The sequence below is a fragment of the Micropterus dolomieu genome, linkage group LG20 (genome assembly GCF_021292245.1).
Source record: "Micropterus dolomieu isolate WLL.071019.BEF.003 ecotype Adirondacks linkage group LG20, ASM2129224v1, whole genome shotgun sequence".
NCBI lineage: Eukaryota > Metazoa > Chordata > Actinopteri > Centrarchiformes > Centrarchidae > Micropterus > Micropterus dolomieu.
This window is the reverse complement of record NC_060169.1, coordinates 22,835,420-22,979,598: the sequence shown is the minus strand read 5'-3', so window position 1 is coordinate 22,979,598 and position 144,179 is coordinate 22,835,420. Positions and strand designations below refer to the sequence as shown.

At 39.2% G+C, this 144,179-nt stretch overlaps 8 protein-coding genes across 18 annotated transcripts in view; 3 read left to right on the top strand and 5 right to left on the bottom strand.

Moving 5' to 3' along the window:
* rufy2 (RUN and FYVE domain containing 2) overlaps nucleotides 1-1,432 on the top strand; it is a 22,389-nt gene extending 20,957 nt beyond the window's left edge. For both annotated transcript variants that reach the window (XM_046031799.1, XM_046031797.1), the window contains one exon: nucleotides 1-1,432. This exon is cut by the window's left edge and continues 875 nt beyond it. The gene's annotated coding sequence lies outside the window, so the exon portion shown is untranslated.
* Nucleotides 1,433-1,632: 200 nt separating this feature from the next.
* hnrnph3 (heterogeneous nuclear ribonucleoprotein H3 (2H9)) lies at nucleotides 1,633-10,960 on the bottom strand. 9 transcript variants are annotated; one of them, XM_046031801.1, is made up of 11 exons: nucleotides 10,893-10,960; nucleotides 9,887-9,979; nucleotides 9,361-9,516; nucleotides 8,938-9,081; nucleotides 6,892-7,030; nucleotides 5,866-6,065; nucleotides 5,002-5,097; nucleotides 4,440-4,555; nucleotides 3,551-3,686; nucleotides 3,027-3,083; nucleotides 1,633-2,818 (listed from the first exon to the last, which is right to left on the bottom strand). In XM_046031801.1, exons 2-11 carry the CDS (start codon nucleotides 9,972-9,974, stop codon nucleotides 2,733-2,735), a joined length of 1,218 nt encoding a protein of 405 aa, XP_045887757.1. In that variant the 5' UTR covers nucleotides 9,975-9,979; nucleotides 10,893-10,960; the 3' UTR covers nucleotides 1,633-2,732. The 9 variants fall into 9 exon arrangements, with proteins under 9 accessions (XP_045887757.1, XP_045887756.1, XP_045887762.1 ...); XM_046031800.1 differs by having other exon boundaries at nucleotides 9,887-9,983; nucleotides 10,893-10,957; XM_046031806.1 differs by having other exon boundaries at nucleotides 9,361-9,465; nucleotides 10,893-10,952.
* Nucleotides 10,961-15,436: 4,476 nt separating this feature from the next.
* On the top strand, nucleotides 15,437-21,118 carry LOC123958991 (phenazine biosynthesis-like domain-containing protein 1). The gene is made up of 10 exons (XM_046032814.1): nucleotides 15,437-15,662; nucleotides 15,986-16,085; nucleotides 18,322-18,420; nucleotides 18,690-18,799; nucleotides 19,265-19,294; nucleotides 19,488-19,576; nucleotides 19,845-19,936; nucleotides 20,264-20,347; nucleotides 20,582-20,644; nucleotides 20,862-21,118. The coding sequence occupies exons 1-10, from the start codon at nucleotides 15,579-15,581 to the stop codon at nucleotides 20,972-20,974; spliced, it is 864 nt and encodes a 287-aa protein (XP_045888770.1). The 5' UTR covers nucleotides 15,437-15,578; the 3' UTR covers nucleotides 20,975-21,118.
* A 1,255-nt stretch (nucleotides 21,119-22,373) lies between these two features.
* dna2 (DNA replication helicase/nuclease 2) lies at nucleotides 22,374-36,164 on the bottom strand. Its single transcript, XM_046032813.1, has 25 exons — nucleotides 35,769-36,164; nucleotides 35,233-35,289; nucleotides 33,258-34,167; nucleotides 32,815-32,929; nucleotides 32,320-32,469; nucleotides 31,433-31,616; nucleotides 30,803-30,951; nucleotides 30,458-30,580; nucleotides 30,015-30,261; nucleotides 29,768-29,882; nucleotides 29,509-29,665; nucleotides 29,134-29,325; nucleotides 28,686-28,928; nucleotides 28,444-28,557; nucleotides 27,980-28,089; nucleotides 26,202-26,311; nucleotides 25,923-26,051; nucleotides 25,480-25,572; nucleotides 25,101-25,294; nucleotides 24,630-24,719; nucleotides 24,241-24,454; nucleotides 23,720-23,809; nucleotides 23,368-23,553; nucleotides 23,099-23,245; nucleotides 22,374-22,844 (listed from the first exon to the last, which is right to left on the bottom strand). Exons 1-25 carry the CDS (start codon nucleotides 35,796-35,798, stop codon nucleotides 22,791-22,793), a joined length of 4,203 nt encoding a protein of 1,400 aa, XP_045888769.1. The 5' UTR covers nucleotides 35,799-36,164; the 3' UTR covers nucleotides 22,374-22,790.
* A 3,289-nt stretch (nucleotides 36,165-39,453) lies between these two features.
* LOC123958975 (zinc finger protein 397-like) lies at nucleotides 39,454-42,867 on the bottom strand. The gene is made up of 2 exons (XM_046032784.1): nucleotides 42,582-42,867; nucleotides 39,454-41,162 (listed from the first exon to the last, which is right to left on the bottom strand). The coding sequence occupies exons 1-2, from the start codon at nucleotides 42,742-42,744 to the stop codon at nucleotides 40,198-40,200; spliced, it is 1,128 nt and encodes a 375-aa protein (XP_045888740.1). The 5' UTR covers nucleotides 42,745-42,867; the 3' UTR covers nucleotides 39,454-40,197.
* A 20,221-nt stretch (nucleotides 42,868-63,088) lies between these two features.
* tspan15 (tetraspanin 15) lies at nucleotides 63,089-106,984 on the bottom strand. Its single transcript, XM_046032362.1, has 8 exons — nucleotides 106,666-106,984; nucleotides 92,182-92,367; nucleotides 88,912-88,986; nucleotides 82,539-82,634; nucleotides 73,709-73,825; nucleotides 69,590-69,640; nucleotides 68,836-68,952; nucleotides 63,089-66,281 (listed from the first exon to the last, which is right to left on the bottom strand). The coding sequence occupies exons 1-8, from the start codon at nucleotides 106,753-106,755 to the stop codon at nucleotides 66,120-66,122; spliced, it is 894 nt and encodes a 297-aa protein (XP_045888318.1). The 5' UTR covers nucleotides 106,756-106,984; the 3' UTR covers nucleotides 63,089-66,119.
* tacr2 (tachykinin receptor 2) lies at nucleotides 106,296-118,893 on the top strand. 2 transcript variants are annotated; one of them, XM_046032361.1, is made up of 9 exons: nucleotides 106,306-106,417; nucleotides 110,468-110,726; nucleotides 111,394-111,546; nucleotides 112,064-112,359; nucleotides 115,585-115,779; nucleotides 116,132-116,282; nucleotides 116,435-116,554; nucleotides 116,981-117,057; nucleotides 117,147-118,893. In XM_046032361.1, exons 3-9 carry the CDS (start codon nucleotides 111,412-111,414, stop codon nucleotides 117,481-117,483), a joined length of 1,311 nt encoding a protein of 436 aa, XP_045888317.1. In that variant the 5' UTR covers nucleotides 106,306-106,417; nucleotides 110,468-110,726; nucleotides 111,394-111,411; the 3' UTR covers nucleotides 117,484-118,893. The 2 variants fall into 2 exon arrangements, with proteins under 2 accessions (XP_045888316.1, XP_045888317.1); XM_046032360.1 differs by lacking the exon at nucleotides 110,468-110,726 and having other exon boundaries at nucleotides 106,296-106,417.
* A 310-nt stretch (nucleotides 118,894-119,203) lies between these two features.
* Nucleotides 119,204-139,394, bottom strand: LOC123958764 (hexokinase-1). Its single transcript, XM_046032358.1, has 21 exons — nucleotides 139,069-139,394; nucleotides 132,369-132,531; nucleotides 129,492-129,640; nucleotides 129,292-129,411; nucleotides 128,949-129,044; nucleotides 128,727-128,826; nucleotides 128,307-128,490; nucleotides 127,782-127,937; nucleotides 127,573-127,660; nucleotides 127,201-127,346; nucleotides 126,869-127,061; nucleotides 126,644-126,755; nucleotides 125,914-126,062; nucleotides 124,531-124,650; nucleotides 124,136-124,231; nucleotides 123,780-123,879; nucleotides 123,520-123,703; nucleotides 123,195-123,350; nucleotides 122,903-122,990; nucleotides 121,935-122,080; nucleotides 119,204-121,073 (listed from the first exon to the last, which is right to left on the bottom strand). Exons 1-21 carry the CDS (start codon nucleotides 139,129-139,131, stop codon nucleotides 120,926-120,928), a joined length of 2,757 nt encoding a protein of 918 aa, XP_045888314.1. The 5' UTR covers nucleotides 139,132-139,394; the 3' UTR covers nucleotides 119,204-120,925.
* Between the last annotated feature and the right edge of the window lie 4,785 nt (nucleotides 139,395-144,179).

Here is a 144,179-nt window from a genome sequence, read left to right as displayed (position 1 = left end):
ACACAAAGTTTAAGGCTGCATTTACACAGGCACAAAACAGCAAAGTCAACTTGACAGGTTGAATCAACTTTACTGGACAGTAACCGTAAATATAAATTGGATATATTTCCGTTTAGTTTTCTGTGAGGAGATCAGAACTATACCATAAAATAAGTGGTTTCTTTTTTGTACCTGCCATCATCTGTTCAGAGGGAGGAATCACGGCAGAATGAAAAAGGCCTGCTGGTCAGATTTGCGGTGTGAAATTAATTCCAGGAACATTCACTACTCCATGCTGATTTTGCTCTGCAGACACTGGAGTAGTTCCTCATGGGGCCGTGACTTTTAAAGGAACTGAAAGCCTGTTTTTTTGTTGGTGCCGTTTGTGCTTGTGTAAATGCAATGAATATTACTTTCTCATGTTGCCAAAAGGAGCCCTTTATTTCTACAGACAGTATTTCTGTCGAATTTAAAATAAAATATTTAGTGGCAACACTAGCCTATACGAGCCAAGCAAGCAGCCTAGGTAAAAGGCACATGTCACTGTTTGCTGGAGAAACTAATGCAGTGGATGCTGCGTCAAGGACCAAGAAGAGAAACAGCGCTGGCATCTCCAGGAACCGATTTAAAGCAGTGTCAGTCTTTCTAACTGGTTGTTGAACCACTGATGGCTAGCTTACATCATAGTTAGTGGTTGTTAAGAACAGACTTGAGTGTTAAACACTTCTTACAGCACAGCCACAATGTATGTTTGAACACTTTGCCAATCCTACATCGCCTGTGATACAGCTTAATTTGAGTAGTTAAATTTGGTTTTGTGGCACATTCATTTTTACTTTCAGAAGTCCAGGGACCTTGTTTGAGCTTTCACTTCAAGTTAGTTGTTATCTGTTCACACAATGACAATTACAGAGGAACCACATTTTACTGCTGCTCCATTCCTGAGAGGGATACTTTGATACTCTAAACCATTGTTGTTCCTTGTTTTTAATCAACATTTAGACATGTGTTGTGTTTGTATCACGGGTTATGATACGATTTACACTGCACATTCTGGTTTTGTACTTATATACAATGTTTACAACCTGAGACTATTCCAAGAACTGGAAGTATTCATTCCCATGAAGAGAGAAAACAAGCCTGGATTCAGTTAAAGAAGTTTTTTTTCTTGTTTAAAATATTTAAAAACTCACCAATTTATCATATCATTATGTACTACAGGCTAATGTGAATTGCACTCAGGCCTGAAGCATTTTTTGTACAGTTATATATCTCCCAGCTTTCAATGGGACTTGTAAAGTGTTGATACCACTGTATGTTGTATATAAATGATGTTGATAATCACTGTGGCCCTTTAGCTTACTAAATCCTGCCAGTTTAATATTAACTCTATTGCCAACAATATGTTGCCTTAACTGTGTAGCAGTTTGATTAAATCAAGTTACAAACAGGACCCTTCATGTTGTTTATCGTCATTTTAATGTAGGTTACTGATGATCCTGTTTTTGCACCGTTTTTCTTTTTCCTGTGTCCACTGATTTAGTTTGTTTCTCAACCATGGCTGATAAGCAGAGGATTAAATTAATTTTTCTTTGTTAATTCAGATGTATTAGCAACCACAACCTCATCAAAAAGTGATGTCAGAGTCCGAGAGAGAATTAAATATAAAATTTATTCGGCAAAATGTACAACAGCTGCATAAGCTATTTTACAGCTCAAATATAGAGACTTTCTTTTACTTCCACTCGGAGTGGAATATAATATTCAACTTAGTTTTAAATTCTGTAATGAATTGTGAAAACATTCATAAAAAACACACTGGCTCACATTTATAAAACATTTCAAAGCAGGAAAGCTAATCTCAAATCCACTTTGAATCAGTGTTTTACTGGATGGAAAAGTGTTCTGCCGAAAATAAATTAAAACCAGAATAAACAAAGAACTTTAAAACTTTGTTGTTTTTTTTTAAATCTGAACTTTTTACAAAGTAATGTTTTGACGTTGCTTCTCACTGCTCCACCTCCTAAAGAGCATCACCCACATCAACAAGTCAAAGCAGACTTAATATCACGTGATGAGATTCAAAGTGACCATGCTCAGTCCTGACAGTGCCAAACAAAATCATTCTTTGCTCATGTATCAAACTAATCTCACAGCTGTTAATCTGTGTCCCATGAAGCTCTGTATCCCTGCTGCATCTGTACCGACTTAGATCTCCTACAAACAGTGAGCTGTGAAACAAAGTGAATTAAAGTGTTTCCAAATGAAGTCACTATAAACTGTTAAGACATTCAGTTACCGACCTCTAAGTGCCATTCAAAACTCTGGGGGAAAAAGAATAAATGTGTTTTCTCTTAATTAGATCACTAGAGAAAATGTTATTTTCAATGTGAACCATGAAAAACGAGATTACAACATCCCAACTGTTCTTAAACATATAAGATAAACAAGAAATCTCCAATATGACCAGTCAGCCATGTTTAGCACCTACAACAGCGCCAACATTTTAGTACTGACACATTGTTTTGTTCTTTGCAAGCTTTTAGGAATGGTGTACTGATAGTGCTTGTTAAGGTCACATCTGTTCTGTTGTAGTACGTGAAGTGAAGTTTCAGTACAACCAAACAATAAAAAGAACAAATGAGCGACTTCACATCAGCTTTCCTGCTTAGAAATGCTAATCGAGTAAATGTGGCCCATAGAGATGCGAGACAGAAACATCAGGATGGATTAGAAGAGGTGGGATGACATCATCAGTATGCACCTCGCAGCCCACTACTCCGTGACCCTCCGCCCCCTCCTGAGTTACTGTAGTAACCGCCTCCGCCGCCACCACGACCTGAAAGGGTTTTGAAAAGACAGGTCAGTGTAAAAAACACATTGTTAGTTAAACTACAGCATAAGGAATATCCAGTCACAACACCAACAACTGCACCCAAGGCTTCTCAATATGATTTTTTGAAGATATTAATAGATTTAAAAATGGTGATCAGCAAAACAAAGGAGTTACCAAACTTTATTTATCAGAAACGTTCAAGAAAACTCACTCATGTCGGTTGCCCCACTGGCTGTTGAGTTAAGAAACAGCTCAATATAGCGATGCTCTGTGGAGAAAACATTAATCCATCATTCACACTGAAGAACCTGTGTTTCCTCTGCTGTTTAACGTAAATGAAATCCATCCAGTTACTTAAATATAATCTCAATGATCTCAAATACTCTCATGAAAAATACTTTTTATTTCACAGTGTTCTGATTTGTTTTAAAAGGTGTACTTCCTGAGCAAAAGGTTTAATTTGTTTTCGGCTTACTACCAGAATAATGTTTTCTTTTTGGTCTTTAGAAATAAATTCCAACGTTAAACCTGACACACAGAGTCAACCATCCAAAACCCTGGCAGCTTATCTGTTGGGCTACTCTGCCTCTGTAGATATAACTGATGCACCCCTCTGCTCTTAGTCAACAAGTAGTTTTGTGTTACAACATAGTGTAATGTAGCGTGAAAAAGTGGCGTCCCGAGGACAGACAAGCTGTATGGGGGGGGGGGGGGGGGGGGGGGGGGGGGACATACGCATGTGGTTCTTGTCTTTGGACATGGCTGCCACAGCGTCTTCATGGGAGCGAAACTCCACATCTGCTTCTCCTGTCGACTTGCCGTTTGGAGCCACATCAATGTGGACCCTCAGTGGATTCAAAGGAGAGAAGAACTACATGAAGAAGAAAAAGACATACACAGGTATATATAACATTTTTTTTTTCATGACTTTTATTCAAATGCAGAAGTGCATTGAGCTTCTTGACCAACGCAACATAAACAGGAAACACAGACACATCATGGATCTACATTAACAGTCAGGGTTTTGATCTGGCTCCACAGACAGTGTTTACCAAGTTAAGTTTCAGACCTTTTTAATACCACAAAGAATTTAATACATGTTTTACAAACATACAATCTATAGTATGAAAGTATGATGGAAAACCATTACGGCCTAGATATTTTTATTAATATGACATTTTTCCAGCACTTCCCCACAGGTATACATCAATAATTCCTAATGATATAAATCATTATATATTAATGAGACCTAGACTCGGCGATGCAATCGAAAATTGATGGATTAACCAATTAAAAATTATTAGTTAAGATTTTGTGTTGAACTGACACTTGCCCATTATGAGTTGAGCTAGCTACTGTAGCTTGTAGCAGTCACAGTGCTGACTGAACTCCACATAAAAGGACTGAACAGCCTCCTGCGCACACAATCCACTATCTCACTTTTAGTTTAACTTCCTACGGCAGGTAAGAGAAAATATTAAGATTTTTGTTAATTGAATTTAAGGCTTTTTAATTCCCTCTAATGTCTTTTTGAGGAAAATAAATGCAGTGCTTTTATAAACAGCACCCACACAGTCCCATTGTAAGAACAGAAGTAACAAATATTCCCAGTGTGTGTTCTTACTTTAGCGATGTCTCCCTCTGTGGCACGGAAAGGTAAACCCCTCATATGGACAAAATGGCCGCTGTGGAAGCTTGAACAACTGTCACTTTGACCACTGTAACCGTGGCCTCCCATGCCTGAGCCGAAACACAAATACATCCACAAAATTACCTTCACTAATGCAGTAGAGACAAGTTATCTGATGCATTCCAACTTTTCATTTATTTAATGATAATCAAACAAAAACCAACAGATAAGAATAAAAACATACTGTGAATGTGTTTAAGTTATTAATGTTTCTTGATAAATTTGTGAAATTTTAATGCTACAAACCAAGATGGTCACAATCTACTCCTTAACAAAACCCAACCATAATTCTATTTTTTCATATCAACAATGTAAATATTTAAATTTGAGATGTTTTTTTATTTGCCCCAAAAGTTAAAAACATTAAAAACATTTATTGGGAAATATTTGTGCCAACAGGGATGCTGAACTGTAAGTATAAACTGAGGCTTTCAAGCATTAACTCAGCACTGTCTAAATGCCACACTCTAGAAGGTAAATGAATTTTGAACTTTACCTCTTCCTCCCCTCTCTCCTCTCACTCGCTCATCAAACATGCCATTGCCGAAACAGTAGTTGTTGAAACCGTTGTAGCTGTCAAAGCCACTGTAACCTGGACACAGACACCAACACAGTGTAAGAAATGCAAACTTTTACTGTAATTTAACACACACACACGGCTCATTCTCCCAACTGCTTCAGATGCCAGGACTGAATAACAGGCCAACGGGAGAGTAAAACTTTGTTTTCCGCTCAGAAAAAGGAAATAATGGTGTGGGTCAATGAACTATAAAGGTTTAATGGTTAACTTAAGTTATTATGTAAAAAAAAAAGGAAGAATACATTTATCAAAATCTATGTTATTGATTTAACAATTTTTGTTGGTGAATTGTATGATAACATGTCAAGTAGTTTGAGCTATTCTTCCAATATAAAACTTAAAAACTTCACACAACTTACTTATTAATACAGTATATTCATTCCATCATAAAGAAATATACATTTGAGGTAGGCTTGTTTACCTCAAACATATGACAAAGTTAAGCATAAATATTATTAAATAGCATAAAATATTAAATCAGAGACCTGCTGGTTAACCAGTCAACTGTTAACATTTTGGGCAAATGATTAAGTCTGCTATTTAAATGTGGTTAACATTTTAATCTTGTCTGCATCTCAGTTTGAGATGATTTGTACCTCTCGCTGCTCCTTTATTTCACATGATTTAATCAGCAGAATGACAACATGTTTAACAACACGAGTATTGCCTTGCTGCTCAGAGTACTAGCCATCGTTCTGTTCTAATGTCTTCGGCACTGACCACTCACACTTTTGCCGCCACCAAATATTCCTGTATGCAAAAATACAAAACTCTGCATACCTCCTCCGTAGCCCCCTCCACTCCTCATGGTGTCCATCAGAGCCCCACCGCGGCCAGGGCCAGGCCCAAAAAATCCTCCTCTGGGGCCCCCCATCACGGGTCTATCGTAGGGCCCTGGTCTCTGGCCTCCCATCCCCCGCCGGGGAAGCTCATAGTAGGCTTTGATCTCATTACGACTGCTCTTAAAAATCTCTATATACCTGCAATGTGAGAGGCCCATGGGGTGGAGGGGGCAGAGGAGAGGGTTAAGGTGTAGAAATGGCTTAACTCGGGTTACATGTATAGATGTGATTTACACAGAGAGAAGATAAACACACAAAAGACAAATATTCTAAATAGTGGTCTACGTATCTACGGAGTTTTTAACCTGGAGCTGCTGAGTGTCTGAACAACCTTAAGTCTCATCATTAGCTGGGCTTAGGGCTGCGGTAAAGGACTTCTACAACAGCGTCACCTCTTGTTACTTACAGTACAGAAAATCCTAACAGGGCTTTTAGGTGTTGTATTGATCATTTAAATGATTAAGAACTGCAGAAAGAAATTTGATGCTTTCAGAGGCTGCCTTGACTGTGCTCTGCTTTACTTCTACGCTTAATCCCCTCTTCCACAGTAAATTATCAATGAGATACATGTACGAAAGGATATAAAGGAAGTGCCAAATGTTGCTCTAACACAATTAAATAGAGCTCCCAGGTCTTAAATGACCAAAAGTAAAACTTTCTATTACATACAATACTCACACTACCTTTAATTTACAGATTAGATACATGACCTTTCATCCCATTATTCAACATGTCACCATTGTTACAATACATAAACCCATCCCATTAGCATTTTAATAAATGTTACATGACCCGCCCAATGAACTGACCCACTTTATCATTATATTGTCATAAATATTCTAGCACACCAACCCATGCTTATCATTCAACCACAACAGAACCCATCCCCCATAATTACTCTAATATGACCAGCCATTAAATACTACAAAGAAGCCCAACCCAGTCCCTTTCCCGTCTGTCCCACCTGTGCCCTATTCTTTCCTTGTGTTTCCCCAGAGCCTTTTCTGCTATCTCCTTTGAGGCAAACTGCACGAAGGCTTCCCCTGTGCTCCTCCCCTGGTAGTCCACTGGCAGTGTTATCCCATTTGGCACGATTCTCAACCCTTCAACCCAAGCACACATAAATACATAGGTCGGTAGGTAGACTGATAGATATATAGAAGAGATAAAACAACACCCACTGCATCACTGGAGCTTTCAGGATTAATATATGTCATGATAGCAAGTAAATATCAGCTGTAGTATCTGATAAGCTTGAATTAAAAAGGGGCATCTCAGAGGACTGAATTTACACTTGCAAGATGCCCAGCGGGGGAATGAAACCAATACTGGCCTGGAGTCAGCAGCTGTAAAATATACACAGTACTCAACCAATTTAGGTCACTGGCAAAATTATTATTAATTAGTGTTCAGTGACACTGGCCCATAATAATTCTTAAGTGTTGATTATCGCAGCTAAAGGCTGCCAGTAAGGCAGAATCACAATACTGACCCCAGATCAGTGTCATGGGACTGCCTCCCCTCAGCCAAACCAGCCCAGCCCATCCTATCTTTTAACCCCCTTTAGGAGGCATGATATCAAGGTCAGTAAGCATAAGAAGGGATGCACCGATCTGACTTTTTCGGTCCAGATACCAATACAAATACAATACCAAATACTAAACCTAATACAAATTAGGTATCGACTAATGCCGAGTACTGATCCGATACCAATGTAAAATGAATAAGCTGACATAGTATATCTTATCTTCTCTTATATCTTATGTATTCCTCCCTGTGAGGAAGAGACTGGGAATCATGTTCTGTAGCAGGAGGTGTTTGATTAAGTTGGTTGTGTGATATTTTGCAGTGCTACCGCCACCCCTCAAAACATTGCTTTCGCAGATATACCAAGTAGCCGTAGAAGTTGTGGCAGTAGCAAGCATGAAATACCTCCAAACTGCTGACCCCTTGTTTTTAGCTCCCTCCATGCTATGTTATCTCTCCTAGAAAAATGTCTGGGTCTACCAGCACACTGCTGACGCATCGCCTAGTATATAGATAATTGAATACATCGGCCCCCTTGTCACCAATACCCAATCCAGCTATTTGAGTCAGTATCGGAACGATATCCAATATCAGTATCGGATCAGTGCATCCCTGAGCATAAGCATACTAATTAAAGTGGGAACATGTTAAGAGGCATACTATTAGAATTCATAAAAAGGACATTAGTGAACACAGTATAACTATACTACAAGAACGAACATACATTAGGTCTTGACAGACAGACATGTTGACTGAATATAAGTCACAAGAATACCACTTGACCAATGTGAAAAGGTAGTGTTAAGTGTTGGCAAATCTGTCAATCTACCTTAAATGATAGTGTATACTTATGTGGTGGTGTGTTGCTTTGGGGTTGATCAGCAAAGTGGAAAGCGTCGTTCAAAGTGCAGTTGGCAGTATTTAGGATTTTCCATTACACAATCAAAGTCACATATCCTAATGTCATGGAACTGCTCAAGAAAGAGCCTGTAAATGTAAAGCTGGCTGTTGTTCCACTTTTGTACAAACATAAACACCACATCAGAATAATGTTAAAGATGCTATAATCCGATTTCATAAATAGAAATTCTACATATTGTGGCTTTAAGTTCCACCTGGGCCTTTAGACTTGTGTGACTGTTTGTTAAACTCATTTCACTGGAACTATTTGACCTTATTTAATGAAACCTATGTGAAGATGTATGTGATACAGGGCTCTACATAAATATTGAGCAAGAGATGAGTGGAAAGTATTCAGAGCCTACATGCATCTGACATTTCTTTCAGTGGTTATCTCATTTGATTGTCTTGTACTGCAAGTTAAGATGCTCTTATGCACATTTAAAAGCTAGCTGCAGTTCTGCCAGCACCCTTACACTGTGAAAAATCTACAAGTGAACAGCCTGTCTTTCAGATTAGCATCAGTGGTGTAAAACAGTACAATTCAAAGAGCAATTACACAAACGTGTTAATGTTCATGTACCTGAGAAGAACTGAACAATCTCCTCCTTGCTGCAGCCAAAGGGAAGGCCTCTAAGTCTCAGCATGCAGCCACTGCAGTTGTCATAATCAGCAGGACCGCTACGTTTCAGCACCCAGTCCATCTCACTACGGTTTGACTTGAACACTGATTGAGACACAAAGATAGATGGACACACACGTCACATGTAAAGATCTGGAAGGTAAAATTAAAGTTATTAAAAATACAAATTTTGATTAGAGTTTGGCTCACACAAGCTGTTAAATCAATACAGGTGAGCTGACTTTTACATGCAAGTAAACTGATGACATGTCAGCAAAAGAGTAAGTTGCACTTTAACTGTTTGTATCAGTACTGTTATATAATGCAGCAATAATACAACACTCATTGGTCTATCGGTCTCTTAAGATTGTTTATATTTCTTACCCTCTATGTATCGGTGTCCCATGTATTTACGGTCCTTGGCGAGGGCATTCTTGAAATCCTCGGCTGTTTTCAGCTCAATAAATGCCTCTCCACTGGGACGGCCTTCTTTAGAGTAGGTGAAACATACTCCACTTACTTTGCCAACAATATCACAGTCTGTAAATAAGTAAGACTGATTGAGATGTCCTTGAAAGGATGCCAGATATTCAAGAAAAACACACAATAGACAGTACAACTGGATCCCATCTAATTTGAGCTGTTTGGAGCTCCAGAAACGTAGAATCCAACAGTATAACATTTATCCTCCGATTCACCTGAGATCCTGACACCTCTATAATGGTTGCAGTCATGTGAAATTTTGAACATTAAGATGACCTGGGAAAAGGCTTAGAAACCCAAGTTGTCTCTGTGTGTAACAAACAACATGTTGTATGTACTAAGGAATGCTGATTTGATCATTTTACATGTATTTTCAGTTTTAACACTGTTAATGCCTCAAGCTGTAAAGATATGTGTGTTTTCTCACCGGAGAAGAAACTAGCCACCTCTTCCTGCGTGCAGGACCAAGGTAGTCCTCTGATCCGAACCACATACCCTTCTTCATTCAAAGACATCCTTACTGCCTCAGATGACAAAACAGCAGCAACACATTAAATTACTGTTTTGTAAACACACACACACACACACACATATATAAAAAATAAAAGGTATATTTATAGTCTTGCATTAGGTAACTTACTGCTCTTCTCATTTTGTAATGTCTGCCATTTCTATTTGGCTTATGTAGGCACAGACTGCTAATGATGATGGATAATATCTTATTTGTGTTTCTTCTATTTGTACAGTTATCATAAACACAGCAGAAGCATTTGTCTAACATGCTTATCATTCACAGATATTCCCATTGTATTAATACATGGCGCAACAGAATTTCTGCAGGAATCATTAAGCAACAGTTTCGTAACGTTACCTTGTTGGAAACTAAACAATTGATAGAGACAAAAGCGTTGCACCCACAATTAAACAGTATGCAATAACAAAAGCCCAGTAGGAAATATCTAATAATTCAGCACTACAATGCAAGTTACTGCAGCTGTCACAACAGTTAAATAAGCTAACGTTTGTTACTTCCTCCTTCCAGCTGTGTCTCAAAGTGTTGCTAAAACCAAACGTAACGACAGCTCAACTTACTAGGACCTTTCCACACACATCCTAACAAGACGTTATTTACTCTTTAGGAAAGTTACTTCTCTGAAGTTCGCCACGGGAGACTATTTGCATTCTGGTTTAGCTAATGATGCTAACGTGTCTCTCCTGCAGGCTGACGTGCTAATATTAGCTTGATAACATTAGCAGTTAGCAGGCTAACAGCTAAGGCTAACTGTAGGACACTGACAGCGGTCAAATGTACAAGACAAACTAGTTCAATACCCAACGGCCGCACCCTGTCACTGGATATAAAAATGTATCCCCAGATGGAAATATGTCAGGCGTCAGTGACAAATGTCTGTAAACGATGAAAAAGATCTTACGGTCGCCTCTTGTCCCCGATCTCCTCTGCTCTTTCCCGAGCCTCAGGTGTCACTGCCGACAAACACCGCTCAGGTATAATATCGCGAGATATGGACACATTAAACACGAGGCCTTATATCTTTTTAACAACAACAACAACAACTTCTTTATCTTTTTATTAACAACAACTTATAAGTGGAGGAGTTATAGGATGGAGGAGCGTAAACGCATGTTGTTGAATTTTTTTTTATCAAAACAAATATTTTTGTGTAAAAAGTCAAAGTGTAATGTAGCCTAAAGTACTGTATGAATAGGCTATTGTACACTGAAGTTTGCTTATTCATAGGTTGAGTTTGTTTATAATGTGTCCTGAGTATGTAACGTTAATGAAATGCATTAATTCAAATCATTATTTGTATGTCTGTTCAGCTAATTACATTTACCTTGACTTTATCTCATTTGGTAGACGATTCCAAAGAGACTTACATTTGAGGAACAACATGCTGCATCAATAAAGTATCAATACAGTAAGAGATCTACAAGTGACAACAGATACTAATAAGAGCAGCAATAAATACTAGGAAGAACTATAAGCACGTATGGCATCAATGGGGTAAATACCTAGGGAAATAAGTAAGAGTTAACAAAATAGTGCAATAATACAAGAGAATTGTTAAGGGGCTGGAAGAAGAAGACAGGAAGTGCATGTTAGAGGTTAGAAGAACAAATGTTCTCGGAAGAGATGAGTTTTCAAGAGCTCCTTGAAGTTAGAGAAGGACACCACTGCTCTGAAGGCATGTGGTAACTTGTCCCACCATTGTGGTGTCACAGATGAGAACAGCCTGGACTGAGAATGCTTTGTGTGAAGGGATGGCAGAGCCAGATGGGGTTGGAGGAGTGCAGCGGCCAAGGAGGAACGTAACCTTGTATTATGCAATTAAGGTAGATGGGTGTAGACCCAGTAGTCACTGTGTGCAAGCATTAGTGACTTGAATTTGATTTGGGAGGCCAGCTAGTAGAGGTCGCTGAGTAATGGAGTGACATTAGTCCTTTTGGGCTGATCAAAATCCAGAAATACTGCTGCGTTCTGAACCATTTTTAGGGGTTTCACCACACAAGCTGGAAAACCCACTAGGGCATTGCAATAGTCGAGGCAAGAGATAACCATGGCCTGTACCAGAAGCTGGGCGACGTACTAAGTAAGGTAGGCCTTATTTAGCCTGACTTTTCTTATAGAGCAAAGCACAACCGAGAGACAGCAGCAATTTGGTATGAAAAGGACAGTTGGTCTTCAATCAGGTTTCTCACCACCCTGGTTGGAGTGATGGTTGAGGAGCCAATTTGTAGTTTGATGTTGTGGTGGAAAGATTGCTTGGCTGGAATGACCAAGAGCTCAGTCTTAGAGAGGTTTAGTTGAAGGTGGCAAGCCTTCATCCATTTGGTTAAGTCCGGGAGACAGATCTGCGGCGAGACAGTGGGGTCGTCTGGTGGGAAGGATAGATAGAGTTGCATATCGTCTGCGTAGCAGTGGTAAAAGAAGCCATGCAAGCGAATGATCGGTCCCAGTGAGTTGGTGTAAATTGAGAAGAGAAGGGGCCCTAGAACCGAGCCTTGAGGCACCCCTGTGGAAAGACAGTGAGAGGAGGACAGCTGTCCTCGCCACCACTCATGGTAGAAACCATAGACTGTATATAAAAAGTAGGAAATGCCCAGAGAGGTAGGATTCGAACAGGAGTGCTATGCCCGAGATGCCCATTGCGGAGAGTGCGGATAGCAGGATCATGTAAATGACTGTGTCAAAAGGAGCTGAATTAATGTATTAATCCTTCTGGAGACTGCTTTGAATGCTATACAGGCTGTAATGCACTGTGATAAATAAGACCAAAAACTGTGTGGAAATTGTAAGAAAAATTGATGCCTCTAGTAGGCTATTAGTTTATGAGTCATGCAGAGGTAGCAAGCAGAAATCCGGGCTATATCCAATGTCAGAAAGTAGATTTAACACTCATCAAAAACAAGTTCAAAGTAACCTTGTTAACACTTTCACAGATGTTAACAGTTTTTAATGAGGGAGCAAAGCTTAGGCCTAACCTACATTGTAGGCCTATACTCCTATGACAATAACTGACTTGTTCGTCTAGTGTCGGAAACGATATGGGGTTGGAAACATATTTGAAAATCTGGCATCCCAGACAGTAACAAGGTCACTTGAGGACTGTTGTAAGGTGAGCCAGCTATTGCGTAGTGGTTAAACCAGCGGCAGTCTAATTATCGTTGTGCCTGTTGTAGTGTTATTACGGTAAGGACGGGCCGTGAGCATGGAAGGTCCAGAAAGATACATGCACGGGTTTTCTGTGATGTTAGTTTTTAGATAAACACAAATAAATACTAATTCCATCCATCCAACCATCCATCGTCAACCGCTTATCCTGCGTACAGGATCGCGGGGGCTGATTAATACTAACTGAGATATAATAATATGTATTATTAATCTTATGAATAGCCTACAAAATGTGCATCTTCTTTCTGTTATTTTATGAATATAAAGAAATACTAATACAGTAACACTAAAACAAACACAAAAAATGTTATGTTAATTTTGACCAAAATCGTTCTCTTGGCATCTGCTATTACTGTAATGTATTGCTGACACACATTTGGTAGGCCTACTTGAACTTAAGAAACCACTTTTTAGAAAAGTACAGAAACGCATTTAGATTTCAATATCCAGAATCCACTCCAACAGCAAACATTACATGTTATATAAAACTTTTTGGTATTGGACAGGAATTTAAAGTGTGATTTCTCCAGGTTTGTAGTAAAATGTTACCAAATGTGTGGCACTGATAGTAGATGACACTAGGTAAACCTATTACAGCATTGGTTTGGTGAAAGGTCAAAGTTCCAAATCAATTTAACTTTGTGTAATTTGTGGCTTTGGAGGGGAAGTGAAAGTGTCATTTCTCCAAGCTGGTTCAGTAAAATGTTACCAGCTTATAGTAGATGACACTAGGAAGAAGATGCCATGACAACAGTGAACTAACCTACTGAAGAATAAGTTTGGTTAAAGGTCAAAGTTCAGAGAAATGTAAATGTGTTTGTTTTGGTGTTACTTTTTGTATTTTTTTATGTTCATAAAAGAACAGAAAGACAATACACATTTTGTATAAAAATAAGAAATAGTAGGGTATTCTGTTTATAATAATTATTATTTTATTTTTATTATATCTCCAGATGGGCCCGGAGCCATGAGGGGGCAGGAGGGTGCTCAGTTTTATTTTCTGCCCCCTGTCTAGAACCATCAAAGGGCAAAATTTACCTGCTGCTGTTTTTTGATTGTAGCCTATGCCTGTTTTTTGTCTATAGCCTACAATAGGCTATTCAAGTCCCCCAGTCTTTGACTTTTGTTGAGAGTTGTCAAGATAAAGACTGACTGAAAAAAACGGCATTTATGCATAAGCACCAACGGGTAAAAATGGATCTCTATTAACTTCTCACTACTGGCAACACAGTCTAAACAGGCCTGCAGACTCGCTCAGCAAGGAGAGGCTGATGGTGAGGAAGTTACAGTGATGTGTCTTGGATCCATTCAGCATCTGACGGCTCATCATCTGACAGCGATCCACTTGCACAGAGTAAACATGCACAAACGCTGTATTCATTTTCACTTGCCAACAGCAAGTCTATGGAACAGAGTGAAAAGTTTTAGGGAGGCATGATCATCAAAACGAATGATGCAGCAACGACATTTTCCACCCACAGGATGAAAACAAATAGAGAAATTGTTATAACAGGCTGATACCTACGGTTATCAAAAAGACCAAAAAGATTATTGGCCCTATCTTGCACCCTGCACAAAGCGGGGCAAAGCGCAGCGCAAGTGTCTGGTTTCCAACTGGCGTAGTTGACATTTGCATGCCAAGCGACCATCTGTGCGCCCATGGGAGTATTGGTTTTAAAATGAGGTGTGGTCAGGCTCATTGTTGGCGCATTGATTATAACATTGACTATTAAAATCTCGGTCAGGATCTAATGTTAATTGATATTCTTTGTTCTTTTACACATCCAAAAGGTCTCACACACAGTCCAGGTTCATACAGTGAAACTATTTAGAGTAAAGCAGCAGCCCTCCTCCTGATCAGTCCTCCATCAGAGCATTTCAATGATTTCAGAAGCTAAAAGTTGAATTCTGTTTCCTCTGGAGAGTTTCCTCTGTCCTGTCATGTCAAGTTTATAACTTAAGCTTTTTTCTTTTTTGCTGCTCAAATACCTCAAGATTTTTGTTTCGCGTTCCAGCGCATAGACCGTTTTTTCTGCTGTAAAACTAGCAAAACTGGAATTGGATACATATAAAGATTTGCCCCCTCGCCATTTTTAACTGCCCCCTCAGTCACTTCATCCTGGCACCGGGCCTGTCTCCAGTAGTATTCATTTGTGTTCATCTAAAGACAAACTTTACTAAAAAACCGTACATGCATCTTTCAGGACCTTTACCTCGCTCACTATCCGTCCTTACCGTAATAACACTAAGCCACTTTAGGCACAACAAAAAACAGGTGGCGGCTGGCCTGACCAATGTTTCCTGCTGAAACCAAACACAAAGGGATTAAAGTCCACCCACTGCGTGGGACAAACCCGGTCAAACACCACCGTCCTCACGGAAGACTCTTCTGCTTCAAGCCATTCTCATATTTAGCCCAACCATAATGGAGATTCCAGTATATACGGTAGATGCGTTCACTAATGTACCATTCAAAGGAAACCCTGCGGCAATTTGCCCCCTCATGCATGTAAGTATGTAGGTTAAAGTAATAATGTAGGCTACTTACCTATGACCGCCTGCAGTAGAGCTTTGCAAAATGTAAACCAACACTGAAAAAGATAAAGACACTTCTAAATGCTTCTAAATTGTTTGTTTGGTTGTTTGTTCAATGATCAGTTAATAATTAATTTGGCGTTTTCAGTCAGCAAAGTTTACGAGTTTTAGTTGCTCATGTGTTACATGGTTACACCATTTGTTGTCTTCTTTATCCAACTAGGCCTATGTGTATGCAGTGTGAAATGATTATATGTCACAACAAAAGGTTGCATATTATGTGTGTGTTTCCAACAGGAGCTGAGTGATGAGTTGTATCAGAAGATAGCAGCAGAGATGAACCTGTCAGAAACAGCTTTCATCACCAGGATCAACCCCTCTGACGATTTTACTACAGGTCAAATCATATGGTTTAATATATTCAATAGAAATGTTTTTACAGTCCTTTACATATGTTCTGTCCATGTGTTGTCATTGAGGAGGTTTGAATGGGAATAAAACTGTTGAAAGCAGATCTGTGAAACCAGCTAACTAATGGACTTAAATACCAGCTAATAGCTAATTGTAAGCTGTGACAAATTATGATTTACGATTGTCAATTTTGGAAGAGGAAAAATAAGAAGAAAATGTCACTGGATCCAAATAAAACAGATAACTTCAACTCACTATGATCTGAAAACCCCCATTATCAGCAAGTCTGACATGGTCATGTAGGGATTTCTCCAGTTCTACAGAGTGGTTGATTAACTGACTGAGCTACTGGTCAGAGCGTGTTTCCACACACCTTTTCACAAGTTGAGGTAGTGACATCACACCCCAGATAGTTTTCCATCCATCCATCCATCCATCGTCAGCCGCTTATCCTGCGTACAGGGTCGCGGGGGGCTGGAGCCTATCCCAGCTGACATCGGGCGCAAGGCGGGGTACACCCTGAACAGGTCGCCAGCCCATCGCAGCCCAGATAGTTTTGTCAGTTTAAACTAAATACGCTTACAACAGTCAAAATGCTGGTGAGAAAATTCTGATAAAAATCATACATAATCCTTCTGGTTTCGGGTGTATTGTCAATTAATTTAGTGGCATTTGATCCAACACTGAGCAAAAAAGATGTTGTGCACACTGTACAACTCACTATTTGACCGATCTAAAAACCCTTTGAAAGACTCGATATTGGTCATCTAGAGAATGCCTGTGTTGATTTTGGTAGCATTTGAACAAAAACTTGTTAATTAAATTAGCATATTCTGAGAAATATAGTGACTGACTTCTGAATTGACCGTAGGTTGCAGTGAGGTAAACGTTTGTTACATATCAGTGGATGTGCTGAAAACATTTCAGCTGTATGGGTGATTTAGTTAGATTTATTTAAGTTTGGAATGAGAAATGTCTAGAAATTTACATTTCTTGTAATAAGTTACACCCACTTTGAGCAATCATTACCAAATGTTATGCATCAACTGAGTAGTGTCCCTAGATCCTACAAACCGAATTTTGTACTAATCCATGCAGCAAATTACTAGGAATAAACTTCTTGCGCCCCCTAGTGGAAGAATAAAATACAATAGCTTAAGCCAATTTTGATTAACGGGTATTTATGTAAAATTGTACATAAAGACACAAAAGTAAATATTTATGAAATAAACAGATTGACGTATCAAAATTCTTTTGATAACTTTTGATCAGCGATGTCTGTAGATGTTTCTGCCAAAGTTTCAGATCGATTGACGAGACCATCTGGGGAGAGTTCGCAAAAATAGGTTTTAGAGAAACGTGGTAAAAAGTCGCATAATTTGACATTGTTAGAGCAGAACCAGACCATTTAGACCATTGGAGCAAAGATGCAGATGAATCCAGAGAATTTTCCCAGAAGTTTGACTAAACAAAGCCGTTTTCAAGATAAATGCAAAAAACATTATAGCGCCACTTTAAAGTCTATGAGTGCCATTTGTTTTGACTGAGTAGAGAATTTGCAACCCACCTGAGAGAAAGAAAGAAAGAAAACAATAGATAAAATAACACCTGTCCTCAGCAGTCTGACAGGTAACAATGTTAAACACACAGCTAAGACTTGCATTGTTGGCAATGGGAAGAACAATACAATGAGCTGTCACAGTTAAAAATGCTGCGTGCAGGAGCTCAGTGTTTCACAAATGGTAGAAATGCACAGAGAGGAATGTCAGTGTCGTTAGTATGCAGCTTAAGAATCCCTCATAAAAAATTCACAGAGATCACCATAGAGCCTAGATAGATCTCAGACTCATATCTACAAACTGTATATCTACCTCAAGCAGAGTACAAACAGTTTACGTGCAATAATCATGGGAATAACCCTGTTATTAGGCACATTAACTGTAATGATGGTTATAAATCATCAATTTTACATTGCAGTTGTCATTAAATACATTGCTGGATAAACTGTATTGATCGTAATGAACAGGATTACTTTGCTTCATACCAACATTTTAATGTCATCCCATAATTAGTGTCAATCAGTGTTAAGTAAGTGTAACTCAGTCCCCTTGTATATAAATTTAGCTTGCAGCCAAGTAATTACTTACTGTATACAATAACTTCCCTCTACATGTTGAAGTTGTGTGTCTATTAAAGCACCTGTCTGACAACATGATTAACAGGATCAAGGTTCCGCCTTCGATGGTTTACACCAACCAATGAAGTGAATCTGTGTGGTCATGCCACTCTGGCCACCGCAGCAGTGCTATTCCAGTACAAGAGTAAGATAATACACACACACACACACACACACACACACACGTTCATTTCCAGTTAAAACCAAGTAAAATCGGAAAAGACATGCACAAAAAAGTGGGACTGGAGGCATTTTAAATTCTTTTGTAATGGTTACCTGACAATAACAAAGGCTTTAAATATAAGAAATAACAAACCCATATTAACCGACATTATTCATTTACAATTCAGTAAACATAGTTCAGCAGCAAGCCTGTGAACATAATATTTTATGTTTATATGTTACGTCTGTTAGAGAATGTGAATCCCACACTGGTGTTTGAGACCAAGAGTGGAGATCTGGCTGTCGCCCAGCTGGGGGAAGGATACATCATGGACTTTCCTCTCAACCCACCCACCCAGGAGGTACAGTATGTGGTCAGATAAACGCCTCAGGACATCTACTGTTATAGGTTATAATAGGTTAACGATACATTGTGTGGAAAACGTAACCAACAATATGCAACTGAACACCAGAAATGGAACACACATAGGAAATCAAATGTAAATGCTCCATATTTGTATAGCGCCTTTATAGTCTTTGCGACCACTCAAAGCGCTTATACACTACATCGCATTCCGATTAACGGGCAACCCGCTCTACCTCCTGAGACACAGCCACCCCTTTCCATGTCACACTCTTTACTAATTATTTTTTATTGGCCATAACACCATCATGTAAATCACTATGAAGATCCTGCATTAGCATGTATGCATTAGGAAAGCAAGATTTTTCAAAATCAAGTAATTCATAAACTTTGCTTAGTATTTCAAAAGACAAAAAAAAAGGCCATTGAACTAACAGATTTTTTGTTGTAAAACTTTTTTCAGGAACCCAATGAGTTCAATGACGTCATCAAGGTGAGTGTGACGGCCCCAAGAGCTCCGTGTTCAAGCCTCATGCTTGTTAATTTTTAAAAATTCAGTGGATCATTTAAAATCTGCCAGTTGGCCCGCGTGTGTAGTTTGGCCACCTCTAGTCTACATGAACCCCTTTATGTGTAAAGATATATATTCTTGTGTTTGTGTGTCCATGCTTAACTTTGTGTTACAGGCTGCAGTTGGAAACCACCCAATCCAAGCTGTTTATCTGAGCTCCAACACTAAAAAACTGATGATTCGACTGGCTGACAGCTGTGACAGGTTACAATCAAAGCACAGACTAACACATACACACAGACAGACCAGTACACAGAGGCATACAGTTTAATAGTTAGTCTTTAACTGTTGGCCCATGATCAGCTAAAAAAAAAGTGCATCGCTGGGGAGAAATTCAAACCACTAACCTCTCAAACCAAAGCCTGTCTTTTCTCTAGGCCATACTGAGTTTCCTCAATCCCTCACCTGAGTCTTGCCAGGTTTGTTTGTGACTTTGCTTATGTGCCACATGCATGTATTTCTTTTTCTCCAGGTCAGTGCTAACCAATCTGAAAGTTGACCCTGTTGCTCTTCAGAACAGTGAGAGGAGTGGAAGAGTCAAATCAGTATTAATCACCATGAAAGGTAACCAGCACTTAAAACAATAGATAATTTAGCTGAAGATTAGATCCTTTAGCTAGACCAGGGGGTTACTGTGTTGGGTATTGTTGACAGCTTTATGACTTGGCCAGACTACATGCAGTAATTTCTAGTTTACAATAGTACCAAAGTTAAGACATGGACAGTCTTGAGTTACACGTTTGTTGCCTCAAAATGCCCTCTATGTTACATCTGAAAGTCTACTGACTGTTTCTGCCCATATGACATGATAACAGAACACTGTTGAGCACAGTCCTGTATGAAAACTGCAGGCTATGGTCAATCAATATGTCCTTCCATATCTGTCAATAGGATCCCCAGACTGTCAACCAGGATACGACTTCTACTCTAGAGTCTTTGCTCCATGGAATGGCATCCCTGAAGACCCCGTCACTGGTAGACTATTAATACTACTACTACACAGTCTTTGTTAGGTTACAGTGAGTGATCATGTTATCTTGCAAACAGCATGAATTGTAAAGTAATTTCTGATAATTGCATACATTGGCAAAAATACTAAAACATTTACATGTCTAGCACTCACGCAGTAAAAGTTAATGTGCATCTTTGTGAAATATACCTATACAATTATGCAACCAATTTCTGGTCTTGTCTTTTCTGTCCTTGCAGGTTCTGCCCACACCGTGCTAGGTAGCTACTGGTCAGTGCAACTAGGAAAGAAGAAAATGCTGGGTAATTAAACTATTATTAATAAATTAACTAATACCACATTATTTGATAAGCAAAATTGGAACCAGTGCAATTTAACTAAGTGAGACAGGCAAAGTATTTTACTATCCATTAAACAATGTGCTATTTTCTTGATAACAAGCCTCGTCTCTAACAACAAACAGTGCATTGCTACAGAAGTGAACCATACTGACTCATATTATCTCATGTGTTTGTGTAGCTTACCAGTGCTCCAGTCGAGGCGGGGAGCTGGAACTAGAAGTGAGAGACGACGGAAGAATCAACATAGCTGGACAGACCGTCACCGTACTGCAAGGAACAATCACACTGTAGCCACAGACACACACAGCAAAGAAGGTTGTGGATCATTTTGTACCTGCACAGAGCAGCTGACAAAGGCTTTGTACCAATAAAATTGATCGATTCCTTTGATTAAAAGAAAATGAGATGGTTTAAATAAAAAGCTAAACAGACTAATGACTGCTTAATCTCATATTGAACCATTATTAAGAATGCCAACATACAACCTACAGGATGGAAAGAACTGCTCACTCTTTGTTACCATTAGTATTATTTATTCACATTACAAAGGCAAAAATTACAAGATTAAAAAAAAAAAAAAGTTTTAAAACATATAGAAACAAAACATGTGAAATCAGAGCTAGAGAACAAAAGGCAGATTCACAGTTATCAGGACGTTATCTGACATGCTCCGATCACAGTAAATGAATCATCAGTAAAATCCTCACCGTTCATTAGCATTAGGTTACATTGGTTTGAGCAGAATATATTTCTTTCTAAATTGCAGTTTCCTACAAATGTTTCCTTTTTTGACTGGTTATCTTGATACCAGGTAGTTTCCTCTGTAATTTTCTGTACAGCTTCAGATCTGCTAATTTCTTCACTGTACGCAAAGGAACTAACAGAAAAACTTTACTTTAATTTCTGCTGTTACAGACAGTATAACATTGTAAACTTGGTTTTTTTTAAAGAAAAACAACAAAATTTATAACCAGTTTGTTGTTTGCCAGTGCACACAGAATAAAATCAAGTACTGTTGAAGCGATTTTTCTCGTCAAGTATGAAGTCCAGTGATGTGCAATTGATCCACTAAAAAAGAAATCACACACTATAGCCATCACTGTAACATTTATACAATCTCTACTTGAGGTCTGAGCTAAAAAAAACAGGCTATAAATAATTCTGGTAATAATAATAATAATATAGCTAGACTTTTCAGTTTTTCATCCTTTAGACTACTAGAAGGAGAACTACATGTTTGGTCTCCATATATCTGTTACTACTGGGTTGATGTGTTGTGTGTGTAAGAACTTAATGAAAAGTTCAAACAGTCAAGTGTATCGAGGTATTTGACACAAAATATCAGTTTATGAACAGTAACTGGTCCTAGCTGAGGTTTGTTCAGTACCATAATCCACCACAGTGTCTGTTCAGTCAGTGGAAGGCCATCTTATGGATTCAGTACAATTTTTGTGAGCAACTATTTTAGCTGTTCATCATCTCAGTACCATGTTTCACAGCATAGACATTAACCATCAGATCTGCGGCCTAAAGGAATCTGGCTTAAAAAAGCATATTGAGGTTCAGGAGATTTAGTTTGACGTCTTACCAATCCCCTCCACCTGTTTCAGTGTGAGTTCTTAGAGCCTAAACTGTACTGCAAAAAATTTGACAACAGGAAAACATGCCGAAACGTACAATGTTTGTTTCCGAGACTGTCATTTAAAATGTTTCTATTATAAAAACGTACAATGTTTAATCAGTGTGGTACCGATCAGAAGCAGTGTGAGCTTGAAAGCCTACATTTTCATCAGATCTCAGTCTTAGTGTGTTCATTAGTGTAATCTGTATCTCCAGTTACACTCCAACAAAGGCTTGTTTAGAAGGACACAAAGTAGTCACAGGCGGAGCAGTAAGATTAGGTGACAGGCAGGGACTGTAGGCTTCAAATGCCAATGACACCTCGATCAAGTATTGACTGCTCATATGTGTAATTGCCGCCTCCTGACAGATAATTTAGTGCTTATGCAGCTTGGCAATTAATCTCTGCCCTGTAGAGATGAACCACAGCCACTGGCTGCTCCACTGTGAGACAGACAGGTGACCTGAAACACCATCATGACTTCCATCACAGGGGCGTGCTTGGTAAGGCCTTGTGGGCAGCTGGCGGGAGCTGGATAATGTAAAGAAAGGGTTCAGGAAAATAAAAATACACAGCATTGAAGCAGTCTTGCAGCCTCAACCACCATTTGTTGGGAACACTGGTGACTTGCCGACTTTAAATGTACAGAACTAAAGAAAGAAACTCAACCAGATTTTGCAATAAATGATGAGTTAATGCTAACAGTACTCCCATTCAAGAGAATCAGATTTTGTTTTTCAAATGAAGAAATGTTCAGTGGTAGCAACAAGTTTAAACATGTATTTAAAGGATATCAAGTTCTCTTGCTGCAGATGGTTGAGTAGTTTCTCCACAGGTGCGTAGCGACGTAGCGTTGTGACAGAGCCCACCATCAGCAGCTTGTGCTTAGCCCTGGTAATGGCTACGTTCAGGCGTCGCCAGTCCTTTAACAGCTCTCCTAACTATGAGTGGAGAAGCAGCAGAGAATAGGGTCAGGTTCCCACTTACCTGTTCATTTGCTTGTTCATCCATGTAGAGAGACTGAGGCAAAGAGAAGAGAGGAGAAGGGGGGGGGGGCACTTACATTTCCTTCCTCTGCCATGCTCCTGACAAAAGAAAAAACTATCAGACTCTTGTCCCGTCCTTGATATCTGTCCACTGTATTCACCTCCACACCGGTGAAAGCAGAGGACTGCAGCAGAGCAGAGATAGTCTTTAACTGCTGTCTGTAGGGAGCGATAACACCTATATCACTGGGCTTACATCCTGCCTGAAGAAAGAAAAACAAGCAGGTTAGTTTGTGAAATGACTAGCTACACAGATGATCTCTCTATTTAAAAAATTTCCACGGTATTAAAAACACTTAATGAACTAACAATGAAGCCAGGCCTTTAAAAACCAACTGTATTATTCCATCAATTGGGAAACTGATGTACCTTTATCAGCAGTGAAAGCAGCTTGTGCACGAGAGCAGCCTCAGTGTGATTGCTTATGCCTCCCTGCTCCACAGACTCCAGTGCCGGCAACTGAAGACAGCAGCAGAGAGAAACAAAATGTAGTTCTGCAAAGTAATTGTCTTACTCACAAAAAAAAAAAAAAAAAGAAATCTCATGTGACAAATCACTTTCTTCAACAGGTGAAGGTGAAGCTGACTTAATTCCTTGACCTTTCACCTGAAGAAAGAGCTAATAAAGCCTCAGCTAAAAAAAAAAAACAATGCTGAAATGTGGCAAGTAAATCCATTTAAAAAAGAACAATAAAACATTTTAGGGTCACTAAAAGCTGACTGGGGAGGATGTACACCAATTTAACAAAAGTAATTTGTACGCTGCAGGTAATTTACTAATTTACAGTATTGCTTGATTTCATACCCCGGACGCTTTGGACAGTTGAAGCTAACCAGCACCTCAACGATCAACATCTTTTCTGCTTGAGGTGCACCGCATATTTTACCAACCATTGAGCAATCTAGGAAGCAAACAGGGTTTGTAGGCAACAATGTGGCCTGTATCCAAGCCAGGTCGTGCTGGGGGTCAGTCTTAGAGTAGGAAGTAAGCTCCGACTGGACAGAAAGCAGGAAGGGCAGGGTGAGCAGGGCCGTGGCTGTCCTCTCTGATCCACACTCCAGCCGGCCCTCATACATCAGGGAGTTACTGAGAGACATTATCTGCCTAAAAACACAGAGCACACACTATTTAATATGGAGTGGGACTCCTTTTGACTCTTGTCATGCTGTTTTATAGATGTCATGTTAACAAAATTAAGTTTTCTCTGAAATGCTAAAGCGAAACAGAGCGGCTATAAGTTTACTGAAGCTCACAGTGTTGTCTGTGTGTGTAGGTTTACCTATTCATCCGGTACTGTACATTGAGTTGGACCACTGCTTCACTATGGAGCTCTAGTCGCTTAAATAGACTTTCGTCCATGCCAAGTGACCTGGAAGAAAAATAAAGAAAGAAACCGATATTTCTATGGACATACTTTTAACTTTGATGGGTTCAGTTAAGTAATTAATGCAGACTGCCAACATGTTTATCCTTGTGAAAACTGACATTGTAGTTGTTTGTCCTCATGAGGGTAAAACATGAGACACTAATTTAATTACTTTACGCTTTAATTTACTTGTTTAATGAGATGTATGGGGTTGATTGTTCTTATGTAGTTTGTTTGATGCTTTGGCAATATTGTTGTTACACATTCATGCCAATAAAGCTAATATGAATTTAACTCACACTAAATGTCCTTAAGGTAATAGTTTTTTTTTTTTTATCCTCATTCAGACACACACACACACACACACACACACACACACTTTACCTGGCTTCCTGATTTTGCACTATTGGTGGCAGTTGCTGGTGATCTCCAACCAGGACAAATCTCTTGGCATAGAACAGAGGTCCCACACAGATGGGCTGACTGATCTGTGAAGCTTCGTCTACGATGCAGAAATCAAACCGGCGACGTGTGAAAATGGGATGCTTAATGCCCATACAGGTGGTTCCCACTACCAGCTAGAAAGAGAGAGAGGTTTGGTATTGAATGGTAAGACGTTGAATCGTTGTATTTAGGTTACTATCTACATGAGAAATGTCTTGAAAAAGGAAAAAAAATTACATCATATGTTAAATATTCTAAATAAAGAACTTACTCATATCAGTGTATATAAATCAGTCAAAGATGGAACATAACTCCTCACCTCCTTGTTATAAAGCTGCTCCAACTCCGACAGACTGTGAACTCCCTTCTTCCTCATACTTTCCTCTGTGTACGGCAGGATGTCTGGATGAACCTGGCGAAGGCGGCAGAAAACAAGAGTAAAATCAGAGCAAGTCAGAGGAGGGGATACTGTGAGGGGGGCAAAACAAGACATCTAGACTTTTGCATTTTTAAAATGTTCGTTTTTGGTGAATTGTTCCTTTCATGTTTTAAATATACATTCCATTACCCAAATGATACTACAGTGAAATATTACTGTATAACTTCAAATATATTTAATACTGATTTCTGGTTTGATGGGAATGGAGTAGCTTTTTTCCCCTTTTTTTAAAAACAGCATGACAGTTAAAACAAAATTGGGCCGTAAAGACTTATTGACTGTACAGTATTTTACACATTAAAATCACTACAACTATAGCGCACCTTCTGCCCCTGCCCAAGGCGCAGAAACCCAACCCGGAAACGCTTTAGCTTCAGCAGGATGTTGTCAACAGCAGAGTGGGTATAGCTGGTCAGCAACACACTGAACCCACATGCGTGAAGGATGCGAACCTGAAAGAAAGTGAGGAAGCGACAAAGAGCAAGAGGGAAAGAGAGAATGGTGGACGAGAGAGGGTTAGAGGTCTGGTCTCACTACGAAGTAATATGTTGATTTTATGGTTCAGGTAATTTAAAGTTCATAGATCATGGTTAGGAGTTTACCAGGGTGCAGATGGTTGTGGTTTTGCCGGTGCCTGGCATACCAACAATCAGTGTGTAGTCTTTAGATAACAATACTTTCTTCATGGCCTGCTTCTGGGGTTTGTTGAGACCTGCACACACAAACGCATGAACTGACCAAACGTGCATTCTCCGACACAAGTGAAGAGGTCTTTATATAAAGAAGAAGGAGTGGAACATTTTCTATCATCGATTTAAATATGAAACTACAACTTTGGCGACTGGGCAAAATTTCTGGTTAAGTGCGTTTACTAATTTTTAACCATGTAGTTGTATCGGAGATAAAATTTTAAACTAGATAAAAGCCAGATAAAGTTCTGAACTCCCTCTCCAACACTTTTAACTCTTCAGCAAAAATATTACAGCAAAGGAGTACAAAAGATTCACTGGAGGTTTAAGGGTGCTTTCACACCTGTAGTTGGTCATTTGGTCCGGACCAAGTGAAAAAAAATGATACACTGTTGCATTTTAGTTCTGGTCTGGTTCATGTTCATGCTGAAGTTTTACAAATGAGCAAAGAGAAGTAACCATGACGTTACGCAAACTTACAGGTTATTTGTTGATCGGACAGCTTTGGTGATTGTCATCCTGCATCATCAGGACCCACGTGGGGAAATCAAACTCTGGTGACTGACGAAGTTTATGCAGCACTTTAATGCTTCTGGTCTGTATCGCAAAGAGCTCACAAAGTAATAATTTATTATATTTATATAGCCTATTATGAATAATAACGTTTAAACAGGACATGAAGTACAGTAATAATCCAGGGCTTATTAGCCTATAGTATACCGTGCTATCGCTGTAACAAATGTTTTATGGACTTTTAATGAACCGACAGGGTAAACGGAGTACTACTTGCCCTCCTTTTTAACAGGTTTTAATCTATTAATCAGGAAAAATACCTGCGCTGACAAGTTGGGTATACATTACCAAATTATTTTCATAAACATAGCATGGCTTATACAGATCAATTTGAAGATCGCTGAACACATTTCGCGGTCAGCAGATGGATTTGTTAGTGGTTCAGCTTTTGGAAATAATGCTCAGATCACATCTCTGCTATCATAAACTGTGGTTGGTTTGTTTGCTTTCACATCACAAGCGAACCCCCCCTTAGTTTGTTTGAAAGCATTCTTGTTTGGTCCGCTTTTGGTGTGCACCCGAGTGCGATTGCTACGTTCACACCAAGGGGGAAAAAGAACTCTAGTGCGATTCAACCAAACTAAATGAGGCAGGTGTGAAAGCACCCCAAGTCTCTCACAAGAAAAAATAAAAAAAATAATAAAAACTTCTTTTGCACCACCTTTTATAGCTCTGTTTCTAAGCACGACCTCCTCTCTTGGCTGTTTTTCTTACTGGAATCAGCAGTTTCTCTGTCAGCTACCCAACAGATTTGAGTCTTGGTGGTCATACACCTGCAGATGTGACCCTAAACACCAAATATGTTGTAGCTAGTCATGTAGAAAGTCAGGCCATGTGACTGTTTTGAATGCACTGTGAGCTGAATTCTGCGCTGAAAAACAGAGCCCCAGTAGTTTTTTGCACACCTACACACGCATGTCCTTTTGTTGACCCCAGGCAGCCGGGAGAGGAGCAAACACACAAAGGCACACATGTGATTTGTAACACAGTTTGCAGAACAAATCTGCTATGACAGCTGCTCATTTGTAATGGACCCCACAGTAATGGAAAGTAGAACAAACTTCAATATAGAAAAGGGCAAAAGAAAGTAAATCAGACAGGCAGAGTAGTTTTGTCACCTTTGAGGATGTTGGCCACAGTGTCCTTTGCCTCTCTTGGCAGAACAGAACTGAGGTTGGAAATAAACTCTGGAGGACGAAGGTCAACAACCAGCTCCCTCAGACGATCACTGCACAGCAAAGAGCAAACATAAAATGTATGAAGTTGTAGTTTTAACTGTCATCTAGTTCATTTCCTATAGATAATGTAGTTTCCTAGGGCTGCTTGATTACGGCAAAAATCATAATCACAATTCTTATGGTCAATATTGAGATCACGATTATTTAAACACGATTACATTATTGTATTTATTGAACATAAAAATAAATGCTTCATTTTTTCAGGGTTACATATGCATGTCAAAAAAGATTTTAGAAATTAGAAATAGTAATCCAACGTTATTAACTTTAAATCTTAGCATCTTAGAGCACAAGAGGATGACAGCAACACAGTGTCCCTTAATACTGCATTTTACTGTACCTACCTGTCCTGAGAGTTTTCCATCAGTTTGGACAGATTGGTGAGGTGAGTGCTGAGGCCCACCACGCCTTCATCACCGTCCAATCGAAACAACACACCACTGAACTTAGACAGGTCTCTGTAAAACACATTAAACAACAAAACTGTTGTAAATCAAGTTAGCAACTTCAACTGAGCAGCGGCAGAAAGACAAGTCCAAACAGTTCACTGTCTTTTACTTGAAATACTTCATGGGTTTGTTCTCACCTGTCCAGAGTGCAGCTGATTGATGTCCTGCTGACCTCGCACAGGTAGCCTGTTGCCAAACCAACCAGACGACCTTCCTGGTCGCTTACAACGATGCGATCCCTGCTGGCCAGACCGCTGGTGGCCAGACCTTTCTGTGGCCCCACACTGCTTCGCTGGAAACGATGGAGGAAAACGCCTTCGGACTGCACGGCCACTGGACCACTGAGCTGCAGATTCCCCACACAGCTCCCATTCTTCTCACTAGAAACACAGGCAAGCAAATACAGCAATATGTTTTATACCATATGAGGGTCCTTTTTTTAAATTTTTATATACATCTCCAATACTGGATTTGACTTTACTGTGAGCGTTTCATAATGGCTCACAACAGGAGCTGGAACATTCAGTGAAGGCCAAAGATGAGATGAGTGTTTACATGATTAAATTTGATAGACCAGCTTCCTACCTCTCCTCAGCCGTCTGAAGCCACACACACTTTCGGCCATTCTTGGCCTCCATGGTGGCAGCCTCAAGGCAGCAGAGAAGCAGCCAATGGGAAAAATAGCTCAGATGTGGTGGGTTCAGATGAGCCGTCTCCTCTTGCAAGAAGTCACGCACAACGTCCTCGCAGACATCTACAGAGCTGCCATCCACCGCCCTGGAGGAAGGGTGAGGACAGGTGTTGAGAAAGAGGAAAAACAAGAGAGGAAATGATAAGAAAAGAGGACAAGGTAGACAGAAGAAATAATAGCTTAATGAGACCATTTAACTACTATTTAACTTTCATAAAAAATATAATGCTTGAGATTTCCATGGCCGCAAATAAGATGAAAAATTTTACTTCTCATATAAAGCGCAGTTTCTTCTCTGAGGACAATACTGGCAAGTTTGTCTGTTTGTCAGGATGTCAGGAAGTCTAGACAAACGGCTCCGATCCGCCTTTCTCTCCACACAGTTGTGAATGTGATGAACCAACTTGTTCCTCAGCTTCAGCAGCTCTGAGAAAAAAATAAAGTTTCATTATCTCTTATTAATGATGCATAATAACTTTTGATATCATTGTTCACAACTGGTGTTAAGCACATGTGGGTATAGTGTACCTCTGCGGTCCATGTGGCTGGGCACTACAGCATGCAGGTTGCCAGTCTTGAGGTAAAGCAGGAAGCCAGCTTCAGGACTGTATCTCTCCAAACTCATCAGAGTGTAAAGAATCACCTATACATCAAAAAACACACATGTATATGAACATTTTGAAGCCTTAATGTTACCTAAAATCACCGTAAACCTGCCTTTTCACCCCCACCAGTCTACTTGTGCACCTAGGTGAGCCCGCTGCAATCCACCAACCTGACTGCGATGCTCTATTGAGTTTGACTCCTTCCCAGTTTTCAGCTCCAGGGGGACGATCCTCTCCTCCGGGGTTCTGAGACTACTGTTTCGTTGTCTTTGGATTTGGACCCGTGCCGTCACATCGATTTTGCCTTTCAGACCAAATCTCGGGGACCACACGTTCTCCTCTATATCTACCAGCTCTGTAAGCGTGACAGCAGTTGCAGGGTCCTGACAGCTGCTTGGAGCTCTGCTGTTGCTAGGGCTGAGGTAATCAAGACAAGTTGACAAAACCTTAATTCTCACGGTTTTAGGTGATTACGTTTCAAACTCTGACTTAACTTTGCAAAAATATCCTTAGAAGTGTCACTTTTGACATTCACTGATTAATACCAGATATGGAAACAACACAACCAGGTAGACTCCTGCAGAGCTCAAAGTTTTGTTAGCAAACTACATACATTTTGAGGCTGATAGCTTTTGGTGTTGGCGAGATGAGGTATTCCTTTGCCCAATGTTCCAGTGAGGGCAGATAATCATGCAGCTCCTGCTTCATCTCTTCCTGGCTTACACCCAAACTGTACCTGGAGACACATGGACAAAAACATAACTGAACAACACAAAAGAACATGCACACGGACATCAGAGAAAAATGTGATACATCAAAAAACAACACATTGTTAAATCTACAGGAAACATTCACAAATAACTGCTCAGTGCTTCCCCTGCTGTTTCTTTATTTCTTGATTCGAGTGCTCTATTCTGAACTGTATCATTGCAAACAGGATTATAACCTAACCACGTACATATCTCCCAGGTACTGAGGACTGTGCAGGGCCTGGTCAGCCAGCTTAGACAGAGTCTCCAAAGAAAAATCTTTAGCTGTAGCTGCTCTCTGGAAGACTTCATGGACCATGGTGCCGTTCAGCATTTGCTTGGAGCCACCGTCAAAACTCTGTATCATGGCAAACAGAAAGAACAGGAAAAGGTATGTATGGCACTGTGTTATTGAGGTATGTGTAATAATAAAATATCAAAACCTCTTTGAAACAGTCATCATAAACAAAAACATAGAATTTATTGCACAGCTATTGCATTATGTAAGAGTCTTTTGTGCAAGCCGATAATACAGAATGATTTAGGAGCAGGACTCCGGAATAAACATGATATTTAGGCGCTAATGTAAACTGCAGATATTTTATCCAACACCTGTTAGATACAGACATTTCTGCTGATATACACAGCAAGATCTACACGTATGTGGGTACTTCAGTGTCATTATTGTGCACATGGGTGACATTATTAATATAAAGTAACTGTTAACTTGTGTAAAAAGTTTTCACTTCAAGATAAAATAGAAAATTTAAAAGAAAATACATAATAATCAAACAACATAAAAAGGAAGTGATATTAATTGCATTAGTAAAACCTTTTACCTTGAACATATCTCCCAGTACTGCACGCCTCATGCAGCGGATGGAGTTTGAGATGCTGGTGCCTGAAATTAGGCTATCAGGCAGTAAAACCAGGAAGCCCTGCTCCCTGCCCACTAACCAGGAAACACCATCAGAGCGGCCCTCCAGATGCACCACATCACCACGACAAACAGGCGTCATCTCCCTGGAAACACACATGGAATTCTAATTTTAGATGCATTTAAAAGACACACACAAAAAAAAAATGCCTAAAAACTACAATACATAAATACAACCATTTTCTAAACGCACAGTCCCCGATCGTCACAGATTGTCAATTTATCAGATAGACACAAATCATATATGAATGTGCAAACACAAAATAGAAATGACGACTTAAAAAGGTGACCTGTGGAGCTTTCTTATAAACAAACAAAAGTTAAGTTTACATTCAGTGTTTCTCACCAAAAGGTAAACAAAATGTATTGATGGCATTTTGTTGCCCCAATGCTACGTTTCGTGGCACATGTCTGCCACCTAAAGATCATTTAAATGTTGTGAAACCACTGGCAAGGCTGTGTTATAATACCAACCACATGTGTGTGCAGACAAACCTAACAAAACATGGATCAGCTCATAAATAAAACACTCCATGGCCTTACCAGAGGTTAAAAACTCCACATGGTACCATAAATAAATATCACAAGAAAAAGGAGAGAAAAGAAATGGAAGAAATGGACACATGCGTACATAAACACACAGTTTGTACAAATACTGTACACACAGACGTTGAAAAGTCAGTGCTATTTGCACAAATCCAGGCTGCAAATGGGCATTTTAGGGAAGAATGCAATGCACATTATATTGAAAATGTGAACAGAACAGAAGACCCTAACACAAAGCATTACCATCCATCCTTCAGCACACACGTCTCAGTTGGCCGTAGAGATTTGGAGCATGAGATAGTGAGTGTTTTGTGGCCAGGCCTCTCCTCCACATCTAAAACCCAGTAGCGGTTGTTAAGGCCTCCAGAAAGGATCACATGGTCTGGCACCTTACTGTAGGTACAGAGAGGACTTTGATTATATGTGCTTATGTTTTTTCAGTAATCTCAATATGAATGAATTCATTCAACTGGAAGAACAAACATGTAGGTCTTGGTCTCATTAAAAACTTTCCAGTCACAAACTCACTTCAACCATGAGGCTACCATCAGCCCATAGAGGGATTTGGACTGACACACACTTTTCAGCAGGTCATTGGTCACCAAGTTATGTACTTGAACCCACATATGTGTCGTGCTCCCTCACTTCTGCTCGATCCTTCTCCCTCTATGTCCTTGACATCAGCAAATATATCATCATCTAACCTGATTAAACTTTGCACCAACATGCGTTTCTCACCAGGGTTTTTTGGATTTATTCCCTGAGTCAAGACCTTCATTATGATCCATCTGCTCCGTAAACCAGCTCTCGTCCAACCTCTCTTCCACAGCACACGCTGACATCATTCCTGTAGCTTTTTTGGTGTGAAAAAAGTAACAAAATTTGAAAAATAGTTAGCAGGGAATAAAAACACACTACATTCAAAGACATTTTAGTATCTTGTCTGAAAGTCTGCATTCCTGATAGCATATTTTTAACTAATGGTCCATCACACTTTGCTTAGTAGAAACACTTTTGAACTCCATGTTTTTAATAAAAGATGCATCAGTGGCAGTTCTTGGTGGGGACAATTCTACAGTTTTTTGCAGTCAAATCATTTCAACAACATGCAGTCTTAGTGAAAAGAATCACAATTACATACAAAACAAGTAGTAGGTGTTAATCATAATATATCAGGTTACCTGCAGCCCTCTCCCGATCAGATGTCGTCATGTTGTCTCCGTCTCCATTTCTTCTTGTAGCTCCTCTCTTGTTAAGGTCTACCTCTCCCTCCCTTCTCTGCGGTGCAGTTGTGATAGTTTGTGCACTAGGCTGAGCAGTAAGAGTATTTTCATCCAGACAAGCGTGTGTGTTTCCATCAGCTTTCACCTCACTTGCCGTCTGTTCTGTTATCACAGTAAAACCACAATCTTTCCCCTTTTCCTCATGTTTTCTCTGTTCCCCAAAAGAGTGGAAAGAAGCAGACTTCAGTGACATCGTTTTGTGTTTGTTGCCATTAATGACCGCTTCAGTATCTCTGCTGTGACCCTCTGACTGGTCAGTGGGGAAATGAGGTGTCTTCACAGGGCCAATCACAGGCCTTGTTACTTTGAGGTTGCTACCAGTGGGGCTGAGCGCATTTCTTTGTGCCAGTGGATTGGCAGTCCTTGGTCTCTTGGCATTGTACGATTCTTGAGGAGGGCTGAGGAGTCTTTTTAGGGAGCTAGAAAATCCCTCTTCTCTCTTGGTTTTCCCTCCCTCCTTGGCCATTGCTCTTCGTACACTCTGTCCTTTGGAGCGGGGACTACGGCAGATGGGGGACAGTTGGCCGAACATCTCCAGGCTCGCTACCTCTCTGCTGGGCTGGGGGCTCAGTCCACCCGGATCTCTGGAAGAAGTAGAGGAAGCAAGCCTGATCTGACTGTTGGGAGTCTCAGGCACAGTGAGGAGAAAATCTGGCGAGGAGGGGGGGAGGTTTTCAAGGTCCCCAAGGATACTCCTCTTTAAGGGGGAATGGGGTCTGAACGTGGAGGTTTCACCATGTTTGATCTGAGGTTCAGTCTTGGAGAGTTCAGTGCCAGTGACGCATAGCTTTGTGGAAGATGAAAAGTCCTAAAAGCAACACAGTCAAATGAGTATTTCCATACAAAACTTAAACAACTTTGTGTGGTTAAGTGTTTATGTAAATGAGAGAGAAATGCAATAGGGCATTTAGGGGTTGGCAATATGCCCAAAAATGTCGATCATGATAAAATATTTAACATCATTAGATATTATACTAAAGGCTGATTTTTGCTCCCAAGTAAAAGATGAAGAAACCAGATGGTTAATTGTGGTTTTAAACTTTTCTTTATAGTCAGAGAGTGGATTACTTAACAAATCGTTTTTCAACAAATATGCATGAGTAAAATGCAGTAAAATCTTTTTTCAGTCCCTTTTTCTCAACAAAATAAGTATCTTAATAGATATTTAGAAAATGAAGTGCCAATTCATTCGTGATTCAAATGAATTAAATAAAAAATGTATTGAACATTTATTAAACATTTGTGATATTGTTACTGAGGAAAATTATGTTGCAATAATTATTATTGTTTTACTGCGCAGCCCTAAGTGCATTACAGCAGAATAGAAACAGATTAAAAGAAAAATAACACAAACTAAAAATACAGAAAAACAGAAAAGAGACTAGTGAGGAAATAATAGAAGATAATATATGCATAAGAAGATCAAATACATTTATACAGAAACGCGTTAACTAAAAACAATATGATGGAATGTAATGAGAGTGACAAAATAATGTGCCGCCAACACAAAACAAAAAGCACAGAGGAATTAGAAAGGTAGATTCTGTAATTTTGTTATCCTTATATGGTTATATATGTTGTCTTGTCATGTTCATAAAGGCTGTATTATGGCAATTAACAATTAAGTACTTTAATTTTCTGAGCTTATCTGATTGTTTTTACTGGGTGAAATGAACAGTATTTACCTCAATGTGCTTGACCATTACATACACATTTCTAATAATTATCTCTCAAAAGTTCCATCTGACTAATTTATCAATAATGGCATGAAGTAATAATATCAAGACGGGATTTTGACATCATGTCATGTCAAGGCTTAGGAGAAATAAGGAAAAAAGCAAAGAGACAGACAGAAAAATATAACCCAACGTACCTTCTGTTGGTTTTGAGAGGAAAAGAAGGATGATATGTTCTTCTGGCCTCCTGGTGCCTGACAGAAACCACAAAGCAAACATTTACTGGCATTTGCACTTTTTGTTTGTTGTCCAACAAGACACTTAAAGTTAAAGCAGAGTCTCTTGTTTCAAATGGCTGCAGCAAATTTGATATTAGACTGTAGAAGAGACTGCGGGGTTCACAAGTTACCATGCATTTATTCTCCGTTAACAGCAATAAATCTGTATCATTTAGATACTGGCATACACAGGTTACATATTTACCTGAAATGCCATTTAAACATCAGTTGTGTGAAACATAATTTTTTAGATTTTTTTGAATGTATGAATGCGGTGTTTTCTGTTTCTGTTGTTCAAAAATCAATCAATACAGACAGACACACAGCTGAGTTAAGTGGCAGACATTTAACGGTTAACGTTACAGCTCCTCATTAAAGGCGTAGTTACTTTTAAATCCTCCTACTGGTTTTGTAAGATAAAACAAACAACAGCTAGTAAAACCTTCTGAACTCACCTTAGTTTTCTTCAGTTTAGTTCTGTTCATGGTGACTCTTGATTAAAACACAGGCAGGTGTTTGTATTTATGTGCGTTTACTCCTTCTTCCAGAGGTAAATGAGCTGTTAATTGGCGATGTTTTTCTGGATAAAAAACCGACAACGGTGACAACGGAAAGCTAACCTCACCAGCATCAGCTAACGTTACAGCGATCCGAAGAGAGTTTGCTTCATTTTGAACGACTGTGTATCTTCACGACCTTGAGATCATATACTAACCGAACAGCGTTAGCCTTTCCCGTGAAAACTACCGGAGCATTTTAATGTTTGTGGTCATCTCGACGGTTGTCTCTTCCAGTGTCTCTAAGATGCTTAAACGTCTGGCGCGCCAAGGTTTCAGCTTCGCGCAACGGAAATGACATCAGGCGCAGTTCCGCTAAAACACTAAAGGCGAGTTCAATCTCACAACGTTTTGCATCGACTCACCAATAAGCAACATTTTTCTTTTGGTTTCACTAAATTGCAACTATTTACTATCACATTTACAATTTACAGAAATAAACATGATATACGGAAGATAGATTAAACCAAACAGCACAGACACAGTGAATAATAAATTAATATACCACTACAGCATAATACATATTAGAAAGTTATTACATTTTCATGTGTAAGTGTGTGTTATGGCAGAAAATTGTGTCCTCTTGCATTTAATCTCTTATGTATGGTCTTTTAATATTATTATTATTACTATTATTGTTATGTCTTATAGATATCCAGTATATGTATTGTGTTTTTATCCTTAACCTTTCCCTCCTATACTCCTTATGTTAGTCCATCCACATTTACTAGGGTTCACGTCAGGGCTGTGAGATTGTTTGGTGTTTTCCTCTCTTGTTGTTCCTCTCCTCTCATGGAATGTTCATTCAAGGCTGAGAGAGGATCTCTGTAGACTGTGTAAATGATTATGCATCCCTTTGCTCAGGGCCAGACGCCCGAAGCTGCAGCTGGTCTCTGGACCAGCTGTATGTGTTTTAGTACTTCTCTGTTCATTCTCTTTTATTAATAAATTCTTCAAAGACAATGGCAATGACAAAGACAATAAGTATCTCATGTGCTGTAGGTAGGTCTTTTCCTGCTCAGGTTCCAGAGTGCTGGTTGAAAGATTTTAATGCAGTCTACATCCGGCCCTCCATGTGGCCCAGCAAATAATCTGATATGACAACAAAATTAAACTAACGTTACATGTAAAGTGTATGGAAGTAGGTGAAGAGTGAGCTATATCGTGTCATTCTCCTCTGTTGAGTTTCACATGTACCGATCACCGCCAATCAAGGCTCAACACTAACTGTCCGACCTGCAGTCTCTCCCCTCCTGTTTCTCTGCAGAGCGCCTCCACTTCACACACACATACACGCGCACACTGAGCGAAGTCAGCCAGCTGATGAGTGGACATTAGCCTGCGTAACTACGCTCGTTAGTTAAGCTACGTGGTGCAATAAAAGCTTCGCGAGTGAAAAGCCGATACTTCACCAACACACCTGTTTTAATCTGCTCAGTCTCTCATCCACTGCAGCTGTGTTTTGGTTTTACACAGGCACAGCGCTAGTTCAGCTTATTGTTACAAACAAGCTAAAGCGAAAGCTGTCTGTCTTTAGTAACTGTTTAGCTTAGTTAGTTGGAGTAAACTGGAGACAGATCAGCCCTCCTCTTTACCTGCAGCAGCAGAGGGAGGAGAAGGAGAAGGACAGGTTCTTTTTCTCTTCTTTCTATATTTCAGTCAGTATGTTGATGTCAGAAATATGATTGATTTTACTGACATTTTAGATTTGTTTTCAGTGAGATATTAGTGACCATTCTGTTGTGAATCCTGTTGCTGCTCTAGAAACAACATTTTGTTTATTAAAAAATATTAAATTATTTTTTCAAATAAAATGTTTTTCAAAGGCAATTATTTAGTAACAAATAGGACTGATAAGAGCATCAATAAAAAAAAAAACCTGAACCAATAAGGAGTACCAATACAAGTGTGTCATATTCCTAATGATACCCTTCCCAACTCGTGAGAAAATGTCCCATCTCTGTGTCTTGGTTTTAAAATCTGGCCCAAATGAAATTGTAATTGAATAGCCCTGCTTTAATGAATAACATGGAGAGAATCTGGCTTCTATTTAAAGTTATTACTCCTTCTTAATTTCAAAGCAGCTGCTATGTGAAGTATTACTTGAATTTCTTTGTGTATGACCAACTTCACACACACACTTCTAAGAGAAAATCTAAAAATGTCTATTGGTGGAAAAGGTCAACATGTTTTTACAAAAATTTTAGTTATAATAATAGATGATGGATCTCTAAATGTCATTCTTAAATGCAGACTTGTTATTATCGGGGAGAAAATAATTATTAAAGTAAAATCTTTAGTACTTAATTCTGTCTTCCAAGAATGTTCACCTGGAGGAAACTGTGAAACTGATACTTTCTTAAAATCCTTAAACGCTACAGTAGTAGGACAGAGTAACCATCAGAATGCTCAAACAGAGAATACTGCACATTAAGAATTAAAACAGAGAATATTGCGTATTTGCAATGACTTTCTCTGGCGCTCTGTGGTACATTTTGGAGGCATGAGTCCAAGATGACATGTAGTTTGGACAGCATCCTCCTCACTGACACCACCGACAGACCACCTGCATCACTGTCAGCTTCTCACCCGGGTGGTGTTGAAAGCACTGGATTGTCCAGGTGGGCGTAGATGCAATTATGAAGAAAAAAACAAATGCCGTCCTGAACTCCCAGTCGGGGCTGGATGGCTAACTGGAGGGGGTCCAGGAGAGGTCTGATCATAGGCCGTAACTGTCCAGCACCAGTCTCTCCAGGGTCTTCATTATATGGGAAGTCAATGCCACAGGCCTGCAGCCGTGTTCGAGTGGAGTTTCATCAGCTGTCTTCTCACCGGGTCAGCTGTGAGGCACACTGTAGAGGTTACAGGCAGGGGAGGGGGAAGTGAAGGAGTCGACAGGCTGTCGGGCTGGAGAGGGCAGTTAGCCTGGGAGCCAGAGGAGGGACGAGTTTAGTAATCTTCGCAGGTCTTTAGACCGCGGTGGAAATGCACACAGCAAGGGGCTGAAACTTTTAGTTTCTTGGAAAGTAGATCCTGGGACTAAAAGTCCTGGGTACTTTTGGTGGATACGCGACTTAAGATTCTCTTAGGAGCACAGGGGACTGTAAGGAGGAGGAAAGAGGTATCGGTGTATCAGTGTTATTACACTGTTCCATGAAACTCTCAAACAATGACTTGATCCCACTAACAACTCTTGCCTATAGCAAGCAAAAGCCTGATATATCCTATTTGTCTGTACTGACATGTTCCTTCATTACTCTGAACATGGGCACTTACTTCCTGCTGCTGGAAATACACAAGATCTACATCGCAAAATACTCCCACACTATGTAGGCTACTCTTGTTTGGGTAGCATTTTCCAAAAACTAGGTTGCCGAAATGTTTTAGGAAATTATTGATCTGTCCAATAGATTTTAGAGAGAATCCTATGGTCATCTCTCCTGTGGTGATTAATGATCAGCCTGCTGAGTTTGTGCAGCAGTACAATCGACCTCAATCTGACCCTCAGGCTTCATGTGGATGTGTAAAAAAGCCCATCAGCGAGTATATTTTATTATAAGCTTCAAAGTTTTAAAGTTGACAATACTTTTATGAAAATGTTTTATTGAATCAGTCCTCACATTTTCCTTTGTCAGCTGGTTGGGATCACAAACCCTCAAAAACAGAAAGACTACAGGTTGTGCAGCAAAATTGCAGGGACGATCTTGAAAGACCTTCTTCATCTGTATAGAGTTAGGACTTTGAGCAAAGCCCAGTCAGTCCTGGCTGATCCTAACCACCCCCTGTCCAAGGAGTTCATGGTGCTTGTTTGTCCCTGCTGCCATTGGCCTTTTAAATAACTCAATGTGATTCGTAGAATTTATGGTGTACTGTCTGTCTAATTGTGCAGTAACTGCTGGCTATACAGCACTGGGATAACAGAGAGACCGTCACCTTTTAAAAATGAAACTACAAATTTGTGACTGGTTTTAAAAGTTTACATCTACAATAGGAATTACGTTTCTTGGGGCTGAGACGGACAGAGGTGGAGAAGTTGGAAAGTCTTGAGAAACTATATATCCATATCATCCATGAATACTGGAAAGGGCATCACTGACAAACTAAGTACTTTGTCTATTTCAACAGAAATTTAATCACTCGACACAAATGGTTGTCACTTGGAGAAACATACAATATTACAACTTGCTGTTTACTTTATTCTATACTACAAAACTATATAGCAACAACTTATAGAGACACTGGTTTGTCCAAGGTTTGGTTCATTTGTGAAAGTTGAAAAAAGTATTTCATACATTTTACATACCATGGAGCAAATCATTTCTCAAGTCTAGAGATTCTCTCCTGCGTGAGTCTTCATGTGAATGATTAAATGGGAGCGGCGAATGAATCTTTTCCCACAAGCAGTGCAACTATACGGCCTCTCCCCTGAATGAGTCTTCATGTGGCGCGTCAGATTAGACTGAGCGCTGAATTTCATATTACATACAGTGCAAATGTAGGGTTTCTCGCCAGTGTGAATTATTGTGTGCTTGATAAGATCACCTTTCTCTCTGAAGCTTTTACCACAGTCAGTACATCTGTGAGGTTTCTCTCCCGTGTGGATTCGTTTGTGGGTGTTCATGTTTCCACACTGCGTGAACCCTTTGCCACAGAAACTACACGTGTACGGTTTCTGCCCAGAGTGAGAGTTCATGTGAGTCTGCAGATAGGAGCGCTGGATGAAGCTTTTACCACAGACACTGCAGCTGTAAGGTTTCTCTCCCGTGTGTGTCTTCATGTGGCGGGTCAGAATGGATTTGATCCTGAAATTCTTGTTGCAAATACTGCACGTGTGCGGCCTGTCTGCGGTCTCACCAGCTTGCCGTGGTTTCTTCCTGTTTAGCCCCGAGTGAAATCCTCCACTGTCTCTCCATTCATCATCACTCACGTCACTCATCTGACAGTCGCTGGCTGGCTCTGATGCACAACAGCCTTCTTCTTTATCAGGCTCTGATTTAAACTGTTCAGATGAGTTGCTGGGCAAACAGTCTCCTTCATTTTCAACGTCTTGGTTTTGATGTGGAAACGGTCTTGCATCTTCATCACTTCGTTGTACATAAATTATATTGAACATAGAGTCTTTAGTATCAGGGTCCTCCGGCTTTTCACCTGTCTGAGCTGTCAACTGTTTCTCCTCCTGTTCTTGTTTAATCTGCGGGGGCTCCCGGTCATTCTCACTCAGCTCTGTCTTCTTCTCACAGTGATCCTGCTCAGAGGGAGTTTCCTCTTTCTGGACAGAGAGCTGCAAGGGGGCTGGACAGTATCACACAAGACAAAAGAAATCATTTCAACAGGGAGCTAGACAAGACAGTCAGAACATGAACATGAACCATTTATATAAAAATCTCAACAGGTGCAATGACACTTATGTTTTAATGGCTACTTTTTAGTGAAATAAATAAAGTGTGCACCTATCAGCATAAACACAGATGAACTAACAAATGCAATAATCTCAAAGCCAAGAAGTCAGCTTCGTCCCAGCACTTATTTTGTATGTTTTAAGTTATGGGATCACGGTTCATTATGTGTTTGATGCAGTGGGGAATTTGAGAGATAAAGGTGGTTAAATGTCAGTTTTGCTTGTAGTATTTTCATAGGTTTCATGGTTGTTTCACCACAGACACATGCAATAAAATGCATCATAGCTACTTATTGGAGGTAAAAACAAAGATTATAACATCCATCGTGATTTCCTTCTGCACTGTAAAACTGCATGCACTTATTAGCTACAGCTACATTAACAAGTATAACAGGTCCAACATGAAGCAGAAAAACAAAAGACATCTTGGGAAATCATTTTAATTTCCACTTCCTGTTATATGGAGAGATGTTTAATCAAGCCTGTAATTTAAGAAGCTGTCCCATTTGCTTCTGTGAAAACAAATATAAATTTGCCAATGCCCAAACAACAATCCCTACATGAACGTCTGTTGCTCCCCCTAAATTAGATTAAACAAAATCTAAAACAATAATGTAAAAAATATTCTACATGTCTTTGGGGGAATCCACTGCCTTTGCTTGCAACCCCAATTGTAAAGAAGAGGAGACCAGATACAGTGAAGTCTGCCTTTGACAGACAGTTCCTCTAAACAAAGCTTTTTTCATTATGGGGGTTTAACCCCACTGTGGCCTAGACCTTAATGTTATTGCCAAATATGCCAGAGGAGCAGGTATCTTACTGTATAGCCACCATTTATGGTTAATGAACAGGAAAGCAGCACAGGGGATTTTTTTTTGGACTTGCGTAAACACTTGCACTTGTAATGAGGCATATTGTTGACTTGTGACAGGGTCACTTCATAATGACGGTTAATAACGTAGCAAATAAACTCATCCAACAAGCTTTTGCTTTACTCAGTTCAACCCTTTTTCTAAGACTAACTATCCCACAAAAGAAGTTGAAGTGAGGTAGAAGAGGTGGTAAGAGGTTTAAAATGCTTTCAGGCAGTTTCAACAAGAGGACCGTTGTGTGGCACATATAGCCAAACAGCCATTTTGCATCCCCCTCCCCCCATTCAGGGATGCGAAATGGCGCTAGGTTGTCTCCTGTGTAAGGGACTGAGTTTATAGGGAGTGGCCCAGAAGACTGAAGACCCCAGTACATCTTAACATACGCTATTGTGATTAAATCAGAGATCTAGATCCCCAGTTTAGCGCTGCATTAACATTTACCTTTCCACCCGGCCAGTTGTCGCTGATGCTCGATCTCCTGCTTTGAAAGAAAAACGATCTCCTCATATTCCTTAATACTTTTTTCAAAGATGCTGAATATTTCCTCAGCAGCGGCTGTCAATCGCTCACTGACCAAAGCTTTTAGTTCGTCTGTTTTAAACATTTCCGCGGGTGACAGAAGACTGCCAGTCTGTTTCCTGACGGGCTGACAGAAGTCTGACTGCTCGCGGAGTTGCCAGATATCTCGAGGAATACGGGTAGGCTATCAAACAAACTCGTACTTAATGAGCCAGAGTGAATCAGATTTTTATGGCAAATAGCAGGACTGTGCTCCACGCTGTCTGTTTATAGGGTAAGCACCTTGGACTCTACAATGAAATAATGTGTATGCACATTGAAAAAGATCCACTGGAAGATGGACTTAATTGTGTTTGTAATTAATTTGTAACTGATAGCATCGACCGATTTCTGACCTGCGCTATGAAAGTAGAAGTCTGTGAAGTTGACATTTTTTATTTTATCTCTGGTCTTTGTGCTCTAGTGAGCAGACAGATAAACCCAGGTAATTCAAATAGAGGCTTAACATGTCCAACAAGGAAACTGCCTGTAGGAAAAACAGGCAGCATTTTGGAAAAGCAAAGTGGCTTTTAATAAACGGACATGGCAACACAGGCTGCTAAAAAAAAGAAACTCAGCATGATGGAGCTTTGCTGCCACCCACTGGCCGTGAAACACAACACCAGAGGAAGACCAGAATTAATTTGTAAGCCATTTCACTAGTGTTTTTGCCAGTTTATCAGGCAGTCATGTGGATATTCACGTTGCAGTTTAGGCCTAATGTGGAAAGTTGAAACAGGAACAGATTCAGGCTGTATTTGGTAAAACTACATACCTACAGTATACCCAAATGCCTTTCTGCCTGCCTTGATTAGATCTAAGCAGATTGGCAATTTGCATTCGCACCAGGAGATGTCAGCAGATATCCAGGAATAACCTACATTTATTGAGGGAAACCTACAAAACATAAGAGAATAGTTTTGTGAACTTTCGAGACTCTTGAGTTCATTATTTGTATTAATAAATGGCACTTTCATTTGACACTTTTAAAATGCCAGCATTGTTACAATTATGAATGATATTTGCTTTAGCCAGAGCTGCAGTCTGAAGATGCTGAATTGGATTTATCACGATAGATGCAAAACTAGACTGGATGGGTTAACTGATTCTTTCAGTAAGGATGCTTACCTGTCAACAAATGCTCTACTTAAGCCTGATCATTTATCTTCATTCTTATGCAGTTTTGATGATTATCTTCTAAATTTTACAAATTACTATTCAATATTTTTATTCTTCTTTCATTTAGTATAAATACATCTTTTTATTCTATTCAATTCATTTTTATTTATGTAGCGCCAGTTTATTCATTAATAGAGTGCCAAGTCATAGCACAAATTATCTCATTGCACTTTTTATAGAGAGCAGGTCTAGGCTGTACTTTTTGGTTCTACTTGGTTTTCTATCAGCTTTGTTCCTTTGTGTCCAGGCTTTTGAAAAATACCAGAAATACCATTCATGGTATTGTTATTTTAGACGTGAGAATTAAACTCCACTGTTTCACACACAAACAGACACACAGACACACACACACACACACACACACACACACACACACACAAAGACACACACACACAGAGCAGAACAGAGATCAGATGTAAACTTTACATGCCAACGTGACAGATACTTCCACACTAGCTTATTCTGCACAGACCCCACACCTCTCTATGAGTCAAGTATGAGTCTGAAATTAAAATACATTCTTTTCCCCAAAGCAATATAAAGATTTGGCATCTGGTCTGTATCCTAAGCTGTTAGTCAAATATAAAATGGAAAAAATAGGAGTAAAATTATGCTTTGACATATGCTCACAGCACTCTTGTCAATATATGTGCAAATCCGGATACTGTGTCCTGTGTACAAACTGTAAACTGGTGTAGCACAAACACATTCTCAGAAAGACTAAAAATAAAGATGTTGCTTTATCTTATAGCCCATATGTGTAACTTTTTGGGAAATAGATATAAATCGTGTGAAAAAATTAGTGTTGTAATATATCTGTATTGTTTTTTGGACACAAAGCCAAGCCAAAGTTTTTTTTTCTCTTTCAAACTAAAATAATTAAACATCTGAAAAATTAAGTAGGTATACTGAAACAATTACTCTTGATTAAATCAAATAGACCAGGTTGCTCTGCCTCTGTACGACCAAAACACAAACGTAACTTAAACTTTAACAACACTCACCAGTTACTGTCCTACACTGCAGGTCCAGCTGTCAGTGAAGCACGCACTGCAGTAAAATAAGGTTAACACTTCTGTACCAGTTCATTGTATTACGGTTGAGACATGAGAAATAAAACATTCTAATGTCATGTATAGTATTTCAAGTGTTCATTTTGAGGGAATCCTGAGTGATACTTAGAGAGGCTGGTTTATTAAATGTTCAGTTCAAATTTCAATTCATATCGGAGCTCGTTCAATTATTCTGCATCTGATAGCAGCTGACACACTCCCGAAATGTGATTCAGCCATGGTAATTTCCTTCTGGAGAGCTGTGCTAGATGTTTACCAAGAGCTGTACTGCAGTTATCACACTGTCACAAAAATGGGCATTGTTCTCTCATTGTTCCACAGAGTATTAGTCCTCCACAACATAAAAAGTACAATATAAATTCTGTTCGGTAAGGAATATAATGATAGTTTGTTTGCTGCATTTATTTCATTTCGATCAGCTTGTTCCTCTCTGGCAACAACAGTGCGGTGCACTTCAACTCAACAACATGTAACAACTGAAAAACGGACAATATTTACATTACTTTTTCCTCTCAGTATCATCATCATTCATTTAATGAGAGGGTTCTTGAGGGACACTATTGTCCCACAATGCTGTGCGCAGAGTGAACATTACATCAACATTAAACCTAATTACATGTGGTAATGAGATAGCTTATTTGGCGTGAAGGAGCACAACATTTGATTGATACCACATCTAGTATCACTTCAAAAGTAATGATTCTCCAAAGAAGGACAAAGGTCTAGTCTATTTATCAACTTCCAAGGCTTTGAAGTAAAACTAAAAGCCAAAAACGGCAAACACATCTGGCCTTTTCTGGCTTAATCTTCACATTTGATTGAAAATTCTAACGTCTCTTCTTTGTCCAGCATGTTTCTCCTAGACATAACTGAGCTCACTTTAATATCAATATAATGAAATGTATGAAATTCATTGTCCTTATGTACTTTATATATAGCTTTTGCAATATTGTTGCTATACATTCATGTCAGTAAAGCTAATTTGAATTTGAATATATTTTGACCATTTTCTCGCACGTCTTAAATTCAGCTCACAAGTCTCGAGAAATAGACTTTCTCTTGTCTAAGCCTGATACTAATTTAAATTTTAGAAGAATTTTCTACTTTTTAATGCAGTGATGTTTATTAAATAATCAGATCTTTAGAAAACAGCATGATCCAAAGGAAAACTTGACTACCTTATATATGGGCCTGCAAAATATCAGAAATGTGTTTTAGTGATCAAATTCAAGTCTCAACTCTGTATATGTTATCTGTTCTCAGAGGTGTCTCAAATCAAGTCAAAACAAGGTCAGCATATAAACTTCCATTTCTCATTGATTTGTCACAAATACATTTCCGAAAATACAAAGAAAAAACTCCCTGGCAACACTGAGGCTGACTTGGCAAACACAGTGGAACAAATTAATGGTGCTAACATGGACATCAAAGAAACTAATGAGACAGCCCATTTAGTGAATATAGATTTGAAAGAAATGCTTGTTGTCCATTAAGTTTCTACAGCTCTAATCGCAGCATGCATTGCAGATAATCATATCTATTTGTTTTATTTTGGCATTTCAATTTAACCGTAGTGCAAGGAGAATGAAATGTGACAAGAAAAAACAAGATCATGGTTTACCACAATCCTGTGTTTTTATGATTAAGGCAAACATTACACTCTGTGGGAAATGAAAAGATTATTTCCCAAAACGGATCCTTATACTTTGATTCTAAATTTCAGCTTGCAGAAGTCACAATATTAATGTAGAGGTTGACTTTTAGGTGACACCTGCTGTGTGTTTGAAATCTATGTATGTGACTTTGCTCTACAGGGATTAAATGATGCGTCTATACCACAAGCTGGCTGTGAACCATGATGTATTTATCAAGGAGCCACAGCCCTGTGAGGGATGAGAATCACAGTCAGCAAACTGGTGTTTACTGGATGAAACACATTCGGAAACAGTCACTCTGCTGACGCATTCATTTTACTCACTTCCCTTCTTTGAACCGTTTCATTTTGTCTTTGTTACAGGCTCTGGACGCTTTCATGCCTCACCACCACTTCTCACAAAGGTCATAGCCAAATTACAGAGGTAATTGGTATTCGGTAGACTCATTAGCAGCAACCATTCAACAAAGCATACCTGACTAAGTTGACCTTTTGCTCTACTTCTACATATTAATGATCAAGCTTTTTAATATGCACATCATGTGTAGCTCATTAAGCACTTGACGTAGATCATCAATGATCAAAGACTGTTTTTATACAGGCACACTTAAACTCCCATTTAACTTTCCATATTTAGCTTAAAAGAAATAAATCTCTTTCTGAACATCTGTTTTGTCTTCATGTAACGTTACAGAAATAATTTCCAAACTCACAGTGCAGAGGTTTATTAGAGAAAAATATTCAGCTAGAAGCATTTAGAGACCTCCCTTTGATAAAGGCAATCATATTTGACTAGAAGGTCTTGTTGCCCTTCACAGCTCTGTTTTGCCGATTGACTGTGATTCTGTTATTTGGTGAATTAAGTTAATGAAAATGCAACATAAACAACTGGCAGCATACTTTTGCATAATTATACTGGTGTATGTCTGCCTTTTAATCAGGAAAGTAGCTTAATGCAGTCCCCAGCCTGATAGTACAAAAGTAGTAAACGCTGATTTTCTTAACATGAATGATTATAGGTAGATTTTGGTAACTTAGCATACATTACTGTCGAGGGTAACTTTTGTGGGTATACATTGCAGAAGCACAAAATTGACTTGCAAGAAGTGGTTCTGAACCTAAATACTAATAATATAGACTGCCTCAGTGAGTAGCTCAAAGCTCTCTTTTTTTTTTTACACAGTTGTGCCTGTCAATGACAATGTTCTTACCTCACAATGTCCAGTGTTTTACTTTCTGTTGTCTTTTGTTCTCCTCCTCTTGTATTCTCATCGATTCCATTAAGATCACTATATAGATTTTACAGCGCTGAGCATGATTTTAGGTACATTTCCTAACTGTCTTGTTGGACTAAAAAGAATTTAGAAGAAATCAACAAACTGGACAAATCACATAATGCAATATGAGTATATGAGAAACTGGTGATGACCTCCATATCACCTCAAGAACAAGAAATCTTGAAAGAGTATTAACGTAGCTTGTATAAGTTAAGTATCTTTACTGTTTTTTTTACTGAATTTATATTTATTCTCTTTCAGGTGGCTTGAGTCAGTGACGAACTGTGTCCTCGAAGATCAACCTGTAGAACACATTCACTTAATCTTACTCTTAAACACAAGTTTAATCAGCCATAAAGCGATAAACAAAAACAGGCTCACGACAGAGCAGCGTCAGGGCCCCTGTGCAGTGACACCTACCCAACTACGGGTGTGTGTTGGGACGTGGGGCAGGGGGCAGGAATTAATTAGAATGAATGAGTTGATTAGAATGTGTGCACACACATGAAACACAGCATGGGGACAAACAATGCACACATACAGCATAGCAACACTGGGGTCCATTTTCAAATATGGAACCATCACAAAAACATCTTATGCCGGCCATTTTACTTTCTTCCATAACCGAATAATGTATTTTGCATCATATCTCCTGAACCAAACATGATAACAAGGAAAAGGTGACGTCTACCCCTATGTCTAGATTATCAAGGATGGACAGTGATACTGTGTACAACATCATAAACGGTTCAGGTGAATACTTAATGGTGAATTCAGTGATGTTGTGAGAAGGATACTGTGAAATCACAGTATCTGAGAAGATGCAGAATGAAATTTCAAACATTTTTTAATGTAATTTTTAATGTACAATCACTCTCCGCGGCGAGAAGGGTCGATTATGTTAGTGTCCACAAGGGAGAAGCATCATTGTTTCCTTGTGACCATTGAGTCACTCTACTGTTACCTTGACAACAGTGCTACACTTTGCCCGAGAGGTAAGTAAAAATACACTTTTCTGAGAGGAATATATATCAAAGAAATGCATGACTGTATTGTTAAAAACAACCTTTTATTGTATTACTGAATAAAATATTAGTCAATTATCAAATAAACTGAGAAAATGAAAATCTATAAATATCGACTATTTTAGTCAGCACACACAATACAGCACAATGTACCTTTATTTACAGGTGACACTATTGTCACGGCTGTCATTGTCACCTTTGTGTTTCCCCTTTTTCCTGTCTCACCTCTACCAAGTAGGCTGTGTCCCTGGGGAATGAAGACCCGCCTACTTTCTGGTTTCTGGGGTGCTGACATCAGTCCCGCCCATTGGTTCCCTCTGTTTCCACTCAACCAATGGCTCGTCACCACATTAATTACCTCCGGCTCATAAGGAGAGTCCACCTGTTGCTCCAGGCAGCTTGTCACCGCCTAGTGACTTGTGTGCCGCTGGTATTGACTGCATACCCTGCCTGTTAGTTGTACTTTGTTTAGTGGAACTATCCACATTCCTTGCTTGCTAGCTGTACATTGTGTTTAGGAAAACCATTTGCATACCTTTGTTTGTTTGCTCCACATTGGGTGCAGTGGAGGGATTCACTTAGTGTTTTGTTTACTATTGTGTTAGTTTTCACCAGGTGGAGTGGGTGCTGTGCTCCTTGTGTTCTTTTGTAGCAAGAATCAACTCTGCTTAAATCAATAGATAGGTACAGGCCTCCTTTTGAGGACCTTTTTATTTTAACTTGGTTTGTTATTTTCGCAGCACCCTCGTCCACCCTCCTTTTGTTTATTGTTACCTGTCTACATCTCTCTGTTACCAATAAAAGTTACCTTGTTAAGATCTGTACCAGTTGTGCCTATATGTTTATGGCCCCCACTCCCCTAGACCAACAGGGGGTCGTAACACTATCAAAAAAATCTAATGCTTTTCAGAATTTCAGTAAATGTATTGATTGTAATGCATGTTTTTGTCATTTAGGGCAAAAACATTGCAGACATGAACTGCCAAAATTTCCCAAGTGAGACTGGTTATTTAAGGATATTCATCCTACTGACTGAACAAAATATGTCCTGTGTGAGCAAGTAACATCAGAGAGCCTGCAGTGCCCTGCAGATTCAATGAGAACAGATAATATTGCTGGTTACTTGTCTCTGACTGACAATTGTCAATCCCTTGTAGCAGAGAGAGTTAGAGTGTCAGAGTGGGCCTTTTTCTTTTGATTAGGGGTGTGGTTTGAGCAGGAGGAGATAAATTAGGCACCTGTGAGCTGGTGGAAGGGGAAGACAAACATTTCATGCATGAAGGAGAACAGAGGAGGTTTGCTGAATTAACCCAGTTTTGAGGCATCCTGGTCTTGGGGTGAAACTGAGATGCATATAGAAGTGTTGGAGAAGCAGTGGTACCAAGAACTGTTGTGAACTTAAATGAGCAACAAAGGACTGTGGGAAACTGCTTAACCGTTGAGTAGGTGTGGACAACCATGTTAACGTGCTCTTCAATCTGCTCGGTTGCAGCTTCTTCCTTCTTGTAACTCTCCAGGCTACTCTATCCCCTTGCCCAGCTATAGGCAGAACCTTACCTTCTGCCCCCCATTGAACTGAACCACATACCCTTCTCACACCAGAACCCAAAGGAACTGAACTGTTACATTTTGAGTTCAATGGACTTAACTTTCTGATTTCCCCTGAACACACACATCCACACACGCCACTCACCCTCCTCCTCAAGTTGGAGGACTAGTCTGTTTCTTTATCATTTGAATTGTGGACATTTCATTTTGTATATGAATGATATATTTTGAAAGGTTCTTTATTGCTTTAATGTAAGAATTTGCGTACTATGTGGATTATTGTTTGACTTTGAATACAATCAACTGTATTTGGAGTGATTGAATTAGTGTTTGGTGGCTTTCTTTTATTGGTGTATGTTTGTAGCGAAGGTAGCTAGTGATCGGGGCTATCTAATAATTAAGTGACAGGTTAGGATTAAGTTTATTTTCCTGTCTGGCGCCCAACCTATTTTGGATATTTTGATAATCCTCCGCTACACCCTTTAGATGTAGAGAGGCTAGATGAAGGAGCTGGTATGGCACCCACTCTTCAGTTCCATCAAGCAAATAAACCTAATAAGTCCTGCCCTCTGAAATTCAACAACACCAAGCTAAAGAGCAGAGAAAAGATCAGCACCTCAAGATGAACCCACTGTCTTAATATGTCACCATAAAAAAGAAAAGAATGTGCTTTTTTGTGAAGATCTGACATCTGCTGAGCCACTTCATGAGGCAAGTACCTTCAGAATTGATGGTCATGTCAGAAAATGTGCTTTGGACTTGCAAGATGAGTGACTACTAGCAAAAATGAGTGCAGGTGATATGGTTGCAATGGAAGCAAAATACCATGCACGATGCTTGGCAGGATACTATAACAAAGATGCCCAAAAAGAGTCAGGATACCAATGACATGGTATGTCAAAGCCTAGCCTTTGTTAAGCTGGTTTCCTATATTGAGGATGTCCATGAAGTTAAAGAAATTGTACTCCTCTTGCCTAGATCAGCTGGGGCTGGAACTGACATGTAGGATTAACGCCACAAATTAAAAAAATAGAATATGAATGAGAGAGTTTCCTGACATGACTGAACGCAAAGATGGAAGAGCTGTATTACTTTTTTTGTCCATTTAAGGAGGACATCAACGTTGCTCTCAGATCCTTTCAGAGTAATCTTGATGATGAGGCGGTCAATCCAAAGCTGCCAAGATAGTACACTGGGATATGCATCACATGAATGCCAAGTTCACTGATTCATTTGAGCAAGACTGTCAGAAGATATCTGTACCCAAATCACTGCTGTCTCTGGTTGGCATAGTCCTTGATGGTCCTGACATCAAATCTCAATCTGGGGGTGTGTCTCAAGCTGGGCTCAGCATAGCTCAGCTTGTTCAGTTTAACGGCTGCATTCAGAGGTGTGATGGACACAAGAACCTAAAGCACAACCAGGAATGGGGAAACTCCATTGCCAGTCTATGTGGGACTCGGTGTTCATGCCAAGGCAAGAAGAAAAGACCTTGTTTACACACTCTTTCAGCTAGGACTCTCAATGATATATGACAGAGCAAGGGACATCACCACAGCAATGGGCAACCATGCAAGTGAGCTGTATCACAGAGCTAGTGATGTGTCCAACGACGTTGAGATAGGGATTGTTCACAACAGCAGCAGTAGACAACATAGACCACAACCCTAGTTCTACATTTTCAACTGGCCCTTTCCATGGCACAGGAATTTCACTGTTCCAGCATCCCACCAGCCAAAATAAGGGGATTGGCCTCAGAATGGGATGTGACCTTGATTCATCACCCATCTCAAGAAGAATCTCTGACCTGCCAGCATCTTTCACCACCATTCAACCTACCTACCTGAGAAATACAGAAACATCTATCTGCTTTTAGATGCAATGAGAGAAGAAAGAAGGTAAGTGTAGCGTCTTCCTTACTTAACAAATATAGTAATTTAATTTCTTGTGAAATCTTGAAAGAGTATTGTAATATTTTAACGTAGCTTGTATAAGTTAAGTATCTTTACTGTTTTTTTACTGAATTTATATTTATTCTCTTTCAGGTGGCTTGAGTCAGTGACAAACTGTGTCCTGGAAGATCAACCTGTAGAACACATCTCCTGGGCAAACTTTCATGCCAATCAGCTGCAACCAAAGAAGCTTACCCCTGCTCTATCTAAATCAGTGGCTATGATTCATAAAGCAGTGAATGTCATCAATCAAGCAGTACAGAGGGTAAATACAGAGGAGGTCCTTTCCATTCAACTCAACTCTTGAGTTGTTAATAAAGAAAGTAAGAGGAATGGAGCAAATCCCCCCAACTAAGATTACACCGGTGGAGCACCTCAACAGAGCAGTGTACCAAGGAGGACACTGTTGGGGGTACTAACACTTGAGGTGTCACTAAATATGCCATCTCCAACAGACTGGGGTTGGATGAACCCAAGCGAATGGAGACCATTGTGGTACACTCCCACAGGAAAGCCACTCCATCCTTAAACTACAGGTGAAACTTCAAAAATTTGCATATCGTGCAAAAGTTCATTTATTTCAGTAATTCAACTTAATAGGTGAAACTAATATATTATATAGACTCATTACATGCAAAGTGAGATATTTCAAGCCTTTATTTGATATAATTTTGATGATTATTGCGTACAGCTTATGAAAACCCCAAATTCAAAATCTCAGAAAATTTGAATATTGAGAAAAGGTTCAGTATTGTAGGCTCAAAGTGTCACACTCTAATCAGCTAATTAATCCAAAACACCTGCAAAGGGTTCCTGAGCCTTTAATTGGTCTCTCAGTCTGGTTCTGTGGAATTCACAATCATGGGGAAGACTGCTGACCTGACAGTTGTGCAGAAAACCATCATTGACACCCTCCACAAGGAGGGAAAGCCTCAAAAGGTAATTGCAAAAGAAGTTGGATGTTCTCAAAGTGCTGTATCAAGGCACATTAATAGAAAGTTAAGTTGAAGGGAAAAGTGTGGAAGAAAAAGGTGCACAAGCAGCAGGGATGAGCGTAGCCTGGAGAGGATTGTCAGGAAAAGGCCATTCAAATGTGTGGGGGAGCTTCACATGGGCTTCAAATGTCGTAAAAAAGAATTGCTCTGTTTCTCAGTGGTGCAAAGTCGTCTTTTCTGATGAGAGCATATTTTGCATCTCATTTGGAAACCAAGGTCCCAGAGTCTGGAGGAAGAATGGAGAGGCACACAATCCAAGATGCTTGAAGTCCAGTGTGAAGTTTCCACAGTCTGTGTTGGTTTGGGGAGCCATGTCATCTGCTGGTGTTGGTCCACTGTGCTTTATTAAGTCCAGAGTCAGCGCAGCCGTCTACCAGGACATTTAATAGCACTTTATGCTTCCTTCAGCAGACGAGCTTTATGGAGATGCTTACTTCATTTTTCCAGCAGGACTTGGCACCTGCCCACACTGCCAAAAGTACCAAAACCTGGTTCATTGAGATGGGATTACTGTGCTTGATTGGCCAGCAAACTCGCCTGACATGAACCCCATAGAGAATCTATGGGGCATTGCCAAGAGAAAGATGAAAGAGATGAGACCGAACAATGCAGAAGAGCTGAAGGCCGCTATTGAAGCATCCTGGTTTTCCTTAACATCTCAGCAGTGCCACAGGCTGATGGCATCCATGCCACGCCGCATTGAGGCAGTAATTCATGTAAAAGGGGGAATAATCATTGAAATTATATCAAATAAAGGCTTGAAATATCTGACTTTGCATGTAATGAGTCTATATAATATATTAGTTTCACCTATTAAGTTGAATTACTGAAATAAATGAACTTTTGCACGATATGCAAGTTTTTCGAGTTTCACCTGTACCAAGATGTGGCTGCAAGAAATGCTGCCAGGGGCATTGCAAATGCAAAAAAAAGCCTCCTTAAAGTGCACAGCTCTGTGTCAATGTGGAGGAGACTGTGAAAGAGACAGTGAAGAATAAGTTCAACAATAACAAAAAAAAAATGTTTCTGAAATAAATTTTTTTGAAGTAAATCTTTGTATTTGATGCATTGTTTTTAAGCTAAGTTGTTCAGGCCATATGTATTAGTGTTTAATATTGTCAGAGATAATGGACAAAGGTTTAGCTTTTAAAACTCTACAGACGTATGCAAGAGACATGATATTATAAATTCTAGCCTAGGTTCTCAGATACTGTATACTTCCTTATCACAACATAACTGAATTCACCATTAAGTATTCACCTGAACAGTTTATGATGTTGTATATGGTAACATTGTAGTCCTTGACCATCAAAACATTGGGGTAGACGTCACCTTTTCTGTGTTGTCATGTTTGGTCCAGGAAATATGATGCAAAATACATGATTCGGTTATGGCGGAAAGTAAAACGGCCGCCATGAGGTGTTTTTCGATGGCTCCATTTCTGAAAATGTTCAGGGCCCTAAATTGCACAATTGTACCAAGTTTCATGCTTTTATGAAAAAGTGAACATATCACCTCCAATTTGGCACATATCACCTGGACTATAAGGGATCTTTGGAATAAGATTATTGACTTTCAATTTACAATTCACTTCTGGAGCTGCTTAATGGTAGTTTCTTCTTTTGTGGGGAGACTTCAATTGTTATTTGCTCTGCAAACAAAGGGTCAAAGAAATCAGTCAATCTTTTTGAGAACCATCCCAGTCTCATTAATCTGAGCTATCAGAGAAAAGCAATAATTTTCAGAAATATAAAACATGAAACATTGCAAAGTTAGAGTTCACAACAAAACAACAGCATAATGTAACACCTGCAGTTATCTAAGGATATTTCAAGTGTTCACAGCTCGGGGAGGAAAAATGGACACATAAACCAGCAGCTCCCAAGTATTTAAGCTGGAAACGTAAAACGCAAATCCATCAACTAGTTTTTTCCAAATTTTCTAAAGCCAAAGTAAATGTTATCTATGAAGTGTGGTATTTACCTAAGATGGCATTTAAGGTGTTATTTAATGAATGACTCTGACTCTTCTGTACATGATTCCCTGTGATTTCCTTTTGTTCGCTGCCCTTTTTAATGTATGTGTCTTTTTAATGAATCTGATTTGACCTTTGTTGCATTTCACTCCCCCACCTTTTTCCAGTTAGTATGAAGTGAACTGAACAAGTTTGCTTCTTTTGGGAGCACAGTGTATTAGAGAACAAACAGTTCTGCATTCATTTAGTTCAACCACTACCATGTATGGCCATCCAGCAGCAGAGGATGTGGAAGATGACAGCATTTTTCAAGGGCATCTTTTCAGAAGTTATGAAAAGACGAGAGGGTGTTACACAGTTCATTCATCAAAGTCTTATCGGCATTTGAACTGGCAACTTGAGGTCACAAGCCGGCTTTTCTTCTTCACTGACGTTATTTCCCAATACTGCAGCTTGGTTTATGAACGGCTGTAGTGTACCTTGATCTTTAGGATCCCTGCCATGCATCTGACCCAGTAATTACTGTATTTCACAGTCACTGCACCAAGCAACATGAAGCTGAAGATGAGCTCCAGTTTAACGGTTGTGTGATAGCAACTCAGAGATAAAATTTTAATGGAATTCTACACTGTACAATCCATGCAACCTGGACAACCAACACCCCCTCCTCTACCTCAGAGCAAAAATAAATCTACATATACAATCAGCTTCAGCAGCCAAGAAATCCCAATGAAACTCAGTAGATGATCATATGATAATGGCATAGAGCCAAGTGACACACACTGAAGACTACACAGCAGCATCCAGTAGTAGGTTGTCTTCTGGAGCACAGACAGAGGCTCACTCAGCTGGAAAATTTCAAACATATTAAATGAAAGTGGTTGTCACAGAATTTCTGATCAATGGTTTGCAGAGACTGTTTTGTTAGGACCTTACTGACCACAGTTTTGCCTTTGCAGTCATAGCAACACATTGTTTCCGCTTAAAGTCCTATTATGCAAGAACTGGTATTTTTTGAGACTTGGTGAAAATCACTTTTTCACCACTGTCATAAATTCTAATCAAAACGTTTCCTCTAGCGCCACCATGAGGTTCATTTTTTTGTGTGAAAGCCAATGTCTCCATGATGATTAGATGGAGTGCCATAAAATTTGGTACACACATCCATGTTCCCTTTGTGGATGTGTGTTTGTGGTTCCCTATGCTTTTCTCTAGCACCTTCATCAGGTCAAAATTTTAATTTGTCTAATAACTTATGAATAAATATCTGAAAACTGCTAATCATCAAATGTTAGCATGCTAACACGCTTACAACTTGGAGCCCAGGCAGAGGTAGTCTGTCACCCGGGGCTAAGTTTCATTCACATTCAAAAAATGCACGCTTCATTTCACCAGAAAATCGCCTGCTCTATTAAAACAAATTTTCAGTTCCCCTTACTATATGACTACAGATGACATTTTATTGGCACTGAAAATTGTAGACAAAATGAGAAGTGTTGACTGCTTATTTACCCTCATAAGTAAAAGCAGCCGTTTATTACTGTGACACGGAAAATATCATATACATATAAATGTTATCTAAATGAATACATTTTTGTTGTGCTGTTGTGATTCGCTCAGAGGATGTTGTGCTTGTTTTTGTTTTTCAGGCTCAATGTATTTCTATTGTTTGAGTGTTGTCAATGTGTTAAATGCCAGCATTAGACCAGTCTGATTACCAGACTAACAAATGAGTCTCACATTATATTGGCTGTCATTGTGTGGTAATTTTTGTTGATACATTCAATACAGTGTGTCCTTGGTCTGCTCTGAAGAATAAATATCTTGTTTAAACCGGTCACAGTGAGAAGAATACATATACATGGGGTATACTGTACATTCATGGCCATAGTCCATTAGACGTGTTTCTGGTGTGGTATGTACTGTATATATGCATGTGTTGGAGCTGACTTAAATTATTCATTATTCATCTGTTGAACTGTTAAGAGGCAGTAAGAGTCAGCTATAGTTCAGCTCTGTAAGTCTGTGCAAAGCCATGTGGGTCTAAAGACACATCTGTGTTCCTGCTGCTGTCCACACTAACTGATTAGTATAGTTTGTTTCGATGTGCAGGGCTAAATGTCAACATCAGACCAGACACCGGGCTATCTACCAGACTAATAAATGACCAGCAACCTCCCACACATTATTGGACATACTGATACAGTGTCACTGTGTGTGTGCGTGTGTGTGTGTGTGTGTGTGTGTGTGTGTGTGTGTGTGTGTGTGTGTGTGTGTGTGTGAAAGAGAGAGAGGTAATAGAGAATATACAGTATTACTAACTATAGAGAATATATCAGCAGGCAAAACAAAAGATTTTTTTAGTTTATACAGAACACAAAACTCTAGTTATCATTGATGAAATACAAAGTTTACACGTGGATCCATTAGTCTTTCTCTTACTAGTTAAAATTTGGCCTTAAATATATGTTGAACTGAGAAAAAATCCTTTCCTGACCGCTAAATGAATATGTCTATCATTCTTTAATGTCCTCATTAACTCTTATCAGACACAAGCTGATAGCAAAAAACCCATTATCTATGTTGTGTATTTTAAAGCAGTTAAACGGAATTTAAATGCACTTGCGCAGATTTATGAAAGGCCTGGTTTTGTTGGTAAGGAGGTGTCCAAATGCAGATGCATTAAGATACTTGACACATTTGTGGAGAGTGAAGGTTCGGTCATGTCACATTTTCAGGAAGTAATATTGCACATTTTTGTTTTGTGATTCACATAAATACCAGCTGGGACTCAGTTATACTGGCCCACTTATAACACAATGAGTACATTATAAAGATAAAGATGTGTTACAATGTTCTGTGTGCTGCCTTAGGTTGGTTTTACTTCATATTGATAAATACGGCTACATTTACATAGATTATGCTACGTTTACTTGCCTCACTAAACCAAATTTGTGAATTTCTTTAAACTGTTTATATTATTGCATCAAATTATGATTCTCAACTGAAATCTCAACATTTAACCAAAGCTTTTACAGTCATATATTTGCTAAGTTACATAATATTGCAGTTATGGAAAAGTGATCTTACTAAGCTGTGTGTTTTTGACCCATTTCACTGTGTGTATAGATAACTACTGAGCGAATGCTTGATTGTGATGTGTCAGATATAGTGTATAGTGCTTTACTCCAACTCTACCGGCACCAATATTAATTGAGTTTCTGGCCCATTGTAACTAGAGCATGTTTTGAATTTAACAATTTAGTAGTTGTGCTCGGACCATTAACTTCATGCAGGCAGTCCATTAGCAGAGGCTGAATGGGTGGTGGGAGACAATGTGCTGTGTGTGTGCTTGTGTTTGCCAGCTTGGTGCGTCCAAATGTCCCCAGAAAGTAGAAAATATAGCTTGTGTGACAGTTCTGGTTTCTGTATGTTGGGTTAGTTTGACAGTGATAATAAATAACACTGGAGGAGCTCCGCCAAGCCATTGGTAAGACCAGCTTGCAATCCCCTCTCCAGACACACGCACATACACACACACACACACAGTTTACGTACATGTGTAGTGGTGTGATGTGCAGATTGTATAAACAGCAGGATTCACTACACACTATCTCTCTCTTCATGTGTCTCACCTATTTTCTCTCTGACAACAGGAGAAAGGTCTACTATATATTTTTTTAAGAGTTTGAAATCTTTCCTACTGTGAAATTAGTTTCTTTTAATGTAGAATATGTTTTCAGCACTTTTCTGTAAGATAATTATTCAGTTTGAGAAAAAAGGCTTTAGCAAGTAAAATCACTAATTAAACTTTAGACTGATAACACAGTGCAAGCGCTGGCTGCAACTGAGACAACCCTACATTTGGATCAGGAAGGAGCACGACAGACTACAGATAAGGAATTAAATTGTAGCTATAAGCTGCTGGTGTGAAATCTTGCTGACGACAAGCCAGCACACTAAAGGTGGATTTATGCATCTGTGTCAGTGTGTTATGGAGATCCTGTTGTACATATCTTTTAGAGTGAGAACTGATTTATGTTTCACTGTAGGATTGTTGGTTGTAACTAAATACTTGTCAATGGACATCATCACTAAACATGTATAGTACTATTGAAAGGGACGATTACAGAGCCTTTCATTAACTTACTTGATAGTTATCACTATCAACAATCTCTACCGACATTGAAAACATTGAAGGACAAAACATTTGGTAATTCAGTTTCATTGAAAGGCTGAAGTCCACTAGAGGACCATAAATTGTCAATCAAATGAGACATAAGAATAAATAGATACCAGGAACCCATGTGCCCTGTACCCATGTGAACAGTCACATGAGGCTGGCTGTCTGCCTGACATCCCTTACTCTGCTCTCTGTACATCTGTCTGCTCATGTGGTTTAGTGTAAACAGCTTAAGAGGAGAAGTGAAAGTCAAGGGAAAGACAGCCGAGGATGAGACGGGCAGAGATGACCGACACTCACACAGATCAACTCAAAGTTTCTCACGGGAGAGGCAGAAAGGGAAACAAACACTGTCAGCAAGGTCAGTGACAGCCCATACTGTAGGTCAATGCAGAGGCACAACCACTCTACTCTGTCTGATCTCTGATGTTAGGATCATGCAGTAATGTATAATTAATGTAAGTGAAATGGGCATTAGACAACAATAAAATGGTGCACTATATTTTCCTTAAAGGCTAAGTAAAGCAGATACTTCTTGCTCAGAAATTAAATGTCATACCAATACTTAATAGCTTACAGTAATATCACCACATTTATAGTTTTAAAAACACAACCTGGCCTAATCATTATTCACACTGCGACTGAATGTTAATGGATGACTGATTCTCTGCAGTGTGAGAGACTAATTGCATCTATAATCAAAAAGCTGAAGCTGAAATGCCCATTACTTAATGTGAGTGGGAATAGTCGAAACTGAAGTAGAATATGGTGCTACAAAACAAAGTGATTTGGTTTACATACATTTTTGTTTTCACCTGCAAATAAGTGTTGCTCGCCCTACTGAACTATAATGAAGCTTCATCTACAGATCTTAAAGTGAGTGATAGGAATGACAGACAAAAAAACATATTAAAAAAACTGTACATAAGACCAGTCTGTGACAAAATCATGCCAATGCATGGAGCACTGAGCCCTTTATATAGCAAGGTGCTGGCACATTACTCTCATGCAGGAGACCACAGTTCACCTCCTGTCACACACCTGCAAATTACATTTTTATTACCTGTCTCCACAATCTCTCCCTAACCTTAACTACACTGTAGTTCAGTCATCACACACTGTAGTTAGGGTTAAGTGTGTTGAGATGCAACACATTGGAAACACAGGTCTTGGTGGAGTATGGCTGTGTTGGATAGATATTGGAAAACATATGTACAGGTGCATCTCACCCTGTAAAAAGCCAGCATTTTCAGCAATGACCTTCTGTGGCTTACCCTCATTGTGGAGGGTGTTAAAGGACGGTCCTCTAGACAACTGTCCAGTCAGACGTTCCCCATGATTGTGGTTGTGTGTACTGAACCAGACTGAGAGAGGCTCTTCTCAGGTCAATATTTAATTCTTTATTCTAATATTGTAATGAGATATGGATTTTTGATTTGAGTTGTAAACCTTCAATCATCAATATTCTAGAATCTAGAATTTACTTAAATTACATAAAAAAATAAACAATAATCAAATTTTTTGAGATGCACCTGTAATTTCCGAATGGCATCAAATGTATTTAAGGACAAACAACTGCTGTAGGCTTGTTGGAGAAAACATGTGGTACATCTCATGCAAACATCGCCCTCATTTGCTCAGCTACTTGATCACACAATTTTTTCAGTTTAAACATTTTGCAAAGCAGCAACTCTCCAAGTGAAATCACTCCCAGAGAGACAAATAGGAGGTGTAGCTTATTATGTGATCAACTTTTCATTTGGACACATGATATATATCGAATCCACGACAAAAATTAGTGGGAGAGCTGACCATACAGAGAATGAGCTAGTGGAAAGAAACTAAACAACTTATTTTAAGGTGTGTGTTGGTGGAGCAGAGCAGCAGGACCACTCCTTCCAGACAATTCTCAACAGCTTCTTCCTTCCTTGTTGGTGATGTAGGAAAATAATTTCTGCTTTCTCTGTGGTGGTGGGAGTAAAATATTAATAGGTCCATACAGCAGGAAGTCTTTAAAGCAGCAGTAGAAGCAGGGGTAAGAGGAAGACAGCAATACAACAGATACAAGTTCCTCTAATGTGTAAAGGAGTTGAAGAAGTGAGTTTAACCAGAGCCAAGTCATGCTGAAATGACACACAGATGATGCCTATTTGAGTGAGACGCAAATGCTGTACATGGTAATGTTTCTAAAAGAAAGGAAGGCCTTAATTCAAGTGACCGTTCAAATGAGCAACTTCATTCATTTCACATTTTAAAAACCCTGAACGGTACAAACTCTCACTTACATAATAGATTGATTTGTTTTCAATGTTAAGCAATAATGAGATCTGATTTAAACTCATGTTTTTAATGCCACTAATGTTCATCACCACTTTGTTTAGAGTACATTGTTAATTTTCATATTTTTGGATTTTTTTTTTTTTTTTAATCCGTGAAGAGATTTTTTCTTTGTTCCTCGACCCTTTTCTTTGATCAACTTGGCTTCACTTCATTCTTTTATTTAAAACAAGAAAAAAAATGTATTTCCTTCTCTAATATTTGTCTTTAATATTGTAGTCTTTATTTAATGACTTAGTGAATTAACAAAATATTATACAATCAATTAAATACTACTTATGGTAAGAAGAGAGCAAGTTTTCTCTGTTGAGACTTTTCAGGGAAAAATTCTTCCCAAATACTAATACGATGTCAAAGATGTGATGAATCAATTCTTTATATGTGATCAGGGAGAGAAAGATCACGGTTCTCTCTTGAAAGGTAGTCTCCCTCTCCTTAAATTAGTACAAAGTACAAAGACACAACAGCAAATGGTAAACTGCAAAACACATGGAAAATCACATCTGGAGTATTGGCATACACTCAATGGCTCTTCCTGAGCTGACAAAAGGAAATGCAAACGTATCTAGCACAAAGATGTCCCCATACCACCACCATCTCATCCATTTGTAGGTGTTAAAATCTCACCTACAAGCTTGCAGACATTTATTATAGACCAGGACCCTTTGATTAGTAATCACTGTTTAGCCAAAATCACTGACCAAGACTTATTTCTCAGAGTTAAATATAATGAGTCCTAAGAATCTGCAACCTAAAATTTATTTCTCACAGACTACAGATACAGTATGAATATCCTGTGCTCCATAACATGGAGAATTGTGAACATTCAACCAAATTAGGTATGTGCTGAATGATAATGATTACTGCTACTAAGCACCATGTTCTTGGTTGAAGTTTCACATTCAAGCGATTGAGAGTCTTTGGAATTTGAATGTCACTACTTTGGATTCAACTAATATGCTTTGTCATGACCTCTGACAGGGTCTTTACTATGTTTTCATATTCATTGTTTTCATACTTTTACATACAAATTTGCATCTACTTTTGCATGAAACATTTATACACTGCCAGTGACTAAGGGTGAAGCCTGCCCTAGAAAACACACAGTGTGATGCTGTATCAGCCATCATTTATTTAACACCCCCCCCCCCACCCCTGCTACAGTCAACTCAAAGATAAACAACAGAACTTATCCAGCAGTAGTAAATCATTTTATTTTCAAACCTCAAACATGCAAAACTATTTCAATTAGTGTGGCATTGTGCAACTCAATGAACTGACGATGACACTTAAGTAAAGACGATGATGATCCGATTTCCATCGAGGCCACCCACGTACTGAATGTATGCACCAATAACATACCTTTGGATATATATCTATTATGTCATGCAACATCTTCAGAAAACATCTTCCATGCTATACGCGTTAAAAGGTGGAAAGGACGGACTATCTTTGGTTTGAAGTATTATACAGTATATTTAGACTTGTGAATGAATGACAAAAACAGACCATAAATTGTAAATAACAGGTCCATACATTTTTAGTTGTTGTTAAGACAGCAAGAAGCAGCAGATTCTATGTGAATGCAACCATACTGTAAGAACATTTTAAATAAACCCTCAACCAACTGATTAGAGAAAATTTACCTTCAACCCACCAGCAAAAAGCTTCACAAGTTATAAGAACATTTCTTGTCAAGGTCTGATTCAGGGTGAGGGACAACCCAACATGTTAGTAACGTTAAAATCAAATGTACTCTTTGTCTGCTGCCAGCTGAACATGAGCGCAACATATTTAATCTGCATTATTACATATTTTGTCATGTCGTGTCACCATGCTAATGAGGATAAAGTCCTGGCAATCTCTATTTGACCCTCCAGTACAAACTTGGCTGACATGTAAACTGTGCAAGTCCTGTTTGGCATTGTATCCTACTGAATAGAGGAAATGCCAATGAAAGAAATGAAAAGAACCAACCTGAAACACTTGCAAACATATTTTAGCAATAGTATAAGTACAGTAAGGTACAGTTTACTAATATTATACATATCATTAAAGGAATAGTTTGGGATTTTTGAAGGGGGACTGTCTGAGATACTTATCAATAGTGATTGTATGACCTGCAGTAGATGGCGGTCAGCACGTCCTCAGTTTGGAAAAACAGAGTGTTGTACCGGCACGGAAGCTAAGCAATGTACTGCTGAAGCAGCATAACGTATTTAAGCCCATTGAAGAAGAAAAATCAATATCAGTTTAAGTGTACGCTATACATGCTTCATTTTGACGTCACAACAATTTCCTTTGGAACTACATTTTTTTGCATAAGGAAGATTTGGCCCCGGAGTGTAAACACCGCAGGAGATCAGCAGTTCAGGAATACAGAACTTCTACGGTTGAGAAAATGTAGTTCCAAAGGAAATGGCTGTCTGACAAAAAGGTAAATCGCTGAAAATATTCCAAATATAGAATATATTTTGATGGACCTTTTTTAGGTGGTTAAAATACTGTGTGTTTTGCTGCTGAGCCTGTCCACTGCAGTACTTTGCTTAACTTTCCCTGTTGTATCAAATTCTGATCCCCGTCACACAGTGTTTAGCTCCCGTTAGAATAGTCTTCAGTAGGATCCCCTGTGATTAGGGGTAGGGATAAGGTTGGGGTCAGGTGAAGGTAAGGGGAAACGCATATCAATGGGGGAACAGACTTTGACACAACACCTGTTCCGGTACAACTCTCTGCTTCTCCAAACTGGGGGCATAACGACCACCATCTACTGCAGGTAATACACTGACTATGGATAAGTACCTCATATAGCACCACTTCAAAAAAAACAAACTATCCCTTTTTGAATAAAAAAAAAATAAAAAAATCAACTTCAACAAAAATTTGGTCTCAGTTTCCAACTTTACATCAAAACATAGTAGGAGTAGCACATTAAATTCACGTTATTCACTTATTTAACTTAAGCCGCATTGGATTATACAATATGTTGTAGGATGTTCTAAGGCAATTTTGTCCTACAGTACATCTTGGCTAGCCTATTTTAATATGTCTGTATGCAACCCTGTCTCCTAGAAATTACGCTTCCAATTAATTTAGCCAAAACTGTTTAGAGGTAAATGCTGGAATCTGAATTATGTTCTATGGCAACTTTTTTATTAATAATAAGACAATTAATGAGGTGGTTTGGGTGGATAGATTGTGTAAAAAGCACAGGACTCAGACACCAGAAACTGTTTAGGCAACAAAAATTTGTGTTAATAAAGTAAACATCTCAGAGATTGTGCTTCAAGTCACAAGGTTTTGTTACTCGTATGAACATTTTGCCACTTAAAAAATTACAAAATGTTTTTAAGGAACAAATCTGTTATTACTCATTCAGGTAGAACCGTGTGTCTCACAGATTGATTTACTGTTGCAAATTAGTAGAACATAAATGTAATTTCTAGGAGACAGGGTCGCTATACTAAATCCCTGAGATATCCTCATGTTGGCACTGTAGTAGCATTCATCATTAAAATAAATACAATCATATTGACTCTCTGACTGACACTGTGGGGAAATAAATTAAAAATAATTAATTTTTAGTCTAAAATCTCTGAATATTTCAGCTCAATATACAAAAAAGGAAAACATGTCCTGCTTCCAGATGACAGAAATAGTGTCTTAGCCTATAATATCTTTTTTTGTCAACAGTAGTGGTTGGATAATAGGACCTGCTTCATCAGTGGTTGAAAAGAGGAGTCAAGTAAATTGTAACTGGCAGCAGAAACAAAGAAATAAACAATGAACATGAGTATAAAAGAACAAAGTCAGTGCTGTAGATGGTGGTTGTCCTGTTTTCTGTGTGTATCCCTGAGACTGTCTGAGGCACAATGCAGCTAAAAGCACATAAATGAGCGATCATTTCCCACTCATGCAGTAGTACACTGTATGTTGACATCAATTAATAATGAATACAGTTGATATTGTAAAAAAAATAAAAAATAAAATTGTTGGATATTTACAGTAAGTTTAAGAATAAAAACCAGAATGGTTGCCGAAAAATTCCCTCTTCCAAAAAAACTAAAAGCCCCCAAAAAACCATCAATTTGTTTCCACAGTGGTGTGAGCATATAGTAAACTGCAGTTCAGTGGCTGCAACAGTATCTGGATCGACTGGAGGGATTTAACCAACTGTGGCTGTTGGCTGGAGCCCATTTTCTACTTTTTGCTCATCGTCTCCATCAGTCGAACAGTGGCATACACTTAAACCATTTGGCCACGCGGCCATGCTTCTTGACTTCTCTTTTAGATCCTTCCAGTAGTCCGTCTGTGGACTGACCGTACTCACTGATGGCGTCTTCAACACGAGTGATGTATAGCCAGCTGACTACCACACCAAAGAACTGGGGGGGGACAGATAGAGAGAGAGAGAGAAGGCAGGGGCTAATTATAGGAACAAAGGGAGGTCACCTTAGGTGCCTCTCATCTGTCTTAAATGTCTCCTTGTTTCCCTTACACTTGTGTCTCAGTCACTCCCATGTTAGATGCAAGGAAAAGATGAAACAAGGAGATGCGAGGAGAGGGGAATCAAGTTGTTAGAGAAATGAGATGTATTTTTCCGTGAACAGCCATGTTAATCTGATACCCATGGCACAGCAGGATCACCTGTCAGTCTGCTGGTGTTAACAGCTTTGTATACCAGACAATGTGATGTACTGTCCAAATAATAAAGTTACTGCTCAGAGCCAACAACGCTTTATCTTTTTATTAATTATTTGCGTCAGCATTTATTGATATTAGGGCTGAAACGATTCATCGATTAATAAAATGCATCGATGCAAATTCTTTGCATCCATTTAATCCATATAACTATATAGCACACTGTATAGCGCACGGACATTTATTACTGTTGCACATCGCACTGACTTATTACTTCAAGCTAAAGAAAAACAACAACTCTGTGATGTTGCAGCCCGTCCACCGTAAAACAAAACCTATGTCGCCTTGGCAACAGCACGACGGCACCTGGTCAGAAAGCACCCGGTGTTCTGCCAGCGGACCACAGACAAGGTAACAGTAACTTTAGCATTTAACTGAAATCATAATTGATTGTTGAGTTGAAGGCTAGCCAAAGTAAGCCACAATCCTCAGCTGAAAATGAACACACGTGGTTTGTTCTCCTTGTTGGGCCGTGAGTTTGGGTTGTAACATCACACTCATGAATTAACTGCGTGTCGGGTAGCTGCACCTTAGCATAACTTGTATAGCACTCAGGTGATGTTTGTGTTGGTAAAGCAGCTGTCTGGCTGTTGGTCTGATGTTTGTTGTATGACACACTATGAATTTCCCAAAGGACTAATAAATATTTATCATCTATCAGCGTATACAGCTGATCCCAATACCGGGGTAGGGGTGTCGATGCCGCCGCTGCCAAGCAAAAGTACTTCTTAAACGATGCGTTCATGAATCAATGAAATAATCTATAAAAGCTTCAAGAACTAAAATCATCGTTAGCTGCAGCCCTAGTTGATATTCTGTAATCATCCAGGTTACGATGAGAATGTCCCACAATTAATAAAAATAATTTAGTAGCATGCATGTTTATGGAAAGTAGAAATTATGTAAATATATCTCAACTTAAAATAAACTTTAAACCTGCCGCACAGGGATTTTCACAGCTCAATGAAGTCCAACATACTTAAGTACAGACATGGGTCCAGCACAATTGTCATTCCTACATTCAAAGGTTTCGGTGTGTCTGGACTTTAATGCATCATATGTGTTAAAACAAGATGCAAGAGGGCAGAAATGAAAAATACCTTCTGTATCTGCCATGCCCATATCCTCTAATGGATTTGGTATAAAAAGCAGGATATGAAGGGAAAGATGTAGATGTATCTGGTGAATACAAAATGTGTCTATATGTGGGTTTATAAGAGTCAAAATACCTTCTAGATAATGTTTTTGTAACAGCAGAAAAATACAAAAGTCAGGCAATTTAAAAAAATCTTGTAGCAGTGAGTTGATGTATCAAAACTTTTGCCTGTTTGATCTAAACCCTAAATGACATGGTCCAGCATGCCAAGCATGCAGGACCAAGCAGCAGAAAATAGCACTGCGTAATTTGTCACTGCTGAGTGGAGATGCTGAATGTACCTGATCGAGAAGCAATTTACATTTTCTCCCACTTAGTGATCTGAGTTGCGTGCCTACATGTTTTATTTCATTGTGCTTCTGATCTATTTACAGATATACTGAAACTAAAGCTGCACTTGTTACATCCCTGCCAGCTGTAAAAGTTTGGACAAATACTGAAACAAGGACAAAAGTTGCTCTGTGAAAGCCACAGATGACCTAACGCCTCCTTGAGTATACGGTGTTATACCAGTCAGATTTATATAACACGCGCTGTACATCTCAGTCTTATATTGGTCTTATATTTGACTGTGTTGTGGAGACACAGACACATTGTAAGGGCTCACCTCCTTTTTGGGGACAGAATACAAGTCATCACAATTTAAATAATTACATTTTAGGGTTAAGACTTAAGGTTTAAAATTAAGGTAAGGGTTGGGGATGAGCATGTAGTGGTTATGGTTCAAGTTAGGCTATGTCTTCAGGGAATGAATGTAAGCCAGTGTCCCCTTAGTTAGTTATGTGTAGTTACAGTCATGCACACACAAGTGGTCAGTTCACATGGACACAAAAAAACAAACATTTCAGTGGTGAAACATTTGTCAGACATGAACAGAACTGCTTACATCACATTTCAAACTGAGAACTTAGTCTCCTGTCCCAGATAATAAATCTGCCACGAAAATAGTTCCCTTCCTAAAACACAATCCAGGATGGGTATAACTTTGTCTGAATGGTAGGGGGGCCATACGTATCTGCCAGGGCAAATGAAACATGAGCTGGGGTTTGTGTGTGTGTGTGTGTGTGTGTGTGTGTGTGTACCTGAGGCACTAGGATCCCTAATAGCAGTCCAGCCATAATCTTATTGTTGTCCTTCAGCCAGATGAAGAAAGCATCAGTGCAGCCTCTGATATGTATAATTTCGATCAAGTCCAAACGCTGCGAGACACAAACTGCTTGTTATGACCAGTTAGAGGTTACTGTCAAGTTCTTTTGCTAGTTTAGTGAATTATCTAAGACCGGCAGCACATCAGATACAGAGGACAAATGCGCTAGCGTTATATATCAAGCTATTTGAGACGTTTGGTTTTGACATACACTTAACATTTAAAATTTTTCAACAATCACTGAATTCTAACTAAACGTTTCATGTTTCACTTTATAAAAAAACTGAAAAGTCCCTGCAACATCCTGGACCTGTGAGGCCTGATCTCTACTCAATGGTCAAACAGGAGGAGAGATTTTTTCTACCTGCATTACATCCCACTTCTAGATATATAAAAGCTTAATATGATTTGTTCTTTTTATCATGACTGAAAGGTCTTCTTGTGTGTTGTGCTTTGCTCAAAGATTTGGGGCAGTAACACAGAGCATATGTCAGCTAGTCAATATAGTCACTGTGATGTATATACAGAACAACTGTTGGAAATGGCCACTTTAAATTATAATGCTTTAGTTGTCAAAGAAGACAAAACTGAACTAAATATTTTAAAATGACATTGAAGGAGAGGAGCAGCACTTTAATTAGTCAGCATTATCTTTATTGAGTCATGTGTGTCAGTCTTTGAGGCCTTACCTCTTTTTCCAACACTTTGTATCCACACATAGTGTTGGCCACTTCATTAGGCTAGAGGAGAGGGAACCAGAGACAAAGAGGTCAAGTTAAGAGGTTGAAATAGTTACAGAACGGACAGAAGCCTATGAACAGCTTTCAGCGTCAAGAGGAGTCAACGACAGACAGAACAGGAGGCATGTTTTTCTTTAGACGTGGAAACTGCACATTAACCAGACATACATAACTGTCACTCGCATGCACACACAAAACTGCTGAAGACATTATCACCACAGAAAGTGTGTGTGTGTGTGTGTGTGTGTGTGTGTGTGTGTGTGTGTGTGTGTGTGTGTGTGTGTGTGTGTGTGTGCGTGCGTGCGTGCGCGTTACACTGAGCTAGACACTGAACACAATACTGTTGAAAATGGTTGTTGCCTTTGATGCATGTGCATTGTGGCTTTGAGCTTGTGGTTTTCCATATTCAAAATATTCAAATATATTCATATATTGAAATAAGATAAGCTAAACTGTCAATCTCATGTGGCCTTCTGGTGCAGGAAGAGGAGAGGAAGACTGATACTGTACAATGCATAAATGTGAACCTAAATATGGACATAATTTATTATCTAAATACAGATTAAATTATACGAGACACACAACTGATGGACAAGAAAGACATTACTTTTATCTAATTTACTGTTGCACTAATGGACAACAGTTTGAAGAATGGGGTGCAAATGCATTTTTACTGTTCATATAGGAAATGGCAAAATTACTTCTAATTATATTATTTCTAATTCAATAACATAATTTGTTATGTTATAATGTATCCTAAAGATTTCCAATGATGGTATGTGTTGTGACTTTTACTGGCGCTTACTTAATACTTCCAAAGATGAGGTATTATAAATAAGAATCTGTGTATTTCTTGTTTATTAGCCAAGACAAGTCAACAGTTGTCAGGTACAACAAGAAGTGCACTCTCTGTCAATCGCACACGTGGTAATGTGTTTCACCATTGTGTTTCATCCATCACTTACGTAAATTTAATTTATTCATTCAAAACAGAGATCTGTGAACCACGAGATTTGAAATATGAGAATTTTAGTCTGAATATAATTATATGGCAAGATGATCCACCATAGTGGCAGAAGCTCCAGCTGAGCAATTTTTTCCCAAACATTTTTAACAGTTCTTGACAAATCCAGGATACTGAATAGAGTATACACAATAGTGAAACACATTACCATGTGTACTATTGACAAAGCAGAGTGCACGTCTTGTACCTGACAACAAAAGACAAAACTGAGAACCAATTAATTATTAGTTAATTATTCCACCATACAGTGGGGGGAAATTATTTGATCCCCTGCTGATTTTGCACGTTTGCCCACTGACAAAGAAATTATCAGTCTATAATTTTAGTGGTAGGTTTATTTGAACAGTGAGAGACGGAATATCAACAAAAAAATCCAGATAAATGCCTGTCAAAAATTTTATAAATTGATTAGCATTTTAGTGAGTGAAATAAGTATTTGACCCCCTCTCAATCAGAAAGATCTCTGCCTCCCAGGGATCTTTGATACAGAGAATAGGAGCACACTCTTAAAGGAAGTGCTCCTAATCACGTTTGTTACCTCTATAAAAGACAGACTGTCCACAGAAGTAAGCAATCAATCAGATTCCAAACCACGGCCAAGACCAAAGAGCTGTCCAAGGATGTCAGGGACAAGATTGTAGACCTACACAAAGCTGGAATGGGCTTACAATAATGTCAAACTGTTGATAAAGACAATATTAAAAGAACAGTGTGGTAATTTAATTTCATATTGAGAACACAGGACAGACTATTTCTGACTGTATTTGATTGTACATAGTATATATACAGTGTGTATATATTTCACATATTTGATGACATTTACTGATTCTACTTTTTTTGTATCTGTCTTGTTACATTCCTATGCCAATTTTTATTTCAATAAAGGAGCATTTTATCTTATCATATCAAAAGGTGCCACGGTTTCTGTAAGAGGCTGTATTGGACCGATCATGTTGTCTGTTGTTCACTATCGTCTGACTAAAAAGTTTTGGTTCTCTCTTTCCTTGTAAGCTCTGGGGAGTGTAGGTGTATAAATTAAAGGGAGCATGTTCTGTTTTGCGTGGGAAAAATGCATTTCAAAACACAACTCCACACTATTACAGTTTTAATGAAATCAAGGATGTAGGTTTGGTCTCAACAATAGTAGGGACCATAGACAGATATTTCATGTAGCTACATCTTCCAGAGCTGTTAACCGTTTGTGTACCAAATATACTGACTAGACACTGACAGACAACGTTGGTTATACTTTGATTTTTGGATCAAAATTATTGCTATGGACAATTCAATAATCGCTGGATATTCGTAGGGACATGTCCCTACTGTCCCCACTAATTTCTACACCCTTGAATGAAATACAAACTGGCTAAACAAACCCATTATAAATAAATTGAGGCAGGGATGATGAAATGTTTGCTTTATCCATGCACCTCAGGTAATGTTTTAGATTCTAGTATGCAACAGTAATTCAAAACCAGTTAATAGACAAACTGCATACCATGAGATGCCTTTCTGCTCTGGCTGGTATTGGCAGCTATAGTTAAAAGGGACTGAATCAGCACCTGTTCAGTTAGCTGGTGTCTTCCTTACCAAAGGAAATTCTGATGATTCCAGCATTTAATGAACATGAAAATTGTCTGCTAAACAGGGTAACATGAGGCAAGACTGTGTAAAAAAAAAAAACAACCACAAAATGTCACAATTTTTATCTCAACACTTCTTCTGGCTGCTACTAGTCTCACTCAACTACAAATTTCCTCTGTTTGGTCACGATTTCTGAAGTTGTTTTTTTTTTTTTTTAAGCGATTCTGATGTGAATTAAAATAAGCTGTAGATAAAATCTAATTGTGTAAAATGTTTTAAATGAAAGGAAAGCTAATAACATAAGGCAAGGTAAGGCAAGTTTATTTCTAAAACATAGGTCTATCATGTAATCCTCTTGCTTTTAACCAGCTACTTGAAGTTTATTTTATCTGTAATTTGCACCGTTTATAGTGATTCTACCCAATGGAGGGGACATCTTAGCCCAGTGGAAAATATCTTTTTCCTAAAAAATGCATTTGATTAAATGCAAATGAATTTGTAAACTGTAACTATTTATTTTTACGTTATAATATCTTACCCTAAGCATAGTCACACTTACTTATTTGTTCCTAGCAGTTGCATCAATTTAGCATTCTTTTATAATACTGTCAGACTTGTGACGGACACTTAAAAACAGTTCAAAAATCGATAGAGCAGAACCCAAGGCTCTAATAATTCTATCACACATTCTTCTTCCTCGCCAAAACCTACATTATCCAAAATGCAACTCGACCACTGACTGTTCGGTCGGAGTTTCGAGTTGTGCTAGTAGCAACTAATGTAGCCTCAACCAACAAGCACCAAGCAGAGGTGAGGGGCAGTTACAGAGGTCTGGCCAGAGCTGGTAAGCTCACTTCTTTCTAACTCCAGATTTTTCATTTTCTAAATCCAGTCTACAGACCTTGTCGGCGCCTCAAGTGGCACCACTTTGTGGAGCCACAAAAGGCTTTATTTAACTTAACATATGAAGCAGTACTCACCAAGACCTTTTAACAAGCTTTGATGTGTAAAAATGGCACAATTCCCCTTTGATGTGAAGTGAAATGTAAACAGCACATATAGTCAGGACGTGATGATGTTCATTTCTGATTTTCTAGGTCAGTGCTCTTTGTCATTTATATTTTATATTTATAGATATTTTATGTGGCTACATCTTGGATCTTTATCAAAACACAAATCTGACTTTATCAAACATAATGACAGAAATATACCTTTTTGTGAGAATACTTTGAACAAAACTTCATAAAATATGCAACAAACTAGGATGCATACAGCAAAATAATGGTGCTTACAATTACAGTACAGTTATGGCAGTTGTACAACCACTGGTTTGGTTGTAATATTTGAACCCAAGCTGTAAAAGGAACAACTAATAGTCATATTTGCTGCAATAATTCGGTGGCAGACATTTAGAAGCACCATTGTGAGCATACTAACAGAATGGTAATAGTGATACCTACCTTAGTAGTAATGCAGCAGGTATAAGGGACCCCGCAGGCCAGTGGACCAGGTGCAGAACAGTTGTGGTACATGTTGACACCCCAGTCTTTAAATTCTTGACCTCCACAACACTGAAACTGCCAGAGACGAGAAGGACGGCAGAGTAGAGACAAGTGCAGAAATTGGAATGAGAGGCAAAGACAAAAAGATAGATTAACAGGGAGATGGAAGAGGATATGTAAGGTGAATAAGAGATAGGATGCAGGAATGAAGGAGAGGGGAGAGATAAAAAGAAAGTAAACAACTTGATAAACAACATTTTTCTGCTGTGTATTGCCAGTAAAATTGTAGGATGAAATGAGCCATAATTAACAACAATTTTTATGTGTGCGTCTCTCTCTAACTTGCGGAACTGCCTAAATCTGTCTATAGGTGGTGGTAGGGATGGGTGATATGGTTGAAAGATAAAAGAAAGATATTGGATCTGTGCTTGCAAGCCACCTACTGAGATAACTTCAGTTATGAATTGGCGCTACATAAATGTGTAATGAAAGTAAATTGAGTATGATATTACAATATTAGGTAATATAACTCATAATATCAACACCTGAAAATCGTCCTGTGGACAGGTGTTGTAAATGAACGTAACACACTAAATACAGCGCATCTGGTGTTAATAAAATACAGTAAACATAAATAACTCTGCAATGAACCCTTCCTTTGTGTAATGTTCAGTTTTGAGTCTGTAGCTTGTTTACCTCATAACTACATGGATAAATTAAAAAATTCAGTTTACAGCAGTTGTTACCCAGATTACATGCACACAAATCAAGACCTTTGCAATTCAAGAAAGCTATTGCTTGATTTGTTCTCTCAGTCACATTAGACATATAAACATTAAATGCTGAATCAATAACACTTGCAGTCCAAAACAACAAATTGATACCTGCCAACCTCCTGTTTTTGGTTCACACACCCACAAAATAGTGTGACACCAACCAACTGACTTTATTGCCCTTTATTTCTATTTGGAGAAAATAATTACTTCACAGGGAAAATAAAGGATAAGCTTTCTAAAGGAAGTTCATTATTATTGGTTTTGGCTTAGAGCTTTTGAGTTACATTGACTTACTGCAAACAAATGTCATTGTTAATTTTGATTGAGTGTTTCTGTGTCGCATGGTTTGAAGGCTGTTTAGGCCACCACCCTGTTGGGCAACCATGATAACATCAAAATATGAACTAAAAAAATGAAAAAATGACCGAAGGCAAACAACAGGGCATTTTCCCCAAGGTATCTCCAGACCTTTCTCAAGCTGGGCATAAGATGCCCCTGTGTTGTGTATGTATGTAAAGAGCCTATTAATATGACAGATATGCCAACCACTTGAGACTTAGTGCTTTTCAATATTTGAATAAATATTTTACTGCCTCAATTGATAGTATTCAAAATATGTTAGACCAACCCTGTAGGGCCCCTATTTATTAATATCTATTTGATTTATACTTTCACTGGGGTGGATAGCTGCTGCACAGCCGCTTCAGAGAGGAAGCGCTCACAGAAAAACCCAAGAGCCACACTATTAGCTCTACTTTGTAGTCATTTACTCAGAGTCAGAGTCAGGAAGACAGTAAGTAAGAGAAACAGAACAAATATGACAAAATGTCAGACAGAGAGACAGAAAGAGAGGGCAAGACAGCAGATAAAGAGAGAAGGTGTATAAATTAATAAATATGAGGCTGCTCTTTGCACAGCAGTGTGATTAGTATGCTGACATGATGCCAGTGTGCCAGGAAGTTACTCCCACTTCTCGTTGGTGTGACTCCGCCGATCGCCGTTTTTCCAACACTGGACCAGGGCCCAAACAAGGGTCACAGAGAGGCAAAGCAATTATGATGTGATTAAAGTCTGCAAATGTTAGGTAGGAGTCCAAAATCATTACAACTTCACACTGAGGAACCAGTTTGTGCAACTGTACAGTAAAACCATAATCCAACCGTCCTGCAGTAAATCCTATCTTTTGGAAGATTAATGTTAGATTCAGTTCAGGGGATTTTGCATTCTCAGAAGACCAACCTGAAGGAGCAATTTCTCAAAACACTTGACAACACCAATGAGACTGCAGGAGACGAGCCAAACCCGTCCATCCTCTCAGATAATACAGAGACTCTCCTTGTCACTCACACGGATGACAGGACTATGCAACAATTTGGTTGGTTAAGTTATAGTAAAAAAAAACAACACAAATCACATTAATTTGACTATTGTTTTATGCCTTTTCCTTTATTTTTATCATTCATCTCTTTTTCCACTGGCTTCCAATTGTCTTTTCCACTGTGGGATGACAACCATTATATAAAGTATTTCTGATTCTTCAGAGGTTAATTACTGGGAGGCAGTCCTTAGAGTCAGTCGTCTCTCAGAATGAAATATTTGCAGCAGTGCCAACTGCCTCACTAACTGATGAACGTCTTTTCACGGGCAGACTGGCTGACTGAGTGACTGAGTGACTAACTGCCTAATAGGCCAGCTGTGCCAAGTGTGGTGCTGCAAAACAGAAGTCCGTCCCTCATGTGATCCCTGCCTTCATTATAACTTGGCATCCATGTAACAACGTTGTGACAGATCTTTCCTGCAGGTTAGCATTTTAAATAAATTTTTTCCAGAACAGTTTTGGTAACCTGAAATTGCTTACATTTGTAATAAAATCTGGATGACCACAGATCAAAACCTTTGCAACATCACAAAAGAAACCTGTCTATTTTGAAAATCCAGATGTGTCCTCTTTTCTGAAAAAAAATCTTTTAACGAGTAGCTGATGCTGTCTACAATTATTGAACAAACATCTTCCCTTACATCTGTCACATCTTTTTGAAAGGTACTAACTTCTCAGAAAGGGATTTAAACCAGCACGGTACTGATGGATTTGAGGTTAACATTCATTAAGGTTTATATTGAAAATGTGAACCCTCGAGAGCTATAAGCTATTATCTGTTAATCATGTCGCATGCTGTGCTGACCTTGAGTAAAAACAAGATTAATTTGGCTTTACTGTGGATCATATATAGAATATTTGGTCCTGTTACTTGTAGTGACCTCCCTGTGATGATATAAACGACATTGTGCAGATCCCCGCATGTGCACCTTTAATTTCACAACTGGGGTTGTGTTTTGTGGGGAGTACTTACAACACACTATCCATCATCCTGTCTCTTTATGTGCTATCACAGAACATTAGACAGAATGTTTTTTTTATAGTCTAGATTCAAGAGCCACAACCAGCACTTATTAAAGTATACTATTACTGTAAATGGTGCTGATACATTAAAAAAAGTTTGCAGTTTGGGGATGCAGGACAATGTTTCTCTCAGCAGAAAATACCTGCAGCATACACAGACTTTCCTCTATTTCTCCACCCACCTCAACAAATCCCACTCAGTTTCCTACTTTCCTACTCAGTTTAATCCCCCCTTTAGTTTAATCTTGTGTTGTGTCTCCTGCCTATTTCCTTTAGGTTTCCCCTAAAAGGAGTTGTGTGTCACCTATTCCCTGCTTTATTCCTTACACAAATGAAGAGCTCCGCATCTAAAACCCCCAAAATGATTATTTCAGTGCACAGGTTCAAAGAAAAAGCTTTTGATGATTTGGCGCTATCTGACACTTTCTCCAATATGAAAGGGTTATAGATTGCAGTATATGCACTGGTAGAGGGGGACTTGAATCCTGAGACCGGCTCGCTCCGATACCCCCCTCCCAAAAAAATGTACCGGTGAACAGTTTCCATAATGTTTTCAGCAGGAGAATTGTGTTCAGACCAGCTTCAGTGCCGTGCTTTGACTGGGTAGTGAAAAAGCATACATTTTTTCAAAAAGTATTTTTCATGTTACTTAGTACACATTGTATGTTTTCAAAATTGGCATACCTTAACTTGTGAACTTGAAACCACTTAATAAAAACTGTATGCATGTACGATATATTTAAATATAATAAAACTAAGTAAGTAAAAAAAGTAATTATGCAAAAATACATTAAAGTTAAATGCAAATCTAATTAGTAGTAATATTACTAGTAGTGTGTAGTAGTAGTTGTGTATGGATGTAATTACACTAGCAATGTATTCCAAAATAGTGCACTTTTAATACTTTTGCTAAAGTACAACTTTATTTGGATTCAATTTAAGATTATATAATGAAAATATACTCACATATTGGGAAAATATACTTCAAACATTTACATACTAGTAGTACACTTTATGTATACGGAAAAGTTTACTTTTTTACTTGGGTCTGCTTTTCCAGAACTGTGTAGTCCAGCTCTTAAAAAGATATGGAGATATTTATCTGAGCACATCTGGTAGTGAGGCGAGTACTCACACTTTACAGGTTTGTGTGGTCCCATTTTAAAAGAAAAAGGTCTTCAGGTCTACTGTGGGTGGTCTCAACACACGCTTTTACACATATTTGATGAATGCCAAAAATGATGATGTGATGTTTAACACAGACATAGTAAGGCACAGTAATTATATCGATGAGGTTCAAGAGTTTCTTTTCACAGTAAACTCTAATAAAGCAGACATGTTATAAAAAGAAATCTCCCCAACATACAATGTTTTATGTTGTATGAAAGCCCTTAAGACTGATCAGCTTACACAAAGCATGCTCTGTTAAGTAATTAATCTTCTGTTTTGGCAAAGGCAAAAGACCAATACGTAATCAAAACACTGGCAGACTATTACTGCCACGAAATAATTATGAACCTAATCTTTTAATGATGCAGCGCTGGAAGATAATGGACTATTCTCTCTCTCTCTCTCATCAAGACAAAGGGGAAGCTACAGGGGATCTAAAGACTGTACTCACCTACGTTAAGTTGGACTCCTATCTGATGGATAAACACACTTTGTAGACGAAAGTGATCAATGAGGGCTTCACCAGGTTTACAAGAGACCTGGTGTCAATAACTGACACACGGAGTTAATGATTTCTTCTTCTGACAGGGCAACACTGACCTATCCATTTTAAATAACTTTAATAACGCCACACTAAGAATCTATTAATTTAGTTTGTTTCATATGTGTTTATTGTCAGTTTTCCTCTGCGATTACATACCTCTGGTTACATAGATCCACCAATTCCTGTTTAATACCCATGTGTCTGTCAGGTGGGTAAACATAACTACGAATGAAGCAGTTTTTTTTTTCTGTGACCCACATTACTTAAATTGCCAGAGGCTAAATGTTTGTATGACTGTCACCAGAAAACCAAAGCATGTGTTGCAATTTTTCCCATAGATAAAAACATGTCACTCATTAAGTATTTATACATTATGACTGTACAGATTACATTACATGGCTTTATAAACAAATTAAAGTAGAGTGTTTGACAGATATACAGGCTCTCAACTCCATCACCACTACATTATCCAAGTCTGTCACTCTTCTTTTAAAACAATACAGTTATTTTTGGAGTTCTGGGTGGAATGTTGCAGATTTTGCTTTTTTCCTCTGTTTTTTTAATGTTGTTCCAATGAAAACAAAAGAAATAAACATGAGAATACCAAATCATTTGTAATTGCAACAATTTTCTGGGAGAAGTACTGCATTATGACATGAAGGGGTACCCATATTGTTTGGCAATGACTATAGATTGATATCAAGATCTGCTTACAGGCTGTTATATTCCCTGCCTTTCTCTTTACATTTTATTCATTTGCGTGTGTGTGCACGGTGGGGAAGAGGGTGTTATGAATATGCATTGTTGTTGTTATTGCATTTAATTGTATGTTATTTATTATATCTACACACACCCCCACCCACCCGTTGTTGCTGTATGCATTTTAAAGTAAAGCACACTGAGTCTGCTTCTAACAAAATGTGCTACGAAAATACAATTGCTTTGGCTTGTTTTGCCTAAAAGCCACCAGTACCTGTTGTGATGAATCCAAAGTGAGCTTATAAATTTGCATTATCACAGCGCTGATAAAATGAAGTCAGTGTCCAAATGACTGAATGGCTTTATTGTTTGCATTGCTGTAAGACTTCATGATATAAACTCCAAATTCCTGGTGCTATGGCCTGTGATGATATCGAACTCCGCCAACTGCAACACAAATTCTGATAAAAAAAAAAAAACAACTTAAATATTTGAGCTGTGTAGTGTTTATGTGGGCGAGTGTCTGCAATTGCTTCGATTTCTTCTGATGAGGGAAATGAAAAATGGTTAATTAATTGTTGTTAATTAATCAACTGTGTCTTGTAATTGTGAGCACAAAAAGCCCTCATTGTCTTTCACAGTGTTAAAGACAGCCACTGTTAGTGGAATAAATGTCCCATTTCCATTAGAATACTTAGGCACAGTGGATAGAAAGGTTATCTTAAAATTAACTACTTATTACTGGACAGGATATGATATGATATGAGGTGCCACTAATTCATAGATTTGTCTTGTGGCTACAGGATAAGATTTTTCTACTTTCTTGTTGTTGCATACTTGATACAATTTAGGGCAACACAATCATTTACAATAGGAACAAAAAGCTTACAGGTGAACTCTGACCACTGAGAAACACTGCAGATTTAGTATGTTTCAAATTAAATAGTTTGTACGAGGTGTCGTATAATGTTTTGGTGGTAGGTTGCGTGGATAGACTTGATCCATATCTTTGAAGTAAAATGTCATACACCAGACATCTTGAGATCAAATTAGAGGAAAATGTGTCAACAACAGACAGCAACACTCATGTGAGGTGAATTATAGCAGGAAATGCCAGTGGAAACGAGGCAGAGGATTTTGTTGTGTACATACAAGAGTGGCTAGCAAGGTTTTATTTCCTAATGTTACTCGACACAACAAACTCTACTCTCCAACTCTGACATTTCCACTGTCGTCTTCCTGCAACAACTCTCCTCTCACGAGATTTCAGAGCTAGCATTTCCCTTGAGCAAGACTTCTGTTTCTTGTTAAAAACACAGAGTGTGACTCGTAGGGATCCTTTACATGAAGTTGTAAGACACCTATTGTAACAGTCTGAGCCTGTTGGTGGCAAAAAGAAGCACTTTTTGTGGACGTAATTTGACGGGCACAATTGCCCTGAAGGAATATGTTGTGGTTGCCGGCTGAAACCAGCTTCTTCTCAGATTCCAAAACTTTTTGTACACCAAAATATGAAAATATTGCCAAGGTTTAAAAATACCAAAACTATCCTTTAAAGTATTGAACATTATCTCTATACACACACAGGCTTTATTTTCCATCTTTTAGTTACTATAAAGAAGAGAGTGTGCCATAACTTAGTCAGCACAACACATGACCATGGCTCATTCAGGCCACTGTCCTCACATACACAGATAAATCCACAAAGCCAATTTACATGTGGAAACGGCTTCAATCCTCACTGAGGTTTTCTGATTGTTTTTTGTCCAAGTCCTCCAGGACAACACTTTTCTCCTATAGCAGGACACTTCAGCCAACCGGCAGCTTTACACCATGAATAAGTATACTGTAGAAGAAGCTTCACGCTGCTGCTGCCAAGTATTACCATTACTGAAGCACTGTTCATTGTTATCAAAGCAAGCAGATCAGAGTACCAGCAAGTTAAGATATTCCGTACATCACAGCATAAACATTAAAAATCAGTTGCCAATACAAGTTGGCCTTCTTTTGTTTGGAGTCATAATAAAGTAGAATTGCTTTTGAAGGTAATCAAGTACTACAAGTCTCCCAAACCTGTGGAGAACATTGACTGGATGGCATGCCAAAATAAATTGAAGTCATCATTTGACCTAAACCTTGATCTGCACAAGCATTATCACCAACCAATCAATTGGCAGCACTGAAACAACTGACACAGGTGACTGAGATGAGTTTCTTGATCAATGAAGACATTCATGAATGTCTTTGTCTTGCAATAAATTATTATTCTGGACAGTTGGGGTCGGCGTAAACAAGCTGTGAACACTTCACTGTCTTAGTTTCACCTTATGCTAGCAAATAAGTTGACGTGTTTCTGCCAACCTGATGGACATCCAATATTCGCTATACTTTAAGCTCTGTTTTTGTTCTCTACCAACTCCTGAGTTAAATAGCTGGCTCTTTAGCTGTTTAAAAAAGTCACTAACTTTTTCTGTCTGAGCAGGTAGTGCACAGTGGGTTTTTAGAGCTTCTTCCCTTTAAACAGCTGACAATGCCATGAGAGCCATGAGAGTGAACCAAAACTTTAATGCTACAGTGGGACAAACAAACAATTAGCTGAAACTCTCTATAAAGCTCCACAAAGACAGAGACAAGGTGAGCAGCAGTTTCAGGGGATAATTCTCTGTAGGTTCATCAACCTTCAACCTCCATTTGCTAAACCACCCAATTACCTCCCACAGAAGCAGCAAAGTTACAATTTTTAAGCGTCTTAAATACCATTCAATCAAGCCACAGTCCATTGGTACAGGTCACTCTGCAATAGGACATGGCATGTAGCTTGCTGGCTGACTGATCGTTTTGTCTTTTCTCTTCTGTTCAACAGTGGAATTCGCTGCAGGTTGCTTCTTAATATCAATGTGTGAAATTGTCTGCTGCCCCCAGACACTGCATCCTCATGTGCTTGATAAAAGTTCAGCTTCAGGCTGTTGTATGTGGCAGCATGAAGTGTTCTGGGAGCAGGTGCACAGTGTTGGCTCTGCACAGCTCTCTGATTATTTTGGTGTCGTTCCCCTAAACAAACAACCCAGCCGTATAATGCTGCACAGGTTTTTTATTGTGTATACTGCATTGCATTATGATGACATATGTTAAAAAGCTAATAAAGATCTTTCAACCCTGTCACTTGTTAACAGGAATGTTCAAGTGACATAACCTTACCTTCTTCTGTACAAAGTCCATGATGTTCTTAAAGTCCAAGTCATCATAGTAGTTCACTATGCCTCTTCGGATGTTCTTGTTCAGTAACACGAACGTCTGTAAGAGGGAGAAAATAAAACAAACGGGAAAACTGTGTGTTATGGGGATGGAGGAGGTCATATCACCACGTTTGTTTTGTTTCCATGACACAGCTGATCTACAATCAAAGTGTAAGACAGGCATCTCTGGAGAGGAAATGCTCTGATTAGTCAAGGTGACTGATCCAATGAACTGGAATATTAAAATATGACATTTTAGCAGCTCACATCTGTCAGTCACAATCTGGTGCAGTAGGGTCACATTAGGTTAATGTATCAGCCTATCCAGAGACCGAGAACAAATATTTACAACTTGGATCTCCGTTAAGTACATTCATGGAGAGCTCTTCATTGAATGTTTTAATTTGGAGCACTAAGCATTTATTCTACTTCACCTCTTTGTTTGTGACACTTTTGTCTTATTTAAACTTCATTAGATATGAGCAACAAAGCATGGGTTTTTAACCTGTTTCAGGCCTATTGGAGCACCATGATTTCTTTCTTTTAAACACCTATAATAATTAATTGAAATTTCTCCCCTCACGAGTCACAGAGATTAAAGTGACTGAGCCTTTAATTTATTTTCTTCCTCCACTGAACATATCCGGTCTTTACAGTGAGTCTATAGGGGCAGGCCATGTTTAAATCACATTACAATGAGGAGATTCATAGACTTAATCGAGACGAGTTAATCTACTGCAGTGTTTCCCTTTGAGACAGAAGACAATTGACCATTATTAAAGAACTCTCTATAAGCTTACACAGTATCATCTTAAAAGAGGATTTCAGGGAAATGAGACTCCAAAAAGAAAAAAAATTAGTTTTTATAAAAATCGATTTATATGGGCAAGAAACTGAAATCATATTAAAATAAACACATTTCCTCATGCACTGTCATATCTTAATTTAATCTCTATGTAAATGAGTTGACAGTAAAATGAAGATATGACTTATTAGAACCTGGATCTTTACTGTATTTTTAACAAAACTACCACGAACACACTGAAATGTACAATCACAATGCTGATAATTTAGCCTCTCTTTTTGTAATAAACATTAAAATGCATCACACAAAACCGTTGAAAAAGTTATAAATGTAAATGAGATAATTAAAAGCATTAAGAAGAGGTGAAAAGAAAGACTGTTAGGCTGTTCCCCACAGAGGCATTAAGATATTCTTGAATGAGAGAGCTTTCTTAATAGAAGACTGTTATAATCACCCCAGTTTGGTTCCGTATTTATAAATCATGGTTGCACAACATTAGGAATAATCCTCCATTAGTATCTCCTACATAAAACCTTCTTAAGGTGTAAAATTAGTCCAACAAATTCATTCTGTGACTGACTGTGACTAATAACCATGAATTCGAATATGTTTTAGTGATGACTTTATATACACAAAAGGGTTTCTTTCACCTGACAAAAATATGAGGCACTTTAATGCCACATGCATCATCGGTTGTATCATGATCATGTAAATGAAACTTGAAAAAAAGACAAATTGGGATATGCACAAGACAAAATTAATGAAGAGTTATTATTCAGCACACTGTACTACATCCAGAAACAGCTGGCACATATCGGATAAAAACGTTTAGCAGCAACCATGATTGGGGTGGTGATGAGGTTTCAGTAGCTCTCCTATTAGTCAGGATGCAAATTTAAAGCAGTTTCATGCAGTTATGTGTGTTAGAGGATCACGACATGAAACAGTGATACTAAGTACGAAAGGAGGTCAGCATATTGTAGACACTGTTACTGTAACACTTTTTTTTTTACAATTCTAATAATTATGAAATACGTATATGATAGTTAAATTATGGTAGGTGAGTGGGTATCTTCACTACATTTGCTTTTTATTAATAACTTAGTCATAACTTGCACAGCACAGTTACATGTGTTTACTTTGTTGCAGCTCTTCATTTAATGGCTTCTTCTTCAACCATTCTTCCCCTTTCAATATTTAAAACCAATCCTCTACCAAACAAATCTTTGATGAATTAGCACCGTCACTAACCATGGTGACTAAGGCTGCACCTGTTCCACAATAAAAAGGCTAAAAGTTGTTTGTCATGAAAGGCTCTTGATATGAAGAAGCAGCAGGAATTGTTTGGTTTACATTAACAGTAGCTTTCCTCCTTGGGGGTGCTTGACTGGGGGGGTTTGGCTGGTGTTGCACAGCGGCCGGGGGGCGTGTTGGGCATGGGGGATGTCGGCTGGCGCCGGCGGCCTTAGTTTTTTCCAGCGGTTGGGGGGGAAGGCGGACTTTTAATGGCGAGTGCACGGTGACCTGTGCGGCGCGTTTGCTGCCGGGCTGGGACTTGCTGTTGGTGTTTCTCTCCGCTGGCTTTTGCTGTCGTGTTATTCCGCTTGCTCTCTCTCGCTTGCCCGACCTCGCACGTGGGATTCGCAGGGGGCTGCTGGGCATTGGGTGTCGCCGTGCTCGCGCAATGTGCGCGATGGGCTCGTCACTTGTGCATTGGTGTTGATGATTGCGTGGCATTTGGGCGTTTTGGTTGTTTGCTGCGCAGCAGTGGGGTGCTGGGGGGGGGGGGGGGGGGGGGGGGGGGGGGGGGGGGGGGGGGGGGGCACTGGACTATGTTGTGTGCGCGCTGCGGTCGGTCCGGGCGCTGCTCTTCCGCGGGTTACGCTTCTTGCGTTCCGTAGGCATTACGTTGTAAACTGGCATTTGGGTCGGGGTCTTCCGCGTTTGCATCGCGGTGCATCTGGGAGTCTTTGTTTTTTGATTGATTGATTTTTTATTTTATTTTTTTTCCCCCCATTCTCCCACCCCTATTGGCTACTGGGGTTCTTGCCTGCCAGCTCTCGTGGCTGTGCTGTGTTGCTTATTAAGTGTGCAGGACTGTTTCTTGTTTTCATTTTTCTCTTAGTTGTCATACTATGTCAGCTGTTTATTGCTGCTGTGTGGCTGGTTGTCTTTTACTTTTATTATTATTATTTTTATTGTTTGTTTTTGTTTGTGTTTGTTGCTGTTTTTCTCCTCCCCAAGCCCCCCTCTCTGTTCTATTGCAGGTTTGGTTGCTTTCTGCAGTTGGTGTTTCCCACTGCTTTTCCCTGTTGTCCCCACCCTCCATCCCCCTTTCCCCCTTCTCTTACAGGTGTTGTCCTTTCTCTGTGCTGTCTGTTTGTGCCCCCCCCATCCCCGTGTCTGCTCCCCTGTCCGGCCCGGTGTCAAATCAATACATAATTAAATAAATAATAAAACAGACAGAGTATATTAATACTCTCTTGTTAAAGTAAAATCTGTCTGGCACAATATAGTATCCATGTCATCATACTCTATACCAGGAGGCTGGGCAGGACAGGTTAAAAAACAAAACAAACCCCCCCCCCCCCCAAAAAAAACCCCAGTAGCTTTACAGCATCGGAGGTCATTGTAGCTCCAATAACGCATCAAATGAGAATTATTAAGTCATTTTGCCTAATCAGCATTTGCTGGCAGGTGATATAGACTCCTGGTCCGGTTACCACGTTGTATGTGTCAGCAATTTTTAAAAATTGAAAATGTCTAATCAACTTATAACTTCCAGTCTTTTCATATCTGGTAATTCAGTTATTTTCATCCTTTTCTTTTTCAACAAAGTACTGTTCATAATTACAACCTGCTGGAGGAAGCTGCCTGTCAAGTCCCGACTGCATAAAAACAACCAATCATGCTGTGTGTCACAGGAACATTATTGGATTTTACGGCAGGGAGGGAAATTAGATCAAAAAGGTAGTAACCTAGCCTGCTATATACAGTGGGGAGAACAAGTATTTGATACACTGCTGTAATTTTTATCATAGGTACACTTCAACTGTGAGAGACAGAATCTAAAACAAAAATCCAGAAAATCACATTGTATATAAGTAATTAATTTACATTTGATTGCATGACATAAGTATCTGATACACCAGAAAAGCAGAATTTAATATTTTGTACAGAAACCTTTGTTTGCAATTACAGAGATCATACGTTTCCCGTAGTTCTTGACCAGGTTTGCACACACTGTAGCAGAGATTTTGGCCCACTCCTCCATACAGACCTTCTCCAGATCCTTTAGGTTTCGGGGTCGTCGCTGGGTAATACGGACTTTCAGCTCCCTCCAAAGATTTTCTATTTGGTTCAGGTCTGGAGACTGGCTAGGCCACTCCAGGACCTTGAGATGCTTCTTACAGAGCCACTCCTTAGTTGCCTTGGCTGTGTGTTTCGGGTTGTTGCCGTGCTGGAAGACCCAGCCAAGACCCATCTTCAGTGCTCTTACTGAGGGAATGAGGTTGTTGGCCAAGATCACGCGATACATGGCCCCATTCATCCTCCCCTCAATACGGTGCAGTCGTCCTGTCCCCTTTGCAGAAAAGCATCCCCAAAGAATGATGTTTCCACCTCCATGCTTCACGGTTGGGATGGTGTTCTTGAGGTTGTACTCATCCTTCTTCTTCCTCCAAACACGGCGAGTGGAGTTTAGACCATAAAGCTCTATTTTTGTCTCAGACCACATGACCTTCTCCCATTCCTCCTCTGGATCATCCAGATGGTAATTGGCAAACTTCAGACGGGTCTGGACATGCACTGGCTTGAGCAGGGGGACCTTGCGTGCGCTGCAGGATTTTAATCCATGACGGGTAGTGTGTTACTAATGGTTTTCTTCGAGACTGTGGTACTAGCTTTCTTCAGGTCATTGACCAGGTCCTGCCGTGTAGTTCTGGGCTGATCCCTCACCTTCCTCATGATCATTGATGTCCCACGAGGTGAGATCTTGCATGGAGTCCCAGACCGAGGGAGATTGACCGTCATCTTGAACTTCTTCCATTTTCTAATAATTGCGCCAACAGTTGTTGCCTTCTCACCAAGCTGCTTGCCTATTGTCCTGTAGCCCATCCCAGCCTTGCGCAGGTCTACAATTTTATCCCTGATGTCCTTACACAGCTCTCTGGTCTTGGCCATTGTGGAGAGGTTGGTGTCTGTTTGATTGACTGTGTGGACAGGTGTCTTTTATACAGGTAACGAGTTCAAACAGGTGCACTTAATACAGGCAATGAGTGGAGAACAGGAGGGCTTCTTAAAGAAGAACTAACAGGTCTGTGAAAGCTGGAATTCTTACTGGCTGGTAGGTGATCAAATACTTATGTCATGCAATAAAAGGGTGGTCTAGCAGAAATAATAGGTGGGAAAATTGAGTGGTAGGTTGGTGAAGTGGACTAAGGTTGCTGGTTTGAATTCCTGGCCCAGTATTCAGTTTTATTCTATTGTAATTTATAACAGAACAATTTGAAGGAGGGCCATAAGGGAGGTAGTCAAGCAGCATTCCTGAGTTTGCTGCTACCCTATGATTTGAGTCAGTGGAGGGCAGATTAAATTTACTCTAAATTTTAAAAGAAATCCTTTATCCAGATTTTACATGTATTTTCATTGGATGAGCATAGTTAAAGAAAAATAAATAAGCGTAATTAACAAAACCTTAACTAATGTTAAACATCAAGTACACTAATTTGTTTCAATCCATACACAATTATAGCAGTTTAATGTTTCAGTGGGCCATCAGAGTTCATAGTTGTTAAAGCCTTGTTGGGTCTGCTTTAGGGCTCTGTGTGTGTGTGTGTGTGTGTGTGTGTGTGTGTGTGTGTGTGTGTGTGTGTGTGTGTGTGTAAGGAGAAGAGGGGGTGGGCATTGGTTGACTTTGGAGGCAGGCTGTAGGCTGCCCAACCAATCAGAAGTTAGAAACTTTACAGGTATTATCTGTGCTATTTTTCCATTGGAGTGGAACAGAGAGAAGAAAGCTACAGAAACACAAAGACAGGTCAAAGAAGCAGAACATTTAATCATCATCTCAATATCATGACAATCTTATCTAGTCTTATGAATTCTGATTATACTGTCCCTGTGCATTTCTTCACTAGAAATGAGCAAATAAGGCTTCAATGTGGACCAATCAATGAAATATATATCAATGTATTACCTTGCATGGATAAGTTAATTATTTGTCTGTTATTTTTGTAACTATGTTATGTACAGTAGTTGGTCATGGTTCAAATATTAACAGCGGCATTATTCATACTACCTTGTTTATTTAGAAGAGACATGGGGTGTTTGCTGCATGTCAATGATACTGACAGAACCAAGAACAAAAGTAAACAATATCATTCAGCATAATTTTTTATGGTTGGTTTGGTATGTATAATTTCCTGGTGACAAATAGTTTGTCAATATAAGTTCACTACTGTATAAAATGTTTTGTTGTTATCTTGTAACCTGCACTTGAGGATGTTTTTGATCAACACCTTGGACGGCTCACCTTGTTGTGGAACACCAGAGCCAATACTCCTCCCAGCAGTTGCATAATCAGACACACCGACAGGGTGTACATGAACTGTGACCAAAAAGAGAGCAGACAGGAAGAGCCATTTTAAATTTCAAATATTATTTGTCTTGACATTGCCTTTACATATAGGCACAGTTATGTTGTTAATATAATTTCCTTCCACTTATGTTTCATTCAACACATGTGTAAACATTCACAGCGCAGGGTGAGAAAAGTATGTGGGGGGGGAAAAAAATAAAATAAAATAAACCCACAACAACCTGGAGTCAGGAGTCAGCTAACCTGCAGTCCAATATGTGAGAAGAGATTGGAGGCGTTGGTTTGAACTACCATTGAGCGACCTAAGATTAGGAATGGTTGACTTGCATGAAGCTAGAAAGGGTTACAAAAGTATCTCTAAAAGCCTTGATGTCCATCAGTCCACAGTAAGACAAACTGTCTATAAATGGAAAAAGTTCAGTACTGTTGCTACTCTCCCTAGGAGTGGCCGTCCAAATATGACTGCACAAGTACAGCGCAGAATGCTAAACGAGATTAAGAAGAATCCTGGAGTGTAAACTGAAGACTTACAGAAATCTCTGGAACATGGCAACATCTCTGATGACTCTACGATATGTAAAACTCTAAAAAAAAGAATGGAGTTCATAGGAGGACACCACAGAGGAAACCACTGATGTCCAAAAAAACATTGCTGCCTGTCTGAAGTTAGCAAAAGAGCACCTGGATGTTCCACAGCACTACTGAGAGAATATGTCAACAGATGTAACCAAATATGAGTTGTTTGGAAGGAACCCACAACCCTTTGTGTGGAAGGGAAAAAACAAAAGGTACCACATCAACATCAAAACCTCATCCCAACTGTGAAGTATGGAGGGGGAATCATGGTTTAGGGCTGCTTCACTGCCTCAGGGCCTGGAAGGGTTGCCATCTTTGACGGAAAAATTTATTCTAAAAGGTTATTAAGGAAATTTTGCAGGAGAATACGAGGCCATCTGTTCACCAATTGAAGCTCAAAAGAAGATGGGTGATGCAACAGGACAACAACCCAAAGCACAGAAGTAAATCAACAACAGCAGAAGAAAATATGCTTTCTGGAACGGCCCAGTCAGAGTCTTGACCTCAACCCGACTGAAAGGCTGTGGCCTGACTTCAAGAAAACGATTCACAACAGACATCCAAAGAATATTGCTAAACTGAAACAGTTTTGTAAAGATGAATGGTCCAGAATTCCTCCAGATCGCTGTTCAGGTCTAATTTGCAATTACAGGAAACGTTTGCTTGAGGTTATTGCTACCAAAGGAGGGTCAACCAGTTATTAAATCCAAAGGTTCACATACTTTTTGAACCCTCCACTGTGAATGTTTAGACGGTGTGTTCAATAAAAACATACAACTGTTTGTGTGGTATTAGTTTAACTGATTGTCTATTGTTGTGACTTAGATGAAGATCAGAGCCAGTATTTATCAAGCTTCTCAAGTGCTGATAATTCATGAAATGTACTTCTACTTTCAAACTTATGTATAAATGCAAGTTAATTAATTAATTCCTAAAAGTTAAGAATTACTCTTACTCTCCCAGTTATTTAAGACAGCTCCAGAGGTCTCTCAAGTGGTTAAGAGTTGCCAGTAGGGGCATGTGATGGCACATGCACAAATCTTTCAGGAGAGGAATAATATTTCTGAATTATTTGCGCAGTTAATTATACAGTATCGTTTGGACAGAGCAGGCACCATCCTTGTCAGCGAGTTGGTCAGGGACGTCATCTAACCACGGACTTTACGCAGCAATGCGTTTTCAGCTGAATTGAAGGTGGTGATGATACTTCGTTTCTTTGCCACAGATCAAATGCAGCAATGCAAATGCCAATGATTTGAGGACATTGCAACCGTCAATAAGCCAAATTGTCATGGAAACAATTATGGCACTTACAGCTCCACACACTGTCACAACAACATCCCTCAAAGTAATAGGCACAATTAATGGCACTCATATAAAGATCAACTTTTTTCATAATATATGTATGTATATCATAATGTATTCTTTTGAAAATTCTTTATTGTCAAATACGTGTTAAAAGTAAAGTCCTCTTACGAATTACACCATTCAATGTGAATTTATGTGATAATTTTCTTAAATAAGGAAATCTATTAAGTGATTGGTCCTTGCCTACATAGTCATCCAAAATCCTGTTTCATAGCAAAGTCTTGTGAATCAGCTCTAAGACTGACACTTAAGATTTAGTCCTACACTTCACTTAAATTAGGAGTCGGATGCTTGATAACTAACTTTTAAGTGCAGCTTTGAGCCAAGAATAAGAAAAGTTCTTAGTGTTCTTATGAGTAATTCTGAGAAGCTTGAGGAATACGGGCCCTGATCACATTTACAACCAATTTATGCAGAAACCCAGGTAATTCCAAAGGGTTCACACACTTTTTCCTGCAACTGTAAATGTACATACGGTACAGAAAAATTCATATCGTGGTTCATATGTTTACCTGTGTGTCATCTACCATTTATACCACACACTTTTATTCAAACGCCACAGATTAAACACAAATAAATATGGTCACTTACAGGATATGCAGGGTGAAACATCTCATGCCCACTCAGGTGACTTTCCCACCCTTTATCTTCAGTCATTAATATACTTTTTCATTATAAACTCTGGGAAACAGGTTTTTACTTTATGTCAGCTACTGCTATTGGCAAACAAGGCAACAAGAAATGTATCCATTTAGTGGTGCTTGTAACAGTGAAATAGTCTATAGAAATCTGTTAAATTTACACAACTTTCAAACAACTTCTATAACTAACTATCTATCTTTTCCCATCTAACAACACTTCTACATCTTGCTTCACAGTGAAGCAACATCTGAAGAACTGACCATTAATAACAATTCTGATAAGTACTGTGTTATACTGCAACTCTACTTATCTTTGGACCTTTAATTTTTTTCAAATTTCATAGTGCTATAGTCTATAATAAAAGTGATTCATCCGTACAGAGGTAAATATTAACACATTTGTTCAGTAATGCTGCTTATAAATAAAATAAACACAGTGAAAGCATGCATTGTTCTTAAACTGGAAATAAATTAATAATAAATAAATAAATATGGAAATAAATAAATAAAACATTTACACACTAATTCACAGACACAAAAATTACTAGCACCACTTTTTTTGTTTAAAAAAAAAAAAAAAAAAAAAGATACATTACTCGGCTCTCAGCACACCACTCACCACTTTAAGCAGGGTTAGATTATCTCGCAGGGCAGCCAAGACTCCAATGAATGAAACAATAAACATGATGATTCCCAGAACGATCAAGATTACAGCCGGGGCCAAAAACATTCCATCCAGGGTCTTGTAGCGCTGTCTCTCCACCTCAGCGTAGATCCCAATGACCAGCATAAAGCCGCCTATCAACTGTAAAAACGAGAAGCGGTTTGGATGAGTTAGTTATTAGCTTGAACATGATGGGAAACAGGTATGTGTCTGAATTCATATAATTGCAGCAGCTTTTAATATTACTAAAAGAAGAAAACACTCAGTGGGCCAAGATCTCACAATTTTTGCAATTGCTACTTTCACAGCCACCACTCAAATTATGTATAAAAGGAAGCACTGGCACAGGAAAGTTATGGGGTAACCAGGTTTTCGACATATATCAAAGACAACAAAAACACAGACAGGTGTAATTTATACTCTTTTGTTTGCTTGCAGTTTCTGTTCCAACCACTTAGCCATGATAGCAGCTTGGTTTTAAGAACCCATCCATCCAAAACTTTGGTCCAGACTGAAATATCTCAACAATTATTGGATAGATTGCCATGAAATTTTATATATTTTTTTTATATATTACGGTCCCTAGAGGACGACTTTGGTGATCCTTAGATATCGCCTCTTACACCACCAGGTTCACGTTAGTGGTTTATAGTGAAATTTCATAACACCTAGGATAAATTCCCATGACATTTGGTGCACACATTCATGTTCGCCTCTATGGAAAATTTTATTGGACTTTAATATTTGTAACCTACAGAAAACAATCCACAAATGTGTACTATGATGCGCAAATATCTCACTACCCAAAACATGTATTTTTACATTTGTGTTGTGTAAAATCATATCCACAAAAATACAGTGCAATTTGCAAATATGTACAATTTACTCTCTACACACATATTTTAATTTCACATACAAAGTGCTGTTTACGCATATGTGGATCTATCTTTACACACAAAACAGTTTTTGCACATTTGCGGATCATTTAAGATTTACGTATCATTTTTTGAAAAAAAGATTTTCTCATAATCGTTTTGAATGTTCTACCTCAAATTTGTGAAGTGATCCACTGGATGGCATCAAGTGTTTGTTACATTCTAACAATAAGGAGTAGTTTAACCACACAATTAACCATCTGGTTTCTTTAATTTTCACTCAAGAGCTCAAATCAGCCTTTAAACTTGAAAGAAACAATGAATTATGTGACAACATTTATCGTGATAATTATAAATATCGAATGATATGAAATGTTTTTATCGTGATAACATTTTTGGCCATATCGCCCAGCCCTAGTAAACTGCATTTTCACCAGACTGTAATGGACGGCAGTAACAGATCATGCATTGTTGTTATTGTAAATGACAGCTTTCTTTAATTTAGGTTTCTTTAACTTTAGTTTTGGATATGGTGAAGTCAGTGCTGTCTAGAGTGAGCACTAGAGTGTGCACACACACACCCAATCTGTGTGGCTTTATCTCAATCAATTACACAGACAAAATGATAATCAATTCAAGCCTGACTTTAGACTTCTTAGGAACTATACTAATGGTGTGAAGAAGATGTCCCCAAAGAGTCAGAGTTACAGAGACTGATTTATGCCCCCACAACATGAGTTCAGTCAGGACAACTTACATCAAAGACTGATATTGCGGATTTATATTTGGCGGTATGGCTCAGTTCTGGGATCTCCCTGCCCATCCACGCGCCTACGTGGAAAAGCCATAAGGTAGGGAGAGCACCTCCCTGCCCATCCATGTGCATACATGGAAAGCTCGAGGCAGAGAGCAGCAGTAAAGAACCACCGTAAAAACAGAGCAGGCATGCAATTTACATGTTTAATCAGATACTAGATGGGCACTGAAGCATGGTGTTAAAACGGGCCTGGGGTTGAAGACCATACTTTTTATTATCAAGATGCAGCCTCTGCTGCTCTGTGTCACCTCCCGCACATGAACACACACGTCTCTCATCCTTTTATTAAAACACACCGCAACAACGCTAGCTTGGCAAAGCTAGATGTACAACGAGCTACGTGAAAGCTTTCTGTAGTCTAACTGTTAGCTTAGATTACCATGTAGCTTCAATCTGCACATTGTTACCTGCACTGAATCTGAGTGGCTCTATCTGCACACAGCGACATTTCGCCCAGAGCGCGGCAGCGCATGTTAGCATGTTTGATTCTATTCGGCCAAATTAATTCCCCGATATCATTCCAATAATGAGATATGGCCGATCGACCAATACTTATCAGATTGATATTTATTGTGCATCCCCATCAGATACAGCCTGAAAGGTGGAGCTGGGGTGGCGGTGGGTTATGAGCTTTGCATAGGAAACAGCGAGGACAGGCAGGAAGGCTACGGCAGCTTAAATAGGCACCTTGTCTGGAATTTGACAATGAATGCTAAGAGGGGAATGAGCTGAGCTGTCAGCTGATGTGCTGCTGAATACGGCTGCTATCGCTGACATGCTGGAATGAGCGGAGCTCGACTTTGTTGCCTGCCTGAACTAATGCTATGCTTGATTAATACATCACACACACTTACTTCTCATTCTCTCTTACAATCTTTCAGCTTTCATGCATCCATCCATTGCTCTATACAGAAATATATTGATCAACTTTGTGTCACTGAACTCTCTCTCTCTCTCTCTCTTTATATAGTACAATAACAAGACAATTCAAAGTGCTTTACATAAAAGCAACATAGGGCAACAATTTTGAGTTATAAAAAAGTGTTAACACATAAAACAGGACAGGAAAGGTTACAGGGCAGTGTAAGATATTAATCAAAATCCTTCCATTAGATTTATTAAAAGGCAGTGGAAAAAAGAAGTCTGGAATTTTTTACATTTTTTGTTAACAGATACTTCACAACTAAAATATACAGTCCTATAATGATGCTGGCATAGCTTTTATGTTCAAAACATAAAAGTGTAAAAAAAGCAGTTATCACAGATCAACTGCCTAATTTGATTTTGTGCTACAGATATAAAAGCTGTCTCAACAGGTGCTATAGTTAATGGATGCTAATTGCAGGCTTTCTTTTCAAAGATATGTGAACAGGTCAGCTACAAGTGACTTAACATAAAGTCTCCATTTGACAAGAGTAATGACTGTTTTAATAAGTCTGAGCTGCCTGGTGAGATATTCAGCACTACTAAGCAGCTACAGCACATTCCGTTGCCTATTAACTGAGCAATGCATGATATCAAGGCTCAATTATGGAGAAACTAAAATTGTTAATTTGATCCTTCCTCAAAAAGGTCAGTATTTTGTGCCTTCCTTAACTGATTACTACATCATCAGTGTCACATTAACATACATCTGCAATCTGCATTAAATTAGCATCTGGAAGTAGCTAATTTTGCAAAAAGTGACGGCGACTGTCCGTGCCTATCAGGGTTGGGGTTAGAGAATGAAGAAAAGTTTAAAAATGGTCAGTACACCCAAATTATAAAAGGAAAAAAACATTTCCAATGTATAATATTATCTAGCAATGCAGATAGTTTTGTCTAAAATGATACCTAAAACAATAGAGGTGAATGGAATTTAATTTGTGGTGCTCACACCATTGTAAACAAATGTCCCGGTTACTCACATAACACCTTGTTGTGAACCGTTTATTAGAATTGCTTTTTACTAAAGAAAAACAGCTGGTGTGGATGATTTTAGTTCATTCACTCGATAACAGAACACTGATAAAACAGTCCATCCAATAGCAGCCCAGCAGTTAGTCTATCCCTACAATTTGTCCCAGGCAAATCTAAAATTAAAAAGGCCTCTTAGACAGATCAAGTTACAGCCAAATAGCGAATATAGGGCTGTAATGTGATCAAGCCGCTAAAGCAGTAACTGGCCAAACACCAATGACCTGTATCCAGTGAGGCTGAAGTGAGTCTGCATGTAACTGCCTTACATGTACAATGACACATTTACATAAAATGAAAGTAATTGCTGAGATCTGGAACACAGACACCACAACATATAGGACAAAAGGGGCAACAGACACTGGTGGTGGGTTGCAGAGGATACCAGTTTCATGGTATACCATGCATTATCATATAATATCATATATTGTTTATCTACGGTCATTGAAAAAATACAAAAAAAATTACAACGGGACGTAGGGCTGAATAACTGATCTAAACATCCTCCAAATCAAGAGCACCATATCATCATAAATTAAAGTATTGTTGTGCTCCAGAGAAAAATTGCAAAAATAATAGCAATATGATTTAATTATAATAAAGTGTTTGTTCAACCAAAAAACCCTTCTGTTTTTGTTCCTTCAAAAGGTCGTTGTAACTGATAATACTAATATGAATACTTGTACATACTGTATGTCATACTGTGAATCCATGATATTTTCTGAGAAGGTTATTGTACCGTGAAAATCTCATACTGTTGCAACCATAGTGGTCAGACAGAAAAGCTGTCAACCAGGTGTGAGCCAATCACACGCGATTTAAGTCCCGCAGAAACAGAAGCATATAGAGTCATTTACTACTCCACTCTACAATAAGACTGGGGACTGCTTTCAGCACAGATAAAGGACCGTAATGCTAATCACTCTTGCCAGCTTGGGTGCCATTGTTGTGTTAAAATGTGTCTTGCATTTTTAAAAAGAGCTATGTCCTATTGCGCAAAAAAAAAAAAAAACTGTGCAAAAGAAATTAACAACTTCGCAACACACACACACACACACACACACACACACACACACACGCAGAGCTACAGCACTATGAGAGGCCAGAGACTGCCTGTTTACGAACATGTTAATTTTGTGCAGGTGTAATGTTTACCATGTTCATTATCTTAATTTAGTGTGTCGGAATAAATACAAGGAACTGTGCTTCAAGATCTCAGCAATTACAATGCTATCGCGAACAACAGATTCGATGGCTGGAGCTACAAAAATTAAGCCCAGACTCAAAGAAAACTATAGTTTTCCTTTAACTTGAGCCAGCCAAATCAGTTTAAAATCATTTTGAACAGTAAAATACATACATACATACATACATACATCTTAGCTGAGGAAGGCAGATCACAGCATGTTTAAACTGCAAACACCTGATTCTTTGACATATTTGTTGCAAATATTCCCACAATATCTTTAGCCTTTCCAAATCAAGATAGACAGCATGTCAGAGAAGAGGACGAAAGAAGGGAGGGTGGAAAGAAAGGAGGGTTATCTGTGAGCTGATCTGATGGTCCAGGCAGCACTGTTTATAATCTACCATGATTTCTTTTCCTTACATGTCCCTGCTTGCTGTCTGTTATGGTGTCTCGCTGCAGGCTTGTCGCCGCCCACCCTGAACTCACTTCCATTCAGCCAAGAGGGGAGGAGGGCACTTGAAGCCTCAACATTTCTTTACAAAGTGTTTTGTTGGTTCGCGAATCACTCTGGTTAGTGTAAACAAATCTTCACTAAGATAGCTGGAATAATATAATAACACAGGCAGTACTCTGTTTATCAGCATGCACTTAGCTGCACATGACTTTGTGACAGTGTCAGGGCATTAGGCCAAGATTAAGCTGTTTTATAAAAACACAGTACGCTCTTCTAAAACAACTTCACAGTGCTATTATTGTGCTTCAACAACTGCTGTTGGGGCATACAGTGTAGTGCATTTTATACTTAACCTTTACTGAAAATGACCATTTTCCAAAAGCTAATGTAATTTTTTTTACATTTTTAGACATAAAGGGCAAACATTCAGAGGAAAAGTAGCTGTTTTAAACATCATCACATCATATTATGTATCAAAAGGGAGTCGTCCCTGACTCTGCCTTAGCTCGATGTGCGGTACTTAGTAGGTGGTGGTGTGTCTGAACAGTTGTAATTTAGTGAGTCCGTCTTTTCTCCATTTTTCAACATGGCAAATTACTTTTGCCTGTCAAGACGTTTAGTCACTTTTCCTAACAGGCAACGCACAAGCGTTAGGTCTTGTCGCAGTCATATGCTGAGCCTTTTAGACAGGAGGATTATATTCCCGCTGATATGACTGAGTTCAGGATGGGATGTCAATTATAATTTGCCCAATATTTTAGTTTATGACCTGTAAAAAAAAAACATCAGCCTCCCTTTGAAGCAAATGCTTGCATGCTTACATGCTAAACTAAGATGGTGAACATGGTTATACCTGCTAAACCTCAGCATGTTAGCATTCTCATTGTGAGTATGTTAACATGTTGATATTAGCATTTAACTCAAAGCACCATTGTGCAGCCACAAAGAGCAGCTAGCATGGCTCTTAGTTTTGTTTCACATCCAACCAACTTATTAATACATTTGTTTATCAAACATAAAAGGCCACAAAAGAAGGAGTACTATAGAAACATTTTACATTTGTGATGTTTAAATTTTCATTTTCAAAATTGTGCAATGGTGTTTGGCCAACAATGGTGTGAAAATAATAGTTTTGATGCATTTCTTAGGACACCAATATGTCTTGGATAATAATAATCTTTTTTTGTAGAGGAATTACAAGTTACAAAGTGCTTTAACAAGTGTAAAAACAATAAAACACAAAACAATTACATGATAAAAGCAAGAAAACACTTGAGACTAACATACATGTTTAAAATAGATAATGACTTTTGTGAAGCCAATTAAATAAGGATTTTCACATGAACTATGCATGTTTATTTGATAGACATGTAGTAGCAGTTAAGGCTGCTGGAATGCAGAGGACTGAATCTGTAATTATTCTCTCGCAACAACAGTTGTGTAAGGCGCATAGTCCCAAAAAACAACGCAATTACAGCTGCTCAGCGGTCAAAAGTAAAAGAGCTGTGATAAACTGTCCCAGTGTGTGGACGCATGAGCCGCTGTTAAATTATAGTGTTCTCAGTCCAGCTTCGCTGAGTAAATAAAGGTTAGGAAAGGCAGATAACCTCGTACAGCAGACTGAAGTGAAACCAACCCACAGGAACAAGAGGTTCAGACCTGGCAGAAGTAAACAACTTATGACAAATTACAAAACTGCTGCCGAAATCCTTTTACACACCTCCAATCATGTCCTGATCACATTTAAATGCGACTAATTACATTTAATACATACTAAGTCTGCTCTCCCTATCAAATGCACTGTTCGGATCATTTCACTACATACATGTGCAAAACAATTTATTTCAGAATGATTTTCAAGGATGGTAAACCACAACCTTTGGAATAATCTTACAAATAGTTTTTCATGTTTTGCTAAAGTTTTTGGTTTTAGTATTTGTCAACTGCAATATATTTGATCATACAGTATGAAGATCTACTAGATTAAGTCATTGTATTTGTATGACTTAAATCATTTTCCACTGTGATCAGGAAATAACTCATCTTCTCCTGTACATCGTTCCTCCAATATATGTTATTTCCCTTGGCTGCTAGCAGCCTCAGCAGCTGATCACCAATACATGGACATTCTATTCTGCGGGACACTGAATCAGTGTAAAGAACAGGTCATTAAAATTTATTTTTCCTAGGTAGGGTCAATTGACATATGAGATAGCAAAGGTTGAAAACATGCAACAGAAATGTGTTTGAGCAACAATCATCATCGATTAATTCGATTACTAAAATGCATTTGTTTAATGCTTGTTACATAAATAGCAACTGTAAGTCGCTTTGTATAAAAGCGTCAGCTAAATGAATAAATATAAATGTAATAAATATCTATCATCTATCAACATACACAGGTGATACCGTTACCGGTTTGGGGGGTGACGCCGGCAAGCAAAAGTACTTCTTAAACGATGCATCAATGAAATAATCTATAGAAGCTTCGAGTCCTAAAATCATCGTTAGCTGCAGCCCTACTTTGCACCGCGGTGAAGTTAGTTTTACGTTGGAATTCGACATCTATCGAATGTCCAACAGAAAATCATAGACTGTCCATTATGTACAGTCATCGTGGTTTGTGGACTGCCGTTTTGAAATCTTGAGTTTGGCCTAGAGTACGCCGCCATGTTGATTTTTTGCAACCATTTACAACATGTCAATCATAGATGCCCTGAACCATACTGTACTTTATGGTCTATTTTCCTCTAAATGGGACCATAATTTACTAAATGAACATCATGTTCTATTGAAGAAGACCTGAAACTAACGATTGAGACAAAAAAAAAAAACTTATTAGGAAAGTGTTTACTGAGGTCAGTGTTTTCCATACATAGGCTTTACTTGGGCGGGCCGCCCAGGTAGATTAACAGCCGCCCAAGTAAATTTGTCGACCCAAAATCGTTCTTGATTGCAGAACGATATTCGCTCCACACACCCTCTCACTCGGTTGCTCTCTCTCTTTCTCTCTCGCAAACATGGACAATAGACCTGTATGAATTTAACTGGTTGGTATCATAAACACCTCTGCACAAATCTGTCCAACACAACGCTGTCAATGTCGGAGACCCATCTTCAAAACAGTTATTAGCAAGCATGTAAGGAGTCTAGCTAATAAGGATAGCTATGTTAACTTTGGAGAATAGCTGTCAAATAAATCGTATAACCGGTAGTCTAGAAGTGCGTTCGAAATAACTGACTGACTTTCGCCGACTTGATAGATAGGGGGAATAAAAACAGCGCCGTCAAGTCAGACACAATCTACCTCCGGTAGACTGCGTGAGCTTACTGTGAGTTTATAACAATGATCAGGCCTTGCTCCCACGAGGTCTAGTGACATGACACTTCGCGGGAGGTAACGCTCTGTTATAGTGAGAAAAGAGGTGGATGCAAATTTTGGTAGGTAGCCTACAATATCTGTTTTGCCGAATTATGCAATTCACTTCTTAAGGTCCTTTTAGGACACTTTGCTGTTTGAACGCGGTTAACACCACATGTTTTTGCTGAATCTCAAGAAATGGTACTTTTACTAAGTGTAATAATATATTAACGATTCTTAACATTCATAAAATATATACTGATCATTTATCACTATAGATGAACCCCACAAACAATAGTATAGCGTTTAAAAGCAGAACTTTAAGGCATTTTCATATAATTCTCAGCAGGCATGCAAAATTCGGCATAACACCTACTGCACCCCCCGCCACAGTTACGCTGTCAATCTGTGGGAAACACTGGAGGTTATAAATTGGGAGAGAAGTAGGGTCATTTTACCATTATTTCTATAGGAACCGGACTTCTTTTTACAACCAGAAGAGTCGCCCCCTGCTGGCTGTTCAATAGAATGCCGGTTTAAGTGACTTCGGGGTTGGCTTCACATCTCAGACCGGAGCCTTCCCACTTGCGTAAAACTAATGTCCAACTTGAAACTAACTTCACCGCGGTCCATTCTTCCACACGTGCCGGTGTTGCAGAGAACAAATTTGCATTAAAAATAATGGACAATCCACACAACACTATCCATGATGTGTGTGTCAATCAGGTAACGTTGCCCACAGACATAAAGCTTACTTTATAGTTCACAAAGACATGCTGTTGTTGTGATGTTAGCTGTAACGTTGTGAGTGTCGCTGTCTGGAGCTACTGTGCTGCTCTGGGACAGTCTCATCCTCTCATGTTAGCTTTGCAGCAGCAAGTGGCGTCAGTTTGCTAATCCACAGCCTAGCTAACAGTTACATTACTTGCTATGTCGTTGTTCACTCTTTTATGGTATTTGTCATGGTGTTGGATTTCTCCAGAATCGGAATCAGAGTTACAATTTGAAATGCCATATCGGGATATGAATTTTTTTTTGTCATATCACACAGCCCTAATCTAAACTTTATTATTCACTGTTTCACAAACCACATTCTACGGAGACGGTGTGTGGGGAGAACGTCTCTTTAACATGACTGAATCAACAAGCTGTACGAGCAAAGTAAATAAATAATAAATCACTATTCTGCTTCAACCTCGCCTATCAAGGCAGCATTCAGTCTCCATAATAAACCCATTACTGAGTCCTCTGCTTCTCTCTGGCTCACCATCCCACTCACTCTCTCTCCATGAATAAATGTTTCAGAAATGTCTCACAAAAGAAACAAATAAGTGATTTCCTTTGTACAGTAAGTGTTATGTCAATCAGCCATCTGTCTTTAAAAATACACAATCTGTTGTGCTGTATCAAAGAGGGAGCAGCTGCAGGGTTAGAATATGTTGCAGAAAACTGGTATTCTTTAAAAACAGAAATGCAAGCCATCAGAGTATATTGTTTCCGTAATATCAAAGTAATATAAAGTTATAAGATATTTGTGGAAACAAGTGCCATCTCCAGGAATCACATCATCTTAGAACATATTTATCACTCACTGCTATCGTACGTTTATCAAACAAACAACAGTTAGTATTAAGATTCAGGACTGATATTAGGAATAATGTGTGTTTTACAATAAAGAAACTGAAACCAAGTGTCATTTATTTTATGACTGTATATGTACCATCTTATTTTGGTTAGACGTTGACTGGTTTAGTTTTCAATTAACGAAAACATATTCTTTTATAATAAGATTGATATTGATTGTAAAAGTATATATATTTTGAACCTCTTTATCTTATATAGTATCTCACAAAAGTGAGTACACCCCTCACATTTTTCTAAATATTTGATTATATCTTTTCATGTGACAACACTGAAGAAATGACACTTTGCTACAATGTAAAGTAGTGAGTGTACAGCTTGTATAGCTGTAAATTTGCTGTCCCCTCAAAATAACACATCACACAGCCATTACCAAACCGCTGGCAACAAAAGAGAGTACACCCCTAAGTGGAAATGCAAAACTGTTAGATTCACCTGCCCAACACTGGATGTGACATATAGTATTATGTGCGGGTGTTATGTACTTGAGGTAGGTGGATATGATATACGGATTATATGATTTAACAACAGTATGAACAGCACTGAAATACAGAATGACAAATAAATAATAAGTAGTAACCAGTAAACAGGTGGCGGATTAGAGACAGTTAGTGGGTTTTTGCACAGAAGTTGTTCCTGACACGCTGAGTCAGAAGTTAACTGTTTATCAGAGTGATGGCTTGAAGGAAGAAACTGTTTATTTTCATTGCGGGTTGTGTTCATTCGCATTAGTAGTCTAGCGATAAAGTAGTCTAGCTAGTAGTAGTCTAGCGATAAAACTCCCGCAAGGAAAGTGATGCGAAGTGGTAAAAAGAGATGTGAAATTAGGACAAATGGAGGACCACATGCATTATTTAGCTACTCCTACGCTATTTGGTTGCAATTCACAACCTTCACGACTAGATGGCACTTAATCTTACACACTGAACCTTTAAGGCTGTGAAAAAATCCAAACAAACCAAATGGTATCGCTATTTTTCAGCATAGACTGCAAGCCAGAGACTTCAAAGCTGAGTACACAAAACAAAAACAAGCTAGGATACAACAGGGAGAGTATCATAGTTTGGTCTATAAACTCCATCTGGTTTCAATAATATTTCAAGCTGTGGAGCACTGTGGCATGCCATTGGCTATGGCTTCCACCATTTCACTATACTCACAATATCTTTGAAAACATTACCTATAATTAACTTGTTTGTAGTCTACAGTACAATTACTGCACCAACTCACTGTAGGTAACGTTGGAGAACCAGCAAGAAACAGCTAGATTTTGAAAGTAAGCAACAGAAAATTATCCCACCCCCTCCCTTCAGGCCTCCAAAAGCCACTCACCCACACACACCCAAAACACATTTCCATGCGCAGTGAGTGCACTGGCAGCTAGTGCGGGCAGGTAAACAGGTTGCTTATTACAGGCCTGTGACCTGCCACAGATACCGTTTTTTTTGTGTTGGAGCATTTTATTTATTGATTGTGTCGGGATGTAAAGACAATTTCAACAAATATAACAAAAATGCTTCTGAAATAAAATTCCTACCACAACTTTAATGCAGTCATTTAGGCTACTGAAGTCAAGCCAGCCCTCGCGCTGTTTTGCGATGCGTGTTTCTTCTAGGCATTACGGTAACATCGTGTCACAGCACATTTCAAAATAAAAGTGAGCTTCTGCTGAACATAATGCAATTGATGTGACAGAAACAATTGAATAAATAAATAAATGCTTAAGACACCACAAGTATCTAAAGAAAATATTACAGTCTCACAGAAAGCTTACTACGTTCAGCCAAGATTCGAACTCATGTGAAAAGAAAACCTTCTGTTTCCACTGATTCATTTCACTTCACAGGGACTGCAGGCCACCTCAGGGAGACCCTTTGTCAATATCAGAGCTATCTGATGTAGGTTTTTAAAGTTACAGCCCTTGAAAGTGTCTAATATTTTCACTATTCGGCAAGATTCAAATTGACGTAAAAAGGAAACTTCCTGTTTCAACTTTTAACAACTCTAGTTTAGTGCCCTTTCACAGGGGCCGATGTGAAGCTAACCTGCGCTTTTTGTTCAAAATGTGGTCTCACATTTGATTCACATACAACAGTGGACGGCAAGAAGCAGCCCATGGGCCAAATTAAAGCTATCAGTGCAAGACTCCATCAAGATGAGAGGAGGTGGACTCTGTGTTTTTACATTGATTACTCTTGGTGCTGAAACGCAGTCAAGATGGATGTATACGTGTATGTAAGCTATTTATGTAGCCTATATAAATAGCCTAATTGTAGCCTAGATATTGATTTATTTTAATTAATATATTACCATATTTTCATATAGGCCTACACTTAAATATGTGTTGTGTGTGTATCATGAATGAACTACAAATTTTGTTTTGTTATGCAGCTTAGTGCTGTAAAATGACTAATAAACAACCTTGTACCTTTTCTCTAAACCTATGAAAGTGTCTCAGTCATGATGTAATTCAATGTTTGGAACGTTGATATATTATTGTCGCATATGTTGACATCCTTGCAGGTATACAGATGAAATAACTTTTAATTAAAAAACAGTAGACCTATAATGTAATACTGTAGTAACAGCAGGGAACCTGAGGGCTATGCCTACAGAAGCTTAGAAACGAACAACAGAACAACCCGCTGACCAAGATGAAAGACAAAAAGGGGTAAAAACCATATAAGGCCGACACAGTCGACTACTAGTAGGCCTATAAAAGAGGTACTGGCTTCTGATCCTCAAACTTGAGACCTCTATTAAAATGAATGAATTATCAGGATGATTCTTTTGTGGCTGTCCACCTCCACAGTTTGTCCAGTTAGAACAATTAATGATGTTGGTAATCTGTCCGATCCAATGACACTGTCACAGTCTGTTCTTGTGACTTGTTTATTGTAGAAATGGAAATCTAGTATGAGCAGAGGTGTGTGTGTGTGTGTGTGTGTGTGTGTAACAGTAAACAGAGACTATGTTGTTTTCTTCATTTGTTGAAAAAGGTCTTATGTTGTGAGAGTACCTTGACAATCATCTTTGAAATTTTAACTTTGTCCTTTGTAGATCCAATGTGAAATGTGTGAAAGTTGGTAGAAATGAGTCAGTGGAAACAGGAAGTTTTCTTTTTACGTCAATTTGAATCTTGGCGAAAAGTGAAAATATTAGACACTTTCAAGGGCTGTAATATTAAAACCAAACATCAGATTGCTCTGATATTGACAGAGGGTCTCCCTGAGGTGGTCTGCTGTCACTGTGAAGTGAAATGAGTTAGTGGAAACAGGTCGTTTTCTTTTTACGTCAATTTGAATCTTGGCGAATAGCGAAAATATTAGACACTTTCAAGGGCTGTAACTTTAAAATACTACATCAGATTGCTCTGATATTGACAGAGGGTCTCCCTGAGGTGGCCTGCAGTCCCTGTGAAGTGAAATGAATCAGTGGAAACAGAAGGTTTTCTTTTTACATGAGTTTGAATCTTGGCTGAACGTAGTAAGCTTTCTGTGAGACTGTAATATTTTCTTTAGATACTTGTGGTGTCTTAAGCATTTATTTATTTATTCAATCGTTTCTGTCACATCAATTGCATTATGTTCAGCAGAAGCTCACTTTTATTTTGAAATGTGCTGTGACACGATGTTACCGTAATGCCTAGAAGAAACACGCATCGCAAAACAGCGCGAGGGCTGGCTTGACTGTCGTTTTTGAAGTGGAGGCTAGCTTGACTTCAGTGGACACAACCCAGTGACATGCACTACAGCGTCTGAGATTTCCGAGAAAATATACTGTTCCTCTTTTTGTCTGCTCTCTAGTTATGTTTAACCCAGTACGGACTAGACAGGTAAACTGGGGCAAAGGTGGAGGGTGTGGCCCCATTCTAACAGCCTGCAGAGTACTCAAAAAGGTAACACCTGTCGCTTCACACCTGTACGTTAGTCTACACCACAAAAACTAACACTGCAAAAAGGGGATACAATCTTATATCTGTCTTTTTCTCGCCATAACAACATTTACATGTTTTCCTATGGAGCTGAACCGCGCACACAGCCCCACTTGAAACACAAAAACATCCTGTTTACCCCCTCAAGCCGGGAAAGCTTTCCAAACAGCGCACGCTCGTCTTTAACAAACCATAACCACGGCGTTACTCACCCACCAGACGATGGCATAGGCGAACAGGATGAATTTGAGGAAAATATAGGAGCATTGTTCACAGTATCGAACAGCTTCGTTCGTGGACATCGCGGCTGACTAGTTGACTTCAGCGGCTCGCTGAGCTGGTGCTTCCGCGTTGACTCCTCGTCACCACACCTGCGAGTGCACGTTGGTGTGATGGATGGATGCGAGATGTGTGGGCTGAAATAAACTGAGAATGGGAGCGAAGGGGAGTTTTACACCGTTAAACTTTTAAATTAGTTTTTTTTAAATGATTGATGAGTAAGGTGAAACACGATTGTTGTTTTTTTTGCACTTGCTCCTTTTTTCTTTTGTTAAACCCGGTAAAGGTCTCACTTCTCAAGAGTGGTTTGCCCAAGAACACCAGTATAAAAAAAGTGCTACAGTAATACTGACTGACCTCCCCTTCTCCACAGTCAGTAATCTCCACACTGCCAAATATTATGCAGTAGGCTACAGTATTAAGGCCTAATCTGTGAATTCAGGAATTTGTCAGTCTTCAAAATCACAAGCAAGCGTGGTGATAAAAATGTATTTGTCTTTATCTAAACAAATTCCTCCTGACTTGTGCTGCCAATGACTGTGCAATACAGATACATTAACAGCCTCAGATATAAAATGGTGTTATCATGGCAGAAACATGAAAGGTAAACACAGTTTTTATCTCTGCCTTTTAAGCATGATGTTTAAAAGTGGTCTTTGGTTTAATATAGTAACTAAGTGGCACATTACGGATTACACAGTGAGTCAAAACCATAGGTCAAAACTATGGTCAAAACATGTAACTCTGCCACCTAGTGGTGAGGTATAGCAGGGAGACCAAACAGAATTGGAGACCGCTACTATGTTGTGTCAGTAACTAAATCATTATTAAAGACACGAAAGACCACAGTCCAACTAGCCAAAATGTGGGCTTTGGAGCCTCTTAATTAAGACTACTGAATTTACTACTATTAATTTTGCTGGGGGCATCAATGCAGTGCCTTAGTTTAAATCTCATCCACAGCCCACCACACAATTTAGAAATGTAAAGTTGACCCTCTTTAACTGGTAAATAAACCCATGTTGCTTCAATAACATACATGCAACAAACTAACTTTGTTATCTACATATCACATGAAAAAAACATGTTGTGTGAACCACATATATAAAGCTGTGGACCACACAAGACATTTCAGGCCCTGATACACCAAAACAACAGGCAGCCATCTTTGGGCAGGCTGTGGCCAACCATCGCCCGTAGTGTATACTGTATGTCCGGCACCATTGGCTCATGGTCAACCCTTATCAGCAGCCGTTCAGCCGATAAAGCATGTAGAATTTGTAAGAGTGTCTGAGTGGCTGTCTCACTATTTTCACCCACCTAGTTTGGTTACTCCGTATTTATCACCTGCACCTTTTCTTATATTCTTCCGCAAGCAAAAGACCCTGGGCTGACAACACAAATGCAAAGTCAAGAAAACCTGAACAGTTTCAGGTTTAATCAGGTGTTTCAGGTTTTTCAGATGCTTAATTTGTATCCTCAGAGTATAACAAATTTTATCAGATTCCCTTTGGCATGAAAATGGCTGTTTTGTGTATCTTTCAGTGTTGTTTTTCTGGATTATGAACACAGATTAGTATGTGCAAAATGTTCATGCATTTGTCGGTGGTTATCTTTGAGATGTGATCAGGTGCAGCAGTTAACAGAATACATGGCAGTGTGAGTCGATGCAGCCATCTGTCTTTGTCTGTGCTGGTTCAGATAGGCTGTGTTTCATCCCTTCCTCATTAGTTTCAGAACCGAACAGTAAACATTTTTATTTTCCCCTCAGGCTTCATTCAGTAGACCACGTTTAGTAAGTACAGTTACACCAGCTTGGTAGAAACTTTTCTTAAGTGCTCTTCATTCCCCTTTTCATTCCCCTGGATGTACCCTTCAACGTGACCTTCACCAGGCCCAATAAGGATTTGTGAAAGCGTACACATGCAGTACATAATACACACACAACAGAGAAAAGGCTCTACCTCTATCCGTTCTTTTCTGTGCAAATACACGCAAACACATTCAGTAGATTTCCCCTGAGAGGGAGGAAAGAACAGAAAGAGCACTCGTGTGAGGAATAACATGAAATGAAATAAGAGGTTAAAAAAAGGCTACAGAAAGCACAAGAAAAGATGTAACAGTACAAAAGAGGATTACACATTAAAAGCAAATAGCTATAGTATCACAGATTACCTGTCACATGCATTGTAGAGCTCTGTTATTGATTGATTTCAAGGAAAAATACAGAGTTACTGCAGTGATCAAACATTGCTACAGTACCTTCTAGAAATGCCAACTTTGTAAAGGTACAGAGTGTCCTTAGTGGCACCTTGTGTTTAGCGATAAGTGACAAGGTTAAAAAGTACATCTTTCTACTATTTTTGAACACACATACATAGATGCAGTGTGTTGTGTGTGTGTGTGTGTGTGTTTTTCAAGAAATACCAGGACAAACCAAGACATTGAGTGCCCAGTGCGCGTTTACATACACTCAGATTTGAATATTTTTATTTATGTTCACTTATGTTCATTTTTAAACCAACAGCCCATAAACACTGACTCATATGATCTCTGGGGGGGCATTTAAGTGTTTTGCCATGTTTCAGATGCCACAGCTCTAACTAAAAGTAGACAGCAGCAGTTTTTCCAACAACTGCACACAGAGATGTACTTTGCAAGTACTTCGGAATTGGTGATCAACCCCATTTTTCATCTCTGCAGTGCCCCCACTTCATGACCTGTGGATTTTATTCAGATATCAAATATATCACTTGATGAAGCATCTCTTTGCTTTGTCACTGAGAAACAGAACTTATAAAATGAGGATGATCAGCACATAAATTATAATGAATGTTGTATTGATATTGTGCTGATTGTGAATAGATTAGAGGTAGAAAAACATCGAGCACAGCACAACCCGAAAAAGATCCACATTGACACCAACAACAGAGAGACTCCATCAGGAATTCATCTCCTACCAGCGGAACCAAAAAAAAAACAGTCCCACAGTGCAATAAAGTCTGACCTCTTCAGCCATGTCAAAACCCACAAAAGGACCCAAGAGATTGCAGAGGATGATTGTGAGTTACAGAACTGAACACAACTACAGCAAGAAAGGACCCTTTTGAAAGGAAACATTTTACTGAGGAAGCTTTCAGGTGCACCTACTGTACATGCACACTCACTCACACACACATACACACACACACAGAATGAAAATGTACAAGCAATCCAGCTCAAAAGAGTTCTCAGAGGACCTGTTCTCAGAGGACCAGAGGACACAATAGTCCAACCCTGCACATGTTGCCTATCACCCTTCTCTGTGTGTCTGCTGTATCAAGCAGAAATAGAAGAAGATACATAGTGAAATGGTTAAAGGCAATTTCACAGGTGCTGGAAAATGTAGAAGTAGAGACTCAGGATGTGCTTCTGGCATTCCCTTTTTATTGATTCTTTTTGTAGCTTTCCCATTCAGCATCCAAGCTGTCGGTCCTTTTTCTCTCAGCTTCTGTTGATTTGGTATATAGTTCACTCAACACATGCCTTCAATCAATGCCACTCCCTCTCTTTCAATTGTGTTATTATTTTTTTTAGCGTTTTCTCACATTCTCTCTTTCATGTAAACACATTAACAACATTTTTTTGCAGCGTTTTACAACTGAGCCAGAAAATCAGAGTGCGGCCACAGCTGTTCTGTTCTTTTTCCGGTTTCATTCATCATCCCTCTCTCTCTCACACTCTCTCCTCACACAGAGTTGGCGCAGCTCCACGCGCACAGTCGCGTGCCTGTACCTGTCTGTAAGTCTCCCTCACATTCATCAGCTTATAATCAGTTACACATTCCAGGAGAGAAAGTGTGCAGAGAGAGAGCAGAGATGTCCTGAGATATCTTGATGGATTGTTGGATGGACCTGACCTGTACGCAGAAGGAGTCTAATTTTCGGACATAATTGGCTATGGGTTGGACAAACTGATGTAAAACTAACAACTCTATCACGTAGCCTACTCAGAGGTAAGCCAGATGAAAGTAACACTCTGACAGAGATTGTGTCTTATTCCTGTGGAGAACATCTTGCGCTTAAAACATTATTATTGTGTGCGTCTGCCAAATGTCCGTAATGCACGCTGGTTGGTGGATGTATTTTGTGTTAGTGACAGTTATTAAGCATATTTTCAATCAAATACGGACTTAAACCAAGTGCATTTAGCTTTATTTAACGCACGAGGAAATGGTTTATTAAACATGTGCTGCTGTATGATTAGGCTATGACTAGCCTGTGAAATTTGCCATAATGGTGACATGGTGAATGATTATTAACCCACAGGCGACTCTGCTGACGCTCAGCGAGCCAAATGGTCTGGCAGCGTAATTTAACAGTTGATATGACTGCCTCAAATCTGAAATGCATTGTGGGTTCAGGGTTCAAAAACTTTACAATTAAATCTTATTGATGAAAATTATTATGAAAAATATGTGCTTCATGGCATTTTTCCATATTAAGTTTTAAATATTTTGGCTCACTCAGATATCTTTGGCTACAGCCTAGTCTAGTAGAAGAACATTAACAGATGAAATCGGGACTAAAAAAACCCACATCACAAGGACATCTTTATTTGAATACAGTCTATCCTTCATTATACCTCATTACGCATAACGCACATAAAGTTTATGTCACCAGGTGAACAGGGAGAAGAATATGAACGCCGAGGTTCCTATTCAACACATTGAACAAAACATGGAGGCCACTTCATTCCCGTTATCAGTCACCGCCGACTGGCTGGAGGACGGAAACGAGACGACCGGGAATCAGTTCCAGCAGCCTGACTGGCAGGTGGGAGAAATACAGCGGAATCAGAAATGAACCAGTGACTTCTTACTGGGGGAGATAGCCTATGTCCAGTAGAGCATGGAAGCATGAAAAAATTAGACAAAAGAATGAAAGGGCGCACCATAGTATATTAGTTGTTTTATTAAACCACTACAACAGACCAAACCAAACACAAAAAAGAGTCTTAGGGTGATAAAGATGGTCCTTAAGATGTTTGAAAAGTTTGAAAATATGTGCTCTGATATATCTGGCAGACTGATTTGTCTTAAAACCAAGGCCTGGTGTCTACCTGCCTAATGACTGCAGTAGCTAAATCTGGTGCATTTCTTTATGAAATTCATGTTTTTTTGTACATGGTCCCCGACAAATGCATTTTTATTTGTGCTCTTTTGATTGTCCTGTTGCCCTTTTACTGTGGCTACTCATACAGTATGTTTATTTATGTTACAATCCTCTCCTCTCTTCTTCCTCTCTTCCCTACCTCCTTTCCTCTCCTTTCTCCTCTCCTCTCCTCACTCAGGTGGCTCTGTGGGCTATAGCCTACTCCCTCATCATCCTGGTGTCCATCACTGGGAATGTCACAGTGATCTGGATTATTCTTGCTCACAGACGCATGAGGACTGTAACCAACTACTTTATCGTCAACCTGGCCTTCTCTGACGTTTCAATGGCAACCTTCAACACTCTTTTTAACTTTGTTTATGCACTCCACAATGATTGGTACTTTGGCCTGGGCTACTGCCGATTTCAGAACTTCTTCCCCATCACGGCCATGTTTTCATCAATATACTCAATGGCTGCCATTGCAGTGGACAGGTAAGGAAGCTCTCTTACAAACTGTGCAAAAACATAGGAACTGAATTATTAACTAATTTGAACTATTTAATATTTCACTAAGTAGTTACAGTTAAGCTCAAGCTCTCATACAAACTGTACCATCAATGAAGCCACTATGAGATGACTGATCTTCATCTCCATTCTGGAGTTGCAAACAGAAAAAGATGGATGACCATTTACTGAACAACCCAAGTAGTAATAGCAAATAACCCACTCCACATTACCACACGATAATGTTTCTGTATTTATGGATTTTAAGCATGGTGTATAGGCTAAATGTGGTTAACATATTGGTTGATAAGTACAAAATATCCATTCAAATATTTGTCATCCCATGTATTTTGGTCTTCAATGGCTGATACAGGCTGACATAAGACAATATTTTCCATCAGTTAAATTTCCCCGACAAATTTCAGAGCTATTTTGTCAGTCAGAGCTTTGTCATTTGAGGTTGAACAGCAACTCCTTGAGAACTTACCGTTCGTTCAGCTACATGAGCCTGACTTGATATCAGCAGAAACTGTTCAGCCAATAGGAAGCTGCTGCATGAAGGAGATATGGGTCAACAAGCAGCTGAGATACAGATGTCATTAATGCTTACTGGAGCATGAATGGTCAGTCTGTTCTTAGTCTGAAACTGTGTTGTGTATGTGACACATAAACTGAGTTACAAGTTTATGAGTTACACCTGTACAATCTCATGCAATAAAATATAGCACCCCTGCAATCGACATTGTATTACAATGATGCAGCATGTGTTTATTTTTGAGGCTGTGGTTAGAGGTGGTGTTAGGCTGCATTGTAGAACAAGTGTTTAATGTTTTGTCTATCCCCATTCACATGTAAAAGCGAGTAGAAAACCTGAGTGGGATGCTTTACACAAGAGAGATTACAGACATACAAGATACAACATTCTTCCCTCTTATTTACATTTTTATGTTTATGATTATGTAAATCATTTATGGTTTCTTACAGAATTTAGGTGACAAGTTTGTTTTCATGTATGCTCCACTGATCTTAATTTTAGGCAGGAATACAACAGAATACAATAAAAATGACTTAAAAATTGCGTCTTTGATGCAAATCCTCATCTCACAGTTATTATCCATAAAACTGAAAATAAGAAAAAGGGGCACAGTCATTCACATACATTCACAATGCAGATCCTGAATAATTAAAATGAATGTATCATAGTTCAGTCATTTCACTATTATGGTGACAATACTGAGTTACATTGTTTACAAATGTATGTAAGTACATTGCATAAGATTCGTTATGGGTTGCCATGGCCAAAACATAAAATATGTATAATATGTAACATATATATTATCATTATTTCCCCTTTATTGGTATTATTTCACATTGTTGACACACTTTCTCCACATGATACACACCTGCTATCAGTGGACAAACTAGGCTGATATACTAGGAGGCACAATTTCTTTTCAATTACCCATTTAACACCCTGATGCAATTAGGTTCCTGTTCTTGCAAATCAGAAATGCATGTACATACAGTAGCTTTTATTCCTGACCATCTACTGTATATTGCACATAAATGGTCAGTGAGACTGAGCCTGCGGTTAATAAATCTTTGTTTCAGTATTCAGTTGTTCACATGGTTAAAAGGATTTCTCCGATCCCATAAAAGCATCGTGACACATAGAAATATACATAAGATATATTTTATGTTTGATGATAAAGATAATTGTCGGCCATCACAATGTTCTTTGTCAGCACATTGATTTCTGTTTCTATCACAAATAGATGCAGGGAAGAATACTTATTTTTATTTTTATTATTATTATTGCTTTGGCAGATGGCCAGGACAGAACCAGAGGCAGACAGATAGAGATATTCATCTTTAATCAAATGCATGTTTATGCATGAGTAATATTCTTTCTCTTTGCTATGTGACTGTCAAAGTCAGAACCTTGAAATAATTCAAATAATTCTGAATACCACACAAAACATAAAACTGGTCATTTATTTGCAATGTGGTGTCTCTCTGTAGAGTAGGCCTCCCTTTCAATTAGTTAATGCCCTCCACTCAGGTGGAGTAAGTCAAGTCTGCAGAATCAATAGAGTCTTAACATGTCACTAAGTAGTAATTGATTTACAGGTGATGGTGCCTTCATTCATCATTATTTGGTTGAATTACAGGACATTTAGATAAATTAAAGCTTTTCAGGTAGAGAATAACGTTTTCAGGATGATATATGAAAAGAATAGGCAAAACAGGTGGACACATGATAAATTGTTCCTTTCCTGTAACGCTGACAGCTCATATACGTGTTCCCAGCCTAGGATGAATGAATAAATACTCAAAAAAGATGACATCTTCTCCTTTCAAAATATACTTTTGTATTTATACAGTATATTGATAAATGCTTTAGATTTCAAAGAATAACACTCAGCAAATACTTTTTTATTAGTTTGAGTGAAGAGATTTAAAATCATTATTTGACAGCTTGGTTTGATAGATGAGTGGATAGATTCTACAACAAAGGCTGTTTCTCAAAGGGACATTTTCTATTTCACTTATTTTCTTCACCAATCACAGCACACAAAGTGATCATTAAAGCCAGCATTCAAAATCACCAAAGTGCAGGTTAGCTCCTATAGCTTCTCTGGGAAGCTCTGTGGTATACATTCAGTAGTTACAGGATTTTTTTTTCTAAATACCACTGTCACCACCGTTAAAACTGAAGTAAAGTCATACAGCTCAAGCGTCTCATGTCGGATCATTTGGTAGAATAATTTCAATATGCTTTGCATATTAAATGTCACATAATGAGCTATTTATACTGTAACACAGGATGTAACATACTCATGACTGTGTAACTTTATGTGGTCCAATTAGGACATACTAAAAGACATACTGAACACAAGATCCAGTGTCACAGAGTAATCACCAGCTATCAACAAAGTTTCAGTAGCAGTGAGGGAACCACCTCCTGTTTCTAACATAAATACATCAACATTGACTTTAACTGATTACTATCCATTTTAAAAGGGACTGTACAGTACTATTCTATCATGAAAATACTTTTAACCATCTGTGGCACAGGTGGCCACACAGGAAGGTAGTGTCTTTATTGAGTCACTTGGTTTGCTTTATGTCTGCTCATGTGAGTTAAAACATCAGATTTCTGATTTTGTAAAAGATAGATATGAGTGAATAAACATTTTTATTTTCTTTCAGGTACATGGCCATCATCCACCCTCTGAAGCCCCGCCTCTCCTCCACCTCTACAAAGGTTGTGATTGCCTTGATTTGGATTGTAGCAATCTCACTGGCTTTCCCCCAGTGCTACTACAGCGTGACGAGATTTTACTACCCCAGAACTGTGTGCATGGTCGATTGGCCTGATGATTATGGAGGAACACATCAGCTAAGGTGAAGGAATAAGATTATTAGAAAGACAGACAAAGGACTGTTTGAGACCTTGTGCACAATTTACCAATGACTTACCAACACTTGCAATTGCAGGCTTGATAACTTTTATAAAGGGTTAAATGGGGTTGGTTGAAAACTAAAGTAAGCTGTGTTGGAACAGGATATATATCAACCGAAGGAGTCCCCAAAAAATGTGGGCTCACAACCTCAAAATATCTGACCCCATTAAGCAATTATGTATTAGTCATTCACGTTAGTAAACCCTTTCTAAGTATGCCACATTTTTAAGTATACAAAGCTAAACAAGAGTGAAAGAGTCATGTAAAGAAAGACTGTCTTTCTCTCTCTGCAGTTACCAGTTTGCAGTGATTTTGCTGATCTACTTGTTCCCTCTGCTGGTGATGTTGGTGACCTACACTTTAGTTGGCCAATCGCTGTGGGGAGGGCACATCCCAGGAGAGGCGACAGAACATTACCACAGCCAGATTACAGCGAAGAGAAAGGTCACACACTTTTATTTTCCCCCCACACTATTATCATAATGCTCAGATAAACTGGGCGAAATTTAGTTGAACTGAACCATGTGATATTACACTGGAATTTAAATATATTAATACATTGGCTTACTTTTCCTCTCTCTGTGATTTTCTTGTAGGTGGTGAAGATGATGGTTGTCGTGGTGGTGACCTTTGCCCTGTGCTGGTTACCTTACCACATCTACTTCATACTGGGATCATTTAACAGAGACATTTATAAACAACATTACATTCAACAGGTTAGCCGCTCCCTTTTTTTTTTAAATAATCTTTTTGTTAATGAAGTAAATCTGTAACATTTAACACTAAATAAGACAGTTCTCCATTTCATTTTAAAGAAAGAAATAACACACACACAAGAAAGAAATGTATAAGTAAAAGAAAATAGCAAAAGAAAAAAAAATGAAAAAGGAAGATACAGTGAATGTAATAGTGTTAACAAAATAAAGAAAATAATAACAACCTTAGCAGACCAAACCTTCTAGGTTTCCCACCCTTCCCAACCACCTTACATATCCTAATAACATTCCAGGAAAACAATTTTACCATGTTATGTTCCATAGCATTTCAAAACAATAAGACACAGAATTACTTTCTGCATGTTATTAATTCATTTTAGTCTGATTTATGTATTTATTGGGCATCATGTTTCCTTTGATTGTCAGGTGTATCTGGCCATATTCTGGTTGGCGATGAGTTCGACTATGTATAATCCTATAATTTACTGCTGTCTAAACCAAAGGTAAAAGACATTTTCATACCCCAAAACTCCTCAGCTTCCAATAGCCTATCCCAAAACTCAAGGAAACCAATTCTCTTCTCTTCCTGAAGGTTTCGTGCTGGTTTCCGTCATGCCTTCGCTTGGTGTCCCTTCATCAAAGTGTCAGAGGAGGACAAGATGGAACTGCAGCACACACACACCTTCAGAGTCACCATGACACGCAGCCACCGCAATGACAGTACATACGTGCGCGCCTCCATCAAGACAAACAACGCCTTCAACACAAGCATGGCTGTCAGCACTGAGCTGAACCCAGAGAGAGATGCCTGCATGCAGCTTAAAAAACAGACATCATCAAAAATATACAGCACACACCACAAACATGTGCCGAAGAGGCCTGATGATACAAAATCCCCGGCTGCCAAACTTATGCAGAGCACACACTGACTACTGAAACAAATGGGAAGGTAACAAGGTTTCTCTATAGTCACAAGAGAGCTGATAATAAAAAGACTGTAACAAATAAAGATAGAGGAGAGCCTGCCAACTGCCAACCAGAGTTGAGCAAACTATCTATATGGGAAACCTTGAAGAAACGTTCATTGTAATGTGACAATCAAACTGATGGATGGTCTGCTGCTATAGCCAAAGTGAGCATGGGCATGTGAACATTTTGTTAGAAATGGAAGAAACTACAGGACACAAGAGAAGCTTATTCTTGTATTGTTAGTATTTGCTGCTGGGAAAGACTGAAGATAAATCCGTCCATCATTCATTTATTTTACTTGACCCCATTCTTTTACATCTCTTCTTCCATCATTGACATTTTTCTTCTACTCCTTTGGAGACTAGCCATGAACTGTGGATGTTTCTATGTAACTGGAGGTTTTATCTGTGGTTACTGATTTTCAAGAGGCGGATGAACAGTCCACTGGCATCAGCACCAAGCCTTAATATTGTTGTTTATGTGTGTTTTCAAAACAAAACAAAGGCTGTTTCTCAAAGGGACATTTTCTATTTCACTTATTTTCTTCACCAATCATAGCACACAAAGTGATCATTAAAGCCAGCATTAAAAATAAGCACCTATAGTTTGTCTGGGAAGCTCTGTGGTATACATTCAGTAGTTACAGGATTTATATTTCTAAATACCAGTGTCACCACCGTTAAAACTGAAGTAACTTTAACTGCAGTCATACAGCTCAAGTGTCTTATGTTGGATCATTTGGTAGAATAATAAGTCTAATTTCAATGTGCTGCGCATACTAAATGTCACATAATGAGCTACTGTAACACAGGATGTAACATACTCATGACTGTGTAACTTTATGTGGTCCAATTAGGACATACTAAAAGACATACTGAACACAAGATCCAGTGTCACAGAGTAATCACCAGCTATCAACAAAGTTTCAGTAGCAGTGAGGGAACCACCTCCTGTAGATACATCAACACTGACTTTAACTGATTGCTAGACATTTTAAAAGGGACTGTACAGTACTATTCCTTTATCTTATCAGCCACATAGTGTGCAGTGTACATTTGAGGCCAGATTAAAAAGCTAAACTGCTGAATCTGATGTGAAATGTAATACTGTCAAGTATTTAGTATATTAATGTAAAATATGTTGATGAAGTGGAAATGTAAATATGGGAATTACACACATACAGTTTGTTCATGATGTTGTAAATATGTGTAGCTTCTTCGCATTAACATATCAGTATGTAGAGAAAACCTTTTGATTCCTAGCAACAACATTTTGACTTAAAATACACACAGTGAAATCGTGAAACATCTGTATTTGTTGTCAAGCAGGATAGTTGTTTGTGGCCTAAATAAAAGTCAACAGTATGTTTTAATAAATGTGACATTATTGTGTGTGTGTGTGTGTGTGTGTGTGTGTAATGGTTCCTCAGTTGTACTCTAGACATGTAATAAAGTTACAGAGGGGTCAGAAGTCAGGTGCAGTACAGTATGCAGTCTTGGAGCTGGTGCAGATTTAGTGTCTTGTTAAAGGACACTTCAGAAGGCCTGAGGCTGTCAGACATGTGGGCTTGAGGTTACGTTCCTTTTGAGGAGTGGCCTCTAAACATTAAACACTAAACAGAAGTTATATGTAATGTACATGAATGCAAAATGTGTGGCGCAAAAAAACTACAACCTCAGATTGACGCAGGTTTGTCTTTATTTAGTGACTGATTGACAGTGTTGGACAGATACAGTCTGGGTTTGGTGGACAGAAGCAAAGAGACTGAAGTGTCTACGTAATGTAGGGCTGGCTTTCAGACTGACTACTTTGGGGAAAATCTAAAGGTAGGGTAGCTAGACCTGCCGGAAGGGCTGGCCTCTTTATCCTGGCAGTTTGTGTAGTACATAGGAATGGAAATTCAACTTGCTTGCAATGTCATTGCTAGAATGTGATTAGATTTGTGCTAATCTGACCCCACAGAATTGTAACTGGGGTTAGGAAAGTTGGCAGTAAAATATATTGTAGCATCTCAAAGATCCATCCCTGTATCACAATTGCCAATGACCAGACACAGTACCCTGTTCTGACCCTGATTTTAAAAGCATTTTTACTTCCAAAAAAGAAAATGTCTCAGAAGAATGCCAGTGATTAAAATCCATCAGCCTTTCAATGAGGGTCCTTAATAATAATGTGATAGTTTGACTGCATGAACTGTGTTACTTGAATGAGCCATACAGTAGTTCACTGAAACACACTCCTGAGCCTTTAAGAGCTCATGGAGTACAGTGAGTATTGGGAAGCTTTATTTCTAAAATGTTGGCCATTGTTGTTCCACTGGCATCCATGATAGCACCAGATTCCTGTTTCATGGCTGTTGCAAAGTAATTGATATTTGTGTCATTGTGATGATGAGGGTAGCCAGCACCTCTGAAGACAACAAAAACTTAACAGCTGTGATTAGTACCAACAACAGGATTTCTACATAGTAAAATACAGGTCCTCTCTCATATTTTACAGTAGAGTACAATAGAGTAGAATATGATTGCCGTCATAAATTAGACCAAATCTGCACATTCAATAAGCATGCAGGATGACATTCCCTGCAGATCAAGCATGGTAGAAGTCCCTCTTTTGTGATGCCTCTGCCCTCGTGTCGTTTATTAAATCCTCCACTACAGGACAAGTACCAGCTGAGGGGACTTTGACGATGGTTTCCTTTGTGTGCCTCGTTATTGCAACAGAATTGTTTTTTAACATCTCCCCAATATAAAAATAAAATAAATAGCAACAATGTATGTATAAGATTGTATTCTATCTGGGTAAGATATTAAAAACGTTGAAGCAAAAATATTCCCTTTGATCACATTATACATTTATATAATAACCTCATATCCCAGTGAGTAGCATCTAATGAACATGTTGCAAGGATAAATGTTTTTCTGCAGTGCTTTTGGAAATTGCCTGCACCTGTTGTACTTGGTGTATTGCAACAGACTGCAATATCAAAGGAATCCTCTAGATGGTGACGATTAAGAGCTCATGAGAGCCTTACAGGAGCATGTGGACTTTTTTTCCTGCCCTGCACATTTTTACAGGAGCTGAATGCTGTTTTCACTTTATCATATGTTTAACCTCAGACAAAACCTTTAACAACATGGGTGTTGTTAAATGGTTAATCAAACACAATCTAACTCCAACATAGTTCTCTAGGCAGCTGATAGACTCTCTGTTACTTAACACAGCAAAGAAAGCGATCTCCTCTCTTTGTCATGAACATGGGCTATAGCAGCTACTGGACCGTGATACGTCGACTGGACTGGATTGATTCAAGAAACAAAAGGGAAAGAACAGAGGGCTGGAGATAACAAATTGAGAGAGCGGGAAAGTTGGAAGATAACAGTGAGACTGCAGAGATATTTTCTATTTATTGTTCAGCTTCTGTCTCAGCCGGCAGCCCACAGCTGTGATGAGTGCAGCTCCTTTCCCACTGCCGTCCTCTGACAGCAGGAAGTTGACGTTACACTTAGGGGCCAGTTCATTTACTGTCTGGTGCATGATACCAGAGAAACTAGAAAGAGACAAAATATTTCACATAATGTTAAACAGTGGAGTGATGGACATTGTACCAACTAGAAAAAAGAGACAGTTTAAAACATAACTTTGAGAGGAGGGGGGGATTTGGCTTGAAAACTACAGTGAGCGAGATCAACAGTTAACCAGTTAAACAACAGTCTGAGCAAGGGATCTGGTTTCAGGTTTCTGCTTATGCTAGCTTAGGTTATGTTAGGAACTTTGTCTATGGCGTGTGCTAAAACTAACATGACCCAATTTAATAACACTCTAAATTATTGATGTTTGAGGTGACACTGGCATAAAAGAAAGGAGATGGAGTGAGAGAGTTTATTTAACCACAGGTGTCGATCTTGTGTTGTGTAGCTGTCAACACATTCTGTAGTTTAGTGTGTCAATAACTAAAACATGATCTGCATGTGATAATGCATGACATACTGTACATGCCATGAACCTGTCTGGCAAAATCTAAATGAATAAATCACACCACTGTTTGTTTAGATGATTTTTTAACACTTAATGGATCATTCGTTTATGGACATTTACTCAGGGTTACGTTTATTGACATGACCACTGTGATCATCTGTAGTAATTTTCTGCCGAATGCTTTGGGAGGTTCAACTACAACAGTTTAAAAAGTAGAAAATAAGGTCACTTGTCTGTTGAGCTATAATGGCCTGCTGCTCTGCTCATGATTGTTGTCCACAACTGGTGGAGCTTTGTTTGTGTTTGCTTGCCTTCAGCCTAGTAATTTCCATTACTGAAATACAGTTGTGAATTAAACTGTCAATGTGTTCTTTGCTGTACTACAATATAAAACAAGTAATTTAGACTGGTCATCCTGATGAACTGAACTCACTGTGGATGTAGTTTGTAGAGTGTCCCGTCCACCCCTACAGTGATGTTCAGATGGTCCAGTCCTCTGTTCTCTCTGATCTTATCGACCACAGCCGCCATTCCTGCCCCACACAGCTGAGCTGCACGATGTGACACTGCTCCACATACCTGTGTGACAATCAAAACCATTATCATTATTGCAACATTTATCAGACTGTACCTGTAAAAGTTTGATAAGCAAGAAAATATATCACTCCACAAAAGTTGAAGATAAATAACTTAACATGTCTGTTTTTTTTTTTTTAATAGTCCATATGTCTACCCCTTTCACAAGACAAGCATGATAGCAATGTATTGTGGGTCTCAGACTCTTTCATAGTGTCCACCACCCACTATATACAGCGAGTTGCACCTTTAATGGGTTCCCCTACTGTAGCTAAAACTAATGCAATATAGCAGTCCTGCAATAAATCCTACCGTGATGAAGATTTTAATGTCAAGTTTTTGTTGCAGTTGTTTTACAGACGTGCTAGTTTTACTGTGTTTTCATTTTGGAGTTACTGACAGGTGTCTGTTATTTAGTCCAATTCATTTATATCAATAGAGTACAGGCTAAAACACAGAAACACCTCTCTGAATAACAATACAATCCAACAGCAGCACAAACTAAATCCTCCAAAATGATCATAAAATTAGATCAACATCTGTAAAACAAACTTCATGAAGGTAAGATTTATTATAGGACTGTTGTATTAGACTGCATTTGTTTTAGCTAGGTGTACCTAATAAACTGACCACTGTGAGTGTATATTTTCTCCAAACACCATCTGAGGTTCAAAAATGGTCAAAAGTTTGTGTTAACAACTGCCCTTGATGTATTATAAAGGATTGAGCGGGAGACTGGATTGGCTACTAAACATACTTGTGCGCTACTGTTTTCTTTAATATAATACTTTGTTATACACATATGTATCTCACTTTTCCCATTACCTGTTTGACTATGATACTGTCATCACAGGTGCTGTCCAGCCCCAAGTGCTGCAGGATGGATCTCACCTGCAGCAAAGCCAGTCTGTCACTGGAGAAATACAAAAGGTATAAAGACTGAGCCATTGAACCAGAAATTCAAGTACAGAAAGATAAGAACATCAGTAGCCTAACAGTGAAACAAGCAATTTATTTTGCAGATGCTGGTCTACAAGGGAAGCTAATAAAGTGCAATCAAAAGTCACTGATGTTGTCACTTTGACAGCTTGGCAAGAGTAGAGACAAGAGAGTTTACCTCTCTATCTGTGAGAGGAACTTTGTTTCGAAGATGCCTCTGGTCTTCAGTGTTTCTGAAATCTGTCCTCTGAACAGGAATCCTCTCTTGGTCATATCTATCAGGATGTTCCGTACAATTTCGCCAAGATACATGCCGCTGCACATTTTCTCATATCTGAAAAAATAAATGCAAGAACAAAGCATACACATAAATAGTTGATGTGCATCAACACTTATTGGATGTCTATAAAGGATATCAGTCCAGAATATAAAGGGTTAATATGCTAACAGAACGTGGACGTAATATGAGTGTGTGTGCGTGTGTGGGGGTGGGGGATATTAACCTTTGTTTGCCTGGATTGAGGGAGAAGTCATCCACAATACGGTCGTACTCCGTTCTGATGTCGTCAAGGCATCCGTTGTCTCCGAAAGCCCCCCACTCCATGTTGACACACATCTGGCCCTCATCCCCCTCTATCATCTCAACGTTCCTCATCTCCTCCATATAACATGCATTGCTGCCAGTGCCTATAATCAGACAGACACTTTAGATGGATAGAGCACCGAAAACATATCAAAGAGAGTCAGTATAAGGTAAACTAACCAGCAATCAGTCCGATCTCACAGGTGGGCTCTTCATAGGCACAGGTCATCATGGTTCCCACGGTATCATTCACTATGGCCACAACATCCAGGTCAAATTCCTAGGAGGAGAAACATAACTGTAGTTCACCTCCTGGCACTGCTGAAGGTGGCCCCTGAACCCCCAGTCGCTCGGTGCACCGTACCAAGTGGCAGCCACCTTGCTTTGACACCTCTCCATGTGTTGTTGCTATAGGTCCTGTTTGTGCATGTGTGTATTTCTGATGTAAAATACTAACATTAACAACAGAGTGAAAACACTGAGTATGTCTTCTTTGTGCCATGTTTAACTGAATGATGCTGCTCCTCATATCCTACCTCTCTCCTCTTAATGGCCTCCCTCAACAGTCCCACCACATCTTCTCCTTCACAGTCTGTTGCCTTGAAGCCCTTGGTCCATGTCACCAGGATGCCCTACACACACACACACGTAAATGGTCATATCTTGCATAGGAATGTGAGAATTCGATGGTCACACTTCTGTTCTTGGGTTAATGAAACGCAGTGTTGTCAAGCTTACAACAAAGCCCCTTGAAAAGTTGACATTTTGGAATCATTGTGGGTTCTCTCTTCATGCTGGTAATATGTGTGCTTATCAGTGTGCCCATTTTGCAAAATCAGCAGGTTCAGTTTTGAGACGCAGCTGATTTAAGACTGGGGGAAGAGTAAAGGACAAAAGTATATCAGAAAGGAAGGAAGATTTGTGCACTCACAGCATCCAGGCTGGTCTGTTTGCAGGGAAATGAGAAGGTGAAGCCCAGAGGAAGACGAGTGTTCTTCATTCCCATGTAGTCCAGGAAGTCACTGATACACTGCACAATGTGATCAAACAACTGGAAGAAAGATAAGACAATATATGAAACTGCAGTGCTGTAATTTACATATTTTAGAGGTTTGATTATAGAGAACTGTTATATAATTTGACTGGTCTGCATGCAGTACAGACCTGTGACATAGAAAGGCGGAATTTGGTGGACACCTGTTAAAAATGTTGTTCATGTGTGTCCCTTACTTAACCAGGCAAGGGACTTCATATTTCCCCTAATGGGCTGAAGGGGCAGTTGTTCTAAGACAGTAAATCAGCACTGCAGCATTATGGATTAAGCCTTTTAAGCCTAACAACTTCTGATCACAGCCCCGGTCACTTGTCACAGGACATATTTTGAACATGTTATGAGGTGTGGCCAGAAGAGCAACATACTTGACTTGATATAGAGCCATGAGTGCAATTTTTATTCCATATTTAATACAGGATTAATACAGGGTTGGGCTAAATGCCACTTCAGTAGAAGTTACTGAGGTCAGAGAGACTATGGCTATGGTGTCCAAAATCATGCTCTCCTTCACTAAACACTTTACTAATTGTAAATTACTTTTTACTGATGCACTGTGAAATTATTAACGCCCACTACATAGGGTATAGTGGACCTTGGCTGACAACACTACCATTTCGAGGGCACACAGTATACTGGAATGTACAGTAAACACCACACACAGACCATGGACCCAGACCATATCTCGTTACTTCTGCTGCCTAGACTTTTCTGGCTAATGTCAGGATTTAAACCGCTCATTTAAAAAAGGTCCTGGACACCCCCCAGGTTTTCTGACTTACTTTGGCCTATTAGACTTATATCATTCAAGTTGTGTGATATCACTAAACTTTACATACTAACAAAAATGATAAAACATTCATGTTGTTTCACAGGAGAGAGGGTGTCTTGAAAAGAGGTTTAATTAGCCAAAAATAAGTTCAACACCTGTGGAATCACAATAAAATTAGAACCATTTGAGAAAGTGAGAATGAAAAGGCCAAAGCTGACAGACTGGATTAGCCTCAGCCAGTGCACAAGAGATAAGCTACATTTAAAGACTGTCAACTCAACTCCCAGTCTATCTCTAACCTATCAACCTGATTCTATCCTATTACGTTAACCCCCAACCTCTTCCTAACTACCCTAATCTTTACCACCAAGGTAACAGGAAGTTAAGTTCAAAGTTTCTCACCCATCCTTCTGACTCTCTCAAATGCACCGCCTGCATTACTTCAGTCAGCGTAACACAGATTAACGGCTGAAAAGACTGACGGATCTCACCTCCTCTCCTGTGCCCTGCATCACTTCTAGAGGAATAGCGTAGATCTTGTTGTGCATCTCCACTGATCTCCTCTTGCCAGAGCGAATCTTGACCAACAAAACTCTGAAGTTGGTTCCTCCTAAATCCAAAGCCAGGAAATCACCATGCTCTGAGTGGCAAGATGGGCAAACAGACAGAGAGACAGATAAATAATAAATAAAACAGCTGGTCTAAGCATGTCAAACACAGGAACATTTCAGAAATATGCCTTGTACAGTGCTCCAAAAGAATAGCTGTGGACGTCAATGTGAAAATCCAAATACATGTCTGCATTTGAAAAACATTTTCCATATCATTCATATGCTAAATCTGCAATTGTATTTTAGTAACCTTTGTTAAACCATTGTTTCTTTGCTTAGTTTACGAGTGTTCGCTCCCTCTAAAATGTTACTGTTGTCGTCATTAACCACGTTTGTTTTTTACTAAAAACAATATGTGTGTTGAATTATGAAAACTTTAAAATAAAGTAAGCACATGTTTTAAATAGGACCAAAAGCGACAACAGCATTTTGGGTATGAGCAATAATAGACTGGATGAGATGTCACATGGTGTGAACCAGCTGTAATGAACTGCCAGGCTGCTGAGTAATGAACTATCAACTAGTATCTCTTCAAAACACACCTAAAGTCACAAGTTGCATGCTTGAATATTTATGTGCATGCATGTATGTGTGTGTGCGCGCATAATACCTGAGCCATCAGGAGTGCTTTGTACAAAGGTTGGCAGCATTTTGACAGTAGCAGAGTCCTGAGTACTCTTTGAAAGGCCATTTTGGATCTCTGTCCTCATTCGCTTCTTTACCTGGAGAAATTAAGGATATCTTAAATAGTGAAGTAACACAAAGTTAAATATGCGCGCACGCACACACATACACACACACACACTCTACAGTATCTAGCTTTCTCTGTCTTCACCTCCAGCAGCTGTTCTGTCGTCAGGCGGAACTCGGACAGTGTTTGGGCAATTTCTCGTGAATGTTCGGCGAGTCGGTAGGCCACAGCGGTCACCATTGCTGCTCCTTTTCCACTGCCGCTCTCTGATAAGAGGAATCGAACATCAGAGTCTGGGACCAAACGACGGACTGTCTTATGAAGACGGCGGGCATATCTGAAATACACATATGAGAGTTTTAATAAGAAAAGTGGTCTCCTTTGGGCACACAACATAGTGATAAAGAAGGGTTAAAATTCACAAAATATTGTACAATATACAGTAAGTCACCATCTTTAATCTTAAAGTCACTCACTGTGGGTGCATCTTGTATAGAGACCCATCGATGCCTACAGTGGTTCGGAGTCGTGCCACGCCTTTGTTCTCTTTTAGCCTCATTAGGATGCCTGCCAGCGTGGCAGCTATCAGGTTGGCAGAGCGGAAAGACACAATGGCACAAACCTAAAGAAGGAGGGGAGGGGGGAAGTTCAAGCAGCACATCCAGAAGCACCTTTTGGCTAAAGAACCTCAGATCTCAGATATGCTGAAAGAGACGTGCGGTTTGTTTGAAAGCACTACTTCAAATACTTGAATAGACTTTGAACATACATTATTTCCTTAATTTAAGTGGCATCTTTGTAAAGAGGAATTCACAAGATTCAAGTGCTATTTCAGCAACAATACATACATGCTGCACAGCGATACAGTCGTCAGCTGAGGGCTCCACACCAAGTCTGGTTAAAACTTCTCTGGCCCTGGACAACCCCTCCTTACTCCTAAACAGGAAAGACAGAAGCTGATTGGCTTGAAATATATACAATTTAAAGTATTAGGATTTAGTTTCATGTAACTCCTTAATTAAAACAATGCATTGTATTTAAATTTAGTAGGACTTACTTCTCTATGGCGGAGATGTGTTTGGTCTCAATCTTGCCCTTAGTGAGCAGCTCAGGGGTGATCCTTCCCTCAAACAGCTGGCCCTCTCTGGCCATCTTCACCAGGATGAGACGGACCAGCTCCCCCATGTACATACCACTGACCATCTTCTCAAATCTACAACACAGAGAAATGAGAGGTGGTTAAAACAAACGCTCGGAAACATCTGGTTAAATATTCTGAGCTTTGGATAAATATCACTGGACCAAATATTCTCCAACAGATAACTGTTCCCTAATAGTTTAAGAGGACACTAATTGAGTGTTTAGTCTTTTCTACTTTTATGAATGACTTTTCTAATTCGAAAGAAGCATTTAATGTGCCGATGACATGAATAAACATCGCCAAATCATGTTAATCTTTCCCTCTACTTAGAACAATAGACAGCTCAGTGGAGTAACAGACAGCTAATCATCTGCTAATTCTGCTGCTTCCTCACAGCTTACAAAGGATGAATGAGGCTGTAATAGTTTCAGGTTGACATACAGCTGTTTGCCGGGGTTGAGAGAGCCTCGGTCAATCTCCCTGTCAAACTCTGTCCTGATGTCTTCGAGCCTGCCGTCGTCTCCGAAGGCTCCCCACTCAGTGTTCACACACATCCTGCCCTCGTCTCCCTCCACCAGGTCAATGTGACGCAGCTCCTCCATGTAGCACGCATTGGTGCCTGTTCCTAAACACAGAAAAATACATTTCCTTACAGTTTAATCTAATTTCTATTCTACTTAAACTGACTATCAAGTGCAAGGAAATAATGTGTGCACAGTTTATTTTATATTATTGTACCTCTACCTGTATTTCTATTCTGCCTCTTTGATTGGTTCGGAGGGTATAGAATTCCATTTTACTTGTCAAATACACTGTAATTGATTGGTACCCAAACTATTCAGATAGACATTGTTGTAGTACCGATAATAATGCCGACTTCACAGCGCTGGTCATCGAAACCACAGGTCATCATCGTTCCCACAGTATCATTCACTACTGCCATGATGTCAGCCTCATAGTCCTGAAACAAATGAAAGGACACACACGTTCGTATGTTTACTGTCATCTGTGCAATTCTGCATCCCTGTTTGAATTCAAGTGTGGCAGCAAATAAATGCAAATAAGACAAAAGATAAGACTCACTCCACGTTTCTTAATGGCTTTGTTGAGCAGCTGAACAACGTCCATTCCCTCCACTCCACTAGCCTTGAAACGCTTTGTCCATGTTAGCAGAACGCCCTGGAGACCAACAGAGAGGGAAGTGAGGAAAGGAAGGAGACGGATTGGATGCTTAATGGAGACTTTGGCAGAGCCTGCCACATTATTGTGGATCATATCTCATAATGTAAATTGATTGCATGATAATCCTCAGATATTTGAGTGAAAGCTAATAAATGGACATTGTTTTGTGTCGCAAAGGCAAACTGTACTGCTTGAGAGCCTTTATCAGTTGATCAAATAGTCAATATTTTATATTTTGTCTTACCTCATCTAGTTTGGTCTGCTGGCAGGGGAAGGAGAAGGTAAATCCAACTGGAAGTTTCTTGTCTTTGATGTTGTGCTTTTCCATGAAGTCACCGAGACACTCTGCTACATGGTCAAACAGCTGGAACAGAGGTGGAAAGAGGGAGAGGTTGGCTCAGGTTGAGCTGAAGAGAGTGCGTGTGCGTGTGTGTATTATCCTACTCTTGTTCCGCTGCCGTGAATGATGTCCTCTGGTGTGTCATAGATTTCACTCTCCATCTGAACGGTCTGTTTCTTCTCATGGCTGACTTTGACACGGAGGATTCTGAAGTTACTGCCTCCCAAATCCAACGCGATGAAGTCTCCCTTTTCTGTTGAGACAGAGAGGGTGGGGACAGACAGGAAGAGGAAAGAGAGAGAGGGAGAAATATCAATTAGCAGCTAGGTATTATTGATTGATTTAACATGTATTTACTAATAAAGACCATGCCAATAGGTATGGATTTGAAATAATTTTTTTATGTATTAGTGTTGGAGGAGAGCTGAAATGAAGTAGAAGGGATGGATTAAGGGTCCTGACAGAGTGTGGGACTGCCAGTAATCAGGGTGGATGGAAAGGACTTTGAAGGCATTGGTGATGTATACTGCATGGAGAAGTCTGAGCTAGGCTATTGATGCTTGTGCCAGTGGAGCCGTGGGGGAGGGATGAGAGGTCTATGATGAATCTCTTTTTACCTGAATATTTGCTAGTAGCTACGCAAATTGATTATAAATGTAGGGAAAGGTGGGCTGAAAAATGGGCCAATCATGAATGCTTCTTTAACTGACTGATCAAGGGGTTTAGTGACTGAGTCGGGCTATGTAGGAGGAATCTGACTTAACCTGCCAACACAAGCTGCGCTTAAATGAATTATGAGGACTAGTTGGTCTGGTGTACAGAAGGAGCAGGTGATACTTTTGTGTGTTCGAGTCATCTTTGTTCCCAAAACTAGTTATGAAATGTCATGAAAAGCCACATTATCTTGTTTCTGAGTAAAGGTTATAATAATAATAGAAACATTTTTACCTTTACCAAGCAACATAATTTCACATTATTATGATCTTGGACTGCAACATTTTGTGCAGATCAGAATGCGAAAGGTCAGGTCAGGGGTGCAAACTAATCTATCTGAAAGGAATGTAAATGTAGCAAAGATGAGTAAAACAATTCTTTGATAGTGGCAGTGTTTCTGTGAACAACAGGGTGGTTTGCAATCATGTTTTTAAAATAATGAGAAAACAAAACATTTCTTTAGATTTCCATTATTTTAAATTCACTGTTGGTCAGTAGGAACACAGAGAAGCGAGCCATGGAATAACACTAATTGTTATTTTCCATCTGCACAGATTTGACAATATAGTAAGTAATGAAACAGTCTGTGTTCAACACAGTACACGGTTCCTGCTCTCTAACCAGACAGAATAATAATCCCATAATTCAGACTAAATATAGTGTGTTCAGTCATTTATAACTTTAGGACTCTGTCTTTTATTTGTCAGTCTTCTCTAACAATGCTAGAGAGAGAGAGACAGACAGGCAGAGAGAAAGAGAGAGTTTTGCCTCCATTTACATTCAGCTCACTAAAGGTCGTAAAAACTATCTCAGTTAAAATGGACAGACACTGCCCCCCAAAGTACAGCGCGTACCAAATTCATGTGAATTGCAAGGGCAGAACAACTGCAGTGAATTAGGATTAGTCAGCATGGGTCAGACAATGACATAATGACAGGGCGAGAGAGGGGATGACAATTTTAAGTGCTAATGTGTCACTAAACAAACAGTAGTTCTGCCTTTTGAGTTCAGGTTAGATTAATGCAAGCGAGAGGTCTGAAGTGAAAGGTATGTTCAGTATGGTCACTAGGGGTGGGGAAAAAAAAATAAATCGATACAACATAGTATCGTGATATTTGCCATGGCAATACTATATCGATACACGGACGCCAAGTATCGATAATTTATTATATAAATTGCAGATGGGAGTTTTAACTTTTTGGTACTAGAATAATAAAATCTATTGCTTTTTAGTCCACTAGAAAACTTAACAGGACCATATAGAGGACTGAAAAAGTGATATGAACAAACAAGAGAAATGTAACTTTTTAGATAAACAGATGTTGACAAAGTTTGACTTTAGGGACCTAATTGGAAGTTGGAAAAGGTAATAAATTGCAATATATCTCAATATATTTATAATCGCAATAAAATCAAATCGCAACATAAATATCGTGATAATATTGTATCGTGGGGCCTCTGGTGATTCCCACCCCTAATGGTCACCCATTTTCGACAAGATTAGCATTTCATCTGCATAACACAATTATCCATTAGCAAGATTTTGTCTTTCAGCATGGTATTGTGTTCTCAAACCAGAAAAACTAATTAAAATGTTATCATCAACAACTGACTCAAGTGGTTCTAAATCTAATCTAACTACGCACGCTGTAGTGGTTAGTACTGTTGGCTCACAGCTAAAATACCCTTGGTTTAAATCACATTACCAGCGCCTTGCATGTTTACTCTGGAACTGGGATCACATCTTGTTTTGTCCTACATGCCAAAGACATGCCAATCAGGTCAACTGGAGAGATGTGAGTGACTTCCTGCTCCGGTGTTTCTCTGGGACTGAGCCAAGCATCTATTAAAAACACAAACTGACTACACGACTCAGTCTAATATCGTGTATAGTAAAATATTTTGAATGTAACCCTACTCAGACCCGAGTTGTATTTGTCAAAACGCATTTTATTAAAAATAAAATATAGTTCTTCCTGTCTCTGTTGTGTCAATACCTTTATCATTGTTGATGAAGCAGAAGCAGACCACATGCAGTGAAAGGCCAAGAAAGAGGTGAAGAAATAATGAATTTGTCCTAAATTACAAGTCATTTTCCTAAATCCTTTTCGTAAATCATTTCTCCAAATTTTGGTCAAGTGCTCCATGTTGAACACTGCCTGACCCTTGTTTGTTCATTCACACAGTGATAAGATGGTTTTGATACTGATTTCAGATTAGATCCAATTAATCCAACAATGGTCACAATAAGGTTCAGAGGTACTAACCTGAACCATCAGGGATTGATTGCACAAATGTTGGCAGCATCTTCAGTGTAGCTGTGGGGTTTGTGTCCCGTCCCAGTCCTTGGACCAGCTCTCTCCGAAACCGCTGCATAATGTCCCGTAATGTCTCATCAGAGAAACGCATGGAGTACAAGTACTTATCAATCTGAAATTAAACATTGGACAAAAGATCAGAATAAGCATACATCTTCTTAATCTCAACCATTAATCATTGTGACACCCTGTGGGGTCATGTGTGGGCGTGGCCATACTCTATCCCTTGCAGGTGAAGAGCGGAGACTGATTGTAGTAACTCTGGGCACCTGGGCTAATTGCCCTGTAGAGTATTTGTAACAACTTATTCTAATTTTTAGAGTTGATGCTGCTGGGCTGAGGTGACAGACCTCTCTGCTAACTTACTACCCTCCACAGGTTTCACCTTTGCCTTGGTTTCTGGACATGCTGTTTCAGTAGTAGTTAGTGTTTCTTGTACATTACAACCCCCATACCCACATTTTCCATGCTTCCATCAACCTGCCCTGACATGGCTGAAACCAATGTTCATACCCCATACTTTATCACCTTTACTTTGGCACAAGTCTTAATATGGCTTATTTTGAGTTAAATAAATATATTTTGTTAAACGTTTACCATGGTGTGTCTCCTTTGTGTTGTGGCCTTCTGAGCCAGGTCATAACATCATCAAGTGGCTACTTCAGATTATGGAAGTAACTGAGATTTACTGGATTTGCTAATGACATAGCCTTTATTTTCTGTCATGATGATGCACTGAATATGACTACCCATCCTATAAAGTTCTTATCATCCATGGAGATAATCCACTCCCTTTAATGAATGAAATAAAACTAAATACATCCCAGCCTTGCTTAACGCAAAAATGAATCATAAAATATTTTTTTATGTTGCTTCATTGCAAAATATCTGGCCAGTTCTTTGATTACCCCTATCATACTGTGGTCATATTGTACAGTCAATTTCTAATGAACAGCATCACAAGTGTGACACACAGCGAGACCAAGAAGTACAGGATACTCACTCAGCGCTGTTATCAGAGCAGTATTGCACACAAGGGTGTTCCTTGTGACTTTATTGTGGGTATGACATGATAGTAAGTTGGAGAGTCTCTGACAAATAAATAACATGGGGAAACGTCAGAAAGTGACTGTCTCGTCACTTTAAGAGTAACAGTTGTACCAAATTCACAGATAAAGCACAGCTAGGTGTGCTTTTAAGCATTTATCAGCACGTCTGGACATACTGTATATCTTGCCTGTTGAAACTGCCCACTGTGTAAACTGCTACAAGATACAGCACACAACAGCCTGAGCTGTCTGGACTTTCAGGAAGAGGATGTTAAACAGTCCGGATGAAATCCGTTGTTGCACCACACACTATTATGAAGCAAAGAGTGTGAAAATATTACAGACACATAACTCTGGTTAAATGCCATGTTCAGTATGATTTACGACCCATAACTAGATTACCAACAGTCAGCTTCATACCAGTGACTCCCAGAATATGTGTGATACGTATAAAATACTCACAGGGTCAGCCCACTTCACATGATTCAATATTCACGCACAAACAATGCTTGTGTTTACTGTATTTACTATTATTACTCATTATAACAGGCATCAGATAGGAATGTCGTAACTTCCTTTTTAAGGAGTCACACATTAACAGTATTTCCTATACAGCTCTGGTGGTTCAGGACAATGCCAGTTTGGGTGTGAGTGTACTTCCAGGAAGGAACTTAGATCTGATAGACACAGAAATGGATTTTTTGTAGAAAAAATATACACAGATTTTGATGTGACAACCGTGTGCTAGAGCAACTGAGTAGGATGAGACACTGTAATGGTTAATTTGGCTTTCATCATATATTAAATGGGCACTGAAAAGTACATTAATGACCTGCTGTTTAACCATGTCGAATAGTATAAACAAGTTGTAAGTCAACATGGATGAAGCGTCACATACATGAGAACAGCACTTTCCAACTGGTAACTACTCTGTAGGTGCTACATTCTTTATATTCTGTCTAAATGTGGAGTCTGGGATGAAAGCTCATTAGCATGTGCGCTTGTAACACAGGAGCCCACAGCTGAGTAAATGTAACCCCTCACCTTCACAAGCTCAGTAAAATACATTCTCAGTGTTAACCCCGTTCCGTTTTAGTTTACAAACGGAGAATTAAAACGAATACGATCTCCGTCCAGGCTGTGTCACCCGATCTCCAAACCACGTTTTGTCAAGAAAACACACGTGAAATGTGAAATGACTCGAACCTACACACAAACAGCTGTTGTATGTTATTATAAAGACAAATCTGTGTGAAAGAATGGATTAGCACACTCAGGTAGCAGGGGTTGTCTGAGCTACAGAGAAAGCTGGAAGGAGTAAAAAGTGTTTTGCATGAAAAAGTAGGCCTAGCTCTGCCATTGGCTGGATGTGGATGTCGAGTCAGCCGACTCTGACAGATATTTGCCATGCTAGATATCTGGCAGACGTCGGCGATGCCATGACGTCTTAGTGTATTACCAACAGTAACCTTGGAAACGGTGGTCCCAGCTCTTTTCAGGTCATTGACCAGCTCCTCCCGTGTAGTTCTGGGCTGATTTCTCACTTTTCTTAGGATCATTGAGACCCCACGAGGTGAGATCTTGCATGGAGCCCCAGTCTGAGGGAGATTGACAGTCATGTTTAGTTTCTTCCATTTTCTAATGATTGCTCCAACAGTGGACCTTTTTTCACCAAGCTGCTTGGCAATTTCCCCGTAGCCCTTTCCAGCCTTGTGGAGGTGTACAATTTTGTCTCTAGTGTCTTTGGACAGCTCTTTGGTCTTGGCCATGTTAGTAGTTGGATTCTTAATGATTGTATGGGGTGGACAGGTGTCTTTATGCAGCTAACAACCTCAAACAGGTGCATCTAATTTAGGATAATAAATGGAGTGAAGGTGGACATTTTGAAGGCAGACTAACAGGTCTTTGAGAGTCAGAATTCTAGCTGATAGGCGGTGTTCAAATACTTATTTGCAGCTGTATCATACAAATAAATAGTTAAAAAATCATACATTGTGATTTCTGGATTTATTTTTTTAGATTATGTCTCTCACAGTGGACATGCACCTACGATGACAATTTCAGACCCCTCCATGATTTCTAAGTGGGAGAACTTGCAAAATAGCAGGGTGTTCAAATACTTATTTTCCTCACTGTATATCTCAACATTTTATGAAAGATAACTGAAAGAGTAAATTGCCCGCTTTTAATAAAACTTGCCAAGTTGTCCAACGGCAGGGATGCTCGCGAGTCTGAACCTTGGAAATCTTTCCCATCATTACCTTTCATCCCACATGATGTCAACGAGGCCGAAAGGGGAACTCCACTGATGTTACACATCAAAAAGAAAGAAGTGAGTTTACCAGACCATTTCTGCTTGAGACTAGCGGCCACAGTAGCTGCTATTAGCATAACAAAACCGAATCTCTGACTGATCTGTTGACTGATCTGTTGGTGGCAAAGCTGCATATTTGGGTAATGTAGGTGGCGGATTTTCACAAGAAAGACGAATACAAAGAGGCAATATCTCTGGTTGTGCAGCATCAAATTTGATACTTTTTTAAAACTGCCCTCATGAGTCAGACAATGTTAAAGAAGTGCAAAGCTAAATCATTGGAGAACTCTTTTGGCAAACATTTTAACCATAAAATTTATAGTTGATATACCATATAAAGACTTAATCATTTAGAGTCTTTGTACTAAACAGAGGCCACAAAGTACAGAAATCTGTTTAACCTCCTTTAAACAGATTTTATCTTTTTTTAAATCTCAGTGACTTAAGAAATTAAGAATGCATTAGTAACATGCAGTTTTAGTGACATGACTCTAGCTGTCAGATCCCTTCAGGTTTGATGCATCAACACGCTGATCTATTTAAGCTGCAAACCCATTAAATTCACGTTAGGCTCATGCCAACTGCTACACATTGCTCTTAGTGGTTGCATTCCTCCCATCAACACCTTGCCACTTCTTGTTCTTGTTTGTAAGTAATCAATACTGATGATGGAAACTCTATGGCCAAAAAAAATACAATTGTATAACCACTCGTACATGATGTTTTCAGTTATGGCATGAGCGTTCTTGACTGTGTTCTCTGTGAACTCACTAGTTAATGTACAGAGGGGTATATGTGCATTCTGCAAAGTAACTTAGAGTCTTATTCAAATGGCCTGGTTGACATAAGAATGTGTTCCTAATCAGCTAATTGAATGAGAATGCATTCTTAGCTAGGTTATTTAAATAACAATGTGTTCCAGGCTTACCAACTGGTCCTGGTGTTACAAAGGGGAGGATTAGAGTAGGCAGGTATTGTCCACATTTCTCCACATCAAACTAAGACCAATCCACTAAACCCAGACAAAATTCAGTTTCTGCTGCAGGAAAGATATTAACATCTATGACTCAGCACTCTGCAGCTAGAAACCATGCCTAAGCACTTTACTATGGCGGGGGATCAGCTGATACATCGCTCATATAAATATTTGCTGTGGGCTTTGGAGGGAAAATACCGCATGCAATGACTTTGATTCATCATCATCTTTCATACGAAACTTCATTTTCTCAGTTTAAAAATTCAATGTTTTGACCAAAATAGGAGTTTCCAGTTTTTCCACAAATGTTACGCAAAGTGACATTCCCTGGTGATGTGACTTGGCCTCAGTGTTATGTGAGTCTATAAAAGCCATGTTTTCCCCATAACACACCTCTGACACATAACTTTCTCTGACACCGCCTGGAGCTTGGTTCAAGTTACAGGAAGAGGTCACATGCTCTCTCTCTCTGCCTCTCCTTCTCTCCCCGTTTTATTCCCCCCTTTCTCCTTCTACCTCCCCTTTCTGTTTGCATTCCTCCTCTCAACAATGCCCTGTTCCCCTCGTCACCGCGAGGTGATTCGAGGAAGCACTGAAACCGGACTCCATAGTGTATGTACGTGTGCGTGATTGTGCGCACACAGCCTCAACCATGTGGAAAAATACTGTCCCCTACACTGCCGTCTCCTGCACCTTCCCATCTCCCAAACACACACACACTGAAACACTGCTGTAGATGCCGTTAACAGCCCACAGGAGTACAGTCAAGGACACTGCAGTGGATTCAGTGAAGTAGAGACGCACTCAGCTGACTGAGGCTCTTTGCAGAGACACAGTTTGAAAAACACATCAGTGATGAGATTATTTGTATACTTTATTGTCCCTTACAGTAGCTTAAATCCTGGGCTGTATGTTTCATAACTGCACAGCTAGAGAAGTTGTTCAGGACCAGACAAACCCTGCTCTTTGAAAAGCTATGCAGTAATTACACACCTGTCACAGTGTGTGGGCGTATTTGTGTGTAAGCCTTCTTCTCCTGTCACCTGTGGTCACATGGTTCAAAGCTGGCCTATTTTAGGGAGGCCGGGAGAGGAAGAGAGCAGGAGTAAAGAGGGAGGGGAAAGAGGAACGTGTTGTCATTTCCTTGCTGCTGACAAATGTCTTTTACCTTTACAGAGGCTGATTTTACTGTGGCACAATTGAGAATCTGAGCTTTGTGTATTGCCTTGTGCAAATAAAGATGACTCCATTTAACTGAAGTGAAACAACGGATAGAGACAAAGAGGAAAATGTAGGAAGAAAGAGTGATAGCTGCAACATTTTCTATTTAAACAGGAAAATGAGGAGTATTTGAGGCAGAATCTGCGGTTGGCGATGATGTGTGACATCATCAGGGGGTGACCTTGAAAGGGACTCTGCACCATATGAAAACAAGTTGAGACATGACAAATGGATCTGAGAGTATTTTAACTTCTTTTTACTCAGTTGGATGGAGCTTGGCAACATTATTTTATGGCACATCCAAGAAGTACTGGAAAGTGTTGAGTATGAGTTCTATGGGAAAGCTCAGTTCCTTCTCTAAGGGCGATAAAACTGGTCCGGCAGTTTTATAACCTAAGATGCACAGTTGGGTTTGCATTGCTGCTACTTTCCGCTTTTAAGTTGGTATTTCTCTTTATTGGAGAACAAGCGCTTTCTGAGAAGTGAAAGCGTAGGTATCATTTTACAACAAGAACGTAAAACAATCACATCTGCTCTTTCTTGTCAAGTTCTACCATCTCATCTCTGCTCGTCTACCCTTTCATCATCGCTTCTTACTTCCTGTCTCTTCCTCTTAGCCACACCTCTCTAAACTTACATCATGGCACCAATCACACACCCGTGTGTCGTGTCATTTTACACATCTTACTGCACAAACACACCCCTGTGGTGTTTGTCACGTCTCACTGAGCCAGGTTGATTTAAATCTTACTATAAAAACTAATCACAGTGATTGCGAAATGGCTACAACAGTCTGTCTTACCCTTCTTTTCCAACATGCTCTATGTTTTATTCACTTCCTTAAAGAGATGTATGACATAAGAAAGACTTCCTGACATGTGCTGTACTGGAAAACACCAGTTTCACAGCAAAGTTATGATGATGGCAGTGGGAGTAAACTCAATGACCTCTACAAACACACGCTCTCCTATCCTATCCTCCCTGACCACCATCCTGTCTTCTCAAACTCTGCTTTTTCTTCATACTGGTCTCTCTTGATCATATAAAACAGAATGTCAAAGACTGAGGCAGAAGAAAGAAATAACTCACCTTTTTAACCTGGTCATCCTTGAGTTCAGTGAAGTAATAGGCTAGTAGCTGGGCCGCAATCATCCTGGTCTCCTTTCTCTCTCACACACACATGCAGACTCACACTCTCTCTCTTTCTCTCACACACGTTCACCTACAGTCAGATGGAGAAAAATTCTAAATAAAAAAGAAGAACTCAGACTCTGCTCTGGCTCTACTTCTTATATGCAGTCTATCGCGCGCCACAAGGGATGTAAAAATATCTTGAGTCCAATCTGGTGTGGTTTAAAATAGATAGAGCTGCTTCATGTGCGGCTAAGGCTCTAGAGCTCTTCTTTCTCTCTCTCTGAGCATGTGAGAGAAGCCAGGAAGCATGAGTGAGGCAGCAAGTTTAGCTGCAGGAGGCAGAGAAAGAGAGAAACAGGGAGGGACAGAACGGGCCCTGCCCACTATCTCTGAGCTCATTGGTTAGAGAGTGTGAGTGGCCATGGGGGGGTAAATGCCACATCCTCTTTTCTGCCATTGGTTTGCCTGCTGATGCCTTGGAGGCAAACTTGGAGATGGAAGAGATAGAAAGGGGGGGGGGGGACTGCCTAATTAGGGAGGAGGAAGAAGTGAAGAGGGAGGGGGAGGGGGAGGTATAGAAAGAAACAGAGGGAAGTAAGGTGAGGAGAGAATTTGGGTTTTACGGTTTCAAGGAAGTTATAAAGTTACATACTGTTGACACAGTTGTTATATTAGTCAAAGCACTCATAGTCAGAGCTTTTCATTTAATGATCATTTGACTTAGAAGGAGGGAAAACTGCAGGTCTATCCTTCTTTGAGCCTGGTTTACTTTAAGGAATGGGGGAAAGGTTTTATACTAGGGCTGACTCAGAATAGGATCCTTGTTCGACTGTCAATCTCACATTCGAAGCTTCGCAGTGAAACAAGGATCACGCCATTTTGGCGATACGGGGGCGCTCAACGTCTGATTTTACATAGAACTACCAGTTTTCTCCCAATAAGTTAATATACAGCCTATTACAATATACATTTCAACATTTAATGCTGTAAATCAACATGTAAAAAGAATAAAACTTCCAATAAATGTTTTTAAAGTGAGTGAATAAATCCAAAATTGTAACCCTAACCCTGGGTCGTCAGTGAGACCCAGCTTCACTGGTGAGTTGTCCGCACCTTGCGGGACTTTCGGATTTATCATTGTTTGATAAACCAAACAAAGTATATTTTTTATCATTTTTAAATAGCCGGCTGCTTGACATAGACCCGCGAGGAACTACGACGTGCGTGTAGTTGTCGGCAGCACGGCATGCACGCAAAACTCTGCACAAGATTGGTGAATGGCAGGCGAGAGAGAGATAGAGAAAGAAAAGGGTCTCAGCCTCAGTTTAGCTGGAAATTTACAGTGTAAGCTGAATGAATAGAGACTTCAGCTCTGCAGCTTCTCCTCTCTGAGGTCAGGAGACCTTCAGTGGAGGAAGTTATATGATGCCGTTCCAGCGACACAATAGGTTTTTTGTACAAACCCAACCTGAATGTTGTAGAGGATTTAGTACACCTGATCCTACGCTTCTGTCTTTACTCTCTGTATAAAGACTTCATTAAATATGACATTTGCTGTATGAAATAGTATCTCTGCTTATTTTAACTAACTGTTTTGTTTCATGAAAGTGTGTTCCCTTTCATGATGTTTGCCAGTGTGTGTTTGTCTTGCCCCCACTCTCGCCTGTCCCTCGGCATTTGTGTCTCTGTGTTTCTCTCACTCTTTCTATGTCACTTTTTTTTTTGCTACAACTCGCTCCTTTTTTTGTGCCTTTCAGTCTCAGATAAGACATGAAGCTCTCTGGTGTTCTGTAGGGCCTTTTGTTGGTTGGCAAATTTTGTGCCTAATGTCATTAATGGATTACAATCTGTGTATTTGGGCATGCAGGTTTAGATTTCTATGTTATGTCTCTGTAGGTGAAGGCCTATGTTTTAATCGTTGGGTTTCCTGTCAAAAGTCAACAAACATGGATGAATATGTACATTTAAAAGCAACCTTCTTGTCATATAATGTTTTGTAAAATCTTGTGTTGCACCCTCTAAAGGCTATTGTATTTTATTACCACAGGTGTGCTAATTGAAAATTCATGAGACCGCCTTCCTGCATGTGAGACTATTTGCACAGTGTGGGTCTGTGTGTATTGACTAAAAGCTTAGACAATAAACTAGGTGTTTGGAATAGACATCCGTTTACAGACCTTTGACTTACTTTTATTTGTCTTTCCACCTCTTAAAAGTGCAGAGTGAACCCAAAAGCTGCCCACTCCACTTGCCTTACTGTAATTAAGATAGATAAAGGCACTCACTCACTCACTCCACCATCAGTCCTTCCACACTAGTCATTACACACATATGCGCAGTAGATCGGTTGGTGCCATGGTAGCGCTAGTCGGCGCGCGGACAGGTCCTAAGTCGACCCATCAGACAGCCACTTTCTCTGGCTCCACTGTCCTTTCAGACAGACATGACATCAACTACAACAGCTGTGTGTTGTCTGGACTCACTAGAGAACAACCACAGACACAGTGGAACCATAATCCTTTATACACTCAGTATGTGGGCTGTATGTAGAGTTAATTTAATACAATACCGTATCAGAAGGTAGAAAGGATGCAAAGTGAGTAGCTAGGACTAGTCCAAACTCTGCTGAGGTGTCCTCCATAAAATTTTGCACAGATGATGCTTTGTAACTCTGACTTCTGAATTAATTATGGAAATGTTTAAGCAAAAACGAGGTTTAACTAAACCAAAAAGTGATACTAATTTGGCCTTTTTTTCTGATTTATTCCCTTGTTTTATACAGTCTATGGTTCTTCATTCCTGAGAGTGCCATTTGAACCTTGTGTGCTGCTTACACAAAACACAAACTGCCATGGCTGCACAGAAAGTAGGGCTATTGAGAACTGAAAATAAATTGATGTAACATCATGTCATCTACACTTAAATCATAAAAACATCTCCTTTCTAAGAGTTATCATGTTGAAAGTCCTCTTTTTGTTTTAACAATGTAAAGGAAACATTTTGGTCATTAAAGTCCATGAAGCCCGCTCTTAAACCTGTGATTGGTTCATTTTGCTACAGTGCAGGTCAGTTCTCTTAGTCACTCTATTAATTATATTACACCATTTGCGTATGGTTTTACTGTTGAATACTATCAAGATAGGAACTTTTTCGAGCAACATGCCACATAAAACTTACCACCAGCATCTATTTGGTTTTCTCTGACAGGCTCAAAATGCTGAAAAGGCTTTATAGAAACTACTAGAATGTCAGTGCAACAACAGAAAGAGCAAAATCAAAATGTCTGCTGTGAGAAAGTCTGTTCTGCCGCTCTTTCTCTTTTTAGTCTGTCTAAATTATTGGGCTATAACAATTAGCCACCTGTTAACATGTCTCTTATTGTAAAGATCACAGGAAACTGACCACATTGCTAGCTTAATTGACACTACAGATTAATATATACAACCTATCAGTAGTCATCCTGCTCCTGCTACAGGCTGATATGACAGTAAGTCATCCAGTAGTACAGCGCAGTACAGAAAACTAGCTGCCAACAAGTATGATGCATCTCTGCAGCTTTATGCTACAAAACTCTGTTTCAAGCTCTCTGGTTTAAATTCACCTACATGCTTGTGCTCCTCCTTCACTTCATTGTCCATTTTCAGAATATGTTTGCAGCCCTTTTCTACAGATTCATGCCATTTATCATTACTCACCCCTCCAGCAAACAACAACAATTTCACGCTTAATCCCACATCTTCACCACTACAAATAATCCAGATCCTGACAGTATTGTCCAGATTATTATACTATCTGGATAATTATATTACCTTTATTGATAAAGTTTTCCCATGATCAGATGGAGCCGGCATCCAGTTTATGTCTCCACAATGTTTCGGAGCATTGTGGTGTCTCATTTTTCCACTGTCCACTCCATACAGAGGTTCAAATCCTGACTCCAAGCTTCGATTCATTCTATCTTTGGAGACAATAAATGGGTGTCAAATAAAAACAAAAGCCTGTGTTCCCCACAAAAATACTCTGTTAAAAAAAAAAACAGCACAATCCTACCAGAAAAGGGTCAGAGGGCGTCCTTTTATCGGTCCTGAAGAACCAGCGTCTCAACTCTGCCCATCTACTGGTGGCCATTTCTGTGTTTGTCTGTGCATGTGTGTGTCAAAGCTCTTATTGTCTGTTTAAGACACACACACACACACACACACACACACACACACACAGAAAGTGAATGCATAATAAGACTCACACACCTTGCTCCCTGAGGAATGCCCATTCAGGAAGACGTTGAACAATGCGAGGGGCATTTGAGCTTATTCAAACTAAATTAAAAAATGGATGTACAGTAAAGATGTATAAAGTGTAAAACATAGAGGCGGAAGTTGATAAGACAAACAGAGATACAAAGAGACATTAAAGGAAACAGAGGACGAGGACAAAAGTGACAGACTGTCACTCAGTTCACTGATCCTTGCTGGAGGAGCTGCAGATTCAGCAGCCCAGCTGTGTTTGTGTGTGTAGCTGCATTGAAGCTGCAGAGTCAGTGCATGTGTGGTTTAACTGAATCTACTAGGTCACTACTAGGACAGTGTGGGATTACCGTGTGTGTGTGTGTGTGTGTGTATGTGTATGAGACATAGCCCTCAGCTGGCAGCATTCTAACATGTTAATCCCTGAAAGATTAGCTACTATTTCACTCCTGTTAGCACGCGTTCTTTCTCGATAAATATCCTTCCTCTTTTCTTTAATCCTTTCTACATTGTTTCCTCTCATCCCTCTTTCTTTCTTGGTGCATAGTTTTTGCTTTGTATTATTTTCTGTATTCCTTGCACTGTGCTGCTTTCTCCCTGCCTTCATCTTCAACACATCATCTAATCTATCATGAATGGATTAGCATAAATACACTGATCGTTGCACTGCTCAATCCCTGTCCAGCATTGCCAAATCAGTAGTTTGAGATTTTAATGCAACTTGTACACACAAACAATAATTGCAATTTTTGCCTGAAAGGATTCATAAAAAAAGTCTAGCATCATATTCACAAAGATATACGGTACGCTTGACCTCATAAT

Coding starts and splice junctions, on each gene's coding strand:
- LOC123958764 (XM_046032358.1), bottom strand. CDS start 139,131: ATGATTGCGGCCCAGCTACTAGCCTATTACTTCACTGAACTCAAGGAT. Junction 127,938..128,306: donor CTCAACCCCGGCAAACAGCT/GTATGTCAACCT, acceptor TCTGTGTTGTAG/ATTTGAGAAGATGGTCAGTG. Junction 127,062..127,200: donor CTATACAAGATGCACCCACA/GTGAGTGACTTT, acceptor TGTGTATTTCAG/ATATGCCCGCCGTCTTCATA.
- tacr2 (XM_046032360.1), top strand. CDS start 106,328: ATGTTTAACCCAGTACGGACTAGACAGGTAAACTGGGGCAAAGGTGGA. Junction 115,780..116,131: donor GGAGGAACACATCAGCTAAG/GTGAAGGAATAA, acceptor CTCTCTCTGCAG/TTACCAGTTTGCAGTGATTT. Junction 117,058..117,146: donor TACTGCTGTCTAAACCAAAG/GTAAAAGACATT, acceptor CTCTTCCTGAAG/GTTTCGTGCTGGTTTCCGTC.
- hnrnph3 (XM_046031801.1), bottom strand. CDS start 9,974: ATGTCTTTGAATGAAGAAGGGTATGTGGTTCGGATCAGAGGACTACCT. Junction 9,517..9,886: donor GGTGGCTAGTTTCTTCTCCG/GTGAGAAAACAC, acceptor ACTTATTTACAG/ACTGTGATATTGTTGGCAAA. Junction 9,082..9,360: donor GGGACACCGATACATAGAGG/GTAAGAAATATA, acceptor TGTCTCAATCAG/TGTTCAAGTCAAACCGTAGT.
- tspan15 (XM_046032362.1), bottom strand. CDS start 106,755: ATGTCCACGAACGAAGCTGTTCGATACTGTGAACAATGCTCCTATATT. Junction 82,635..88,911: donor CTCTGGTGTTCCACAACAAG/GTGAGCCGTCCA, acceptor TCCCTCTTACAG/ACGTTCGTGTTACTGAACAA. Junction 66,282..68,835: donor TAGGGATCCTAGTGCCTCAG/GTACACACACAC, acceptor GTCCCCCCCCAG/TTCTTTGGTGTGGTAGTCAG.
- LOC123958975 (XM_046032784.1), bottom strand. CDS start 42,744: ATGTTTAAAACAGACGAACTAAAAGCTTTGGTCAGTGAGCGATTGACA. Junction 41,163..42,581: donor ACAACTGGCCGGGTGGAAAG/GTAAATGTTAAT, acceptor GATACTGTCCAG/CCCCCTTGCAGCTCTCTGTC.
- LOC123958991 (XM_046032814.1), top strand. CDS start 15,579: ATGGAGATTCCAGTATATACGGTAGATGCGTTCACTAATGTACCATTC. Junction 18,800..19,264: donor TCAACCCACCCACCCAGGAG/GTACAGTATGTG, acceptor AACTTTTTTCAG/GAACCCAATGAGTTCAATGA. Junction 20,348..20,581: donor CCCTGAAGACCCCGTCACTG/GTAGACTATTAA, acceptor CTGTCCTTGCAG/GTTCTGCCCACACCGTGCTA.
- dna2 (XM_046032813.1), bottom strand. CDS start 35,798: ATGAACAGAACTAAACTGAAGAAAACTAAG. Junction 28,558..28,685: donor ATCAGCTGCACTCTGGACAG/GTGAGAACAAAC, acceptor TGTGTTTTACAG/AGACCTGTCTAAGTTCAGTG. Junction 28,090..28,443: donor ATGGAAAACTCTCAGGACAG/GTAGGTACAGTA, acceptor TTTGCTGTGCAG/TGATCGTCTGAGGGAGCTGG.